This window comes from Haliotis rufescens, unplaced genomic scaffold (genome assembly GCF_023055435.1).
Source record: "Haliotis rufescens isolate VD_foot unplaced genomic scaffold, xgHalRufe1.0.p SCAF_6, whole genome shotgun sequence".
NCBI lineage: Eukaryota > Metazoa > Mollusca > Gastropoda > Lepetellida > Haliotidae > Haliotis > Haliotis rufescens.
Genome location: NW_025964334.1, coordinates 37331075 through 37451200, shown reverse-complemented (window position 1 = coordinate 37451200; position 120126 = coordinate 37331075). Strand labels below are relative to the sequence as shown.

At 39.7% G+C, this 120126-nt stretch overlaps 5 protein-coding genes across 6 annotated transcripts; 2 read left to right on the top strand and 3 right to left on the bottom strand.

The window, feature by feature from the left end:
* Positions 1-1352: 1352 nt before the first annotated feature.
* On the bottom strand, positions 1353-8215 carry LOC124112252 (synaptonemal complex protein 3-like). The gene is made up of 8 exons (XM_046472269.2): positions 8038-8215; positions 7612-7681; positions 6867-6901; positions 6426-6543; positions 5494-5593; positions 2936-3034; positions 2238-2342; positions 1353-1648 (listed from the first exon to the last, which is right to left on the bottom strand). The coding sequence occupies exons 1-8, from the start codon at positions 8147-8149 to the stop codon at positions 1595-1597; spliced, it is 693 nt and encodes a 230-aa protein (XP_046328225.2). The 5' UTR covers positions 8150-8215; the 3' UTR covers positions 1353-1594.
* A 29206-nt stretch (positions 8216-37421) lies between these two features.
* LOC124112254 (ER membrane protein complex subunit 10-like) lies at positions 37422-85452 on the bottom strand. 2 transcript variants are annotated; one of them, XM_046472271.2, is made up of 8 exons: positions 85317-85452; positions 84402-84459; positions 83602-83717; positions 79244-79348; positions 78034-78215; positions 74353-74449; positions 49399-49467; positions 37422-39524 (listed from the first exon to the last, which is right to left on the bottom strand). In XM_046472271.2, the coding sequence occupies exons 1-8, from the start codon at positions 85395-85397 to the stop codon at positions 39444-39446; spliced, it is 789 nt and encodes a 262-aa protein (XP_046328227.2). In that variant the 5' UTR covers positions 85398-85452; the 3' UTR covers positions 37422-39443. The 2 variants fall into 2 exon arrangements, with proteins under 2 accessions (XP_046328227.2, XP_046328228.2); XM_046472272.2 differs by lacking the exon at positions 49399-49467.
* LOC125374652 lies at positions 41606-48087 on the bottom strand. The gene is made up of 2 exons (XM_048385832.1): positions 42258-48087; positions 41606-42218 (listed from the first exon to the last, which is right to left on the bottom strand). Exons 1-2 carry the CDS (start codon positions 43800-43802, stop codon positions 41901-41903), a joined length of 1863 nt encoding a protein of 620 aa, XP_048241789.1. The 5' UTR covers positions 43803-48087; the 3' UTR covers positions 41606-41900.
* LOC124112253 (FMRFamide peptide receptor frpr-18-like) lies at positions 61668-65126 on the top strand. Its single transcript, XM_046472270.2, has one exon. It carries the CDS (start codon positions 62154-62156, stop codon positions 63489-63491), a length of 1338 nt encoding a protein of 445 aa, XP_046328226.1. The 5' UTR covers positions 61668-62153; the 3' UTR covers positions 63492-65126.
* Positions 85453-85524: 72 nt separating the features above from the next.
* Positions 85525-103199, top strand: LOC124112255 (retinol dehydrogenase 7-like). Its single transcript, XM_046472273.2, has 6 exons — positions 85525-85916; positions 91885-92011; positions 92846-92931; positions 94210-94392; positions 96181-96318; positions 98456-103199. Exons 1-6 carry the CDS (start codon positions 85598-85600, stop codon positions 98791-98793), a joined length of 1191 nt encoding a protein of 396 aa, XP_046328229.1. The 5' UTR covers positions 85525-85597; the 3' UTR covers positions 98794-103199.
* Positions 103200-120126: the final 16927 nt, after the last annotated feature.

Sequence of the window (120126 nt, the reverse complement as noted above, 5' to 3'; positions counted from 1 at the left end):
TTACTTTTATGAACAAATTTTACATATTCTCGAATCGTAGATAATTAAAGTACCAATTCGAATGCATGTGCTGTACGTGTTGCTGGTGCTGCTTTGGGCAGCGGATGTCATCACTTACTTTCAGTGAAAATCTCATATTATTGTCACCACTTGTTTGCCTTTTACATCCAATGGAGTCTGTTTCTGCAGGTAATCGAGACTGATTTTCCCCTGATGTTTATGCTTAATGCTTTAATACGCTGAGTCACAGCAGGTATAGCAGAGAGCCACGATGAGGTCTGACAGTCAAGACGCCATCGCAGTTACAGCAGGGTGTGTGTGTAATTATTCGACGTAATAAGCGCCCCGCTCTAATAAGCGCCCACGGCGATAATTGCTAATATTTTGGCTAGTGAACAATCCCAATTAGCACCACTTACGATTGATCAATGTACACAAGACTTATTTATTCGTGTATAATACGCACTCGTGTGTTATATGCACCCTTAATTATGGGCAATTAAATTCTGGAAAATATATCTGTCGTGTATGATACGCACATACTTTTCTTTTGTCAACTCACCAAAAATATATTCTAATCAGAGCCCCCTATTTCTAATTTTGAGGGCGCCCTAGGCGCTTATTACGTCGAATACGGCATGTGTTGTATTCAGCAGTGTGTACTTAGTTCAATCAAGTCGGATGTTTCAAGAGGATATTTTGCAGAGCCCCTGGAAACGAACGCCACTGCCAAATGACAGCAAATTAGAATCTTGTAGAAACTAACGAAACATTGACGTTTAAAACAGCTAAATGCAACGTGCACGAACGGGACACGTGTTTGAAATGTATAAATACGTTTGAATAGATATTAGTAAACGATTTTGAATATGTGCTTCTCATATGAAACAAACAGATGCAAACACTGATTGAACAGTGATTACAGTCCGATTTACAGGTTACCAGTTACTGTGGCAGCAGTTATATACCCAGTCCCCATATCTTCTCTTCGTCTCTACCAAAACATGGAACATTTATTGGAATATGTTTTGCTTGGTGTTACATTCCCAATATACAGCCTTAACAGTGGCTATTGGTAATCACACAAAAGCCGTGAGCAGATGTGGGCGTAAACTATGCCCAAAACAAAAAGAATGAGATTCACACAGTTAGTGCAATAAAATTATTAATAATTACCCTTTTCTACAAATCTCAATCCAGACTGCAATCAGTCACTTTCACTCATGAAATTCTGGGAACAGAATGCCCACATCTGTCACTACTCGTTAAAATAATATGGTATTAAACAATATTTGATAATATACCTAACTGCTCAAGTTTTAAAAATAAAGGTAATGATAAGAAGATACAAATAAAATTCAACCCTTTTAATCACAGAAAGATGCATCACACAACAGGCCAATGATCAACTAATTAAAGGTACATAATTCACAATGTAGGAAGACATTAAACACCCGGAGCATGTACACAGACTTGCTCTTTGACCACTAACTACTGAAAAGGGGAATAGAATTCCCTACTCCATAAAACTCCCAACTGCCATCTTCATGAAATTTACAAATTGTAGTCGATTACTAGCATCCTGTATACATCATTAGAACAGCATGGTCTGCAAGGATTTCCGCACATTAGCCATTTCTTGCTGTTGCTGGAAACAGAAATGGCATATCACTGGCATCTTGTTAGAAGAGATGTGTCATAAATATACACTCCAACACCTAAGGCAGAGCTTCATAATGATTCGTATGTACCTACGACGCGACCCACTTCCTTTTTATCATGGGACACATCAGAAATCACCTTCCCGAGGCAAGTGACCACAAGCCTATATCAAAGCCTCGTGTTCGTTTTGATATAGGCTAGGGGTCACTTTTGCCTCAGTTTGGTTTGTTGTTTAACGCTGTACTCGGCAATATTCCAGCTATATGACGGCGGTCTGTAAATAACCGAGTCTGGACCAGACAATCCGATGATTGATATCATGAGCATCGATCCATGCAATTGGGATCGATGACATGCATCAACCAAGTCAGCGAGCCTGACCGCCCGATCCCGTTGGTCGCCCTTACGACAAGCATAGTCGCCTTTTAGGGCAAGCATGGGTTGCTGGAGACCTATTCTACCCCAGATCTCCACAGATCCAATGTTGATCAGAAATATAGAGCTTGGTGAAATATGTTTAATCGAACACATATATTTTCCTGTTAAGTGAACAGTTTGCAGCATTTTTAACTTACAGTGTCCATGAGAAGTTTCTTCTGAAGAAGTGCCATTTCTTTCTTCATTTCACTCTGTACATTGTTTTGTTGATTGATGTGACACTGCTCCAACTCTTCTACCCCCTGTTGAAACAAATATGTTCTCAAGTTAGAAACACGTTGTCCCCGGCTACACAATTGCATGTATCCTAAATACATTCCCATTTTCTCTACTATTTACCAACTGAAGCAAAGATACATGTATTGATAGTCATGCTAATCAAACATGCATGCTTATCATATCGGCATGTAAACTCAAGGAAAGTGTTTGAGAACAATCTGCACAATATCAGGTATCACACATTTCTAAACTAACATGTTTTGTTTGTTGTTTAACCCACACTCAGTATTGTTCCAGCTATATGACAGTGGCCAGTACATAATCATTAATAAATAAATCATCAATAAATTGATATTAATGAGAAGTGATCCATATCGTTGGGGTAGATGCCAGGCTATCAACCAAGTCAAAGAACCTGGCCACCTGGTCCATGAAGTCGTCTCTTGTGGCTAGTACAGGTTAGTGGGATTCTATTCTAATCCTAAATTCCCAAGGAGAGAAGACTGATATCATGCATCAAAAGTTTCACTTGTATAATAACCGATGATTTGGGAATTGTAAATATTAATGTTACAAACAGAAAATATAATAAATGTTTTCATTAAGTAGGTCTTACTCTTGAGAATTGTTCCTGTAACTGCTTTAAAGTCTTCAGTCTCTGGCTCTGCACAATACGAGCTTGCTGGAACAATTTCTGTTGCTGCTTGAAGAGCATCTACAAAAAAAACACAACACTGACTGATTTAGATTTTAGGAAGATTCTGACATCTTATAGTACTGATATCCATACATTTATGGAGACAATTTGCCTTACCAAAATAGCCATATCTAATTTTTCCGCTTAAACAGTCTTGGTTCAAGGACATTGCAGTCAAAGCATGTTGCAAACATAACATAATAGTTTAGAACCCGTTTTATTATTTACATTAAGCAAACAATATCACCCTACTTCTATGGAGACCATGTCCCTATTCAAATTCACACAAGGGGCTAATGTCAGGTTCTTAACCTACCAGCTGAAATTAGGTAATAAACAGAGGCTTTGAGGCCTTTATTAGTTGAAGATCACTGGGAAATGATCATTAACACTTGAGACATCCTTTACCTACCATTTACACCTGTGACGTCAATCTATTACTTTTTGTAATTGGTTGTCAATGATATTATATTATTCATGCCTACATTATCTTCAACCCACATTTCAATTACTGTAGGCTTAGAACTTGTGTCGGAAAATGTGTCGCCAGCAGGGCCCCAACAGGAGGGTATTATAGAATGGTGTGAAATTCACTATCAAATACAGCCTTAGAAACTAACAGTTTTAGCACACTAGTCCCCATATAATGATAACACATAGAAAAACCGCCACAAAGAGCAAATTGCTTGTAGTCCTTATGGTAGCTTAACTAATGGGCAGTTTGGCAAGGACTTTAAAATTTAGGACCCAGTGCCAATTTCTCACCCTGAAATATATTCTTATATTTGTGTAACCTTTACAGGCATAGAAAATAATGTTGGGTTACATTATGCTACCTGTTTGTATTATATAAAATGGAGTGAGTATGATTTTACGCCGCTTTTAGCAATATTTCAGCAAAATCACGGCGGGGGACACGATAATGGGCTTCATATATTGTACCCATGTGGGGAATCGTCTTCGGAGTGATCAACCTGCAAAGTTTGATGAAAAGATATTGAACGGTTTATGAGTTATTCTCCGGAAACGAACCCTACCCGCACAGAACCTAAGTCCATCTTGTTGCCATGGAAACGTAAAAAATAAAAATCTAAAATTTCTAAATAGCAAAAGGCACCAGTTCAGCATGTACCTGACAGTCTTCCAAAGTTTCATGAAAAAATATTGAACAGTTTATGAGTTATGCTCCGGAAACGAACCCTACCCTCACAGAACCTAAGTCCATCTTGTTGCCAAGGAAACGGAAAAATAAAAATTTCTAAAATGTCTAAATAGTAAAAGGCACCAGTTCAGCATGTACCTGACAGACTTTCATATTTTCATGAAATAATATTGAACAGTTTATGAGTTATGCTCCGGAAACGAACCCTACCCTCACAGAACCTAAGTCCATCTTGTTGCCAAGGAAACGTAAAAAATTAAAATTTCTAAAATTTCTAAATAGCAAAAGGCACCAGTTCAGCATGTACCTGACAGACCTGCAAAGTTTGATGAAAAAATATTGAACGGTTTATGAGTTATGCTCTGGAAACGAAACGTGACGGACGTAAGGACGGACGGACGGACGGACGGACGGAGCCTGTTTCTATATCCCCCGCCAACTTGGGCGGAGGATAATAACCAGGAGAAATATTACTATCCTTGTTCAGGGCTCTATATTTCATATAATCCCTGTCAGAACCTGCAAGTGATTGAAAAAACACTGGTTTAGGACCCCATAAAAAAATGAGAATGGATCTTTGGTGGATCTGCATCAGCAGCAGATAAACTATTCCACGCGTATCATAGAAGGGCAACGTTTGATATATTGTCCACAGACATTTTTGTCATAGTCTAAAAGTAGGGATGTTTGAGAAAGTCTTGATATTTGTCCATTCTTGAAAAGTAACAGATGACAGGCCTTGTCTGGATTACTTTTCAGGAACGGACAGACACCAGGACTTCTCCGTTACATAATGGTATATAACGTGATTTAAAGTAATGATTCCAGTGATACATCATGTTTATATTAGGAATATAAAAGTGTTCTAGGTATGGAAAAGGAACTTCACCTAAGATTGCCGACGACCAGAAAAGAAATATCATTAACAGTTGGAGACAAGCGACTTGAAGCGAGTGACAATATACAGCTATGGTGCTCTTAAGCTTCGGCCCTGACATAATTCATATAAAGTTAATTTAGAAAAGAAAGTTTCAATGGATATGTTGTTGGGAAGTATACTATTAAACGGAAATATTCCCATTTACCCTGGCCGAGTCAGTTCGTCAGATTTTAAACATATTGTGAAGGCTTGCAGAATTGTGTCCTTATATATTTTCAGTTTTCGGGCTAAAACATATTGCAGACTAAATTCTACCGTTGCTATTATTTTATCTGAAACATGTACGTTTTTCTTATATATATTTGAAAATAACATCCGAATCACAAAACAAGGTCAGTTTCAACCAGTAATTTAAGAACTGATGCTTGACTCAACTGCTAATTTTTCTTCTTGTTCTTTGGTTTTGTCAATATCCGACTCCCACTGAGTGAAAACTGTTCCAACTTGTCTTGCATATTCACCTTGCAACTTATGTCTGAAAGTAGTTCACAAAAATAATTCTGTTATAAATATGGGAAGCCCTAAGCATTCTCTCATGTGAATCCTCATTATGAAATGTTCCTAGTATGTGAGGTAAAACTGAAAACCAAAAATGTATCATAGAAACTGTATTTCATGACATGTAAAATAAAAGAATGGCCATTCGCATTTACGTGCTGGTTATTCTTGCATCATGGAACTTTGATAGAATTGAATAAAGGGAGATAAAAATATCTAACATTAAAATAAGGATTGGATGTTGTTCAAGGCCCATGTCAACCATATTAGAACTGATATCACGATCATTCATGGCCTGTATAATGTGGACCAGCAAACAAAGGACTGGTTTCATAACACCGATGTACTCGGTTGGATTACAATGACACGCAATGTAAGAAAGAACTATTTGAGAAAATCAATATTTTAGGGTAAATGAAATTGAATGATGCGTGTGTAAAATATTAAGTTTCACGGGTTATTTGGAACAGTTAGGTTCACGAACTCTCATGAATAGTAAAGTTTCTTAATTGAAAGCTAAAACATAATTGTATTAATGGTTTTCAAAGATAATTTCTCATGTGTGTACATGTAAATGCATTAGACAACGGAAAACTATGAGAACTCAAGGCAAAACATTTTAAAGGAACTGCTTTGATGCCATTTCAGTGCTTAAGGGTGATCAACCCCTGAATATTATTTTTTTGAACAATAGCATGGGTTTCATTGCTAAATATTTCTGAAATGTGACTTTAATTTTCACAGGTCATGCGCCGTTTGCAAAAGAAGAAACAGCAAAATCTGCCAAATTTCCTGGGATGGAATGATACCTTTCTGTTTGTTGGGCCTTCCAGATATCATCAACCTTTTTATTTGTGCTCCTCAAAGAGACCTGAGTGAGTTGTTCAAGTCTACGTCTTTTGGAAACAAGAGTCTTTGAAATATCAGCTGTAATCAGAAATAGCTGTAATCACACATACACATAACACAGACAAACACTTCATCCTGACTTATGAACAGATTATTATAGTATTGGTTATTTATCAAGAGGGATTGATACCATACTAGCATATATCTTTTTCATCAATATATAATAAAATAGTTGTCCTCATCAAACGTGCCCTGGCTGGGCAAAATGGGAACCACTTGAAAGGAACTTGATACATACATTAAGTATGTCAATGTAGATTTTATCGTTAATTGTCACCTCATTTGCCAATACATTTCTAGTTGAGGGATCCTTGTTTGAATGTCATATATCTGAAACATACCCCCAAAGCACTCCAACATTTTCTGCATCTCTGATCTGTGAAAGCAATGAGTGAATGACTTACTACAACAGATGGCTATATCTAAATTCAAAACAGTGTCAGAAATTAAAGAGATCCTTTTCATAAACATAATACCATAAAGTTAGAAACAACCTGTTAGGCAGTAAACCTAAGGACCCCATAGCATTATAAGGCTGCAAATTCATCACTTTTAGCCAAATAAAATAATGGTAAAGAGGTTTAATGTATTCCAATGCATTTTCATATTTGAATCGGTTTTTATATTATGCAGTCACGTGATAATGAAATAAAATTAAGACTATCCTGGCAAAAGTTCCTACAGTGTGGAAGGTAATTAATTTTGTTCGCCATGACCACACAGCAAATAACAGTGGTGCAGATTTCAAATAAAATATGACCAAACATGAATTTACAGATACATTACTCATGTATTATTTATGTACATTCACAGAATGAATTTTATAAATTTCCATATTTTTTTAAGGAAGGACCTTTCCGACACCCTGAGTGTTTGTAACATATGGAAACTCAGATTACCATTTCCGTTTTGTGTTTCCCCCGCATTTTCTCCATAATTTATTTACCTAATGCTTAAAATCAGGCAATATATAGTTATCATTTCACAGGCCAGACACCTGTATATGTAACATTGTGAACATAATATATTGGTTTCATCGTTATCAAATGATAACTGAGAGATAATTTGTCTATAATCTGTCTATACCCAAAGTCTTCCCCTTCGCCATCTGCAGTCCTTTTCTTGCCAACTCTCGAAACAATAGGCGTTGCATCAGCTTTGAAAAAAATATAAGAAAAAATCTATGAACAATTAGTCAAATAAATATTCATCTTGCTGTCTTTTATCATAATAAATCTGTTCTGTTGGAATTTTTGACGTACGTCTGTGGGCAAGGCTCGGCTAGAAGTTTCACTAGTTTGCCATTGCTTTTTTTAAACTATTAACAAACGTTTGAACTTTGAGTCAGTACCAGGCTAATAAGGTTCTGAGACGTAGGGACTTTTTCACAGTATATAGAATGTAGAATCTCTAGCCTAGTCTGTCGAAACAGCCTTACTGTTTTTTTTCTAATCGGAATTTACAACGTAGGACGTTTTGGTACGATTTCCCGTCGCTAGTAAGGTGGCTTACCACGAATAGGACTGCTGTCTAGACTTTGTGGGGAGGCATTGACACTGTCATCAAACTGCTTCTTTTGATTGGTACTACCCACATCCTGTTCAATTTTCTTTTGTCTCGGCATCTTGAACTTTCTGTAAAAGTAAACTTCTCACACCTCTTCCGCGAGCAGACGACATTCACCGTTTCACTGCAAAGCGGTAGAAGTTGCACAAGAATTAAACCCTAAATACGAAATAATAGATGAACGTAATTTCTACAATTGTGTGTATGGCCGAAGCAAGTGGTGTGAGTTTAGCTGAATGTAAGCAGATTAAATTGCATTTTTAAAGAAGAAATATCACAAAAAATACAATCGCTACCTTGCGTATGAATATCAGAGTGCGCGGGGCCGCCAAAATTGACCATCCAAAAACGAATGCGGCACATTCAGCAGAGACATTTCTGAACACATCCGCGTTTTAATTATTTAATGATCGTGTGGCTGTATCCAATTTCCTTTTTTACCTTAGCCGAGTAAATAATGAATTTTATTTTAAATTATACTCGTGATTATATAGATACTGACAGCAGTTGACACGTGTGGCAAATTTGGTTACTGCGCAAAATGGATCAATAAGGATGTTGATGGAGAAATGATACGACTCTCAAAAAATATATTATTACGTTGAAATGATTATGGTGCCAAACTGGCAACTGTATATTTATTCTTAATCAACGTTTCCACAGCAAACAAACTGAACCGGTTTAGAAGTGTTTTAGAAGTACATTATTAGACAGCAGATTTTTAGGAAGAGTGTCCGATATAAGATGATGATATTCTACAAAGTTGGACTGCTCCCCTCTCTTGAACCTTTCCATGAACACGTTCACTCACTTGACGACCAACCCGATGGCACCAATATGTAGAGGGTGGTGAGGAAAACACTGAAATGCCATTTTCGACCGTGTCTGACTTCACTGCCAGACAGATGGAGCTTTGTTGTTATGGTAACTGGTAAAATTCACCAAATGGGTTATCAATCGAGCTAGTTCAATGAGGACTTGAATTCCTTTTATCTGTATCGTGCATACCAGATTTCACCAGGTAATCGCCACTGTTACCATAACCTGTTATAATTACAATCAACTTTATATACTACGTTCGTTCGTTCGTTCATTCGTTCAAGGGGCGGTCGGGTAGCCTAATGGTTAAAGCGTTAGCTCGTCACGCCGAAGACCCGGGTTCGATTCCCGACATGGGTACAATGTGTGAAGCCCATATCTGGTGTCCCCCGCCGTGATATGGCTGGAATATTGCTAAAAGCGGCGTAAAACCTCACTCACTCATTCGTTCATTCATTTGGCTTTTGTTTAAATGAAATGGAAAACTGCATGCTGCATATGAATGAATAAAAACCTTATAGATTTTATATCCCGGGTCGATTGCCATAAAAAAAAGTACATATAAAATAGTTTGTTACATTGGTGTCGCTATATTCTATTACTCTCATTTGATAAGTCTGTGTCCCCATTCGTTCGTATCACTAATGTGCATTAGATTAGATTCAATACGGTTTTCCTTTGGCCATGTGCATGTATGTTATTGTTTTCCAATAGACATGCACGTTGGGGTTCAAGTTGATCCCGATAAATAATATATTTAGTCCTACAACACTCTCTGTCGCATATCAAACCAAATATGATTCAACTAAAGTGGCAAAGTAAGATATAGGATCAGCGCTGATACCGAGTATGAAGTCATGCTTGTCGTAAGAGGCGAGTAACGGGATCGGGTGGTCAGATTGAGTGACTTCGTCGACAAGATGTCATCGTATCCCAATTGCGTACGTGGAACGATGCGCTTTATATCAATCAATGGACTGTTCTAAATCGACTCGATTCTTGACAGGCCGCATTCATGTAGCTGGGATAATTCTGAGTGCTGCGTTAAACAACAAAGAATCAATCATCTATAAACATCACTTTGTGTTTCCGCCCACAAAGCGACATCAAACCAAACGCATTCAGACAAATACAAACAACATAAACAGCAACGTGGGCCCCAGACGAACGCCCAAATAGAACAAATTAACATTTAAAATCAAATTATCGTATAGCTGTTTTCACTTGTTTTTCCAGTCAAAATAGAAATGATCCCAATTTTCCTCTTGCATCAGGTCACGCGCTGATTCAATAGCCAATCCAATACAAGTTTTTATGTTGTTGATTCCATGCGAAAATATCGATTATTTTAAAATGTTATCGAACTTCATTACAGTTTGTTGCAACTTCTGATCGCATGACGTAATACGGAATTGGACGGACGCGCGGTTTGTTCCCAACACTGACTTTTTACTCTCTATAATAGGAGGTCTTCGAGGTATTGTACACTACCAAGCACGTCATAATCGCAAAAAGATAATTTAGGTTGTTAATAATATAGCTTAAGAAGTGAACATAATTTCTTCCCCATCATTATCTTCAACGCGGAGTTATATCATAAGATTCAAGGGTGTCATTTAAAGTCATTTTACGTTCATTATCAGTTTTTATGAGTAATAGTCAAGGGGTCGGTAGTAGTGAGTGCGTGATTGAGTTTGGGTAGCATAGCTTCCTTTATGTATATATGATACCTACGCGATAGATCGCAAAGAACAATGAAGCATTGCGATAAAACATTGCTCATTTCTGGAGATTCGAACATGCGCTCGCAACTTAATGACGTCGTATATATGTATATGACGACGTTACTTTTGAGAGGGGATCGAGTGTCTAGTGAGTTGTCCCCCATAGATGAAGCCGGGAAACGCAGTTAAAGGCGATGAGCGAACAATCGCATCCCAAAGCGTGAGAGATATGACAATTGATATTGGGAGAATATATACAGGTGATCGACGTGAGGATTTTGAGAATATGCGTGTGCATAAAATGAACTTGTCCGACATTGCCGAAGTTGGATTCTATTGAGGGAGTCATCATTATTAAATACGGGTAAATATTTTTAAACCTTGTACATTTTATCATCATCCTTAAAGAGGCTGTACATCATGTTGATATTTCATATAAGAAATAAACACCCTTCATGGTTTATTCTCCCTGCAGTGTTTTATTGTACGATGAACAACCCCCACTCGTCGTTTATTTCTTAAATAAATGTATCTGTCTATCCCCAGTTGAACTGAGTTTTTTTTGTATTGTATAAGTAATAGAATAGATATAAACATTACTTAAAATATAGGGATGGTATCTGTAGACATTGAACATGGTCATCAAAGGTATGACCAATGCATGCATTCATATATGAGGTTTGTTAATATCTTAAATTAGAAATATATATTAACTCTATATATATGAGATGCACGTGTTGTATCTCTCTCAGATCAGATATACAACACGTGTATCGCCATCCTTCAGGACACCTGTCCCAACCTAGATGCGCGTGCATATCAGCTGGACTTTGTAAAGAACCAGTAGCCCATCTCCACGTCAGACTTGTTATCTGATTCCGGTACCAATTTGTAAGAAAAACGACACAGGAAATAGGAAGGGACAGTTCATCGCATTTGTTATTGTTACTGAGGCGTCGTATTCCCTATGGGTGAATAATTTGCTGCTGTTATGATAATACGTTTGTATGAACGAGTCCGAAACTCGCTCCGTATATGGACCTAGGTGTTGTTTAGCAAACAAGATTATATGATACGGGATCCGGTAAACAGTGACCAAAATTGTCACAAATTTAAGACTTATTTGTGTTCGTGATACAAAGAAAACATAACACCCGAACACAACCACTTCTCTCTTTTTCTGAACGTGAAACTCGAGCTCTGAACACATTGTTTCCACCATATTAACAGTAGCATATGACATTTCACACAATGCGTCGATTTCTGAATATTGAAAAATATGCCAGAACTATTATTTTGTTCCAAACGGATGGCAGTCAACGTCAGGCTTTAGCACGATATTCACATCAACTATTTAAAGCGTAATTGGGAGGCTATGGCAGCGGTAGTAAACCACTTGCACTGTTTCATATGCTTAGGACTAGGGCCCCGTTCCACAACGGAATCTTAGCGCTACGATCATCGTAAGCCTATGTTAAAGTATGGGAGTTCAGTCATCTTAGCATTATATCGCTTTGTTGAACGGGCTTGGTCATCCTAGCGTCACAACAGTGAGGCAGGATACATACCTTGTTATAACCTTGTATGGGTACAGCAGGTTTCTGGCGTCACGTCAGCTGAATTAGATAATGCTTCATAGATAAAAGGGACTCTGGCATGACAGAGGTTAGTGAATAGACTGGAATAAACTGAGGACGTACATGCATTTGAAATTTATTTCAAAGGTCGAACCCTACGTTCGTACCATTTACATAGGATTATAAAGACAAAGTAGACAATTTATGGATAACATCTTCTTTATTTTACTGTAATTGCGACGTTTCAGTATAGATCCTTATATTGTTGTCAAACAAGTTTGTAAATACATTTCTTAAAAAATGTGAATATTATTCAGATTTTAGATCTTGTCTTCGGAAATTGGCCTCAGAGTTTTGGGGTGATTCTTTACAATTAACACCCAGTGACCATTTGTTTTTCAAAACATCTGTTTGAACGTATACATTTGAGTAATTGCTTTTGTAGATACTTATGGTACATAATTAATTATTTAAATACAATCGAATTAGTCCATATGCGTTCTTGAGAGCGTGATTATCATGTCTCTTCTCGAGTAAGGGTATATTTAGGTCTGGGTAAGCGGTGGGGTTCCAATGTGTAAACTCCCCTAAAGTAGGGTATAATGAAACAGTAATGTTATCATCTCTCGTCAGAAGAAAGATCAGCTTTGAGAAATGACCCAAAACCCAACACCCTATATACAGTGCACGTGGACCATGTTATTACTGTGTACGTGGGTAGGGAGTCATTCTTGATACTGACACTTCACTGAAAGGACGTCAAATCGCTCTGAGCCATTAGTGTTGTTGATTTGTATTATCCACAGAACCACGCACAATCTCTATACTGCTGCTTCAATGAAGTATTTGTGACCAGATGGGGAATGCGTCGTTTACAACATGATGAACGCCTAAGGAGTATTGGTCTGCTGCAACTGGTAGAACTCGGCGAGACGTGTGTTCTTTGTGTCTTAGTTTGTGATCTGCAGACTTTGGAACAGGTTTCGGGAGACTCAAAATGTAAATGACCGGTTCCGCAAAGCGCGCCCGGGGTCAACAACAAGTCCAGGATCGATTTTTCAGAAACCAGGCTATAAGACATCGAGCCTTCACTGCCAATCAAATCGCTTTTCACTTGCGCTATTCCACCAGAGTTCATGTAACTGATCAGAGAATTAGAGTAAGTGAGTGAGTCTGGTTTCACGCCGCTTTTAACAGTATTACATTTATATCATGGTGTGTCAGCTTAATGTGGGAGGAAAGCCCGAAGTGATGCAGGTCTCAGACGTTTACCACTTCGGTGAAAATCACGAGCACGGGTATGGAGCTGACAAACCTAGAAACATAATCGGAGCGAACCGGGATTCGAACCCACAATCATAAGTTACTGTCGTGCGCAAGGGACGCAACTCTGCACAGCGAATGGCGGCGCCTTAGACGACTGGGCCATTCGTGCCCCAGAGAATTAAAAATTGTCTGCATGCAGCTAATCCCGTAACAAGCGTCCATATTCTAGCCAGACGCCAATGGTGTTCAGAGCCGATGGTCTCGTGTGTTTTCATGTCCGTGTCTCAACGCGTCCTAACGAACGCCATGCGAACTTCAACGTAAGCCAACGTGACATATTTGGGGTGGGTCTGTAAAGATATGGGACACGATGACTGTGACTGCCAGAACGCCCACTGCATATTGTCGATGGAAGGGACAGGGCAGAACCACCGAGATAACATACTTGCGCCAACCATGACGCCATGCTGGTCCACTTTTTGTCTTTCAAGACGTTAACGCTCTTGTTCACCGTGCACGTACCTACCTCCAGCAGCAAAACATCATCAAAATGCAATGTCCAACCATGAGTCCTCCATCACCTTTTCCCACAAAGAACCATACAAGACTCCCTCAGTTTGTCACTTGAAGATTGATTCGGACCATACCACGCCGTATAAACGAATGTTTGATTAATCGTGGGCACATGACCCATTACTTATCAAGTCATCTCAAACATCCATGTTTTCACTTCACACCCATGCCGCCTGTCTTGGTTATTTGCACCCTTTCAGTACTACGCCAACATGTTCTGTTGATTGACATGTTACACCTAGTCCTTCTTTTTATTATCCATCCAGTGCCATCGATATCTCTTTGTATTTGTGTACTTATCTGCTAATTTCGTACATCCCTATTTTTTTTTAGTGTCTGTAACATTTGCCTTCTGTACTTTCCTCGGATGCATTATCATTTGTTCACATCTTTTGTCATGAGGTGAAAAACAGTGGCCTCACTGGCAAAAGTGTCTTTGACATGAGCTTTGAAACGGAAGTGAGCACAAGCATTGATTCAGCGCCCGATCATCCTGAACACAGGATTGTTTTCTTACAGTCTTTTGCAACTGTGATACTTATGTTTTGTATATTTACGCTTCATTTAATGGGCATGATCAACAGTGATGTTGTTAATTACCATTTAAATTAATATATTGGTGTAAGTCATAAGTGTTTGAACCATTTATTAATAATTTCAAAGTAACTGATTTTTCGTTGAACCCTTGACTATAGAAGACAAGGAGATACACATATCTATTATAAAGACTTCTTTCTATATCAATTTGAAACAACAGAGTCTTTGAATACTTTGACTCTGATATCTGGATTAGTTGATCTTCAATGGTAACATCGCCAGTTTGCTCAAACAATATTGTATATATGGAATGAATATGTACAGTTGCTTTCCAGTATCAGGATAAAGAGCAAGTCTACTTGAAAGGTTCACTACTGTGGGCCTCTATACAGTGTTTTTTTACCTATTGAAAGGTATAGATGCTGAGATGACAGCAGTAGCATTTGAAATCTGGCTTTAATGGTTCCATATTACTCACAAATGAAAAATGATCGTATTTTGTAAATTATTCGTTAAAAAGTAATGCAACTAACGTTCAATGTATAATTTGTTCACTCTATTTTAATGTAAATGGTGTAGTTCGTTCAAAACGTATTTACGGGGATACCTCTTTCTGTCCCTACAGCTACTTCCTGGGAACGAATTGAGTTTTCTTACTTCAACATGTCTTACAGTTTAAATTGAGGGTTGTTTTTATTCAGAAAATATATGTTATTATGATCAATATCTGTTGTAAAGATGATGATGTCGAATTTTAGTGTATATTTTGCTCAATTTTACTGGTAACTAGATCTTTAAATTACACAGAATTGATATATATCGTTACAGTATACCGTAAAGTATATATTTCAAGTCATGTATAAGAAAAGTAAACAATACATACCTGTGGTTCATTTAAATCATGCAAATTGCCACCATTTGTGTTGTCATCCGTGCAAAATGGAGAGTGTAATTCAAATCTGCCGCTCAGCAAAACCGTGTTACCTGTATTCTTTCTTTTTTTATTCATAAAATTTTCGGTTGTGTGTGTGGCTTCTTGTACAAGTCCGATTTTATAGTGCTGAGATACCATGGCGCAGTTTAACATCAATACACCACTCAGACACAGTATACTGACTCCAAGCAGACCAGTCCTTGTTTTAGCCCCTTAATGACGCGACCGGGGAACGAACGCCCGACCCTCCCTCCTTCCGACAGACGCTCTACGCAGCCTATAGTGTGTCAGTAGTTACAAAGTATTATGTGAACTGCCCCAGTCACTTGCAATCTCATGATGTGTCGCTTTCATTTGTAACGAAACGGAACGCTTTACATCGATTTTCAGTCAATATGACATAATTTTTTGTAGATATAGTTTTTTTTCAGTTCAAAATTATATATATATGTGACTCATAAATAGTAGCGCTGAGTACACATACGACCTGGTGTTGGGAGTGTTGGGGCATATTTCTATTTTGTCTTTACGCCCAATGGAATCTGCATCGGCGGATAATCGAGACTTGTTATTATCTGGCGTTGGCGCGGTAGCCGTCTGACAACGCCAAACCCTTCATGTGAGCCGTCACTTAAGCATGTACTTTATGAACATTATTACACGCAAACGATCATTAGTTGTATTATGATGAGAAATGATATTGTTAACTGAATATTTCGCAACAAAATATGTTCGTATGTCATCCTGCCTCCCTGCAAAACAAACTCAAGTACGGACACTTTTCTCATTTCTACAAAATAAATGTGTACGAATGACGTTTTTATGAAAATTACGAAAGAAAAAACCGAACTTGATGACGATTAGGCCCACGTAGTCTCGACGTTCGCCAAAATGAAACTCAATTAGGCAGACTGTGTGACAGCCAATCAGCCGACGGTATCGTGCAGTTACTATAGTGCTTTTCACCACGCATATGGTTTCGCAATGTCGTTCCAGATTGACGACCAAGAGCAACCTATTTTTTTATATTTTATTTTAACGCCGCGCTCAGCAGTATTCAAGCAATAGGACCGTGGTCTGTAAATGAGCATCGATCCACGAAACTTGGATAGATGTCATGAAACCAAGCAGGTCATCAGTCTGACCACCAGATTTATATATTCTTACCCGGAATCCCAAGGGCGACAGACGTCATCTATATTGATGAGGGTTTGTTGTTGCTTTGTAATGAAGGGCTGCACTGTTTATAGTGTACCTTAAATCACGCTCTCCGGTATTAACTATTTATATGGAGTGTAGCTGATGGAGTTTGGTGTTGATCAAACAGCTGGGAAGATGACAGTTTGATATCGGGAATTTGAAAGAAAGAAATAGGGGTGGGGTGTGTGGGTGCGGGGCTGTATTTCTTTTTTTGTTGTTGTTACATTTGTTGTTTATGCATGGTGTTTGTATTTTTGTTAGTTGTTTTGGGACATCTTTATTTGCTCATGCAGGATGTATACATTAGACCAAGGCAGATTATCCGACCAACCTCATTCAGTTAGGTCAATCAATCTGTCATGTGTCCTCAAATGTTGTCATTATCAGCAAGTCTCTGTTCTTTACCCAAGGACATAAAGACACGCTTGCAACTATTCAGAGTTTTATAGTTATATAAACTTACAGCATAGAGTTTTCTCCCCCTTCAACGATGTTAAGATGATATGCTGATTAGGCCCCAAACACCATGTATGATTCGTAAAAGCACAAGGTGAGGTGAGGTGAAATTGGGTTTAACGTCGCGTCCAAGAGTATTGCTTTTTGATTGATTGGTTTGTTGTTTAACGCCGCACTCAGCAATATTCCAGCTATATGACGGCGGTCTGTAAATAATCGAGTCTGGACCAGACAATCCAGTGATTAATATCATGAGCATCGATCCACGCAATTGGGATCGATGACATGCATCAACCAAGTCAGCGAGCCTGACCACCCGATCCCGTTAGTCGCCTTTTACGACAAGCATAGTCGCCTTTTAGGGCAAGCATGGGTTGCTGAAGACCTATTCTACCCCAGATCTCCACGGGTCAAGAATATTGCATTGCACTTATTTAGCGACGTGCATGTACGTGTGTGTGTGTGTGTCTGCTTGTACTGATGCCGATTTATAGTGCTAGCACACTGAGATAACATGCCGCAGTTCAACATGAATACCCAGACACGGTAGACTCCGAGCCGACCAGTCTTTGTTTTAGCCCCTTAATGCCGAGCGCCAGACAGGGTAACAACAAGTACCATCTTTTAACGTCTTTTGGTATGACGCGGCCGGGGATCGAACCCCGGACCTTCCGCTCTCCGGGCGGACGCTTTACCTCTAGACCACGGAAGCGGTCCGTATTTTTCTTTTGGCCGATGCATTGTTACGCACACGCATGTGCGCATGTGCGCATGTGCGCATGTACGCACTCTTGGAAACATGCATACATAATATCCATGACTATCAGATAGTTGTTGACAAATAAATAGTTAACACTGACATTGAAGGAATTTTAGGTAAATTTATTCAAGAATTGATCGTCTATGGCGTGGGAGTTGCACACAATGCTGTTTTAAGAAGTTTTAAGAAGTTAAAAAGTTAAAAGTTAAAAGGTCAGGTTGTACTCCCTGACGGCAGCTTTTTTTAAGAAAATACAATGACATTCTTCAGAAGCAGTGAAGATGATCTGTCACGCGTGTCTGGGGTCTGGTCTGGTGTTAATCAATAACAGCTGAGGATGCGTTGAAAGTTTGACTGGGAGGAGGTTAGGCCCCGTTTGTTTGTTGTTCAATGCCGCATCCAGCAGTAGTCCAGCAACACGACAGTGGTCAGTATATAATCGTGTGTTGTTTTTGCCGACATTAATGAACTGAGTTTGATTTTATGGCACGTTTTGCAATACATCTCGGTAGGAGAAACCAGAAATTGCATCACACATTCAACTGATGTAGGAATCGAACACGAGCCTCAAGCCCTCTCCGACATTAAACCGACACAAGTACAGATATATAACAGAAACACGGTTCAAAAGATGCCTTGTCGCCTTGAAGGGCACGGATGGCCCAGTTGTCTAAGGTGCTAAAATTCGCTGTGCAGATTTGCGTCCCTTGGACACACCAGAAACCTTTGAGGGTGGGTTAGAATCCCCGATCGTCCCGATTATGTTTCTAGATTTGTCAGCACCATACCCGTGTTCCCGGGTTTCACCAAAGTGGTAAGCGTCTAAGAACTGCATCATTTCGGGCTTTCCTCCAACATCAAGCCGTAATATAACTGGAAAATTGTTCAAAGCGGCGTTGAACACACTCACTCACTCACTCGCTCACCCACTGACTGACTGACCCATTCACTCACCACAGTGTATTTGAAAAAATATTACCGAATCCTGGTAAAGACTTCCTCTTCCAGAATTAAATTGTAAAGCTAGCTAACTAACTCACTCACTCACAATAGTGTAATTGAAAAATATGACCGAGTATTCTCTGCACCGAATCCTTCCAAAAAATTCCTCTTCCAGAAATACATTGACGGGCGACATTCGTCTCTTTCAAATTCACTGCAACGTGATCAGCATACGATGGAGAATACAGTTGGAATTAAAGGCTGATCTAAAATCAATCATTTCTTCAGTCGGTTTACGATAAAGAAGAGCTATAAACATCTAAGAATAGCATACGTTTGCAGATTTTGTCGCGGCGTTAAATATACTTATTGAAAGGATTGTAATGAGTGAAAGTAAATGGCATCGAAGTAATAGATAGGTTGTTCCTTGTGGTGATTGACGGCAGCAGATGTTGGGTGTCTTGAGTGAAATTGCGTCACAACACTTGATGTATTCTGCAGATAGGAATGGCCCCACGAGGTGCAATTAACTGGAGAATTACGTCCTTGAGCCTTAGACTCAATATCGGAAATCCTTTTACCATATTTGCAATTTGCTAGGATAAAGGGGGTTTCCGGTATATGCATGGCTGTATTTGTTTAAAGGTACATACGACTCTGGTAAATTGGCAGCTGTTTAATTCACGACGTTACGGATGTCTGCACACAAAGCTAGAAACACAATTAGGGCGATTCGAATCCAGGATCTTACGTTTCTATGACACCAAAGAGACCCGATCCATTCCCCCACACAATGATTACAACGATGCTATTAATCAAGATCGCTTTGTGCAAGAATACACTGATCAAGAAAAAGACAATTTAGCCCCTTCTGGCTTTGCAAAGTAAATTTAAAGTGTTTAGTGATGCAGTAGATATAGAAACTCCTGATCTATGGGTGCACTTGTGTTTCTCCCATTCACGTTTCAAGGTGATCGTTCGACCTTGGCACCGGAAATTGGTCACAGAGCCATTGAAAGAAATGGCTCGCCGACACGTCCGTGCAAACAGCCACTCTGACATGTCAAGACAAGCGAGAGTCTAATGGGATTAGAAATAACCACGCGATACATTAGACTCTTTAATCTTGACAAAAACGAGTTAATTATTCTCATACAACAATTAGTAAAGGCCATTGAGCAGAAAATAGTATAGAATTACAAGAATACACTGTGCCACTACATTTCCATTTGCTCCCATGTGTATACATTAGTGGCCATATAGAAAAGGAGCGTGATGTATTAATAACGGGTCTTTTAGGCTTTTGATTTCACACTTGGTGTATCGAAAAGTGACAAAGTGGACACAATCTATGGATAACATAGATCGTGATCCTATAGATCCTTCTACCGTTGTCAGGAAGGCCTTCACACCGCATCTCAGCGCCTTGTCACCGAACGTCATCACTGAAAATCAAAGCCATCTCCCTCAAAAACATCTCAGATCATATTAACCAGCTCATCACAACTCTCTCAGCTCTTTAACTCTCTGACTCTAACTCTCTCTCTCACTCTCTGACTCTCTCTCTCTCTCTCTAACTCTGTCATTCTCTCTGACTCTCTGATTCTCTCTCTCTAACTCTCTGACTATGTCTCTCTCTAACTCTCTCTCTCTCTCTCTAACACACTCTCTCTCTCTAACACACTCTCTCTCTAACTCTGTCATTCTCTCTGACTCTCTCTAACTCCCATTCTCTCTCTAACGCTCTCACTCTCTGTCGCTCTAACTCTCTCTCTCTGTGACTCTAACTCTCACTCTCTCTCTAACTCTCTTTCTCTCGCTAACTCTCTGACGCTCTAAATCTCTCTCTAACTCTCACACTCTCTCTTTCTAACTCTCCCACTCTCTAAGTTTCTCACTAGCTCTCTCAATCTCTAACTCTCTCTCTCTCTAACTCTCTCTCTCTATCTCTGACTCTAACTTTCACTCTCTCTCTAACTCTCTTTCTCTCGCGCTAACTCTCTGACGCTCTAAATCTCTCTCTAACTCACCCACTCTCTCTTTCTAACTCTCTAACTCTCCCACTCTCAAAGTTTCTCACTAGCTCTCTAACTCTGTCATTCTCTCTGACTCTCTCTAACTCCCATTCTCTCTCTAACGCTCTCACTCTCTCTCGCTCTAACTCTCTCTCTCTCTGTGACTCTAACTCTCACTCTCTCTCTAACTCTCTTTCTCTCGCTAACTCTCTGACGCTCTAAATCTCTCTCTAACTCTCACACTCTCTCTTTCTAACTCTCCCACTCTCTAAGTTTCTCACTAGCTCTCTCAATCTCTAACTCTCTCTCTCTCTAACTCTCTCTCTCTATCTCTGACTCTAACTTTCACTCTCTCTCTAACTCTCTTTCTCTCGCGCTAACTCTCTGACGCTCTAAATCTCTCTCTAACTCACCCACTCTCTCTTTCTAACTCTCTAACTCTCCCACTCTCAAAGTTTCTCACTAGCTCTCTAACTCTGTCATTCTCTCTGACTCTCTCTAACTCCCATTCTCTCTCTAACGCTCTCACTCTCTCTCGCTCTAACTCTCTCTCTCTCTGTGACTCTAACTCTCACTCTCTCTCTAACTCTCTTTCTCTCGCTAACTCTCTGACGCTCTAAATCTCTCTCTAACTCTCACACTCTCTCTTTCTAACTCTCCCACTCTCTAAGTTTCTCACTAGCTCTCTCAATCTCTAACTCTCTCTCTCTCTAACTCTCTCTCTCTATCTCTGACTCTAACTTTCACTCTCTCTCTAACTCTCTTTCTCTCGCGCTAACTCTCTGACGCTCTAAATCTCTCTCTAACTCACCCACTCTCTCTTTCTAACTCTCTAACTCTCCCACTCTCAAAGTTTCTCACTAGCTCTCTAACTCTGTCATTCTCTCTGACTCTCTCTAACTCCCATTCTCTCTCTAACGCTCTCACTCTCTCTCGCTCTAACTCTCTCTCTCTCTGTGACTCTAACTCTCACTCTCTCTCTAACTCTCTTTCTCTCGCTAACTCTCTGACGCTCTAAATCTCTCTCTAACTCTCACACTCTCTCTTTCTAACTCTCCCACTCTCTAAGTTTCTCACTAGCTCTCTCAATCTCTAACTCTCTCTCTCTCTAACTCTCTCTCTCTATCTCTGACTCTAACTTTCACTCTCTCTCTAACTCTCTTTCTCTCGCGCTAACTCTCTGACGCTCTAAATCTCTCTCTAACTCACCCACTCTCTCTTTCTAACTCTCTAACTCTCCCACTCTCAAAGTTTCTCACTAGCTCTCTCACTCTCTAACTCTCTCTCTCTCTCTCTAACACACTCTCTCTCTAACACACTCTCTCTCTAACTCTGTCATTCTCTCTGACTCTCTCTAACTCTCATTCTCTCTCTAACGCTCTCACTCTCTCTCGCTCTAACTCTCTCTGTGACTCTAACTCTCACTCTCTCTCTAACTCTCTTTCTCTCGCTAACTCTCTAAATCTCTCTCTAACTCTCACACTCTCTCTTTCTAACTCTCCCACTCTCTAAGTTTCTCACTAGCTCTCTCAATCTCTAGCTCTCTCAATCTCTAACTCTCTATCTCTCTAACTCTCTCTCTCTCTCTGACTCTAACTTTCACTCTCTCTCTAACTCTCTTTCTCTCGCGCTAACTCTCTCAATCTCTCTCTAACTCACCCACTCTCTCTTTCTAACTCTCTTACTCTCTAACTCTCCCACTCTCAAAGTTTCTCACTAGCTCTCTCACTCTCTAACTCTCTCTCTCTCTCCCTCTCACTCTAAATCTCTAACTCTCTCACTCACTCTCGTGGCCTAGTGGTTAAAGCGTTTGCTCGTGACGCTGAAGGTCCGGGTTCGATTCCCCAGATGGGTACAATGTGTGAAGCCAATTTCTGGTGTCCATCGCAGTGATATTGCTGGAATATTCTTATAAACGGCGTAAAATTCAACTCACTCAATCAGTCTCTCTAACTCTCTCTCACTCTCTTTATAACTCTCTCACTCTCTAGCTCTCCTCTCTCTCTCTCTCTCTCTCTTTCTAACTCACACCCTCCCTCTCTAACTTTCTATTTCACTCTAACTCTCTCTCTCTCTCACTCTCTAACTCACTCTCTAAATGTCTCAATCTCTAACTCTAGTATATCGTAACCGGTTCCACTGTTGGTATGCGCAGCAAGCAATGCGCTTTTGCAGACATCTGCAGACAGGAGTCAAGTTTAAAATAGTCGAAGCTCCATTGTCGAAGGTTTGACTTTAAGCTGAGATCGCAATCTTAAATCCAAGCGTTCTTTCAATCGCACTAAGATCGGTTTGTGCAAGTGGAATAAGACGGAGGTATGGCGATTGTAAAGTGCATGGAATGTAACAAGTTGATCAACTTATATACGTATAGACTAGAACTTATATACTCTTCAAAAAAAGAAACTATACTTGATACTAATACTATACTATGCATAAATTTGACACCAGACCCGATCGTTTTTGCATGGTAGAAATTTAATTTTATTTCTTAAATAATCATTAAATTTCATTAAATTTTCGAGTAAACATGCAGATTGCCCGAAACGTAATGTTGTGACGTCGCGACGGAGCAATTCGTACAAATGCAGCTGCGATGCCGTAAACTTGCAGCATCCAATATTCTGAACTCTCGTGACAATTGCTGGGTCAGTAAGGTTTAAAAGGCCAGGATAATGACTGCTGACACACATCAGAAAATCAGAAAACGAGCCGTCCATCAGTAGCACAACGCCATCGGCCGACTGAAAGCAGATTAAACACAACAGCATGTGGCGCAGTTGATGGGTGTGACCAGATTGACCAGATTAACTTGTGGAGACGTTACAACACTAAAGCCAACGTTCGTGACAGGCCAAGGTCAGGACGACCTCGCGTTACAACGCTTGGCCAAAATCGCTACATCCGGGTACGAAACCTGCGGGACCGTTTCATCACGGCGACGTCAACAGCCTCATAAGTACCGGGACTGCGCCGAATATCATATCAGAGAGCAGAGAGCAGCCGGTATTCTAGCCAGGAGACCCGTGCGGCGTAACATCCTGACGCCGCATCACCTCCGTGAACGTCTTCAGTGGCCCCAAGCAAGATGGAGACTTGTTCTGTTCACAGACGAGTCCCGCTTCCTGCTGAGATGTGCCGATGGACGTGCCCGTATGTACCGACGTCGAAACTCACGTTACGCTGAAACTTGCGTCCAGCAAATGGATCGTTTTGGAAGGGAAAACGTCATGGTGTGGGGAGGCATTCATCACGGAGGCCTGACAGCACTTGTGAGAGTGGATGGTGCTCTGAATGGTCTACGCTACCGAGACGAGATCCTGCAGCGCCACGTTGTCCCCTTCATCAACGTCAATGACGGCATCTTTCAGCAGGACAACGTCGCACGTGTTTGCACGGAGTTTCTGCGTCAGAACAACGTGCCTACGCTACCCTGCCCTGCCCGCTCCTCAGACTCGTTCCCTATTGAACATCTGTGGGAAGTGCTGGAACGTCGTGTCCGTCAACGTCAACCGCCGCCACAGACACTTCAGGAACTGTTTGCGGCGCTAGAGCAGGAGTGGCAGAATATCCCCCGGGCTGATATTCGGGCTTTGATGGCGTCTATGGGCAGTCGCTGCCATGAGGTGATAGCAGCTCGAGGGGGCCATAATCGTTACTGACTTTCAATCTACCCCGGACGTCTTTCCACCTGTTTTTGTTAGGTGAATATTGTACCGCAATAATGTACCTAATAGTATACATTCCACTATTTTTAATATTTATGAAATATAAACTCGAAAACTAAACCCAGTTGCAATCCTGATGTATAGTTTCTGTTTTTTGAAGAGTAATTTAAGTATTTTGAGTTATTTATTTTTCACAAGCATAGATATATTATTCCTGTGCTATTTTTTTTCAGATATACTAGTATACAGGAATGATTTTCAGTTTTGTTGTGCTAAATGTACATGTTTTGACATACTCCTTCCTCTGTCTTACATTTATTGGTTACAACCAATACAATATTGCCAACTTGCCCAGTTGTGCTGTTCGTTGCATGATTCAGACAGCCACCATTGTGTTTGGCCTTGCCTAACCTCGCACTTTCAAAGAGATTTAGTTTTAGTAACTTGCACATGGTTGAATTATTTTAATGCTTGAGTTTGATCTTGAAATCTTGATGTATAAGCCATTTCCTGGACTTATTCTTAAAGGTGTTTCATGTGCAGATGCAGAAAAAACTAACAGATGTATTTTAGCTTATTTCGCATTATATAAACAAACATGGCTTGATGTACTGAAGGTTATGTATCCTTTATAAGTGTCTTTAATATTGCAACGTGATAATAAGACCCGTGAAGATCCGGGGAAGAATAGGTCTTCAGCAACCCACGCTTGCTGTAAAAAGCGACTATGCTTGTCGTAAGAGGCGACTAACGGGATCGGGTGGTCAGGATCGCTGACTTGGTTGATGCATGTTATTGATCCCAATTGCGTGGATTGATGCGCATGGTGTCAATCACTGGATTGCCTGGTCCAGACTCGATTATTTACAGACCGCCGTCATATAGCTGGAATATTGCTGAGCGCGGCGTTAAACAAAAAAACAAACAAACAAATCAACGTTTAACCAAAAAGTGGATGTAATTTTGCTGTATCCAAACAAAAGGTAGTGCAAGGTTGAACAAATAACTGGTTTAACCTCAAGTAAATCATGAACCAAAAACTTGTTCGATGTTACTCTTTTAAATACAGCATAATTACACCATTTTTTTGGTGCAACATTTACTTTGAGTTTTATCTATGCATACGTGTATGTCTTATTTCAAGTTTGTTGTTTAACGTAATATTCCAGTAACAGTATATGACGCAGCCTGTAGACAATATCAAGTCTGGACCAGACTGCAGGTGACTGATATTTTGAACAACTATCCACGCCGTCAGTTCACGAAGTCATGCTATCAACCACGTCAACAAAGCCTGACCGCGCGATCCATTTTGTCGCCTCTTCCGACTACCATAGGTTGCTTCAGACCAATTCCATCCTGGAATCCAAAACTACTTTTGCGTGTTTGTTTGAGTTTTTGATTGTCATAAAATCGATGCCCGATACGTGCGTTCTGACCGCCCGATCCATTTTGTCACCTCTTACGGCCAGTATACTTTGGTAGGGACCAAGTCCGACCCGTAATCCAAAACATGTATTCACTATGTCCTCAAGTGGTCAGAATGTGCTCGGATCTGAGCAGAGATTGTGGAGTTTCAAGTTACAAAATGACATTCCATTAACAGGCTCAGTGCTGGTCCTTATGCAGAGGGGCCTTGGGGTGGTGTTTCTTAAGACAGATAACGGAGATCATATGACCAGGCAAAAACCACTGTGTAACAAAGTATATTTGCGTGTTGGTTTGAGTTTTTGATTGATATAAAATCGATGCCCATTACGTGCTCAGCTCGCTGTGCGTTTGGCTCGAGTTTCAACCTAGCGGGGCTAAAACTACAGGTAACCTATCTCTACATTGAAAACACATTATGATCATCTATAAATAACGTCAAACACAATATCTTCCCCCATTACGAAGGACTATCAGGGCAACACTGCACGTCACATGACGCTAGACTTTCTCTATCACTGTTAAGATAATGTACCGTCAAGTAATTACAATGTGTGATAAAAACTATATGTATATGGTTTCATTTGTATGACAAATCGTGTTAATTTGCAAAAGGTTATGATAAAAGTAAGTGAAATATCAAAATATTGAAAAACAGACTCCATGTCCCTTATGGGCCACCGTACAATATAGATATTTATGTCGGAACAGCTTGGTAACTTGGGAAACATTATTAAATGTATTGTGATCTATGACTAATTCAGAGTTTATCAGAAACAAAAAAAACGATATCTCACCAGAGTTAAATAATTCTTCATGCCGGAACTACTTTCAGTCTGCCTCAGTGACGTCATGAGTTTCCGATGAAAATCGTGAAAATCAGAAAGTCAATACATAATACATAAACAATTCGCCTTTCCAGGTCAAATAAAATGTTTATCTTACCGATTGACATGGTCTACTCATGACAATATCAACTGTGTGAGGTCACTCGATGAAATATGCATTTTTTGACAAGACAATTCTAATAAAATGTCAATGTTTACATATCCCTACAAATGTATTTAAAACCATCATTATATAATTCAGACAATATGTCATATTTCGTTCGCTCAGATTTTACATAAGGCTGTGAATACTGTCGTTGGCACATCTCATTTATCGTTGGGTTGTAAGAGGATAATATTGTTATTGAGAATTGTTTTACGCAAAAACAAAATATTGGACAACATTCAGCACTGTCTGCTTTTTAAACCAGTATTGTGTTTGCAATTAATTGTGCACATTCATAATAGACACCCTAGTTTACCCTTTTTCACGAGGTCCATTACCTGTGATCTATTTTTGTGCTTCTACAATTTAATGATTTTGGTCAATTGGTGTCAAAATACAGAATTCAATATCCTGCCCTGAGTGACAAACGCGCCTTCATTGCCGTCAGTCTTCCAAAGTAGACACATCAAAATAGATTGCGAAAAGAATCTTTCTTCTTTCGAAAATATGTGGAAATTGCCACGACAAAGTCGATGTAGCGTGAGACAAAATCGTTACAGTCGCGCTGGGGCACGAGATATCGCGGAATTCAGGATCACGGTGGAAAATATGTTTTCACACACTGCAGTGACGTCACGATCAGTGATGCACGTCTATTAGTTTTTTGTCGGCGAAAACTTTAACCTACCTTGACGTTGTAAAGATATATGGCAATTAGAATGTAGGCGATTCTTTTGTTGTTAACGCCTCACCCGGCAATATTCGTGCAATGTGCCGGCGGTCTGTAAATCATCGAGTCTGGACCAGACAATCCAGTGATTGACATCAAGAGCATCGATCTACACAGTTGGGATACGTGATAACATGCATGAACCAGGTCAGCGAGCCTGACCACCCGATCTAGTAAGTCGCCTCTTACGACAAGCATTGGTTGCTGAAGATCATTTTTATATCGGATACGCAACAGACACAGAAAACAGACAAACCACGTCCGATCTTACACCTTTTTAGTCAAAATAGTACTGTGGTATTTCTGTTGTTATACCAGGTACTGTTGGACGCGGAGGGGCCAGTCGTCGTAGCCACTGCAATTCACAATGCAGAGTTGAGTCCCTTAAGCCAATGATTGTGGGTTCGATTCCCGGTTCGCCCAGATTATGTTTCTAGGTTTGTCAGCACCATACCCGTGCTCGTGGGTTTCAACAGTGTGGTAAACGTCTGAGACCTGCTCCACTTCAGGCTTTTCTCCCACATGAAGCTGACACGCCGTGATGTAACTGGAATACTTTTCAAACCAGCGTTAAAACCCTACCCACTCACTCATTCACTGGTGTCCTGTCGCGTTTCTGTTTTTTATTCAACGTACTGTGTTTTTCTGGCGTTATACCACATACTGTTGTTTTTCTGTTTTTATACCACGTACTGCTGTTTCTGTTGTTATATCATGTACTGTGTTTTTTTCTGTTTTATATCAATACTGTGCTGTTTTTGTTGTTATACAAGCTACTATTATTTTTCTGTTGTTGTACCACATGTTGTTGTTTTCTGTTATACTGTATACTGTTCTTTTTCTGTTGTAAAACCAGACGACATATTCGTTGTTTTACTGTTGTCATACCACGCATTTTTTTTTCTGGTGTTATACCACACAGTTGTTTTTCTGTTGTTATACCACACATTGTTGTTTTTCTGTTGTTATACCACACATTGTTGTTTTTCTGTTGTTATACCACACATTGTTGTTTTTCTGTCATTATACCACACATTGTTGTTTTTCTGTCATTATACCACACATTGTTGCTTTTGTGTTATTATACCACACATTGTTGTTTTTCTGTCATTATACCACACATTGTTGTTTTTCTGTCATTATACCACACATTGTTGTTTTTCTGTCATTATACCACACATTGTTGTTTTTGTGTTATTATACAGAACATTGTGTTTCTGTTGTTATACCACACATTGTCGTTTTTCTGGTCTTAAACCACACATTGTTCTCTTTCTGTTGTTTTACTACACATTGTTGTATTCCTGTTGTCATACCACACATTGTTGTTTTTCTGTTGTCATACCATACATTGTTGTTTTTCTGTTGTCATACCACACATTGTTGTTTTTCTGTTATTATACGACGCATTGTTGTTTTTCTGTTCAATACCACACATTGTTGTTTTCTGTTGGCATACCACACATTGTTGTTTTTCTGTTATTATACGACGCATTGTTGTTTTTCTGTTGTCATACCACACATTGTTGTTTTTCTGTTGTCATACCACACATTGTTGTTTTTCCGTTATTATACCACGCATTGTTGTTTTTCAGTTGTCATACCACACATTGTTGTTTTTTCTGTTATAATACGACGCATTGTTGTTTGTCTGTTCTTATACCACGCCTTGTTGTTTTTCTGTTGTCATACCACACATTGTTGTTTTTCTGTTATTATACCACGCATTGTTGTTTTTCTGTTGTCATACCACACATTGTTGTTTTTCTGTTGTCATACCACACATTGTTGTTTTTCTGTTGTCATACCACACATAGTTGTTTTTCTGTTGTCATACCACGCATTATTGTTTTTCTGTTGTCATACCACACATTGTTTTTCTGTTGTCATACCACACATAGTTGTTTTTCTGTTGTCATACCACACATTGTTGTTTTTCTGTTGTCATACCACACATAGTTGTTTTTCTGTTGTCATACCACACATTGTTGTTTTTCTGTTGTCATACCACGCATTGTAGTTTTTCTGTTGTCATACCACACATTGTTGTTTTTCTGTTGTCATACCACACATTGTTGTTTTTCTGTTGTCATACCACGCATTATTGTTTTTCTGTTGTCATACCACACATTGTTGTTTTTCTGTTGTCATACCACACATAGTTGTTTTTCTGTTGTCATACCACGCATTGTTGTTTTTCTGTTGTCATACCACACATAGTTGTTTTTCTGTTGTCATACCACACATAGTTGTTTTTCTGTTTGCATACCACACACTGTTGTTTTTCTGTTGTTTATACCGCACATCGTTGTTTTTCTGTTCAATACCACGCATTATTGTTTTTCTGTTGTTATACCACACTATGATGTATTTCTGTTATTCTGAATACTGTTTTCCCTTTGTTATCCCGCACTATGTTCTATTTCTGTTTTTCTGCATACTGTTTTTCTGTTGTTATACAACTTTCCCTTCAACTCTTTGTTAATTATAACGACATGCGTATGTAAATTGGCCAACCCGATACCTCCGTGGATGTGCGTGGACATGATTACCAGAGTGCTGGTTCCGTATAAGATCGGTCTAATGCTGATATAAGACGTCATCAAACACTCGAGCTGGCTATGAATGTGGAAAAAACAGAACGTCTGGCGAGTAAACACGTCTGTAAAGACGTTTCTCGTATGTGACCTTGACTGTCAATAAAGAATATCCAAACAAGTCACACCGTAGTATGTGTTGCTGTTATGGTGCTCCGACTGCACTGGACACTAGATCCTGGAACATCCGGTGATTTGGGGTAACGAGTTGGGTTTAAACGCCAATTTAAAGGGAGACTCCGCTTCACTTCAGTTTTAGTCATGACGTAGTAATGTAAATGAGTTTGTTTGTTTGTTTGTTGTTCAACGTCACAATCAGCAATATTTCAGCTATAATGTAAGAGCTCTGTAAATAATCGAGTCTGGACCAGAGAAGCCAGTAATTGACATCCACGCAATTAGGATACGATGACAGGCATGAACAAAGTCAGCGATCCTGATCACCCTATCTCGTTAGTCGCCTCTTACGACAAGCATGGGTTGCTGAAGACCCATTATGCCGAATGTGGTTCTTACATAATTCTTTCATGATTCGTAGTTGACTCGGGCATTCGTGGCTGCTTCGGGTTGAGGACAAGAAATTTTGGGTGCCACGAATCGCTAAGAATAGCCAAGAATGCAAAAGAATCGATTACAAAGCTGTTACGGAGCATAAGAATTAATTACGAACGGATTACGATATAGCCAGGAAATTGCAATTCGGGGACCCTTCCACGAATGTTTTTGAGAAACGAACAAAAATTCGACAAACTCCCGCGAAGTGTATGAATGTTTTGGAATCAAATAAGATTCATTTAAGAACTTCAAGAAATGATTGAGATCTATCTACGAACATGATAAATTTCCTATTCGGGGTGATTCGGGATATTCGTGGTCGTAGTGAAATTGGGGCATAACCCTCTAAATCTTCACTGAGAGTTTACGTTGTGGGAAAGGATACATTGTTTTTGTGTTATTGGGGTAATCGTTAGATGTGAGAGTAATACGTATATAACAAATTATGCTCGCACACAAAGTGGCGTATTAACAACTTTAATCAATTGTGTTTTGCCCGACCATAGTTCCACTTTAAATGGGTACCGGTGAGGGTATGTTTGAGAGTGAGTGAGTGTGGTTTTACGCCGCTTTTAGCAATATGCCAACAATATCACGGCGGGGGACACCAGAAATGGGCTTCACACATTGTACCCATGTCGGGAATCGAACCCGACGTTACCCGACCGCCCCTGTATGTTTGAGAAATAGGGTGTGCGTGAGGGTACTGTGTGACGATGTGGATGAGGGTTCGGATGTGATTGAGCAGTTGTCAATGAGGGTTTGGATGTGTTTGAATGAGCGGGTGTATTAGAGTGGTTTGAGTAAGCTGCTGTGAGTGAAGGGCTGGGTGTTGGAATGGATGTGTGTATATAGGATGCTTGTAAGGGGGATATTATGAATGGTATTTTCATAATTTCTATTAAATGTGGTGTGTACATATATAAAATATTGTTTTTTATGAGTCTTTTATTGTCTCGTCGGCCGCTGAGTTTTTACTGTCTTGCCTTGTCATTTTATATGTACAGCGGGTGACACTAATCTAAAATATTCTTCTTCTTCTTCTCCTCCTCCTTTATCTTCTTCTTCTTCTCCAAACGGTCTTTCAGGTTAGCTATAAGGTCAGGAAAGGTCACATAATGCACGTTCAGGCCGAAGAGGTTTTCTATTCTGAAGAAAATCTTAATACACAGGTATTGTTGTGACTAGACTTGCAAAAGTCTGTAAGGCAATAATTATCAGTTTAAATCATAATTTCTAGATTATATAAATAATAAGACCAAGTTGTCCACCTAAATGACTGGCGTCCTTACATGTACTGTCCACTTTCCCAGACTTACCTATTATTAGGATAGAATTATAACACATTCATGGATTTATCTTTCAGTTCAGCCTTGGAGCAAGGCTTGTTGGTCATAATCGGGGACTCGAACCCACAACCTGATTCCGTCATGCTGATGCTGTATTTAGCGTTTGAATCCTTCGTAAACGACCTGACCTCGCCCACGATCAGTTTGTTACTGAAGGATCTTAATCGGAGTGAATCTGGCAATCGAACCTACGACAAACAAATTCTCACAGATAAAGGACGCTACTATGCAAGCGAGACGTTGTAAGTAAAACCAAAGGGTCGTGTGTAATATTTTGTTTTTATTTTATTTCTCTGTAACGTTTGATGTTTCATAAGGGATTTAAGGCCTTAATAAAAAAAAAGATGCAGTAATAAATCATAAGTTGTTGCAGTCTAGCTTGGCTTTTATGGGGTCGTGAGAGTTGCGAATTGAACGCCATTGTCCACCACAACGGAACGGTTCGTTGATGGGGCTCCATAATTGCCTCCATTTTGTGATTAATGGACGCGTGAGTTTGATACATTCGCAGAATTTCCTCAACAACCAACCCTTTAGTTAATGGAACAAACGCTGTCATCAAGTGGTCGTTGAATAAACAGACTGCGATCGAGATATTTGATTCCGGCATCTGATATCGAGAGTGTAGCGAGACTAGCACGCTTCGGGGTGGAGCTTTGTTATCTCTGTATAGTATTCATGTTTACTGTTATTCACCGGACATTCGCCAGCGGTTAGCAGCTCAGCAAGCATCGGTTACACTACCCCGCCGTGTCTGTGTCAGAAGTAAGCACTATTGAGACGGTATATTACTTACCATAGCTGCGCAATTTCCGAGAATCAAATAAATACTTTCTTCCTCTAGAAACGAAGGTCTTGTTAACAACATACACGTTAATATGGTTATTTCGGGAACATGGCGATAAGTGAATTTATGGGTGCAATGATTGTAAATATAGGGTTTAATAGCCAATGTCAGTATGAAGCGTGTTTTGAAGCCGATTTATCACAGGGTAAAGAATTTGTGATGACACTTGCGTGTTAACGGCCATGCGATTTGTTCTGAGTGTTAAATGTTTTTTTCCTGAACTGATAACGCGAGCCATTAAGATAAAGACGCACGATATCACAATAAATCTAAAACTGATATTTGGTGTTAAAATGACAGGTTTGATTTGGATTTCTAAATATTAATTGTCAGTGCAAGGGAATAACCTAGTTGATCCACCGAAACAGATTCCATTTTGCGTAGAGGGTAGAAAATTATATAAATGGACCACTGTAAATCAGTGATGACTCCAGGTGTTCGCGAAAAGGGTAAGCATGTCCTGTCCTGCCCTGTACCGGTAGCACCCGCCATTCACACAATTTGCATTTTACGCCTAGCGCAATGTAGCAAGTGTCAAATTTTATTAAACACTAAGTTAATTGCCAAGAGGGTGTACTAATTGTGTATTTTGTGTTATGGATGGGGGTTTTCCTGTGCGTAGTTCGACATTTCCGAATCAAGATGGTACTGAAATGTATCCCAATCGTTTTAGAAAGCTGAGATCAGATTGGGTCAAGAACTCACTCACAGTCCCATTTAGATTGGGCGGCATAAGTTCGATCAGGGTTCACCTCAGATGAGGTGTCATCAGATCTTGACGCAGATTGGTATCGTATTTATGGTATACATGTGAAGGATGTGGATGCACTGTCCCTATTTTGACATGCACCGTGTTTCCTAGTTTGTTCAGGAGAAGACTTGACTTGCCTTTGCACTTTTGCCACGTGAGGTGAGATGAAATAGGGTTTGACGTCGCATCCAAAATCATTGCGTTTATAGCAATTGTTTGATTGTTTGTTGTTTAACGCCGCACTCAGCAATATTCCAGCTATAATAAAATGATTATGCCGTCGGTCTGTAAGTAATCTAGTCTGGACCAGACAAGCCAGTGATTGACAACATGAGCATCGATCCACGAGGCTGACCACCCGATCCTGTTAGTCGCCTCTTACAGCAAGCATGGGTTTTGAAGACCTATTCTACCCCGGATCTTATAGCAACTGACATCCACGCGTGTGGCTGCTTTTGCTATCACGGACTAATTCTAATTAATAGTGCTAGCACACTGAGATACGATGCCGCAGTTTAACACGAATACCCTACTCAGACACAGTATACTGACTCCGACCCGACCAGTCCTGACGTTTTAGCCCCTTAGCGGCCGAGGATCGAACACGGGACCTTCGGCTCTACCAATGGACTACGGAGGCATACTTTTTTTTTTATAAGTGAATGACATTGTGTGGTTGTCCTTTTGGAAATTATGAAGTATCATAATAAATATTATGAATTTGTGCTTTCGTAAAACGCACTGAACACAGATGATCTTTTTCCTTCAATTAAATTTGATTTTGCACCTCAGTTCATTTGGTATCAGTTCCGGCAACCGACCGGTATCATTTATCGAATCCTATTCTGGGCATGACAGTGTTACCGCAATTCCAGTCTGTTGTCAGGATGCAAATGGGGCGCATGTCGCTTGCGCAACACACCGGGACAAATCACCACGCTGGCTCTGTTTGCATACCAGCTCGCTAGACAGTCTCGCCTCGTATTCCGACAAATGACAATATCTTGTAGTGTTTGTCAGTTAATAATATGTAAATATCCCTTTGAGCCCATAGCTGGAAAGTAAATACGTATTGTGTTAACTTCTCAGTTTAGAATCTAAGTTCGAGGGGGAAAGTCAACAAGGTTATCGAAATCGATAAGTGGCAAATATTGATAAAGATTAAAAGATGGATTCGGTGTGGGAGTTTCAAAAAATAGTTTATGAGTCAATTTCTTTTAAAGGTGTGATAACAGAATGAAACTTCATTTCCTGTGAATCTTCAATGCATTATCAAGCAAGACACAAAGACGACGTTAACTGAAACGAAGATAACTTGTAATGTTATACTTGGAGCGAAATGAAAACGGAATTTGTCAGAACCAGGCTTCCGCATACAGACATATATATTATTAGTCCCTAGTTTATACATCATGCATGGCAAAAGTAATAAAAAGACTGCTTTTGAAGACGTTAAGGGACTTTTAAATCATATTTTTCTGCATAATATACATGTATTCACCCAAGACAAATGTAGTAGTAGGTAATTATGTATATATCATCAAGTGTATTTTAATGTCAGCTCTTATTTTAATACCTAAACTTCTGAGACCTGCAACACTTCGGGCTTTCCTCCCACATTAAGCTGAAATGCAGCGATATAACTGGAATACTGTTAAAAGCAGCGTTAAACCCAACACACTCACATACAGTCTGTAGTCCTTGCTCAACCACCCAATCTAACCTGCTTCTCTATTACATCAGAAGTCTCCCTTGCGCTTGGCTTCTCTATTGTTTCTCTGGTCCCTATTGTCCAGCCCCAGCCCCTTACTTTCAGTGACAGGGTGCTTTATGGGACTGGTCAGTTTGAATTTACACTTGTTGGTTGGTTTGTTGTTTAACACCGCACTAAGCAATATTCCAACTATATGAGGGTGGTCTGATGTGATGTATATTTATCACACCTAACAATAGGTCTTCAGCAGCCCATGCTTGATGTAAAAGACGACTATGCTTGTCCTAAGAGGCGACTAACGGATCGGGTGGTCAGGCTCGCTGACTTGGTTGATACATGTCATCGATCCCAATTGCGTGGATCGATGCTCATGATATTAATCACTGGATTGTCTGATCCAGACTCGATTATTTACAGACCGCTGTCATATAGCTGGGATATAGTCATCTCTTGTTCTACCTGACTAAGCTACCATGCCTTTGTCAGAACACTGACCCTCTATGCGATCTTGTGGTAGAGCATCCGCCCGGAGAGCAGAAGGTCCGGGGAGTTCGATCCCCAGCCGCATCATACCAAAAGACGTTAAGAGATGGTACTTATAGTTACCCTGTCTGGCGCTCGGCCTTGAAGGGGCTAGAACAAGGACTGGTCGGCTCGGAGTCAGCATACTGTGTCTGAGTGGGGAGAGACAGACACACACACACACACACACACAGACACACACACACACAGCTATATAAGTGCATTAATCTTGGACGACATTAAACCCAATTTCACCTTGTCAGAACATGATAATTAACAAACAATCCATAAATAGCAGGAATACTGCTAAATGTAACATTCAGGTTAACAGTAGAAGGCAACAAGGAAATGTTAACACCCTTCTCATTTTTGTTGACAGGTAGAAAATCATCTTTCAACATGGCAATCCTAAACCAATGCTGGCTTGGTGAGTATTGATCCCTGTCTACTATTTGACACATCAATACAGATCAATAACAGATTAGTCTGTGCCCCTATATGAAAGTGTACATTATGTTCCCTAGTCCAAGAATGAATGGCAATTATTGTTCTCAATCAATCTCCATTTCATTGCATTAGGTACCTGTCGTGGTACATAAATCATGTTTGTTTGTTTGTTTATTGCCCCACTCTGCATTTCGATCCAAATGAGCACTTAATTCAAGTGAATATGAAACAGGAGAATAATCAGTCTTGATTGTCTGCTGAAACAGATTCCATTGGGTGAAAGAGAGTGAGTGAGTGAGTGAGTGAGTGAGTATGGTTTTACGCCGCTTTTAGCAATATTCCAGCAATATCACGGCGGGGGACACCAGAAATGGGCTTCACACATTGTACCCATGTCAGGAATCGAACCCAGGTCTTTGGCGTGACGAGCAAACGCTTTAACCATAGGGCTACCCAACCGCCCCGGGTGAAAGAGACATAATGGTGGTGCCAACTATGTGAAAGGATCACGGAAACATCCTGCTATGCTAAGTAAGAGATGCTGGTCAAACTTGGTGACTTGGGTGATTGTGTGTCATCGTACCTTGACAGTGTGGAACGTTGCTCATAATATTGATCCCGTGTTTGGCCTGAACCTGATAAGGTACATGCCCCTGTCAAACAGCTGAACAATATTGTTGAGTCTCACAACAAACAAACACTGAAAACACTAACCTGTAGCAAGAGGGAACTTAATGCATCCGGTGGTCAGGCCCAGTGACCTGGATAGATTGGTGTCATCATACCCTGACCGTGTGGAATGTAGTTCATAATATCAATCGTGGATTGGTCTGGTTCAAACTTGATTTAAAGGCCAGCGTCATTTACTGAAATATTGCTGATTGCGGCGTTAAACAACACACATACAACAGGAAGAACAATTGGAATAATGATTTAGAAAGACATTTATTCCAACAACACACCTGAGGTACATCCTTGAATAAATAGAAACATTCACATGAATAAACAAGAAAGATGCACTATTCCCTGGTGACTACAGAAATTCTATAGATTAGTCTTGGCGTTAAGCAAGTTTTGGTTGAGAATGGTAAACAACTGCCACCGACAAGCAACGTCTTAGAGTCAGGCAATAATCCTGATACTAGTTGGAGGGCTCTGACAGGTAATGCGGAACTGGGTTTAGATAGATCACCAATTACTGCTGATATTCCTTTGATATACAGCAGAAGAATGAACTAATGAGACATTTAACTGTTATGGATGACAACTATCACATGTCTCGATGAGCTGTCTTAGCTATTATCTTGCCTGGTCTGGTTCACCTGCACTCATGTCTCACACATTAAGAAGCCATTTTTGCAGAAACAAATGGGTGATGGCGAGAGAGACGTGCTCTCTACATGGCATAGCTATAACTGCCTACTGTTGAAACTGGGTGGTGTGGAGAGAGACATTGCACAGCAATAATACCTACCACTGAAATCGGGAACTGGACTAAGGGTCATTCAGGTACTCAAGTACAATTATTTCAACACATCAGAGCCCTTGAAAGTTTGTTTAAAGAAAATTGATGATACTCCTCATCAAACACAATAAATGTAAACGTGGCTATGACATGAAACTACATTCAGAGTAACATAAAGGGCGGGTAAGTCCAGAATATACAAAAAACTGAAACAACCACTAAATAGTTTTCAATTTCTGCTATTCGAAACAACTTGATCTAGCCTCAAATTTGCCTGAATTCAAATTTACATCCAGTGTAAAAAACGGAAAGGGGGGTGTCCTGGGGCTCTTCTCCTAAAGTGTTTGAATCTAGGGTCCCCCGTCATCTCTTAACTTCAACATAAGGGTCATGACAAGGACCTCATGACATTCATGCTAAATTTGGAGCACTGCATCCATGTAATAATATTTTCCCCCTACTTTTGTTTTCTTGGCATCCAACCTGGTCGTCTTCTGTGAAACATTTAAACACATACACCATGGGGCAACCGAACACCCCCCATACATACACACAACAAATATCAGGAATGACAAACATGAATCTCTGTGATGTGCGGTTGGAGTTGCAGCAATCTCATTAAAATCAAATGTTTCACACCAATATGACACCTCTCCACGTGAAGATGTGACAACACTTCTAGAGAAGGTCACATCAGGATAAACCAGAGCTAACTTCCAACTGCCATATAAATGAAGGATGGCGCTCAAGAAAAGACAGGATGCATAAAATGGTCCGATTAGAAAGTTCACCGGACGCCCTGCTGTGGACGTGTCATCCAATATTCATTCAGAGAGGTATGGAATGCTGTTGATTGTAATGAGATTGGAAGTTGCAGCAAAGGAAACAACCTTCATAGGGAACATTAAATGATGGAATTCAAACACGACAGGAGATATTTCTTAACTGAATGTATGTATCAGGAGAAGGTATTTTAGATGCACACTGAAACTTCACATCATTCATCCTTTGACCTAAACATATTCATACTGGTATATTATGCTGGCACTCTTGTGTGCTTTACTATATAAATATACCATCATTCACACACATCCAGCATCACTCTCTCATTACATCACTTGATGTAGAAAGTTAGATGACAAATATTCCCCTCTTCTTTCAACAATGCACAAACCTGAACCTAATACATGCTAAACACAATTTGACCTTCCCAGGCTACATACACTACTCAAAAGAAGTTAAAGAACACCCTATTTTTTTCAAGTGACTACAGTTTTTCTGTCACCGCTGGTGGGTATTGCAACACAGCCTTCCAATTGTGGCTGCTCCTTAACATGTTTTGAGTAGTATACTCAAAAGCCATCGTCAGCATCAGTTAAATGAGCCAGTCTTTTTCCTGGGATATAAGTATTCCTTCATTGACTTTTTACCAAACTTATTCTTCCCTGTCAAATGTATCTGATGTCCTCCTCGTGCCGTGCTCTCATCGCCCTCCACCTCCCTGGTTTGGGTCCGAGGATGAAGCCACCATCACAAGAATCACAAATGGAACAATGTACATCCACTGAAAATGAGAAAATCAAAAACTGAATTCACTTGAAATAAAATATTACAATGTGACCCTTATGCATAAGCGGGGATAAAAAAGTCTCCACCATACAATGCTTTCAGAAGTGCGAACTATTGTGGTGTAAGAGGCAGTAATTCTTAGTGTAGTGAACTGTGAATGAGTACCATTTTCTGATTCAATATACTATCAAAAGTACTGTTCAAATCTGATAAAGATCAAAACTACTGAAAATTTTCATTTTCTCAATTTCTGATCTTAAGGTACCATAAAAGCAATAGCTCATGTTACGAATGTGTTAAACCTGTTTGGAGATCAAAACTCACGAAGCCTTTAAATAATATAATGATCAAGAATACTACACAGCTGATGACCAACACTCCATACCATGATAGCTCAATGACCAAACCACTCCACCGTGTCCAATAGCTCCCTCCCCGATGCCTTGGACAGACAATCTGATTTGTCCCCCTAATTAGTGGGTTTTGCTATCACCTTTTACGACAAGCATAGTCGGCTTTTACGGCAAGTATGGGTTTGCTGAAGACCTATTCTACCCCGGAATCTTCACGGGTCTGTGACCATGAAGAGAATCAAACCCAGGTCTTCGGCATGGCGAGCTAATGTTTAAACCACGAGCCTACCCGACCATCCCTGATTATTTTAGAACCAAGATATCCAACTGACTACACCACACTCAAAGCTCATGGCATTACTACCCTTGTCAACAGATCAGTGGAAATTCAATTTTTTAATTGACATTTCAAAGTAATTCAGTTTCAATTAAATGACAATAAAACTGTCTGGTGTTTCACTTCAAAGGAGATGCTGAAAATATTGAATCAGTAGACCTTTCATCCCTCGGATAACAAGGTGAACACGAGAACCTGGTCAACACACTAACACCCTGCTGTGTAGCAATGGTCTGGGCTGACCCACAGATGCATGAGCAACAAGCACTTCAAGCAGGAAGTACAGCCAGGAATCTCATTATTCCTCACAAACTTGTTGATGGCATTAAATGGTACGTGACAGATGAGAGACTTTCATGATCACTCCGAGGCTGCATATATCCAGGTCAAGGTGTTTGTGTTCGAAAAAAGCACCTGCCGGTAAAACAATGGCAGATGTACTTCCAAATCCGTGTGGATCCTTATGGCCTGCTGTAAATAACTGTCCAATTGATTTGCCACAATAAGCTACAGTGTTTTAGATGAGGGCCTGAAGAGTTTGGCCTGGGCTTGTGGCTTCTAAGTCTGTGGGTCTTGGCAGCCTGGCAATATTTTATATTTCAAACACTCTAGACTAACACTTAGTCTCTGAAAATATATACTTTTGATAGAAACAAACACTCCATTTAAATTGAAAAGGAATCCCAGTGAGATGGGATATGTAGCCTGTGGAAAATCTAGACTTGCTCCATTTATTGCAAAAGCATTACAGCAAGGGCTGGGCAGAAGGAATAATAGGGTTCAGGAACTGTGAGACAGGCTAATTGGATCTCTAAATATGATCTTGACAGTTATCTGATGTGTAGATTGTGTAACAAGGTCTGATTAGTATTGATGACCTCAAGAAACTTAGATAATAAGATAGGGGAGGTCATGTAACATTAATTTGGGAGATAAAAGTCACTGGTTAGCCAAATTTCTAACATCTGATATGTTCCTGAGAGGTAATGAATTACATCCATCTGTTAGAGCTAACAAATTAACTGTATTTGCACAAATTCTGAAAAACTTTCGTACTTTAAACTTTTCAACTATCACTTTCAGCGTAAGATCTTCTACTCTAAATTACAGTATGCCAGTGAGCATCAAAATCAACTAAAACACATTTGGATCCAATTTGAAGACATATTTGATTGAATAAAGAATGAAGAAAACACACACCAAATAATCCTATTTCATATTGGAATGTTTACAAATTCTTTTATATTTCCATCAGAAACAGAATCTTTTTACAGCTTCATTAACTCAGAGGAAATGAATCGCTGATCAATGCTATGAATACGGAAATCAATGTGAAACAAAATCCTTCTGAAAACCCAAATTCTCTTTCTTTTAAGAATGTCCCCTTTTCTTAAGTGTAAACAACCCTTGCTATAACTCCTCTCTGTGAACTGTGAATTTCACCCTTGCTATAACCCCTCTCTGTGAACTGTGATGCACAACCCTTGCTATAACCCCTCTCTGTGAACTGTGATGCACAACCCTTGCTATAACCCCTCTCTGTGAACTGTGATGCACAACCCTTGCTATAACCCCTCTCTGTGAACTGCTGCACACAACCCTTGCTATAACCCCTCTCTGTGAACTGTGAATTTCACCCTTGCTATAACCCCTCTCTGTGAACTGTGATGCACAACCCTTGCTATAACTCCTCTCTGTGAACTGTGAATTTCACCCTTGCTATAACCCCTCTCTGTGAACTGTGATGCACAACCCTTGCTATAACCCCTCTCTGTGAACTGTGATGCACAACCCTTGCTATAACCCCTCTCTGTGAACTGTGATGCACAACCCTTGCTATAACCCCTCTCTGTGAACTGTGATGCACAACCCTTGCTATAACCCCTCTCTGTGAACTGCTACACACAACCCTTGCTATAACCCCTCTCTGTGAACTGCTACACATAACCCTTGCTATAACCCCTCTCTGTGAACTGTGATGCACAACCCTTGCTATAACCTCTCTCTGTGAACTGCTACACATAACCCTTGGTATAACCCCTCTCTGTGAACTGTGATGCACAACCCTTGCTATAACCCCTCTCTGTGAACTGTGATGCACAACCCTTGCTATAACCCCTCTCTGTGAACTGCTACACACAACCCTTGCTATAACCCCTCTCTGTGAACTGCTGCACACAACCCTTGCTATAACCCCTCTCTGTGAACTGTGATGCACAACCCTTGCTATAACCTCTCTCTGTGAACTGTGATGCACAACCCTTGCTATAACCCCTCTCTGTGAACTGCTGCACACAACCCTTGCTATAACCCCTCTCTGTGAACTGCTGCACACAACCCTTGCTATAACCCCTCTCTGTGAACTGCTGCACACAACCCTTGCTATAACCCCTTTCTGTGAACTGTGATGCACAACCCTTGCTATAACCTCGCTCTGTGAACTGCTGCACACAACCCTTGCTATAACTCCTCTCTGTGAACTGTGATGCACAACCCTTGCTATAACTCCTCTCTGTGAACTGCTGCACACAACCCTTGCTGTAACACCTCTCTGTGAACTGTGATGCACAACCCTTTCTATAACCCCCCTCTGTGAACTGCTACACACAACCCTTGCTATAACTCCTCTCTGTGAACTGCTGCACACAACCCTTGCTATAACCCCTCTCTGTGAACTGTGATGCACAACCCTTGCTATAACCCCTCTCTGTGAACTGCTATACACAACCCTTGCTATAACCTGTCTCTGTGAACTGTGATGCACAACCCTTGCTATAACCCCTCTCTGTGAACTGTGATGCACAACCCTTGCTATAACCCCTCTCTGTGAACTGTGATGCACAACCCTTGCTATAACCCCTCTCTGTGAACTGCTACACACAACCCTTGCTATAACCCCTCTCTGTGAACTGTGATGCACAACCCTTGCTATAACCCCTCTCTGTGAACTGTGATGCACAACCCTTGCTATAACCCCTCTCTGTGAACTGCTGCACACAATCCTTGCTATAACCCCTCTCTGTGAACTGTGATGCACAACCCTTGCTATAACCCCTCTCTGTGAACTGCTATACACAACCCTTGCTATAACCTCTCTCTGTGAACTGTGATGCACAACCCTTGCTATAACCCCTCTCTGTGAACTGCTACACACAACCCTTGCTATAACCCCTCTCTGTGAACTGCTATACACAACCCTTGCTTTAACCCCTCTCTGTGAACTGTGATGCACAACCCTTGCTATAACCCCTCTCTGTGAACTGCTACACACAACCCTTGCTATAACCCCTCTCTGTGAACTGCTGCACACAACCCTTGCTATAACCCCTCTCTGTGAACTGCTGCACACAACCCTTGCTATAACCCCTCTCTGTGAACTGCTGCACACAACCCTTGCTATAACCCCTCTCTGTGAACTGTGATGCACAACCCTTGCTATAACCCCTCTCTGTGAACTGTGATGCACAACCCTTGCTATAACCTCTCTCTGTGAACTGTGATGCATAACCCTTGCTATAACCCCTCTCTGTGAACTGTGATGCATAACCCTTGCTATAACCTCTCTCTGTGAACCTTGATGCATAACCCTTGCTATAACCCCTCTCTGTGAACTGCTACACACAACCCTCGCTTTTTCCCCCTCTCTGTGAACTGCTGCACACAACCCTTGCTATAACCCCTCTCTGTGAACTGTGAGTTTCTTCAGTCTAACACTGAAACCTCCACATATAGAACAGACCAAAGGATACTGAGCATGAACGATGACATGATATCAGTAAAGCTGTACCACATGTCAACAGACTGCGACTCCATTGTCATGCCTTGGACACCCAAATTTAGTACATGGAGCCTTCTGGACTCGAACAAAGATAGGTCCAGGTAAATATCTAAGGAACATCTTTTTGATGATCTGTACAAGTTTTGTGTATGGTTAGTCTCAATGGAAATCCTAAACTGAAAGAAATTTAATGTAAAACTACATGTACATCAAATAGAACCTAGTTGCAATTCAATAATGAAAGATATAAATATATATAGTGACATTGCACTGTAGCTCACCTGAACATGTGGTCAACAATTTAACATGTCAACAAAGACAGACACTTCTTTCATTCACATGTACAGTTAATCTGGCATGTGACTATGCCCAAAGTCATTAACCTGTCTAACTTACTGGTGATGTTTTTTTAGAAATTCATAACATACATTATTTAATGACATACGCAGACTGCGGTTCAAAATATCGCACTGATTCCGCCGAAGTGGCAATGATGGGCGTCTCTTACGTTGTTAGATACCTCCAATCACTATTTCAATTAATTATCTCAACACATTCATACTTATCTCTAAGTTCACTCAGATTTTCTTTAACACTTCGAAAAGAGCTAATCAATTTGAAAGGGTTACCTATTTACAAATCTATGACGATAATACTCGAAAGTCAACAGGATATATCAGTCTGTACAACACTAGGGTGGACAGGTCAAGCGGCCAATCAGAATCATGCAATGTAAATCTTCAGGCGACCTCAAGGGCACTGTGAGATCACTAGATCTTTGTGAATAATTTTGACAGACACTACTTCATTTAGCAAATTAAGCGACTCTGACCTTTCAGAACTGTTCCATTGAGGGCTTTGTGATCGGACAAAATTAACCAAGTAATTGTAATGTCCTGATAGTTTTGACATCTTAGTGGTGTAGTGGATAGAGCGTATGCTCAGAGAGTGGAAATAGATGGTTTGATCCTGAAGCTGTGCATTACAAAAGATGTGAAACAGATGATACCTTAGTCGCCATATTAAGTGCCCTGCTCCAATAAGCGTCCTTGAACAAGTTATCATCTTTATAAGCACCCGGTACTAAGTCTGAAAGCTTACTTAACGGTTCTTTTTTTCTGGCATGTGATTAATACACATTTCTTTTTACAGAATATCGCTGTGTAGAAGAGTTGCATATAATAAAGGCAGACATTGAGATTTTACTTCCTTTCCAAAGCGGAAATTTGCCGCAGACACATTAACAACAGATATAGCATGTCAATAAATCCTTTTTGAGGTATAACATTTCACAGTTTGTCATTGTATTTGTATTTATTTTGTTTATCATTGCCGCCGTTGTATTATTCAACATTTAATTCACTGTTGTGGTTTTCATCTCGATAAAATCATGTGGGATCCGATTGGCATATCCAACCAACTCCCTATTATGTACAGCAATACTGGCTAGATTAATGTCATTGGTACCAAGTTGAAACGATCCTTTGTTGTCACAGAATGAACACCTTAATTACCCTAATGTGACATAAACTTAGTCATGGATGCTGTCATTGGAAAGTTGTCAATCTTTTGTTCAGGGGGTGTCCCATTACGCGATGACGACTCATTGTTTTTTGTTTTTTTATATCGACCAACCTACCCTGTGATACCAAATACAAAAACCAGGAACATATTTCTGTTTTTGACACAAATCAACAAGAAGTCAGAGTTTTATCCATGGCAAAATAATGGTTGCAGATTTATTTCATCGAAGTAATAACTGAATCATCGGTAGTCAGACACAAGCAGAGGCAAGACATGTCAACATTATTGCCTTTTCCGAAATATTGATTACAGCGTTTTAGAATAATGCCATACTGTTTCACCAAATTGATGATGGTGTAAGATTCTACATCAAAACATCGCTAAATGAAAAACAGCAGAAGTCGTTGTCCATAAAGTTGTATGTTTTCATGTTTCAACAAAATCCACAATGATTTGAACTAAATATGAGAAGCATAAATGACCAAAGTCAGCTTTCTCAGACTGTGAATATCTGAGGTGTCTACAGAGCCAAAACTGCATTTTGAGTGAATTTAAGAGCATATTGAGCTGAAGAAGTGGCCATTATGTAGCTTTTCAATGCAGCTGTTATGGTGGCCACACTGAAAATCGGATCCAACCCCTTGAAAGAAATTATCATCATTGGTAGGTAGGAACAAGTATGTGAAGTTTCAGTTCATTGATCAAGTGGTTTCTGAGGAGATTTAGTGTATAGTACAAAGAAATGCTGTTTGAGGAAAACATATATGAAAAATAAAGGTCCAAACTTAACAAATTGCGAAAACTGTAACATATGCGATGAGGCCACACAAAGACCAAGTTTCATTATGGCTGAGAAATATGAAGTTTCAGCTTGGCTGTGTGCACAGGTTAAATCAAGGTCAAAATTTAAAATATTGCAAAAAATAAAACCCAAAATATATGTGTTGGATCCCAGAACTGGCGACACATATACCAAGTTTCATTACATCGAGAAAATGGCTGCTGTGTAATGGCCAAAACTAGATTTCCAACATGGCGGTTGCGCTGACCAGTCTGAAATTGGATTTGAACCTCTGGATCAATTTCAGGCATTATCATTGGTGGGGACAAGTTTCAGCTTCATTATTCCAGTGGTTTCTGAGTACAGGGTTGAAGAGGTACAGTGTAATTTTTTTCTGCGGATAATATTTGAACAAAAAGATTTCTCCAAAATACTGAATCCGCAAGAGAGGGGTGCACATAATACTTGGGTGTGCACTATATAAATATGGTAGAATTTTACAAATATTACCACTATGATACACAATCACTATGATTGCAAAATGTTTACTTCCCCAAAGTTTGTTTTCTCCCTCTTGATCTGTAACACTGTCATGCATGGTTTTCATAAGAAAAAACCCTTGTCAATTTTCTAAGTATTCAGGGCACTTATAACAGTGAATATGGTACTGGTTGTTAGCCAGCCTGACGCTTTGAATAACAGGGATAAAACAAGGAATGGTCGGCTCGGTGTCAGTATAGCGAGTCTGTGTGGGGTATCGATGTTGAACTGTGGTATGGTATCCATTTCACCTCACCTGGAGATTAGCTCACTTTATGACTTATAACTGATTATACATACTTCTCCACTTTTGCATGAAATATCTAGGCATCGCTATCAAAAGTTACATAGTATATATCTTCAGCATAGCTTTTAGAAGGTTGCACATAAGGAAATAAGAATCCTCTTTGTATTGGAATACTTTTTTGAAACTTTTTCCAAGTTAACTATGGTACACATATATCACAGACTTCTAACCTCACCCATGTTTTCAAGGTAAAAAATTGAGCTTTCTGGACATGCAAATGAAACTACCTGTCATTTATAATCGGGCAGATTAAAGGCTGGTACATATCTACCTATAAAACATGATTTCCAGTTGCATCTGCTTGTTATCCTAAAAAAACATAAAACTCATTCGCACAAATTGTACATGACAGCATCCACACGAAGAACTACAAGAACATATGTGAAATATCATCATAACGCCTCAAGGAATATGGGTGTCTCTGATAATAAATCAAAATTAAAACATGTTAGAGGGCGCTGTACAGGCGTTGACAGCTTCTAATCAGACCCACAGTGATAAAGCCACAAGATTTATGGCAACATGCAACAATCTGCATGGATATGTGAGATGTCTGAAGTCACAGATAAGGAGTTTAAGGTCCTACTATGACTTCTAATTAAAGTCATCTGAGACACCTGAATCATCTCAAGGAGCTTATTTTTGGGTGATATTATTTTTGCAGCTAATTCCAAGTTGTTAGCATATCAAAAGCTGCTTTTGATGACAGCCACCTGTTGTCATGTGTCTGTCTGTAAGACGTTCAAAGCTTTTCAGTGAATCAGTTGAATAAAGGATGAAAAAACCTCACATATATGATAATTAAAAGAATGAGAACACAGCCATAGAGTAGATCCACCTACCCTCAAAAGCTTGAAAGAAACAAGACTTGTTTTTCTGCTTTTACGTGAATAGGAATCATGTTATTTGACATTGCAGACAGCAGTTCCTTCAACAATACAGCCAGCTGTGAGTGAGTTGGTGGGTGGGCTTTTGAGTGAGTGAGTGAGTGAGTGAGTGAGAGAGTGAGTGAGTGAGAGAGTGAGTGAGTGAGAGAGGTTTTCACCACTTTTAGCAATATTCCAGCAATATCACGGCAGGGCTACAAGAAACGAGCTTCACACATAGCGAGTGACTCTTGTTTTACGCCGCGTCAAGCATTATTCCAGCAATATCACAGCAGGGCTACAAGAAACGAGCTTCACACATAACGAGTGACTCTTGTTTTACGCCGCTTCAAGCATTATTCCAGCAATATCACAGCAGGGCTACAAGAAACGAGCTTCACACATAACCAGTGACTCTTGTTTTACGCCGCGTTAAGCATTATTCGAGCAATATCACAGCAGGGCTACAAGAAACGAGCTTCACACATAGTGAGTGACTCTTGTTTTACGCCGCGTCAAGCATTATTCCAGCAATATCACAGCAGGGCTACAAGAAACGAGCTTCACACATAGCGAGTGACTCTTATTTTACGCCGCTTCTAGCAATATCACGTCAGGGGACACCAGAAATGCCCTTCATACATTGTACCCATGTCTGGAATCAAACCCGGGACTTCAGCTGGATTAGCTAACGCTTTCACCACTAGGCTTACCCACCTCCCCTTTGCATATTTACAACCATATTCATCCAAATGATCATTTTGGAAAACTGACAAAATCAGGTGGGTTCAATCGCACTAGTTTTGAGGGCAACATTATTAGGGTCATGAAAAGTATTTGTTTTGAAAAATAAAATACTTTTGCTCGGCATGCTGGTACTTGGACATTTAGAATATTTTAATGATTGTATCAGTTATTTCTAGAACATTCTTCTATACCATTACCAATTTTGAAAATAATCTTTAGGAGAAACTGAATACCAATCAGACATTTACCTTGCAAAGAACCACCAGGTACCTACTTTGAACATTGTGTAATACTGGAAGAATTGCCAGTTTGAATTTTTTAAATTTTTCTATGACTAAATTTACTCCTTTCTAGATACTTAATTTCTCTGACAGGCATTAGGTGCTTTTGAGTACAGTGGTCATCATGAAACTTCCATATCTGGATTCAGCACCACAATAATCAGACAAGCGGTAATGAGAGGTTGTCAAATATCTCCAACGGTGAACATGAAGAATCAATCGGATGCTGGGAGTGTCGAATAGATAGATAGCTGTGCCCAGCCAGGGAAGCGCAAGCAATCGGATCATGGCTCGTTGTATAAAAGCTTAATGCGCAATATCGGCATCTTATAACTTGTGATGTTAGTCTACCCACCTGGTGGGATGAACTGGAACTATTTGTGTGACTTGCATTTGTGAGCAGATGAAACTGCAGGACATATTGCTGAAATGGATTGAAACCGACGACTTATACAACACAACACATGTGCCTGATGAAGACTTTGTCTTGAAAGCAGTTAGACATATACGAGATACTGGTAAAGTAGCTCATGGCACCACAGATGGCAAATGGGACATAACAACATTAAGGTAAATATATCATATATAAACCTTATGTCATAATTATCAGAAAAGTTTACAGAATAAATTAAACATTTTCAAGAAAAACGTCAAATTTCTCATTCTTTTCAACATTTGAGCATGTATGTTAAGAAAGAAGATATTTGTAAAATTGAAGAGAGTTTTCAGTTGTCACTTTTACTATACTATCAAAGTCAAAAAGATGTGTTGACTTTTTCCAGATTGACTGAAATTTACACTTTTAATACCAGACATTGACAAAATTCACTCAAAAACCCTTCCGTTAAAATGCTGTTTGTCTTTATGAACTTGTTCCTTATTATAGAGTGCCAATGTAGTTATGTTTTCGGGAAAATCACATAAAATATTTTGACTACCAACCCAATGGTGTTTGAAAAAAATTCCTGAAGCAAAAACAAAGGAAGCCTTCAAATTACTTCCCTGACAGCAGAGGCATAGGGCAATATTCTGGATTCATTCCAGTTCTAGCATGTTCACTTGGGTCACATTATTAAATGAGAAGAAACAAGAACATCACATATGAAATGACAGGAAAACAGTATAGAAACACAACCTGCTGTGCAACAATAATAGTAGTGTTTAGCATCTTGACATGAAACATTGTATTATTCAGATGATACACACTGCTCGTCTTGCACCTTGTATTACCATAATAATCTGTGCCCAAAACATGCTATGTCAACTGGAGAATTATTTGCATAATATCCTTATTTCAGTGTTATTGACTGTTATTCCTTGACTTACAAGACAGAATGACATTTAATGAGACCTAGGCTTTGGAATGAGAATATAGTATTAATACTTTTTTGTTATTTTGGGGGGGTTTCAATACCATGGCAGGACACCAAAAGAGGGCTTCACACATTGACTCTTAGCATTATATGCGTGTGAGAGAGAGAGAGAGAGAGAGAGAGAGAGAGAGAGAGAGAGAGAGAGAGGATGGGAGGGCAAGGCAGCCTTTGAACCCATGATCATAGCATAAGGGATGGAACTCAATTACACAAACATGTAGGGGGGAAAACCCGAAGTGATGCACGTCTTAAGACATTTTACCATTTTAATGAAACCCACAAAAATGGATATGGTTCTGACAAACAAGGAAACATAATCTGGGATTCGAACATGTCTGTGAATATTTTAACCATACCATTTCAATTCAAGATATTCTTGAGGACTTCTCTGATAACCTACAGTCCGCTTGCAAACCAGTTAATTTAAGCAATCTTTCAGAACATCCCTTATCAACCCACACCAGAAGCTGGGCCTATATTCCGGCTCAAGGGCCGCATTGATACAATCAAACTCATGAAACTTAATTGGTGTCCTCGTATCTAAATATGTCAAAAGTGAAACACATCTGTAGACAGAAACAAAGTGGTTGGGCGATAACACAGAGCTGTTTCTGAATCTGTAAATAATTCAAAAACTTCACATGATGAGTGACATTTTCTATTAGTTTGTAATCAGTGCTGGAAATTAGTGGGGCCTTGTCTCTACTCTTATGTTCAAATCAACAATTTGAGGATCCCTTAAATCAAAAACAGTAACATCAAACAACAAAGACCCTTCTTCATTTCAAACAGTGTTAATGTTAATCAAGTTTATTCACTTAACTCATACCATATACATATTAAAAACTCTAAATAGCTAAATATCAAAGAATCTTTAAAACAGAATTGACTCCAAAACCGTACTTCACTAAGCTCCCGAAACAACAGTGGTTAAAATAAACGGTTTCGCATTTCTAATCATCATCTCCCAGTAACATGGTTCATAGAGATGTGAGACACTGAAATATAAGGCCTTTTCAAGAGTTTATTCATTTGGGTTCTTAGCCTTCGCCTGTTGATATACTTTTTAAATCCAGCATACCATATATTAGACCAAAGATGCAGTACGAACATCACAAATTTTCCAACAAGATTTATTTTCACAACCAACAAATAAAATAGATTAAGCCATAAAGTTTCATACTATCAAAAACAAGTATATGTCATTTTGTACAAATACAAGGCTTTTCAAGCTACTTTGGTGATTTTCAAGGTTGACACTAAAATTCAAGGCTTTTCAAGCCTGCATGAACGATGAATAGAAGCTGGGTGATGGATAACAATACTCCGTTAACAGAAAGAAAATGTAATCTTTGGCAGTCTTTCTGTATTGGTGAGGAATTTCATGTATTATTCTCATGTAAATACTAAATAGTGGTAAGAAGTAACTATATAGACATATAAATATTTTAGTAAACCAAATATTATTTAATTTCTGAAATTATTTCAGAGATATATTTCATCATATATACGAAAACTCTCTAAATTGTGCCAAAAAGTCACGGAACATTTAAGTTCTCCATAAACGCTGTCTGGAACTATTCAAATATTATTGTCATTTATATTATGATTGCGAATACATCTATTTATAATTGTGTGTTTATTTTGAAAGTCATCTTAAGCTGTGTGATATGTCCTGATTGCAAATAAAAGTTCTGTTAACTGTCTGTCTGTCTGTCTGATGCTTGTTGTTGCTAAGTTGCAGATGAGGGAGAGGGAGAAGGAGTGAGTCAGTGGTTGAATGATTGGTTGAGTGCTGCTGCTGCTGCTGCTGCTGCTTTTAGCAATATTCCAGTCATACTAAGACAAGGGACATCAAAAATAGGCTGCACACATTGACCTCGAATAATCGAAACAGATTTACAAGAAAACACTTGCACTTCCAGGCTGCCCATGAAGACTTCATGACACACTGTCGTCCAGGTCATGGTTGACACATACTCTTCCTGGAGATCTCCCCCTCATGTACAATTTGCTCACCAACCACTACCCACATTCATTTCCACATACAACCAGGTGTCTGGCCTACTGTCAGACTTTCCACAAGAGACAATACACAAGCCAATTCTACCAAACTACATTCTTCAAATTCCACACCCATCCAGATCATCTTTTATTATTCCTTCATGCCAAGAAATATACAATTCCTCCTCTTTTCAAGACTATGAAATAAATCCAAACCTCCTACCTCTTTAAACATGTGCTTAATATTATCAAAATAATTATTCCAGAGGAAACGTTTCATAATTTCTGACTGAAGGCTAAAGTAGGAGGCCAGCTGAGCACCTGTTATGGCAGCGATAAACGGGAGATCTAACGGAACAGTCTCACTTTATCAAGGCCACGTGGCCACTAACAATAAACACAGTTTTTCACTACAAACAACAACAGTTTCAAGCACTCATACTTCAGTCAGTGACAGAATCCAGACAGCATTGGTTGAATTCTTTCTTCCTTGAAACAAATACAATCAGCATTTATTTTGAAATTTGACAGTGCAAGTATTCCATAGGAGTTATCTGTGGAACTTAGTGGTGGCAAGTCACATTCTGATCATTCTGATAGAGCAGGGATAAGTGATGTAAAACTGGGAGGTACTATTTCATAAGAAATAGTTATTGCTTGCTTTTTTAAGGCTTTTGTTAAGGCCAGCAAAGCTTCCTTGCTTTTGTCTGTACATTTCCTTATGAAAATGAATTGAGCCTGTCTGTGTTGATGGTGACAGCACATGTGATGATGTTGATGTTGATGGTGACAGCACATGTGATGATGTTGATGTTGATGGTGACAGCACATATGATGATGTTGATGTTGATGGTGACAGTACATATGATGTTGATGTTGATGTTGACAGTACATATGATGATGTTGATGTTGATGTTGATGGTGACAGTACATATGATGTTGATGGTGATGGTGACAGTACATATGATGTTGATGTTGATGGTGACAGTACATATGATGATGTTGATGTTGATGTTGATGTGACAGTACATATGATGATGTTGATGTTGATGGTGACAAGGCTAAAAAAATAACAGTGTTGGTTCTCAGGCACCACCTGCATCATCATAAAGTCTGTTGCATGTTTTATTTGTATTTCCATTTTCCAAAAAATATAAAAAACATAATACCTAAACACCGTGCACAAGAAAATTGAAAATGGAAACAAAAACGAAACCTGCGATGAACTTTATGATGATGTGGGCAGTGCCCGAGATTCAAGACTTATTTTTTTTAGCCCAATAAAGATGTTGATGTCAGTTTAGACGATGTTGATGATGATGAGAGTAAAGATGATAATAATATTGAAGGTGACAGTTCAGATGCTCTAGAAACTAATTTTCCAGTGAAGTAATCAAAACTTACAAATTTTGGCACAATGAATTATGGGTTAGTGTAGGGTCGGGACGGTCACTCAGTTGTTCGGGTCGGGTTGGTCCTGTGGGGTGGCTAGTCACAAGATATAATGTTTAATGACGATAACAGTCAAACAGTCAACTCGTGGTTAAACAACACGCATTCCTTTCGACTTTTAAATGTTTGAGTAAAGATAAAGCCTCTGTCAACTTCAGTGTATGCATGACAAGATGGTTTCATGGGTGTATCCAAGTATCTTTTGCCAGGGATCCGGTAAAACAATTCTCAATCAGACATTTTGTACCCAACTTGAGACCTACAGCAGGTACCCAGGTAGGGTAAGGTAATAGGGGGTCGGGTACCCTGGTAATAAATTTGGATTCTTCCCAGCCCTAGTATGTGGTAATGACAATCTTGGTGTTCCCAGCAGGATTTCCAAACCAACATTTTCTGAACTAACCAGGTTTCACTGCAATATCATATAGAGTTTCATACATGTAATCTTTCCAATGCAGAAAAACTCTTCACACACATTGGAGAATATTCCCAAACTATCTAACTTGTGTGAGTGTGTATGGTTTAATGCAGCTTTTAGCAATATTCCAGCATTATCACGGCAGGGGACTCCAGAAATGGGCTTCACAACATTGTACCCCTGTCGGGAATCGAACACAAGTCTTCGTTGTGGCGAGCAAACGCTTTAACCACTAGGCTAACCCACGGCCCAGATCTAACTTGAACAAAGTCCACTGAACAGCTGAAAAATAAATGATCCCATTCATAAATGAATGGCTACAGCACCAAATATCACACACAGCATGAAGTTCCTTATGTGACGAAGGCAAACTTATCCAAATGCATAAAAACAGATGCTGAACTCAGACACACGTCTCAACCTTCCATTTCTTATTTTCAGCCAGACACTTTCACTATATTAAGTTAATGACTTCCTCTTATTTGTCGGAAATGGCTCCTATATTTCGGAAACGTTTCACAATTCATTACAGAAAATCAATAAGCCGCACTTACTGCAGCCATCACAGTGTCAAGACAGGTGTCGTAACTACCATTAACTTGGATTTGATGCTATTTGACTTTATACAAACAGAAGCATTCAACAAAATGGTGTCAAAAGGTGACCAAACTATTTGAAATGTTGAAGTCTTTATATAAAACCATCAATTGCTATGCATGACAAGTCAAATGCTGGTTGTTTTTCCGCCAAAATTGGTTTGATGCTTCCACAACAATCGCAAACAGACAAAACGACATTCGTATAATGCTTGAATTTATGTTTTGAAAATTAATTATTTCTTTCTGAATAAATTATAAAGACAAGAAAAATAAATTTTAGAATCAATTTAGGCAACAACACATCCAAATTTATCATTCATTATCTTTATGTGACATTTTTAAGACGTGACAACAATCAAAACAAGAAAGACCTGGATGTTAAACTTCTCTTGTTCTTTCAAAGAAGCATTGCGGTACAGGTACATCCATCTTCCTGAGGCAAGAGCATCCATTTGCCTTTTTATCAAAGTCTTGTTTCCACCCTTGCCACACCAAGACCATTTTCCTGTGCTTTAAATGATTGGAATATCGCACATATCGAAACTAGGCTTTGATACAGGCTAGTGGACATGCTTGCCTCGGGAAGATGTAGAAACTAGGCTTTGATACAGGCTAGTGGACATGCTTGCCTCGGGATGATGTAGAAACTAGGCTTTGATATAGACTAGTGGACACGCTTGCCTCGGGAAGATGTAGAAACTAGGCTTTGATATAGACTAGTGGACACGCTTGCCTCGGGAAGATGTATAAACTAGCCTTTGATATAGGCTAGTGGACATGCTTGCCTCGGGAAGATGTATAAACTAGCCTTTGATATAGGCTAGTGGACATGCTTGCCTCGGGAAGATGTAGAAACTAGGCTTTGATATAGGCTAGTGGACACGCTTGCCTCGGGAAGATGTAGAAACTAGGCTTTGATACAGGCTAGTGGACACGCTTGCCTCGGGAAGATGTAGAAACTAGGCTTTGATATAGACTAGTGGACACGCTTGCCTCGGGAAGATGTAGAAACTAGGCTTTGATATAGACTAGTGGACACGCTTGCCTCGGGAAGATGTATAAACTAGCCTTTGATATAGGCTAGTGGACATGCTTGCCTCGGGAAGATGTATAAACTAGCCTTTGATATAGGCTAGTGGACATGCTTGCCTCGGGAAGATGTAGAAACTAGGCTTTGATATAGGCTAGTGGACACGCTTGCCTCGGGAAGATGTAGAAACTAGGCTTTGATACAGGCTAGTGGACATGCTTGCCTCGGGAAGATGTAGAAACTAGGCTTTGATACAGGCTAGTGGACATGCTTGCCTCGGGAAGATGTAGAAACTAGGCTTTGATACAGGCTAGTGGACATGCTTGCCTCGGGAAGATGTAGAAACTAGGCTTTGATACAGGCTAGTGGACATGCTTGCCTCGGGAAGATGTATAAACTAGCCTTTGATACAGGCTAGTGGACATGCTTGCCTCGGGAAGATGTAGAAACTAGGCTTTGATACAGGCTAGTGGACATGCTTGCCTCGGGAAGATGTATAAACTAGGCTTTGATACAGGCTAGTGGACACGCTTGCCTCGGGAAGATGTAGAAACTAGGCTTTGATACAGGCTAGTGGACATGCTTGCCTCGGGAAGATGTAGAAACTAGGCTTTGATACAGGCTAGTGGACATGCTTGCCTCGGGAAGATGTAGAAACTAGGCTTTGATACAGGCTAGTGGACATGCTTGCCTCGGGAAGATGTATAAACTAGCCTTTGATATAGGCTAGTGGACATGCTTGCCTCAGGAAGATGTAGAAACTAGGCTTTGATACAGGCTAGTGGACATGCTTGCCTCGGGAAGATGTAGAAACTAGGCTTTGATACAGGCTAGTGGACATGCTTGCCTCGGGAAGATGTAGAAACTAGGCTTTGATACAGGCTAGTGGACACGCTTGCCTCGGGAAGATGTAGAAACTAGGCTTTGATACAGGCTAGTGGACATGCTTGCCTCGGGAAGATGTAGAAACTAGGCTTTGATACAGGCTAGTGGACATGCTTGCCTCGGGAAGATGTAGAAACTAGGCTTTGATACAGGCTAGTGGACATGCTTGCCTCGGGAAGATGTATAAACTAGCCTTTGATATAGGCTAGTGGACATGCTTGCCTCAGGAAGATGTAGAAACTAGGCTTTGATACAGGCTAGTGGACATGCTTGCCTCGGGAAGATGTAGAAACTAGGCTTTGATACAGGCTAGTGGACACGCTTGCCTCGGGAAGATGTAGAAACTAGGCTTTGATACAGGCTAGTGGACATGCTTGCCTCGGGAAGATGTAGAAACTAGGCTTTGATACAGGCTAGTGGACATGCTTGCCTCGGGAAGATGTAGAAACTAGGCTTTGATACAGGCTAGTGGACATGCTTGCCTCGGGAAGATGTAGAAACTAGGCTTTGATACAGGCTAGTGGACATGCTTGCCTCGGGAAGATGTAGAAACTAGGCTTTGATACAGGCTAGTGGACACGCTTGCCTCGGGAAGATGTAGAAACTAGGCTTTGATACAGGCTAGTGGACACGCTTGCCTCGGGAAGATGTAGAAACTAGGCTTTGATACAGGCTAGTGGACATGCTTGCCTCGGGAAGATGTAGAAACTAGGCTTTGATACAGGCTAGTGGACACGCTTGCCTCGGGAAGATGAGGTACATCAAGCACACATTACTTTTAATATAAATCAATCTTTTTAATAACTGATACACATAGGTGCGGTGAGGTTAAATGGGGTTTATCTGCAGAGTGCTTGGGACTGCTTGTCTCGTCCGGACATAAGTGCTATATATATAGTTCCATGGAGCTAACCCGCTGAGATATAATGCCGCAATTAAACACTCAAAGACAGTACAGTGACTCCCAGACGACCAGAATCATCTTTGACCATTTTAAGGTATGATGGGATCAGGGAATTGAACCTCCGACCTTTCGTTCCCGGGGCAGACTCTCTATCCAGTACACCACCGAGTTTCATCCTTACATCAACTGATCAAGAGAATCCTTTTGCAAATACAAGATCAATATTCTTTGAACTCAACATCCTGTTATCCACATAATCTACAAATTCACTAATTATGTGAGGGACATATGCCAAGCCAAATGATAAGATAACCAGACATTAAACAATCATGTTGCCGCCACACTATTGTTGTTGCAATTGATTCTGAGCCAGCAAATCACAGGCCTCTGAACATACATTTCCTGCAAGGAAAACTGATGCAACTGTTGGTCATCATTAAATTATAGAGAAATTACATATACTACTCAAAAGAGTTTAAGGAGCACCTGATTCTTTCAGATTACTAAAGTTAATCTGTCATGGCATGACATTAACTTTTGGAATATTAACCATAAAATGATTTAAGTTAGAGAATTTTGTCGTTAGAGGCGACTAACGGGATCGGGTGGTGAGGATTGCTGACTTGGTTGATGCATGTAATCGTATCCCAACTGCAAATATCGATGCTCATGATGTCAATCACTGGATTGTCTGTTCTACATACAATTATTTACAGACCGCTCTCATATAGCTGGAATATTGCTTAGTGCAGCATTAAACAACAAACAAACAAACAAACAAACAAACCGGAATCAACAGATTCTCATGATTTCTCCATTACTGAAGTTTCAATGTTTTTCATTATCAAAATAAGTTGACTGAAGGATGTGATCACCCTTTATAAAAGCTCCTAAAATCAGCAGCCTGCAAACGCCTACTGGGGCAATCATCTCCACAATGAGATTATGCAAATATTATCTCATGCGATGAACACATTGTCACACAATCCGCCCAGGAGGGATAGCAACACACACTCAGAATTGCCAAAAAAGATTAAAACAATACCCAAGTCTAACACAAGCCCTGAGGGTACAAAGAATGTTTTTCAAACCACTCAGGCTGTGTCAGTTTCAAGTCATCAGCAGAATGATCTTGACACCATGCTGTGTGTAGTAATCGTTGTTGCATAGGAACATCTGAAAACAGGCCAGTCATAACAGTCTATCTGCTCTAGTAAGTGAAAGAAACCCAAACAAGTCATTGTTTGTGTTGTACATATCCCACATTTTAGAAGGCCCATAGATGAAATAAGACCTTGTGATAAGAAACTCAACAATACTGTCATTTATGAAGGAAGTGTATCTGCAGAGCCAGTGAAATAGACAGGGCTTATCATCTGTTGCCATGCAGGGATGGCCTGATTTGTACTTCCCTTATCTCTGATCTGTGACATTCATCCAATGTGATGTGAAAGGACAAGAGCAGTGTTGTGTTACACTTGGATCTTTTAGCAAATAGTTATCCTCATCTTTTTTATGCCCTAGAGAACTGACTTATTTTGAAGAAAGAGATGACATGAAGTAAACACTACTGATGAAAAAATGATTTTTCTGAAATCCTGAAATAAGGGATGATTCTGAAGTAGAAGTTGAGATGTTGCTTTAGTATTGTCATTGTTATCACACATCATCATCATCATCATCATCATCATCATCACAGCACGTCATCATTGATTTTCTTTTTTAAATCCTGAAATGAGCTTCACACAATGTACCCATGTGGGGAATCGAACCTGGGTCTTCAGCATGGCGAGCAAAGGCTACCCCACCGCCCCGATTAAACTTGAAATTTCTCCCAGTATCCATCATTCCTACAAAGTTTAACCTTCTGAGAGGATCTTTGGATACATCATTTCAAAGTCTCAGTTCAATCAGTTCAAGAAAAAGAGTTGTTGATTTTGGCTCATAATCATTATGACTTAGGATCAAGGCACACCAAACTGTGGGGCCTCACACAACTGGCGACACATAGCCCTAATCATGCCATGAATAAACCTGAAATGTCCAATATTCATTTTCTTCTTGCCTTTGTGCACATTGAGAGAATGGTTTTATTTAAATTGAAATTCATAAAAACAAAAAATAAATTAGTTTTCCTGGTCACCAGGAAGGGGGACATGAAGTGTAAACAGCCTAGATTGCTTTTCATCTGCTTGGTGAACCAGTGGCTTGAATATCAGTGTGTTTTTACTTGATAGCGCAGAAGCCACGTTAGACTCGTAAACTTACATCAATAGAGGAGGGAAACCTTGGCATGCAAAGGGAATGTGAGCTTATTGAATGTCTATCGCATTATTTTCTTACCTGATCACAAAAGATTTTAGATTTTAACCTATTCAATTAAGTTATGAGGCAATACCGTTTAGTAATCATGTCCCTGACTGGCGAAATTTGCCTGGTGATTATTTACCATATAATGGAAAGAGTTATTGATGCCATCAACCTATCCAATATACCTTGATCCAATAAATATGCAAATGAGTTAAAATTACCAAGCAAAACTATTCTCAATAAGCTCTATACATCAGTGCAATGTCTACTTCCTCAGATAGGTGTTTCTGTGATTCTGTAAACAAACAAGGCTACAATTTATTTGGCACTATTTGATCATACGGCAGCTCAGTGATGCACTGAGTTTCCAAAGTTACTCCATCTTAAACATTGTTGATATTTAGAAAGACATTATACAATCTCATTAAAATCAGATCTTAGTTCTCGCTACCGCAAAACAAAGATCTGAGGACGTCCCATTAGGGGTCACGTCAGAACGACCTTTCGTCCGACCAATCAGAGCTTCGCTTAACAGATCATGAAAGTGACAGTCGGAATGTGATTTCTAATTATGCAACGTCGAAAACTCTAACACAGGGTATTCTGAACGATTATTACGGGCTAAACAACTGAATCCATACAATCTAGACCATCTATAAGCCATTCCAGAATGTTCTTTTGTTCAGGTTTCAAATTTTTAATAGAGAATTTGTCAAAATGTTTCGAAGTGTAGTCGCCAATTTGAAATTAGTTCCGTAAAGCACGAGAAAGCTGCCTTCTGACTGGCTAATGTTGACTTCTTGTCAGTCATTCCATTGGTTGGTCAAAGTTCGCGAAAGGTCGGTCTGACGTGACCCGTAATAGGATGTCCTCAGATCTTTGTTTAGCGATAGCGAGAACTAAGATCTGATTTTAATGAGATTGGACAATATATGACTATGAGATTCTTACCTTCATGTGTTTCCGTATTGTATACATTGCCAAAGGCTCTCATGTGTTTCCGAATTGTATACATGCCAAAGGTTCTCATGTGTTTCCGTATTGTATACATTGCCAAAGGCTCTCATGTGTTTCCATATTGTATACATTGCCAAAGGTTCTCAAGTGTTTCCGTATTGTATACATTGCCAAAGGTTCTCATGTGTTTCCGTTTTGTATACATTGCCAAAGGTCTCATGTGTTTCCGTATTGTATACATTGCCAAAGGTTCTCAAGTGTTTCCGTATTGTATACATTGCCAAAGGTTCTAATGTGTTTCCGTATTGTATACATTGCCAAAGGCCCTCATGTGTTTCCGTATTGTATACATTCCCAAAGGTTCTCATGTGTTTCCGTATTGTATACATTGCCAAAGGCCCTCATGTGTTTCCGTATTGTATACATTCCCAAAGGCCCTCATGTGTTTCCGTATTGTATACATTGCCAAAGGTTTCATGTGTTTCCGTTTTGTATACATTGCCAAAGGCCCTCATGTGTTTCCGTTTTGTATACATTGCCAAAGGTTCTCATGTGTTTCCGTTTTGTATACATTGCCAAAGGTTCTCATGTGTTTCCGTATCGTATAAATTGCCAAAGGCTTTCATGCGTTTCCATTTTGTATACATTGCCAAAGGCTTTCATGCGTTTCCATTTTGTATACATTGCCAAAGGTTCACTTTGTGCAGTTTTTCTTCCTAAAATAAGACATTTATGATATGGAAACAATCGTATAGTAGTCGCTATTTCTAACATTCTTGGCCATGGTAAAACACCAGAAACACATTTCTTTGTTACATTGGCCTGTTCTTTGGTCAAAATCACCAGAATGACACACTGTACCATATGTCCATATCTTATTATCATTTGTGTTAAACCTAATTTGATTTACTGCATTTATTCTTTTCAGAATGCTCCAAAAAGAGGCACCTCACCATGGAACCATTGTCGATACACGATAGACCAAAATAACCGCTATCATCCCCATCTTGATCAACAACTGAAAACAATGATCAACATCTCCACGACCAATTGAAATAACAACCACAAATATCTCAATAGAAAATTGGGCAAAAAGCAACAATCAGTTTGTATGGAATCTGACCTGGATTGTATGAGAAAAGGTCAAGGCAATGTTACCAGTGACCTTTAACCAGTAGATGTCAAGGACACAGTTACCAGTGCAACTTACAGCAATGTGGACAAGCACAGTGGCAATGGAAGTGTTAAATGAAAGCATCTCTTTATTGCGACACCAGAACATGCCTAGTGATGACCCAGCCATAGCGAAGGACACTGTCCAGAAAGTAATCTTCATTTTTGCAATTCTCATTATCCCTATTTGCATATTTGGATGTATTGGAAACATCCTCAGTCTATTTGTTCTTATTCATCATCGTATGCGCAATACGACAAACTGCTGTCTTGCTGCACTCGCTGTGTCTGACTTTCTGGTGCTGTTTCACAGCCTTTGGTATTCCACGATTATCATCTACAAGTCACGTGATCCTGTCAGTGCTGCTAATCTCCGTCGCTTGACATATCCAGTTATAGGAGCCTATGGGAGTGTGGTGACTGCCCGAATTACAACATGGCTAACAACACTCCTCAGCATAGAAAGATTTGTTGCCGTTTACTGCCCAATGAAAGCAAGAACTATCTGTGGCAAGAAGCACACGTACCTCGGCATCCTGATGATCTATTTCGTGACAATCATTGCCTTCCTGCCCCATGCTCTGAAATACCGACCAGAAACAGTCACCAATAACAACAGAACAATTGTCATCCTTCATAAGACGATTCTTGGAAAGAACCATCAATTCTGTGCAATTTATGGCACGATTCTCAACATCTTGTTCCGCTTTGTCCCCATTGCTCTGCTTATAATCCTGAACATTCTCATTGTCAAAGCCATACGGCAAACCTGGAATCTTCGTCGCATCATGAGCAAGGGAGGTAACCCTTGCAACATGTCTGAACAGAATCGCATCACAATAATGCTGCTTATTGTTTCCTTCGTCTTCCTAATTTGCATACTGCCCGGAGCTCTCAACAGCATCGCATCCCAAATTAAGCAAGACTACTCACGTCTTGGGTCCAACCGTAACCTCTTTGCTTGCATTTCATGTGTGACCTATTTCCTCGAAACTGTGAATTCGTCAATAAACTTTATCATCTACATGGCTTTCAGTGCCAAATTTTGCAGAACTTACCAAGAAATATTTTGTTGCATAAAGCCATCAGCTGTTCCTCGAAGCTCAACAAGGGAGATAATTCGCTTTGTTCGGCGTCCTCTTGTATCAACAGGTTCTTCGGGATCTAATGGTAGTCGTGAGTTCCGACTGTCTGCTATGCTGACCGATCAGCGCAGACACCAGTTCCGCAAGTCAAGATGTACAGCAATATCCAGCTTTGACATGGAGAATATTAAACTGTTGAGTCAGCGGGATAAAAACCTTTCCGCTGAAAGTGACATTGGGGTAGTTCAGTACAGCTGAAGAGTCTAGAGACTGGAATAGTTCAGCTGGAAAGCCTGGAGACTGGAGAGTGAAACAGCTTAGCATAACCACAGCCTGTACACAGAGTAGTTGAACAGTTTAGCTGAATAGACGGGAGTGTGATATATATTTCAGCAAATCTGACCAGATAAGAGAGTGCAATAGTTCAGTACAGCTGAACAGACTGGAGAGTGAAATAGTTCAGTACAGCTGAACAGTCTGGAGAGTGAAATAGTTCAGTACAGCTGAACAGACTGGAGAGTGAAATAGTTCAGTACAGCTGAACAGTCTGGAGAGTGAAATAGTTCAGTAAAGCTGAACAGACTGGAGAGTGAAATAGTTCAGTACAGCTGAACAGTCTGGAGAGTGAAATAGTTCAGTACAGCTGATCAGACTGGAGAATGAAATATTTCAGTACAGCTGAACAGACTGGAGAGTGAAATAGTTCAGTACACCTGAACAGACTGGAGAGTGAAATAGTTCAGTACAGCTGAACAGACTGGAGAGTGGAATAGTTCAGTACAGCTGAACAGACTGGAGAATGAAATATTTCAGTACAGCTGAACAGACTGGAGAGTGAAATAGTTCAGTACAGCTGAACAGACAGGAGAGTGGAATAGTTCAGTAGAGCTGATCAGACTGGAAAATGAAATATTTCAGTACAGCTGAACAGTCTGGAGAGTGAAATAGTTCAGTACAGCTGAACAGACTGGAGAGTGGAATAGTTCAATACAGCTGAACAGGCTGGAGAGTGGAATATTTCAGTACAGCTGAACAGACTGGAGAGTGGAATAGTTCAGTACAGCTGAACAGACAGGAGAGTGGAATAGTTCAGTAGAGCTGATCAGACTGGAAAATGAAATATTTCAGTACAGCTGAACAGTCTGGAGAGTGAAATAGTTCAGTACAGCTGAACAGACTGGAGAGTGGAATAGTTCAGTACAGCTGAACAGGCTGGAGAGTGGAATAGTTCAGTACAGCTGAACAGACTGGAGAGTGGAATAGTTCAGTACAGCTGAACAGACTGGAGAATGAAATATTTCAGTACAGCTGAACAGACTGGAGAATGAAATATTTCAGTACAGCTGAACAGACTGGAGAGTGGAATAGTTCAGTACAGCTGAACAGACTGGAGAATGAAATATTTCAGTACAGCTGAACAGACTGGAGAATGAAATATTTCAGTACAGCTGAACAGACTGGAGAATGAAATATTTCAGTACAGCTGAACAGAGGGGAGAGTGGAATAGTTCAGTACAGCTGAACAGACTGGAGAGTGGAATAGTTCAGTACAGCTGTAGAGTCTGGAGAGTGGACTTGTTCAGTATAGCTGAACAGACTGTAGTGGAATATCCAACTTCACACATTGTAAATGTTGTGTCTGACTGTGATCATGTTTTGCATCGTTTACAGAAACCAAAATACAGCTCCTGAATGTTAAAGGCAGAAGCCATTTCTGTCGTCTCAAATACACAATCTGCATGGTCTTCATAGAATACCATATTCGACGTAATAAGCCTCCACGGCGATACTTGCAAATGTATTGGCTTGTGAACAATCCCAATTAGCACCCCTTCGTTGATCACTGTACACCAGACTTATTTATTCGCGTATAATATGCACTCATGTGTTACATGCACCCTTAATTATGGGCAATTAAATTCTGGAAAAATATATCTGTCGTATATAAACTCACCAAAATATTATTCTAATAAGAGACTCCTATTTCTAATTTTGAGAGTGCCCTGGGCACTTATTACGTCGAATACGGTAACAAAATACATCTTGTATTGCCATTGAAAAAGAATTGTGCTGACTAGTATTTGAATGGTGCATGTGTATCAAATGTGTAGTATCCCATTTGAAGTTGCTTTTTCACTACAGTGAACATAACACTTGATATTTTACTGCTGTGAACATAACACTTTGACGGAACTATTGGCATTACAAGAGCTACCTCCCGCAAATTGTCTCCCTTTATCATAGGTGTCTAGGCCGTCAACGAACTGTTGACTTCCTTTTCACGTAAGTTCCACATTGACAAGGCAAAATAACGACAGATGGTCATTTATGGAGTTACTATAGCTTCTTGTCATTTGTTATTGTCTTGAAAGTGTTTTGATTAAACTGTAAATTTCTCATTTAACTTGTCTATCGAGACGGTTTGTTTCGCAAAGAGCCATTTTTGTTACATGACCAGCGTGTATTCTTTTGCTTCAAACAGGGGTCTCGTTTTGAATAGTATTACTTTTTTATGTAGATTTTGTATATAATCATACAGGTGTATCTATTCGTATGGTAAAGAATTTTGTGGCCCTAAATATTTTTTGTTACTTTTGTATATATATTTTAAGATTTTGCAAACATAAAACTACTTTTTAAGTCGCAAAACATATGTGGTGGTGACCGTCCCTGTGTGTTAGGTTGAGAGAATTTACATTTCAAGGTTTTACATTTGTAATGAAATAATTTAACTTTCCGGAAAAGACACAAAAGGTATATAATTAATAGGATATGTCATGTTTCTAAGAAATATCATGTTTCTCTCATCTCGTGACAGGGGAAAAGGAGATATTTTCACGAGTAGTGAGTGAGTGAATCAGTATTGAGGGAACAAAGGACATTTACATCAAAGGTACATGAGTTCAGTGAAAAGCATACCCATATGCATAGAAATTCTGATGCACTACGAGCTACATATATAATAATGTAATTTGTTTGTTGTTCATGCCGCTCTCAGCAATATTCCAGCTTTAAATAATCAAGTCTCGACCAGACAATCCTGTAATTAATAATTCCGTGTGCGACTTCAGGTACTCGTCTTGTAAAATCCTTTTATAGGTCCAGTAAGCCTCGAAGTCAATACAATAACATACAAATTGACTGAAAATAATGGTGAGAGCCAAATTGCGGCAAGCAACCTCAAAAGTTTTTGGCACAGTTTTTGATATTGTGAACAACGATCCTTGCAGTGGGTGTGTGAAGACATGCTATCAACCAAAACACGGAGCCTGACCACCCAATCCATTTGCTGACCTCTTACCACTGGCATAGGTAAGGGTTGGTACAGATTTGTCCTCAACAGATTCAAGGCCTTTGCAAGGCTTTTTCAAGGCACTTGTAGTCAAATTCAAAGAAAATATCATCCTGGATCACAAACACATTCATTTAGATATCATCACGTTAGATATCATCATGCAAACGAGGTAAGTAAAATCAGCTACGAAGTTTAAGTTTCTCGTTAACATGCAGCATTATTGAATATGTTCGTGTACATTGACAACCACATTGGTATTTCATATATTAATATTTTAAGAAATTGATGTGTAGTTAGGGTGTAATTCAAGTTCTTTCAAGTCTTTATTTCCCCCATGCAAATGCCTATTTAAGGCCTTTTCAAGACAATCTCTAAACCTTAAGTTCTTTTCAAGACCTGTAAGCACCCTGAGGTTGCTCCGGAGACCTTGTCTGATGCAGAATCACCACAGGGGAATTAATTGTGTTAAAAGATTTCTTTGTCATGTGATCATAACTTAAGGGAATGCTTGTCATGCCTCCTGTCTTTGAGGATGTCAACATATTCACTTTTTTGTTTGGGGTATGCCTTAAATCAATTTCTCCTACACTGAACCTTAAAACTGCTCCCCGAAGTTGCAACTTGGTTGGTTGGTTGGTTTATTGTTTAACACTGCACTCAGCAATATTCCAGCTATATGACGGCGGTCTGTAAATAACTGAGTCTGGACCAGACAATCCAGTGATTGACATCATGAGCATTGATTCACACAATTGGGATACGATGACATGCATCAACCAAGTCATCGACCCTGACCACCCGATCCCGTTAGTTGCCTCTTACCACAAGCGTAGTCGACTTTTACAGCAAGCTTGGGTTGCTGAAGACCTAAGAGGTATAACTGGGGTTGGAACTGCCAGGCCACTGCCTGTATAGGGGCTCCATTAGGCACTAACATACCACCACCAGCATCCTGGGCACACACAAAACACCAGTCCTCCATGGCATTCATGCACAGCTCAAGATAAGCTGCATATTTGCATAAAATACATCAGATGTATCACCATTACCAAACTAATACTACATACAATTAATTATGCATGAAACATTGAAAACAACAAAGTATATATCAACATTTAGCATAATTACCCAATGTATCCTTTTCAACTCTCGTACCTGTATTACTTTACTGAGCGAATGCAGGATTCATGCAAACATTAACTCGTTTATTGTTAATTAGACATGGATATATCACTGTTTAGAGCCTATAAGAAGTAACCAGAAACAGCATTTTGATCAGAATTATCCAAAAAATGTCTATAAATACCCATTAGGGAGGGCCGATGGGATTACAAATATATTAAAAACTGAAAACTATCAGTACCTATCAGTAAAGGACTACTTGTTAATACTCAATGGCTCAAAATATTATCTGTAGCCCCGTTCATGTGCTAGACACTGTTAGGACTCTTCTATGTCCCTGTGTTCATTCACATTCTTCATTCAATAACCATCATCAAACAACCTGTCGATAGAAACTAACAGTTTTAGTCTCTGCCTTATAACAGCAACAGAAACTAACTGTGTTAGTTCATTAGTCCTGATAATGATAACACACAGCAATAACCTTAATGGGAAATTTCTACCAGTCCTTATGATACCTTAACTATTGGGCAGTTTTGTAAGGACTACTGGACATGCCAATTTCTATCACTGATATTGGTATTATTTGTTTGTTTGTTGTTTAACACCGCACTCAGCAATATTCCAGCTATATGACGGTGGCCTGTAAATAACCAAATCTGGACCAGACAATCCAGTGATTGGCATCATGAACATCAATCTATGCAACTGGGATTGATGACATAATCAACCAAGTCAGCGAGCCTGACCATCCGATCCCGTTAGTCGCCTCAAACAATAGGCATAGTTGACTTTTACGGCAAGCATGGGTTACTGAAGACCTATTCTACCCCGGATCGTCATGGTATTAATAAATTAGGGGTGTGTACATTGAAGTGGTCATATGACTGGACTGCTTTGGGACTTGCGACTGAGTTTATTTGGTAGGTTAAAAATATATTTTGCAATGAAAAAGTTTTTCATTATCCCTGCCATGGAATATTGACAGTTTTCCTTCTAAAGAATGTTCATATGATCTTACATAAGCCTCAGCACATATGTTTACTGTGCTGAGGCCTATCTGAGGCCTTTGGTTTATTATTAGGTTTAGAAAAATGTTTGTCCCAAACTTCCATGGTTGAAAAAATAAACAAACTTCAACCATGTTATTATTCATGAAGAAACCCAAACAGGCCCTTACTTTGCATGTTGGGTTCATGTTGGGAGTCGATAGTTTGGCACTAGTTTCAGCTGATTGTATCAATGGTAATAATCTAGTTTGATATGACTGCCAATTGCCAAGTCTAGTCCCCTTTTAATACCATGTATTGAGTGTGTGTGTTATAAATTTTCTTTAAAGCATGGACTATTCTGTTATAACATCCTATTACAACTTCAAAAAGTTTACTAAATTGACTAAAACTGCCACAGTAAAAAGCATATTTGTGGAAATGCATCCTTTTGTTTCAGAATTGCAAATATGACTGTAGCCACTTAGGACTGTCATTGTCCCTATTGCTCTTCTCTGGTGGTCTCTAATAGAGGACAGGTCCAATCTCATTCAAATCAGATCTTAGTTCTCGCTACCGCAAAACAAAGATCTGAGGACATCCCATTAGGGGTCACGTCAGAACGACCTTTCATCCGACCATTCAAAGCGTCGCTTAACAGATCATGAAAGTGACAGTCGGAATGTGATTTCTAATCTTGCAACCTGGAAAACTTTAACACAGGGTATTCCGAACAATAGTTACGGGCTTAACGACTGAATCCATACAATCTAGACCATCTATAAGCCATTACAGAATGTTCTTTTGTTCAGGTTTCAAATTTTTAATCGAGAATTTGTCAAAATATGTTTCGAAGCGTAGTCGCCAATTTGAAATTAGTGCCGTAAAGCACGAGAAAGCTGCCTTCTGATTGGCTAATGTCGACTTCTTGTCAGTCATTCCACTGGTCGGTCAAAGTTTGCACAAGGTCGGTCAGACGTGGGTAGCGAGAAGTAAGATCTGATTTTAATGAGATTGAGAACAGGTCCATAATTTGATAAGATTAATGATCCCGATCACATTGATGAAATGTAATGATTATTCCCCTCACTTATCAATGACTATTTCTTGCAAATGTACCCTTTGTATGACTAGAATTTGGGATTCGGTACAGTAGTGAGTTGCCATTCTGCCTGCATTAAACAGAATAGACACCGGGTCAACGAAATTAATGGACATCCAGGCGTCTAATCATGCTAATTGAGGAAATAGGGTAAATACAGTGAGTACATACATACACCCACACACACACACACACTAGAAAGATCATGAAATAGTTTCTGACAAGAAATAGCTGATGTCAACAAAGTGACAACCATGTTTCAATCTTCATTTGGTCATACGTTCCAGAAAACTACATTTGGTTTGTTGTCATGGTATGATTTCACATGTATATTTTTATGTCGTTTCATGTTTGTATAAAGAAACGTACATGTATTCTTCATTTTGATGTCATCTCAGAAGCAATATTTTTTCATTTTATATATTCACAGATAAATGATGACGAGATCATGAGTACATATGTCCAGTTGACAATCCTAATATTTTGTAACTTGTTTGTTCAAAGAGTGCATGCGTTGTGATAAACGTGATAAATATTTGTTAACAATGTCTTTAATAGTTATGTATAGTTTTACAAAGTGTCAGAATATCTTGTGATGTCTCAATAAAATGTGTTAGCAAATACTTTTTGTTTTTTCTGTCACCAAATGAAGTGAGAATATGAATCAATGTTGTTTTATGTCACAATCATCAACATTTCAGATCATGTCCTGACAGACTGTACAAACCAAGTCTTGGCCCAGTGGCTGATAGCATGAGCATGGATCCACACTATTATTGATCTAGGCATTCTCAGGGGCTGGTATTGGGTTAGAGTGTGCAGCAAATTTTGGTAAAAAATTCCAAATTCCAATAAAAGATGTCTCAATGCAGCTTATCTTAAGTCTGAACATGATGTGTCATAGCATTGCAAATGTGACTTAGTAAGACTTAAAATTGAATACAATGATAGAATACATTTCATTGTAAGAACATATACGAACCTTACAAAAGTTCCAATTTTTTTACAAAATAAATGTTTGCCCACTAATCCTGCCATAGGTACCTAGTTTCAAGACCTAGATAAATCCATAGTATGCCATCAGCCACGCTGTCAGCATCCTAGCCACATTTCAACGTTCATGGTTCATTGTTCATACAAAACTTGTGCCAGGCCTTTTGATGGTTTTGTTTGTTTGTTGTGATGCAGCAGTCAGCAATATTCCAGCTATATGATGGCAGTCTGTAGACAATGGAGTCTGGACTAGACAATCCAGTGACTGACATCGTGAGCTTGATACAATGACATGCATCAACCAAGCTGCTGAGCCAGACCACCTGATTCACCTCTTATGACAAAGTTCCATGGGCCCATATTTTTACCAGTAAAGGCAATGATCACACTCCTTAAGCTCCAAGTCTGTTTTCAAACAAAAGTACATGTATAAGTACATTTTGACTTTGTTTCAACATATTCAATGTGAGAATGGCTCGTAATGCACTATTAGTCCACACACAGTGTTTTCAAAAATATACATTGAGTGACTTCCAGGGTGTTGCTGCACGAATCCATCATCAATTTTGCATACATCATCATAAATAGTTGTAATGTATTTCTTTAACAGCAGAGTTAAGCATGTTTGTAAAGTCAAGCTCTTTTATTATCAACCTTTAAGGCCTTCACAAATTAGATACAATATTAAGGCTTTTTCAAAGTCGGACTGTAGAAATCAGCACTGGTCCTATTGTCCTTGCAACCGCCCATTAGTTAAGGTTTCATAAGTACTGATAGAAACTTGCCATTTAAAGGGTTTGGCTATATATGTTGTCATTATAAGATAAAATGTTAGTTTCTATTGCTGTAAATGTTAGGTCACATGGTAGTGTGAGTGAGTTTGGTTTTATGCAGCTTTTAGCAATATTCCAACAATATCACATCAGGGGACACCAGAAATGGGCTTAAAACATTGTACCCATGTGGGGAATCCAGGTCTCCAGCATGACAAGCGAACGCTTTAACCACTAGGCTACCCCACCGCCCCAGTGATGGTGTGGATTTGCTCCACACAATCCCCACAGGGGAGTGAATATCGTTAAAAGCAGCATCCAATTTTGAACGTAGTACAGCTACAGCAGGATCGCTGCATCAAGGTGGTTGGTAAACAACTGAGTGTTTTCAACCAAACAAACCAGTGTTTGACAGCAAGAGAAAAGTGATTGAGTGAGTGAGTGAGTGAGTTGGGTTTAACGCTGCTTTTAACAGTATTCATGTTATATCACGTTGTGTCAGCTTAATGTGGGAGGAAAGCCCGAAGTGATGCAGGTCTCAGACGTTTACCACTTCGGTGAAACCCACGAGCACAGGTATGGTGCTGACAAACCTAGAAACATAATCGGGGCGAACCGGGATTTGAACCCACAATCATAGGTTTCTGGCGTGCCCAAGGGACGCAACTCTGCACAGCGAATCGCGGTGCCTTAGACGACTGGGCCACCCGTGCCCCCAGCAAGAGAAAAGATCCATTCAACATACAATATGGTCACTGACCACACAACCACCTACAGATTGTAATTAGTTTCCATTTAGCATGTTTAGGTGTCTTTTAAATCTTGTTTAATGCACAAAAGAAATGAGCCCATATTACATGGGAAAACCTTTCTTCAGTAATGTCTACTGGTCCTAGAGTAGAGTAACTTTGGAGCATTTGACCCCAGCTGTAAAACTGAGTGTATGAGTGAGTGGTGTGCCCCACTTTCAGCACTATTCGTCAATGAGCTTCACTCGCACCCATGTGAACTCAACAATTGGCACAAGAAAACATTTTACCTACTTGCCTGCTTCATCAACCACAGAACACAACCAATGACTATATATGTAGACAATAAATATTTTCTTTATTTTTTTTAAATGTAGGATCAGTATTATCATAGTTTTAAAAAGGCAAGCTTTTTGATGAATTATTGCCGGAACGTCAAGATGTCCATATCATTTCAGTCGAACATCAGGCAAAATGAATTACTAGAAATAGACTTCTCAGTATGAAACATTTCAATGCAAGGCCAACTAGTGACTTATAGAATGTGCAACATGCCGCCTCACTGGGGCACGAGGACAGGCTGTCAACCAAGTCACCCACCCTAGACTTACATGGAGTCCCAGAAACAAAGTTGTGCTATAACAGGGTTCACACAGTCAGACATGGAACACCAACATTCAAGGCCTTTTCAAGGCTTTTAAAGGCTGCTAACTGCATTTTTAGTTGGGTTATTATTAGCCTTAGTCTGTCAATATTATATTTAACTTTAAGCCAGTGTGACATATATAAGTTGTAAGATCTCAAAAGCAGTATGACCATCACATTTTACACCCAACAAAAAATAAATTAAGTATGTCAAATCAAGCTGATTTGGTGATTTTCAAGGCTTTTCAAGGTTGACACTAAAAGTTAAGGCTTTTCAAGAGGGACCTTCTTCAAGCCCGCTCAAACCCTGTACAAAGTAAAATCCTAATGGAGCCCAGAATAATTCTTAAATTCCTAGAGCTGAAGCAATGTAGACTTTCCAAATCATTCAAGACTAGATTTGTTTCTTAAATTTTTCTCTAGGCTTACCATGCTTACCACCCAATACAAGCCAGTTGCCTCTAGCTGATGGAGACCTATTCCAACCCAGGCCCCCTGAGAAGGAGGAATTATCCACTAATACAATACTGTCATCACTGTGCTGAAGGTCAAGCTGCACACAGACACAGTGTTTGAAATGATGTTAAAACCCCCAAAGACAGTCGGGCAGGTGACCCATAAGAGTTGCCTGCCCAGCTTCAAAGTTATGGCCCACATTCAGACATTATTAATACATGTATTGAAAAATCACTAAAATAAGCGACAAATTGCATTCTGATTAAATTGAAATAATGAAAAGAATTACTTGAGAATCTACGAGGAGTTATAATAAGACTGAATATGATAGTAGTCTTAAAATTATCTGTCAGATTGTAGGAGTGAGTGAGTGAGTGAGTGAGTGAGTGAGTGGGTCTGGTTTTACACCGCTTTGAGCAATATTTCAGCAATATCACGGCGGGGAACACCAGATATGGGCTTCACACATTGTACCCACATCGGGAATCGAACCCGGGTCTTCGGCGTGACAAGCGAGTGAGTGTGTATTGTTTTACGCCGCTTTTAGCAATATTCCAGCAATATCACGGCGGGGGACACCAGAAATGGGCTTCACACATTGTACCCATGTCGGGAGTCGAACCCGGGTCTTTGGCGTGACGAGCGAACGCGTTAACCACTAGGCTACCTGACCACCCCTTCAGATTGTAGGACATGTGGAGCAAACTTTCAGGCAGCCCGACAGAAAATTAACCAGACACAGGCAGGCAGTTATTTCAGACAATGCACAGACATGGATTGATCATTGATCATTGATCATTTGTCATAAATATGTTTGATTCAACTGATCAATCATCCATCATAATTGGTTGCCACAGATACTGACCAAAGGAATCTTTGAATATTTGCTTGAATCATTAATTATTTTTACCACAATCAATTATGAACCCACATAATCAATTATTGATCAGTGGTCTGTGATTTGATCATTGGAATAGTGTGCAGTGTGTACTCACATATTTTCCGAAGAATGATCTGTTGTCTCCTTGTTGACCTTTGGCCTTTTCTGCCTCTTCCCTTTTCATTTTCTCAATATACGTCTGTGTGTCGGGGCTGGAGTGAAGAAACAGATTGTCCATTAAGCCAAGTGATAGGATGCATGGCAGTGTTCAAAATGAGGTACAGGGCTCACTGAATTTTGCTTCTTCAGTGTAACTGTGTTTGAACGTAGGGATCCCAATCAAGTTCAAATATTCAACATTAGGTTTATGACATTGACCCCCTGACTCTCACACTTAACTTCAAACACTGCATGGTATTCACAGAGTGGCTGGGTGACTGAGCAGTAATGGGTATGATGCTGGTAAGAGTGTGTGAGTATAGTTAACGCCGCTTTTAGCAATATTCCAGCAATATCAAGTCGGGGGACACCAGAAATGGGCTTCACACATTGTACCCATGTCGGGAATCGAACCCAGGTCTTTGGGCGTGACGAGCAAACGCTTTAACCACTGGGCTACCCGACCGCCCTGATGCTGGTAAGAACAGTATTCCAGTTCTGTCACAGTGCGCCAAACTACTGAGCGAGGAAAGTCCAAAAGAATACAGGTTGTAGACATTTACCATTCACAAAAAACTTATAGTGCTCCGTAGAGGTGAAACGGTACAGCAAGGCAACATGACAATGAATATTTCAGACCACGTTCTAGAGGAAAAGCAAGCTGTAGACACACCATCATAGAGGCTATTCTTAGTAGTGAACTTGAAACTCTTATTACAACACATTTTGCAATATCTGACTGACAAAAATGCTGGGGAGAATTAAATGATAAGTAAGTAATTTATTTTAGCAAGTGTATCATCTTGTATCGATAAAGAAAGAAACATATCATGTATCATACCATCTCATTAAAACTCAAAATGAGCTGTGCACTGATGTATCGTTTCACCCCAAGTGCACATCCCTGTTATTAGCAACCAAATCAGTCGCGATTGCAATTTTATGATGGCAAGTTTGTATACATGTTTGGTTGCGTTGTGGCTCCTTACACTATTTCTTAATGGAAAGCCTGTTATTCCATCTAAATCTGGTTACTAATAAAACCAGTTGGCTCCAAAAGTTTTTAAAATTAACCAAGATGGCTGGTTCTGACAAGCCAAGGATCAGCATCGGCTGCAACCTGAATCTGCGATTTGAACCCAAGACATGATGTGAAGTGAAGGGACATAACTCTGCACTAGGAACCTGGAGCCATTTGATTAATGACTAGAAACATGTCAGGGATCATATGGGATTTCATTCACAAAATTCCAGTCATTCTCAGGCTTTATCCCCCATTTTGAAAGCTGTAACAAAATATGTTTTCACACATACCAACATAGAAATGGTTTCACACTTGAACTAGCAACTACCATCACAACATTTACACATCATCATTTACAACGTTCTGGATTCTGAGAGTTAACTGACTTTAAAAGTCCAGTTTCCTCCCTTGCCGAACTATGCTGGAATTCCTGGGCTCGATTGTAGCGCCACCAGTGGCTGTTACGAGTTATGTCCCTTTTATGCCTCTCCTATGGACCAATCAGATTCCACCTCTCGTATCACTTGCATTTGCTTCAAACAAAACAGCGGCGCCCAGTCACGACAATCTGATCAATAATCAAAGCCTATATTGTGATAAAACGGGTCTTACATCACGAAGTGCAATAAATCACGTTAGCACCTTGATTAAAAACATGAAAAGAGTAAGAAACTATCTGTTGACAACAAGATAGCGGTGCACATGCTTTGCAAATCCTGCAATCAACAGAAATCTGCATGACAGTTTACGAACCGGATTTTGATTTCAGAGCATGATTTTGATTGGACTGTGCATAGACTCGTTAGTCCAGCCAAAATGTAACTCCATAATACCAGCCTAGTTTGGCAAGGGTGGAAACTGGACTTTTATAGTCAGTTAACTCTCTTGCCTCGGGAAGATGTCTGGGTTCAAGCATTTTCAAACAGATGCAACTGATCATTAAAAGGGAGACAACTCTATGGTCACCGACAATAGATACATAAGAATTCTACAGAATTCAACTGGTTGTATCAAACTATTCCCTCAATGATGGGATACCACAAAAAACATGGTGACAGTGAATTCATCAACACCTCTCCCTCTCTTGTGGAACAAAGATCAACACAGTGAACGTTGCCAATATAAGCAAAGTAACAATCTATCTGTGAAGATCTGGGTCAGAATAGGTCTTCAGCAACCCATCCTTGCCATTAAGAGACTCCAATGCTTGACGTAAGAGGCAACTAACAGGATCGAGAGGTCAGGCTGCCTGAAGCATGTTATCGTATCCCAATTGCGCCGATCGATGCTCATGATGTCAATCACTAGATTGTCTGGTCCAGACTTGGTTATTTACAGACTGTCGTCATATAGCTAGAATAATGCTGAGTGTGGCGTTAAACATACAAACAAATAACAATCAAATTTTCGTTTGTTAACGGCTGTCTTAAAAATACACAATCAACTGTTAGATTGAAAAGAAATAATCTGGATAATATTGCCCACCTACACACTGTTTTACGACAACCTAATCACCATTCTTTCACACGAATAACAGTGACCTGATGTTCCTATAGTCTAGATAGGAGAAGGATGCTGGAACTCATGCTATGTCATGAGATGGATTTGCACTTGGAAAGAACCAGGAAAACAAACAGTTCGATGCAAAGGAATTTTTCAACACCTCATAAGTCAGAATTCACCAAAGGTTCTGAATGAGTTCCCTACCACTCAGGACAAAACAAACGGAGATAGAGTTAGCTATTACAGCCATCCAAAAACAGGGTAGCAGGGATGGTTTGCTTCTTTCTGTATTATTTTTCTTTGAAAAATGGTAACTTGCAGTATGTCAGTATAATTCTGTTTTCACATGAAGATAAAGACTTGTTTATCTTTCCGGGGTAGAACAGGTCTTCAGCAACCCATACTTGCCGTAAAAGGCGACTATGCTTGTCATAAAAGGCTACTAACGGGATCAGGTGGTCAGACTCGCTGACTTGGTTGATACATGTCATCGTATCCCAATTGCATGGATCGATGCTCATGATCTCAATCACTGGATTGTCTGGTCCAGACTCGATTATTTTACAGACCGCCATCATATAGCTGGAATATTGCTGAGTGCGGCGTTAAACAAAAAAAACAACAACAAAAAACCCTAACCTATCAGTGAACTGCAGTACATTTAAGTGGCATAAAATTTGATCAATACTGTATTCAAGGTGCAAATAACTTGAGATAAAAAGGTCTAGGGTGATGAGCTCCAGATCACGGGGACCCACCCACTACATCAAAGGCATTTATGTCTAGCAGTTATCTGCGAGGATCTCTTACATGTAATATGTGAAACCATATCAAATATATTGTTTGATAGGCATTACTTAGAAGTTGACGGATGACAAGTTTTTTGATACTGTGAAAAGCGACGTTTCGGTATAGATCCTTACACTGTTGTCAAGCAGGACTGAATGAGGGACATAGTACAGAATATATATAGTAGGTGGAGGATTAACAGTAACAGCAATTGCATACATGAGTGGGATAACATTGGTAGGTGTTGACAACAAATATATTTGATACCTTGTAAGGTCTGCAATCCATTTAGTCAATCCTGACAAAACAAATATTACTTACACAGGCCCGGAAACTGTCAGAACTGCTTCCACAGATGTCTTCCAGTTGGTCAAGTTGGACGCAGGAATATCGGCGCCAACACACAAGCCTGGAATAGCGGTCAGCGAGATGCCAAGAACCTCTCCGGACTGGTCAAAGTTCACCATCATCTGGTCACTCAGTCCAGACTCATATATTGCACACTACAACAGAATAAATAACAATGACATATTTTGAGTGAGTGAGTTATGATTTACGCTGCTTTGAACAATATTGCTGGTATGATGTCACAGTGTTTTAGCATGAAGAGTGAGGAAAGCCTGAAGTTACGGAGGTATAAGACATTTACCACTTTGTTGAAACCAACAATCATAGGTAGTGCTGACAAAACTGAAAACAAAATCATGGTGAACCAAGATTCAGATTAATGATTATAGTTTTCTGGCAAACCTAAGCAAAGTAACTTTAAACAGTCATCCATAGGATTTAACATCCCGTTAAAGATTATTGCACTTATATAGCGATGTATATGCACATGTGTGCATCAGTGTCTGCTTGTACTAGTCCGGATAAATGCTGATTTAATAGTTCTAGCCCACTGAGATTCAATGCCGCAGTTTAACATGACTACCTCACTCAGACACAGTATACCACACTCGCACTCTTCTGGAACATTTACAAACATAATACTGATCTCTCACTTCAGCTAATTTTAAAGACATTCTTGGATAGACATAGCCACTAGTCTGTTAGTCTGAGTCCAGTAACATTTTAGATCGACTAATTGTTTTATTCCCAAATCTAGTTATTTTACATCACCACTAGTCGAAAATGAGCAGCGGACTTGTCGGATATGACCAATGATGTCTACCCTGACATTATCCAGTAATAATGCATGAGTGAAGATCTATCTTCCAGATCTGCAAAAAGATACGTGAAATATATTCTGACAGGATTCCTGTTTTAAAGTGTCAGTAGCCAAATTGCCTTATTTCATTTTTTCTATGATCCAAGGTAGATATTTTGTTTTTCCAATTCCCACTTTTAGTTTTTCCTTGTGAACCATTTGCTTCCGCCAGATGACAACTTAACGTTTGATTCTCATCCATTTTCAACGTTTAAAGTGTTCTAAAGCTGAACTCTGAACGGATGTTGAATCCCAGAAAGTGTTAAACGAATAAATGGCTGTTTGGAATGACACTCTATTCTTGACAATTCCAATGACACTTACAGCTCGGGTGAATGTTGAGATATACACTTCATTCTGAGTCTGCTGATCCTCCTGCGATGTGACTGGGATCCTCACACGGTAGATGCCATTGCTTTGTGCCAGATTCTGGTAACAAAAGACAATATGAGTTTGTAACATTTCCCCATTAACAGAATAATTAGTCAAAAGAGAGTCACATAAAAGTTATTACACTTACATTTTGTGGTTATTTGAATAAACAACAAAACGTATGCACATCTGTTTTTTTAAAGATTGGCGCATGGTAAATCTACTTAGAAGCTGGGGATGTTTGATGACATGGTGAGCATGGCGCGATGCGGCCAGCTGCCACCTGTACCAGCATCTGCATACAGAGGTAAGTACCGTATTCGACGTAATAAGCGCCCAGGGCACTCTCAAAATTAGAAATAGGGGGCTCTTATAAGAATATGATTTTAGTGAGAAAAAAACAGAATTGAAAGATCGTAAATTTCGTGGTTTATGCGGACAGCCCGAAATGATACAAAATAAAAGTATGTGCGTATTATACATGATAGTTATATTTTCCAGAATTTAAATGCCCATAATTAAGGGTGCATATATCACACGAGTGTGTATTACACACAAATAAATAAGTCTTGTGTACATTGATCAATCGGAAGGGGTGCTAACTGGGATTGTTCACTAGCCAATATATTAGCAAATATCGCTGTGGGCGCTTATTACGTCGAATACGGTACATCTTCTATGGATGCTGCGCAGTTTCTCAATAACATATTCTCCTTGAATCCATTCATTATATTCAATATTTCTGTTTCATTCTAGTTCATCAAGCATGATATATACATTGTTTACTTTATTATTATACATGTAATAGTCTTTAAAGAACATAAAACATTTAAGACAGAAAATCAGAGTTAATACATAGGGTTTTACCTTGACCTTCAAAAAAGGGGCCCAGGGGACCCACTATTACTAATTACAAGGGTGCTTTAGGTCATATGAGGGCCCTGTAAACATTGGTAAAGAAATGAAATGGTGTAGTGAACTGTACTCAAAACTTACTATAATTATTAGGGCTGGCTACCGATACAGATCTTAGGGATCGATAATTGTTAACTAAATATTGATCAATAATGGATAAATATCCGAGAAATATCTTTGAGCAAATGCGCAAAAAGAAATCCTAAAGAAATCAACATATTTCACTCCACTGGTGAGTGGTGGCACATTTATTCAGGGATTACTTTGTGGCCATTTGAGATATAACAAAAACAGTTAATTTCCATCTTCAGCAATTGACATTATTTTATAATAACAAATCAGTTTGGGTACATTCAAACTTTATTTCATCACAATAGTTCATGTAAGGTATTATCAATGACACAATTTTCATATCGATAATCTACAATATTTCTTCCCATCGATGATAATTCTGATTATCGATCTCTTTTACCAGCCCTAATAATCAGAGGACTTATAATATGTTTTTGTCAAGAATTTGGTACAATGACTTATTGTGCATGCCTTGGGATGCAAATTTTTTATTTAATAAACACAAAAGGCCCCTTCTCTGGTAAAAACAAATCAGTCTTGATAGGTATCTCTTAGATAAGCTAACTTCAGTAGTTTCTGAGAAAACCTGACCCCATTATAGACACTTGGCACCAAGTAAAATAACATGGATCAAGGGACATAACTCTGTACAAAAATATGACCAGACCAAGTTTCAAACCCAGTCTGAACAAGTATCTCAGAGATAAGCATGCAAACTTTCATTCAAGTAACTTCAGTAGTTTCTTAGAAAACTTGTCCACATTTCAAGCAGTATGCACAAAGTATCCGCCATAACTCTGTGAACAATGAATAATGACACCAATTTTCAAACTCACTTGAGATCATGACTAATAACATTAGTGTGTAAAACTTCATTTCTCTGACTTAAATAGTTTGTGAGAAAATTTGAGTCATTTGAGAAGAGGACGGATGGAAGGACGGACAAAGAAGAACTCCGTTCCTTTATCCCCTGACCCACTTAGGGACCGAGGATAAAAACAAGCATGACGATCAGTTACGCCAAATATTGAAATAAAAAGAAAAGATAATAAAGTATTGTCTTAGATTTGAAGGTGTCAGTATTATCTGTATAATCTGTAGCACTTCCCACTGGGGTGATGACAGTGACAATGAAGTGTTGACGTGGGTTGTGAAACTTGCCGCTGGGGGGTCTTTCATCCCATCAATAACATTGTGACCCCCCACTGAGATAATCCTCCTAACCTCTGCTGTCCCTGGCTATCCGCACACCTGATCCTCTGGGATTAATACCCTCCATATCCTACCACCTCTCCAAGTGGCCATGCAAAGAACAGCTCAATGCCACATAGAAGTCCCCATCACATGATGGTTAATTCTGGATTTTCACTGAACAAAATTAATCATTTTCTAGGGACAAATATCACATCAGAAAATTTTAAAACATTTTATACATTTTTAATTGGACATTCTTTTATATCATTATAAATTTTGCAAAGAATCTTTAGGCCATTTTGATTGACAATCAGTTGCCTTATATGTTCCCCACTTTACCATGTTTACACCCCATTGATAAGTCAGCATTAGAAATTGGCACAAGCCCTGTAGTCCTTGCCAAACTGCCGAATAGTTAAGGTACCATAAGGACTTGTAGAAATTTGCCATTTATGCTATATGTCATCATTATAAGTACTTGTAAACTAAAAGTGTTTCTTCTGCTGTCAATATTGTTAACCTAGACCATGGGGACTTTTCCAAAGAATTGAACCAAAAAATGCAGTGAAAGGAATAATTCTCTATTCCATGCATAACAGAAATGTCAAGTCCATTGCACAGTTGTTTGTTTGTTTTGTTCATTTGTTATTTAAAGGTAACATAAATATCTAGTATATTTTTGGTGAGTGAGTGAGTATGGATTTACGCCGCTTTTAGCAATATTCCAGCAATATCACGGCAGGGGACACCAGAAATGGGCTTCACACATTGTAGCCTGCAACCTCGGGGTATCGCGGTACTTGTCATGTACGCTAAACGGAACAAAATGCACTCACTAACCTTTATGTTTATTCGTGTTCTCTGTATCAGATATCATTCATCTTATCAAACAATGCATATTTTACTGATAAAAGTTCATTATTTACATTAGTAGCTCCGAGTAAAAGCCGGGCCTCGCGCTCTGTTTGACAAGGGAGAGAACTCCATCGTATCGCGGTACAGATAAAAGTTGTGTATGGAGGTCCGAATTGGACAAAAAGAGGACATAATTCTACCAACCACTTGGTATGATCATGCCAGACATCAGTGATTTGTCCAGACAAGTGCAAAGACAGCACAAGTAAAATTCTAAATGTGTTATCAGCAATAGGTATTCAATGCATATTTACCGAAAAGTAAGAGAAAAATATTTTTATAAGTCAACATCAAAATATCAGAAATGATATTTTAAGATTGTTTAAAAAAAATTGGATGACAATTATTTGTCACAAAATGGAAAAATGTTAAAAGTCAACAATAAATATATAAAAAGCACTCCTAGTATGCCCAAAGTATGTATTTATCTTTTGGTTCCTAGTGAAGAACGTATTTCTAAGTTTGGCATTATGGCCCTTATGATCTCCCAATAGATTATGGGCACAGAGCGGGAAAAAATGTGCGGACTACGTAACTTCCGTTACATCATTTAGTCGCCATGAATATGCAGATGATCTAGTTCAGGTCGATAGAGAAAGTTTACTTGGGGAACTGCGGGTTATATCTTTGGCCATTGATAGATGGGGGTAAGGAAATATTACAACAGATGCCAGAAATATGTATCAACGGATTAATAACTCCTTACTTACAGCAGACGGAACATTCCGAGGAAATTGAAATTGTTTACGAAGTGAGCACTTCCTGGTTACTGATTTGCATTAATAGACAGCCGCTAAGAGGCGTGTCCCGCCTGAACTACCGGAAATCACAAATGCCGCGATACGATGAATGCCGAGTATACCCATGTTGGGAATAGAACCCAGATCTTCGGTGTGACGAGCGAATGCTTTACCCACTCACTAGGCTACCTGACCGCCCCTGTATTTTTGTGATATGGGCTGGAGGCCTTGAGTACTGAATGAACTCTGTCAGTGAGTGTGTCTGACACCCCACACAGACGCATATTACGACTCCAAGCCCACCAATCTTTCATAGTTATCCTTCAGTAAACACTTACAACTTAAGGCTGACCCATACATTCAGTGGTGTTTCTGGGTTGTCTTACTAAAGTGAGATAAACCCATCAAGATGCTCATGCAAATAATGATATTGTGGCTTATCTAGTTTCAGGTCAGGCATGAATGATGGAGTACCTGGAGTTGAGCCCGCTCTTCTGGAGAGAGGGGGGCCGTCTGTGTGAAGCGAGCACGGTTTCCCTTCAGCGAGTGTATGACAATAGTCCCCCTCTTGGTGTACACTGGGTTGGGGCCTGAAACAAAACCAACCTCCATAGTCTACATGATCTAATTCTCAATTAGTGTCAGCAACCCAACAAACTTCACTGACCACCTTGTTGACAGAGAAGGCGATTCCCCTTGAATTTTCGCATTTGATTAGATGATGCTAACTATAACCTTGCAAAATTTGTATTAGAATACATCAAATCATGTATGTATTATTTTTGCAACAATTGCATATAATACAACAATACTCCCTTCTTGTCATCCATGTTTCATGGTAAAACCCTAAACCTGTGTGTTTGTCATCATTCACTTGATGCTCAGTTAATGACTTTATTCAGATTACCTGACAAAGAGTTTGAAAACCAACTCAATAACATTCATCCCTGTCTACGAGGGTGTCAAGGATATAAAGCAACTAGTGCTTTGCATTTGGCATTTCTTGTGTCCGGGGTAATTATTCAATCTAAGATTGGGTTATAAATCCAGGTCTGATGTGGTGAATGTATTACATGTTATTTCTACAATGCATAAACATAAACAATGCCTAGCAGAACTGAAAATACAATTTAAATAGTATATTGTAATGTTTAGTCATAGTTCATCTCAAATTTCACAAATTATTGAACAAGTTTGAAATAGTTACAGAAATTGATTAAAGTCAAAAGCGTCAATAAACATGATTCCTTGACTTGTTAATATCATCCAGTTACCTCTGTCAAATGAGTGCTCCACCGTAAGTGTCCGTGATCCTTCAAATTCATCTTCAAACTGAAATTAGGAAAACAGTACAGAAAATATTGCATTTATTGGTAGTCTAAACAGCATACAACCGCCAACAGATCAACAGTAATGTATTCACGGCATTTCAAAGTTGGATCATGATTCCACTATATTGTATTTACACAAAAATATAATCATGATAAACAATCATTCAATGATAAAGAGACAAGTTCAAAGAAAATCAGTTTGTTATCAATCATGTTACCTTGTGTGCTAAACAAGATACACACATAATATATCTCCACATGTACATTCCTGTGGCATTCATGCGACTGTCTATGTGAGGATCAGTGCAAAAAAAATAAATCAGGAAGATCGAATTGACGGACAGATTTTAAGCATTTACTGAATTTAATGTTTATCGGCTTGCCGTTGGATTTTTGTTCATGTGACATAAATAGTCATGTGACAACCCCTTCACATATTTTCTTAGGTTCTTTAAGAACTGTGCTTATCTTAGGTTTTTTCAAGTTTACATGTGACAATTTTCTCGGGATATTTCGAAACCATGCAGTTACTAGATTACTAGTCACATTTCAAATGAAAACCGGCAAAAATATGAGTCGCGTTTGAATTACTGAAATAAAGGTGTAACAAAATGAGTGGAATGGGTCGCATTTCTTAATTTCTAGATTTGATTTTGGATAATGTCTGAATGTGCACATATGTCCACTTGTTTATGTGACGCACTAATATGTATAGACTGGACCATGAGCGAAATTCGAAGGACTGCCGGCGTCGGAAGTTTCTTTTTTCTTCTCAGCGATCACGACACCTTTAGTGACATTTTGATCTGTGTGAATAGTTGGACTATGTGATGTTTACGTCAACAGGTTCAAACGTACCGCAAATATACCGTTGGGTGTTAAACACAGTGCTAACCCTAACACCATCCAAACTGTCGTGAAATCTATGGGGGCCGCCATCTTAAAAATGGTTAGGAATTGTGGGATGGATTAATTTCCCTTGAACCAATAAGAACGTCAAATACAAAAACCCTCCCACATTCCAGCCAATCAACTTGCTCGTAACGTCAACGCGCCGCACACTTGTTGTAAAATGGCGGCGAGATGATAGATGGAGAATGTGGACAGTATCTGACTGAATCTGAAAAATTAGCGACCTTATGGATCTTGATGACTACGTGACAATGGACGTAACGAGTGAATTTACTCATGACGACATTGTCGTCTACTCAGTTCTTTACTCGAGCGTCACGGTGGTGTTTGCAATGGCAGTTCTCTCGAAATTCCTGACTAACGAATTCCGCTTTGGGTTCAGGTCGTTTCTGAGTCTAGTAGTTTTATTTTTAGGAGAACCTTTATGTCAATTTCTAGTTAAAGGCCCAGGAGGTGTAGTAACATTTGCTGTAGGATGCCTCTTTGTTTACTCGATTCTACCCGCCAGTCATCTCCCCGTCGGCAACAAGGCCGTATATGTCACAGGTAAGCCAATTGAAGTTACCTTTTGCATCGGTGAGAAGAAGAATATATGTTGTGAGCATGTGGTTCCAAGGCCTTGAAACGCATAGGGGAATTTCCCTAGGTTTTTCCAGATGAGATCATGTGACTATCTGCAGATGTGATTGTGCCTTGCAAAGTCAAGCCTCCAGGGTCAACTGTTACTTATATTTGGAGATAATGAGGTACTATAGTACCAATCATATTACTGCCATAATCAGTTTATATTGAGATACATCAACTGGTCACCAACCAGTTATCGCCATTTTTTCTTGTTATTTTTTAAATATTCCGTGTTCAAAGTTAACTCTGCCAATAACTTTGATTTTTATGAAACTATGAGCACATGAGTATATTTCATGTTTCAGTCGATTTCACTTGTAACGCGACGATAGGGAATATAAACGGTGGAAATAGAAATTTCACGTCGGCCAGCTATACCAGTTATTGCGATCATGCCACATGATCAAGCACACTGGTTCAGTTACACAAATTACATTTTCTATCTTCTCTGGTATCGCATTCAATTTTTATGTTCATTACAATTAATAAGAAATGCTTTTATCAAGTTGTTGTCTGCAAACAAACGTAAACCATCACCAAATTTTATTTACACATGCCTGCCCTCAGCACTATGTCCATTGGATTTCGCAATATGTACAGTGTTATGCATTTTCGGAAAAATAGTTCAACTTTTATTTTGGGGAAGAAATGAAGGATCATAAGCTATGACAGAACTGAACGTGCATCATCATGTTGTTGGATTTTGTTTATGTGTGAATTAGTCACTTGTTGACACTGTCCTCATGTATTTTCTAAAGTTGTATTTAAGCAAGGTGGTTTTTAATATTTCTTCACAAGACTCCGTTTTGTTCGTCATTTTTTTAAAAAATAACTCTCTTCTAATTAAAATGAGCAAAAGAAAAACGAGATGTGGTCACATGCACACTATCACAGGGTGTTGGCAATAATTGATCCTCGGCGATAGCTGGTTGCTAGCTAGAATGTAAGTTTGAACATTTCAAGTAAAACAAGGCACATTTGATGATATGTTTACAACCCATGGTTGACAATCAATGACATTTGGTTCCTTTTGGGGGTAAGATTCAGTTTGTACTGTTCCACACCTTTATCAAAACCTGATTTACTGCAAGCAGTGGGTCAATTAAGTCGTGTAGCTTTGCAATATACTTTTCATTTATCAATTAGCCATGGTTAGCTTGATTAGTGAACATATATGAAGCTGTTTGGTTTTGTTAATGGTCTAATACTTATGTCATGATGTGTTGACAGTTATTGTAATACAAATTATGTGACTGAAATATTGCCGACAATGACATGACTATACTCAAAGTGAGTACAATCATTGACAATAGGCATACCATATTCGACGTAATAAGCGCCCACGGCGATATTTGCTAATATATTAGCTAGTGAACAATACCAATTAGCACCCCTTCCGATTGATCAATGTACACAACACTTATTTATTCACGTATAAAACGTACTCATGTGTTATATGCACCCTTAATTATTGGCATTTAAATTCTGGAAAAATGAATATGGTATGCACTTTGTCATGTACTCTCTTATGGCCCTTCTCCAATTAACTTTCATGTTATGCAGCAAAAATAATTTTCATTGCATAGATTGTGAACATAAATACAAAGATTTTGCTGGCCTCAGAGCTTCAACAACAATGGTCACCAATGCGACCTCAGTTTTAGTTTGGCTACTATAAAAAAACTCAGAGGTCGCCAAATGACTAATTTAAGAATATTTTGTTGCGACTGAATTTGAATACTTCACATGAGTAGACACAGAAACTGGTAATTACCGGTAAACGGGAACACTGCTTTACATGCATCCATCAGCTCAGAATCATGTCAACCATCACTATTATGAGATCCAAATTTACTCTCATCATCGTTTTCACTCAAAACTTTCAGTGGTATGATCGTATCTTGCTGTGCAAAGATGGAAAAGTATTTTGCCATGATGCTGTCAAGTCTACATATGTCAGAAGTTTGTAAACTCAATGCAGTGCACACTAAAATTATTTAACGTAACTGAATCCCCGCAGTGCTGCATGTAGCTATCAAAACGGTAATTGACGCAGACGATGAGTGTGGTTATTAGGGTTATACAAGTTCCATTGCAATCGGAAAAAAACCGGGTGATCAAGAAAACAGCACACCAACTCTCAATCAAGTTATTAGTTTCTTACCGGTAAAATTAGGCTTGGACCGATAATTTATGTGACTGCCAGTCCCTGTGGACTGGCAAATATAGAGCCTTTTAAATCTGTGATATTCATATAAGTATATTTTTCTAAGAAAGTCAGCTTGTCTGTTACCATCAGGGTTTCCCCTTGTCGGTTTTAGTGCAAGGAAATGACATTTCGCTTTGCTTCAAGGTTAAAAATATGTTTGAAGTGACTTCATCTTGAAATATTAAAAAAAGAAGAGAAAATTGTGACTGAACTTTGTGTGAATGATGTGAAGATCAACTAAGTTACTTCAGAGAGGACGTCATTGCTTAGCACTTTATTTTGAAAGAATTATAACCAGGTAATTTTCATGGTTTTATTATTTGTTGAAAGTTGGGAGAGACAAAAATTAGGAGGGACTGGTAATTTTTAGAGTTACCTGTCCACCAGAACTGGCAGTTTCAAGAGCCAGAGGGAACACTGGTAAAGACATGGAGAAACTATACATGCCTGTGGCATTCGAAAGTAAATCAAAACTGGTTGCTATGAACATGATGAAAAGAAAATTATCAAAGAATAGCTAACGAAGTGTGCATGGCTTTTATACAATTCCAATGCTGTGACTTATAGTCAATTAAAATGCTTCTTGGCTACCTACAATATTGGCTTGACTTCTTGATTTTACCAGTGGCTACCTGGAGAAAAGTATTTGTAGCTTTATCATGTTTATGGCCACTTGGTAATATATTAAACTTTGAGGCATATTTTGACATGTGGGTGGAGATTCACCTGAGACCATGAAGAACCATTCACAATTTTTCATTAAAAACGTATGTGCACATTATGTTTTTATTAGAATCATTTTTATTTCGGTGTTTAGGCCAGAGACCCCTTTGCTAAAAATTTTATGTACACCATAATAATGTTTGACGACACACTCAACCAATGCTGAGTGTTGATAAACAAAACAAACTGCTCATGCTAATAACTGCAGTGAATAACTTGGTATATTTAACAGCATTTGGACATTTGGTAATCAAAGTGCTTTGTATGAAACTGAGACAGTTTCTCTGTTTAATTTGAATGATCATAAACCATGTTAACCATGTTAACCACAGTTTTCGATTGATATGTATCACTGCAGAGCTCAACATTGAGGCTGATTTGGTATCATTTGTCTGTTAAAATTCACTTTGTCGACTGAAATAGCAATAGCAGTCGCCACACAACTCCCCAAATTAAAATTAGTATGTGAATTTACAATTATCACAACATCAGAATTAATTTAAAGAATAATCAGGAATCCCTCAAAATATTGATACTTGAAACATTTAAAAATGGGATGTCATATTATTGCAGATAGAAACTCCAGCTAGCATACTGCTATGAGCATGTCTGGATATCATTTCACAAGCTCCATACATTCCAGTAGCTTTGCCTTTGTCAATATAGATTCTGAATGTCTGTGATCTTCACCATGTTCACATAACTATCGATCATTGTATCTTAAGGCCTACAAATGAAAAAGCTAAGATAAAATGTGTCCAAAAGTATTTGCACACTAATCATGCTAGAAGACGAAATAGCTGAAATTTCAGGGATTTATTTTGAACAATATGGCAATGTTTTTCCAATTTGCCGGCCAGGGGCACTTAGTTTAGAATCCTGGGTAAATCCCTGAATTTACATCAGGTGTGAGTGAGTGAGTTTGGTTTTAAACCGCTTTTAGCAATATTCCAGCAATATCACGGCGGGGGACACAAGAAATGGGCTTCACACAGAGTACCCATCTCGGGAATCGAACCCGGGTCTTCGGCGTGACGAGCGAACGCTTTAACCACTAGGCTACCCGACCGCCCCTTTTGCATCAGGTTTGCATGCAAGTCCTTTATGTCTCCCCTAACAGGCAATCATGCATTCAGAAGAACAACAACTTTCATATGTATCACTCCTTTCATGTTTTCCAAGTGCTTGGGTTTCCAAGTTTTGTTGTTTCTGCAGGCTTTATGTTTGTGGCCCCTAAACTTCAGCATTGGTGAAAGTCATTTGGTCCCTGTTATAAAAAAATTAACATAAAAGCCTAGACTAACACCTAGTCTCTGAAATGAACATATCGTACATAAAAAAACAGTTGTTCAGTTATTAATAAAAATATAATAAAAAGGAGCCCAGTGACTCTCTTCATTTTCAGATACTGCAGTGATCTAGACTTGCCAAACATTATAGACTTGCATGGGCTGTATTTGATATATATTTGTATCAGGGTCTGTAAGACAGACTAATAAAAGCCCTGATCATAGAATGTAGTTATCAGTTTGTTGATATGATCAATAGTCCCATTGGTTAGAGACTGATTAAAACCTAGAGGATGAATGTTTTTCTAATAATATAGTTGGCTTTCAGGGTGTGGATATATCAAAAGTTGTGTACTTTTCCCTGGACAAGTAATCAGTCAAATTTGCCCTGAGTACTGATCCAAAGTGTTGTTTTCTTCCAAAGCTCTCTTTTACTGCACACAAGTTTTGCTTTGATGTTGATGAATCAGTTCTTCTATGTCTATGGCTTTTCCCACCATGAATAATGAATTTATCATTTCTAGGCCATAATGAAAGGAAATCACACTTTTTAAACAGCCAGTGTGACCTGCCATGACAATCTTACAATAAGTTGCGCAATGTGGGCTACATGGTACTCTGATCAGCCAATCACAGAGTGTGTCCTTAAGTGTGATCGAAATCAGAACAAGGAAGTACACAATGCACTGCCATCAGTTGGGCTGGTCAAATTGCGATGTCTACACTTTTTGAAAATTATATTTAGTACTTGTTACAAGTGTTTTATCAATAGTGACTGAAGGTTTTCTCAATTTTAGGTTGTCTATGGGCAACTGAAGCTGGTGTTTTTTTATCTCTCCATCCCACATATTAACAGAGCTCCAGATAAGCTGCGTATCTGCGTAAAATACGCATCAGAAATGCAGAAATATGCAGTAAAATGAAATCCAAGTGTATCAAATACGCAACGAACATTACAGATACGCGACAAAAATAAAACTTGTGTGTATCATCAAAATATTGTGGAGTAACCCTGAGTATTTGATTAGCAAATCAGCAACTTATTTTGGGGTATTTTTGAGTCCTATAAAGCCCTCGAACCCACACGACACCAGTTTGCAGGGACTAGATGAAAAGTGTTTTTAAATATTTAACTTAAATACCCACATGTGTAAAAACTAGTGGGTAACAGATAGAATTACTGATACCCAATGATTTTAAAATGCATGGGTAAAATACCAACAACACCAAAAGCTTATCTGGAGCTCTGTATTAATGAGTCGGGCAAGTGGGGCATTGATTTTTTGGATACATGTTCTGAAATGAGCTGTGGACAGGCTTGATATGACAAATTAGTGTCTACCCCTGCCAGGACTGCCAGTGTCCAATTCCCCTTTAACTGTTAAATCAATATATCTTGCAATACACATAATACAGCACTGTCACTGAATATTTTGTGCTACATTTGTACAGGCTATGCTCATCCCTATTTCAAGGGGCGTTGGGGTAGCATAGTGATTAAAGCAGTCTCTCATGACACCAAAGGTCTGGGTTTGATTCCCCACATGGGTACAGTGTGTGAAGCCCATTTCTGGTGTCCCCCGCCATTATATTGCTGGAATTTTGCTAAAGTGGCGTAAAACCATACTCAAACCTATTTCAACTTGTTAAAGGGGTGTACTTGTTTCAGGTTGTGACAGTGGGTTTGGAAATGCCTTGGTGAAAAAATTGGACAGTATTGGCATGCGGGTGTTTGCAGGGTGTTTGGACAGCTACAGCCCTGGTTCAATAGAGCTCAGAAACAAATGCTCTCAGAGGTAAGTCATAAATATAGCATTTTGTACTGTCATTCGTCATTGGCATGATTGCTGACCCTTGCAAGTATTTGAGAGCAGAATGGATCTCAAGTACCCAGTGCTTGTAAAAATTGATTGAGAGGGCAATCATGTGTGACCTGGCTGATTGTCTGTTGTAATGGTTTTGCTCATCCAGACTGGCACATGAAAACGTTTCGGTGCACATGCACTCTTTGAAAGTGGTCCTCTCTGTGTTTAAAAATCCTCCAAATGAGCCCGATGAGCAGAGAAAAACGTGCTGAAAATTCTTCTGCAGGCCAAAGTGATATACAGTGAACCCTCGCTACAACGCTACCAATGGGGTCCAAATAATTGGTGGGGGCTATAGACAGTGAGCCGTTTAACCGAGGCCGAGGCGGGGGAGCGCGCTCGACCAATCTCACGATCTTCGCCTTGTATCGCACATTGCAATGATACAGGTTGTTCATAGTGTAAAAATAAAGATATTCTCATTGTGTTTTCGTCGTTTGTTATTATTTACAAGCCTTAACTGTCACATTCAACGTGATATTAGCCTACTTACATGTAAATATCGATCGATAATGGTAGTAACAGACGCTATGAGTGAAGGGCCAATCACAATTCATTATACACGTAGTTGCAATCGTAATCTGGACATTAGTTAAACAAGATGATATCAACAATACAGTCCCAAGTAATGAAGTTTCACTGTACTTGTATTATGTACTTGCATTTGTATCGTTACATGTCTTTATGATTCAAATCATGCTGGCGCTGTTTGTGTCAGTATAGTAGAATGATTGTAATGGAGTCCCTGTGTTACCATGGTTACAGGTTACATATTCTCCAGCTAGATGTGACAAAGGAGAAGGACATCGAAGCTGCAGCTGATTACATCCAGACTCAGGTGGGAGAAGAAGGTATGTATCACAGCCTTGGCAGTATAAACCATTGTAAACTGCATCATCAGTACCACAGGATTGGATTTTTTTTTAGATTGTTCCAGCTCTATGATGACGGTCTTAAAATAGTAGTGTCTAGCCCAGACAATCCAGTGATTGATAACATAAGCATTGATCTATGCAATCAGGATATGATGACATGCGTCAACCAAGTCAGTGAGCCTGACCACCCGATCCCGACCACCAGATTCCATTAGTTGCATCTTACGACAAGCATGGGTTGATGAAGACCAAGTCAAACTTGGATCTTCACTTGGGTGAACTTGTTTGAGAATTATGGGTAATTTTTGTAATTTCTCAATCAGAGCCTGATTTTGAATTGGATTTTCGAACCAATTAGTTGCAGTGCTCAGACATGTTGTAGTTGCAAGAATTATTGAATGCTTGATAGAGATAAACATGGCCCTTAGTCTGTTAGCATGGTTAGTCTGAGACTAGTTTTTGTTTGTTTGTTGTTTTACGCCGCACTCAGCATTCTAGCTATATGAGGGCGGTCTGTAAGATAATCGAGTCTGGGCCAGACAATCCAGTGATTGATATCATGAGCATCGATCCACACAATTAGGATTGATGACCTGCATCAACCAAGTCAGCGAGCCTGACCACCCGATCCTGTTAGTCGCCTTTTACGACAAGCATAGTCGCCTTTTACGGCAAGCATGGGTTGCTGAAGACCTATTCTACCCCGGATCTTCACGGGTCTCTGAGTCTAGTGATAAACCTGAGGGACTACTTGTTTTCTCCTCTTCTCTCCCCTTCCCCCCATATCTACATCATCTAGTTATTTTGGCATAAACCACTAGTCTGGAATGCGTTTACTAGTTGGATATAATCATGGTGTCTTTCCCTCCTTGATATTTCTGTTTTTGTACTAGGCCTTAGAAAAATCTTAAAATTTTATATAAAGGCTTGATTCATTTATCATTTAGATACTCTGTCATGGCTGACAAAATAGATTCCTAATTATGTTATTTCTTTAGCATGTTTAGATTCCTGTCTTACTCTCAGGTAATGTGTTTGCCCGAAAGACTTTCTTCACATTAGCAATAGTATGGTAATATGTCTTACGAGAAGTGCCATTATCTCATGATTCCCTCTTGCATCAGGCACCATGTCAACACAGAAAGAAAATGGCAGTTGCTACCTGGAGATAGAGATGTCTTGCTGACATATGTCTAGCCCTGCACATGTAAATGATGATTGCGAGTGTTTTTTTTACTGTGGGTGTTGTTCCAGGTCTCTGGGGAGTGGTCAACAATGCTGGGGTGTGGTACTTCTCCGAACTTGAGATGACCTCAGAAAAGGTTATAAGGCGTGTGATGGATGTCAATTTATTTGGTGCTGTCCGAGTAACAAAATCTGTTCTTCCAATGATCCGACAAGCAAAAGGACGTATTGTCAACGTTTCAAGCTTACTTGGTTTGTATATTTTCACTATCCACTTAAAAGTACAAGAAAGTAGCAGTCTGCGACTTAAGCTACTACGCTGAAACGAGTGTCTAGTAAAATTTAGTTTGGTCTAGTAAGCATGGTAAGATCAGGAAAAAATTCCAGTTTCAAATTACTATTTTTTATTTCGTCCGGAAGTAAATCTTAATTTATTGTGTTTTGAAGATTTTTAGAGAAACTTTCAAAGACTTTTTATTATAGTATTCTATATAATTGATTTATGTTTATAGCAATGGCTTGAAATATACACTGCTTTTCATATAGATTATGTTCACATTTTGATGTTTGGGAGTTGGCGTTTTCATAAACCAAGTTTTTTAACAATAGTTTTGTCGAACATTTCAACATGTTCAAAAGCATCCATTCTGATATGCCCTTTTAATGGAATAGCTTGGTGTCAGTGATGACTGCACTTAACTTGGGATGATCCTATCAGTTGTTACACAGATAGCACACAGTTAATAACCAGCTGTTGCAATGAACACATGGTGTCCTTCACACATACACAAATCAGTTTGTATTAATGTGGATGCAACATGTGCTCATTTTAAACTAGAATTTGTATGTGACTGAGTGCACTGTTCATCTCATCTAAACCTAACTATGTTCCTAGAAATAGACCTGCAGCATATTTTGCGTAAAATCCTGCCCCCCCCCCCCCCCCCCGAAAAAAACCCAACATAATAATATATATTCAAAACCCAATTACTTTAAATTAACTTGCGTACAGAAACGCATGTATTAAATGAAAAACTCAAATGTATAAAAACAGCATGTGTAAATACCCAATGAAGTTTTTTCAGCATGCGTACAAAGGAGCTAATTTCCAAAAGACAATTAAGAGCTAATTTACTTTCCGAGTCAAGCCTATATATTTGGAACAGTTATATATATCATTGTACATCTAAAACATTATTTCATTTGTTTCAAATCTTAAAATGTTCACTAATTTTGGGAAAAACCCAATAGAGTGATGAAGAGATGAGTAAAAACATTTTGGTTACCCAATGAAAAATCTAATTACCCAATTGAAATAGAATCCCTAGAGTAAAAACTCAAATGCTCAAAAAGTTACCTGGAGCTCTGCACTGTCATAAAGATTATATAACAAACACACTGAACACTAGCCTGAATGATGCTACTGTAATGTACTAGCCCTCCAGATACCCCATTCAACAAACTGCTTTGGGCCAAGAGGCTAGTGTGACTTTCTGTCTCTACCCTGTGGGGATCTATGGCATGATAGGTCCCCAGTACCCCACCTTTGTCACCTGCATAGACATGGCTGAGGATTAGTTGGAGCAAATTCACAATCCAACGTGATCATGGTTATATGGCTGGAATATTTTTCAACTTATTGAATGCATCAAAATACATGTATTAATATAATACCAACATTACTTAATCAAGTGTTGATCTAATCTCCTGCCTGTGTTCTTATCCCTATATATCTAGTTTCTTAAAATCCTGAATAGTAATGTCCTTGACACTAAATCAGTCTGCATCTTTAGCCACTTGGCTGCTGCCAGACAAGTAAAATTCTACTAGGTCAAGTAAGCTCAGCTAATAATAACACTAAATTCTACTAGGTCAAGTAAGCTCAGCTAATAATAACACTAATTTCTACTAAAAATGATGCTAAGAATTATATTAGGGGAAATAAACTCGAAAGTTTTTATCATAGACTGCTCATGCTGTGTTATGCTGAGTCCAGTTTTAGTTTCCTGTCATCTTACAGTCCCATGTTTTTTGCTTCAGGTCGCATCTCCATGGAAGGTAACGGTGCCTACAGTATGTCCAAACATGCGCTGGTGGCGTACTCTGACACACTCCGTCAAGAGATGAGGAAGTGGGGGGTCCATGTTGCTATTATAGAACCCACAGGATTTTTCACAGGTTTGTGCATATCAAGTGTATCATGTTATGGTTGATATATAATGACGTGTAGTTGAGTTAGTTTTACTAATTTACGTCTTGTTCAGAATGGCTGGTGAAGTCCTTGCTAAGTTTATTTGTATGTTTTTCAACGCTGCTCTCAGCAATATTCAAGCTATATGACAGCGGTCTGTAAATATTTGAGTCTGGACCATCATGAACATCGAACCACACAGTTGGGATGCAATGACATGCATCATCCAAGTCAGCAAGCCTGACCACCCGATCCCATGAGTCGCGACTTACGGCAAGCATAGGTTGTTGAAGAGCTATTCTAACCCAGACCTTCATGGGTGTTCTTCCTCCGAATCTACTACCTTTAAAATGGCATGACGTCATCTTAATGGTTTGGGCGATGTTCATAATGTATTCTTGAATGCATTTACTTTCTTCAAGTTCATTGTTTCACTAAATGGCTGAAGGGGACTTTTAAGTCCTTTATTACAACTGACACATCCAACTTTTAGTTGCTGTCAATATCAACAGGGTTGATGTTAAGGCCTCCGAGACAGTGACATTCTGATGTTCTAAGGGAACGGTGATGCCTGCAGTATAGAGCTATGCTGTGTCTGTGTGGGATTCCTGGGTCAGAATAGGTCCCAAGCTAGACATGCAGATCAGGCGACTAAATGGACTGGGTGGTCAGATTCGGTGACTTGGTTGCGATGGCGTGGATCGTTGCCCACAATATTGATCAGGGGATTGTTTGGTCCAGATTCGAATATTTCCAGATCACCATCATACAGCTGGAATAATTCTAAGCGCAACGTTAAACAACAAACTAACAAACAAATTGAACCAGATGGCCTTTCCTGTCACAGTCCACTCCCAGTGAACGTTCAATATATATTTATCACTATTTTGATCCAGATGTGTCGAACTGGATGTGCCAAATTCCCAGTTGTCTCCATTTCAATTTATAGTCCCAAGAGTTAAAAATAAATTAGAACTTACACTGATAATTCAAATGTTTTGAAAAACACAACTTAGCACATAGTAGTCTGAATAAGATGCATATTGATGTGTAAATGCATTTAATGGACAACAGAAAGTAAATGTACTAAACCTTGCATGTTACGTAAATAATACTGCTAAAAAAACAAGCATTTGTCATATCTACAATGGCCAGGACTTACAGTAATAAGGGCAAGTTGCATGTGTTGAAACCCTATAGAAGTCAGACCTTTTTCTCTGGTCCCCAGGAGTTTGAGACAACAGGGTTAGATTGTAGCTTAGGGTTTTCCTTATAATCTGCATGACCCCTTCTTTGATAAAGGGGGTTATTGTACAGAAATTTGAATGGATATTTTACACTGGATTGTGTGACCAAAATCAAAAGTAGCAGCTTAAGTTTGATGAGTAACCAATGAGCTGTTTGTTAAACATTTTGTATAAATTATTTGAAAATCACAAATTATCAGCTCATTTGTTGTTGATCCGTGAAGCCTATGAAGTAGTTACAATTTCATCAGCATGATAAGATAGTCATGCTGGTATCATGATTGATTGCAGAGTTGCATCCCTTTGTTGTGCCAGGATCTGTTGGTCTTTGGTTTCAATCCCAGATTCACTCGGGATATGATGATTGGTTTGTCAGCATAATACCTGTGCTAACTCACAAGGTTTCCACTTGCTCCTCGACACACCGTGATGTAGTAATGAGATACTGTTGAAAACATCATTAACTCCCCCAACTCGTTCTATTTTCCAGTGTATCTGACAGAATGGGTGTTGGGGTTGAGATACCATGCTGCAGTATAACATTAATACCCCACTCAGACACAGTATACTGACTCAAGAGCTGACCAGTCCTTGTTTTAGCCCTTTTTTTCCGAGCGCCAGACAGGGTAACAGCAAGTACCATCTTTTAACATGTTTTGGTATGACATGGCCAGGGATCGAACCCGGACCTTTCGCTCTACCACTAGACCATGGAGGCAGTCTTCAGCAATTGTGCCGACGCCCACTATCTCTTCGTCTGCTAGGTTAGAATGTTTTAAGATATTGGTGGTGATAATATTTATTGGAAATCCCTGTGTAAATAGTTAGATCAACCTATGTATGTCCCCCATTCAGGACTATTTCTATTTCCCCCCAGGTAACATGCAGGAACATGTTATCAAGAGCCGGAGAGATGAAGTTTGGAATTCTCTAGACGAAAAGACTCGTGAAACATATGGGCAAGATTATCTTTACTCCACATATTCTCATATTCTTGCATCAGCTCAGCGATACCCTGCCGACCTGACCCCTGTCACACGCTGCATGCGTAGCGGACTTTTATCAAAGCGTCCCCGAGAGCGCTACCCCTGCGGCACTGGCGCCGACATCATGTTGAACATATACCCACTCCTTCCTGTCTGGGTGGCAGACAAAGTGTCGCGAGCGATCGGCATTTTCCCTCGGACAATACTGCCCACTGGACTACAGGAATGAGTGGATACAAATCATACAAGTGCTACCTTTGTTGTGATATGTTTTTCAACATATCAATATTTGTTAAAACTGCCATTTATGAAATGTTAGTGATAAGTTCCCCTTGTGTCACAGTCATGTAAGCAAAATTTGCTGAAAGGAAATATTTTTAGTTCTTGAGGATAAAAGATCTTGCATGAAGGCACTTTCATGTTTATAAAAGGTCATGTCAGTATGGCTGCTGGGTTTACATATTATCTAGACATTGATGCGGGAGGCAAAAAAAGCAACCAAAAATAGGCTGAGTTGGAGTTCAAGTGAAGACCACTTAATAAAACTTTGACCAAGGTGAAAGTGATTGCTGAGATTCAGCTGTATCTAGTGTTTCAGCTTATAAACCTTAAGGTAATTATCTTTGAAAGAATTTAATTATGGAAGATAGAGCAAAATTTCATATTAATGATCTTTCTACCTAGAGCAATGCTAGAGTATTTCAGTCAGAAATTGTGAATAATTTTAGCTATTATGTGTTTATCGAGTTTCAATGATTTTGTCTTTTGATACTTCGTAGACAAGGTCTAGAAATGTCATCTCTTTACTTTTGATGCTGCTGCTAGCAAAGATTTATGAAATCAATTGTGAATGCGCTGAATAAATTTTGAACTGCTAAGCCACTTACGCTTGCACACCATAGCTTTGGGAAGCTGCAATTAAGACACAAGGGGAGATAACTCTGTACTCGTCCACCTGTTAATGGTTCATCCAATGTTATAAGTTATTGTCATAAGTCATGTATGTATGCGTGTGAGTTTTCTTGGAGTGTTTGGACCATAGCTAACTTATTCATAGGAATCCAAACTTTAAACATTAACTTTATTCACATTGTTCAGTGAGGCATTGTTCTGTATTTATGACGGTGTCAAACTTAAGATATCATCTCTCATGCCCAGACATAATGAAGACAAGCTGTGTATATTGTAAAACCACTTTAATGTGGGATTGCTTCATTGTATATATGTTTCAATATTCTAGATATTTATGTTTACATTATATTTTTTGTTGTCTTAAAGCAAGTTAAGCTGAAATGAATTATGTTACGGTTGTAACCAAATATCATGATTAAATCACATAAATTTATGACTCTTCTGCTGCTTGCATTCTGATCATTTCTCCTTCATTTAAAATAAAACATTTTTGGTCCCGAAGCAATGTTTTACTGGCTAAGCATCCCATAATTGTGTTGCGAAGAACTTTTTCAACTAAACTTTTTAAGCAAAAATAACAACCTATTTATACCAGTGTAGTGGCATCGATCTCAGTTGAATAGATCTGCCAATAACAAATTGTTTTGCAATTCTTAATTACAATTCTTACTGATTCTTCACATTTTTAAACCACGGAAATTATTGGAGTATCAAATATCAGTTATGGTTATTAGATCATAAGAATATTGATTGCTATGGACATTTTTAACAGAATTTTATTTTTTAATTGTCACAGTAACTTGAGTAAGACATTTGTTTTGAATCAATAGCTGCTTCTAATCAATGATATGCCTGCAATTGTTTCCTGAATTTTTCAGTTTTTGCACTGCCCCTTTTACTATGGTTATTTGACATATCGTTATCATGAAATTGGCATCATGACACAAGGTCCAGAGAACGTGCACTCCCTAGTTTTGCTGTTGTGTTTCATGTTAAGTGTAAGAAGTTGTACACATGCTGTGTGTAGTGGAGTACTTGACACTCAAGCAGGTTGTTATAGTATATATATAATGTTATATACTGATTGAAATGAATATGCTATCATTGGTTCCCAGCCTTGTCCACCAGAATGCGTTGGAAACAATGCACACAAACACATCTCAACATTTGATTCTGACATGTTGGATTTGTATACTTGCTATTTCGAATGTACTGACAGTAAAGCTTATTTGCGTATATTTTTCATTGTTCCCTTATTCGTTTCCATCAGTATATTTCTAATAACTCACTTGTAAGCTGCCTGCTTTGGAAATTTTTTGTATGTTGCTAATTTTGTTTGCATGAAGCATTCTGCCACTGTAGCTGTATAACTTACAGGTTTGGAGTGGATTATACTGGAAATATATTTTGTAAAGGTTTACATGCATTAAGAGGTTTTCTCCCTTGAAGTTCCTGTCTTTAAACTGAATTAAGTATTAAGATAAATTTGCATATTTAGAAACACATTTATCAGTATTTATTTACAGAGATCAACAGTAGGCCTTTCTGTTTCATGTTTGCCAACTCCATCCTAAACTGAAGAGTCATTTCTAGTTTATCTCAATACTATTGATGCCCATACGGAAATACCTGATGCAATTCTCTAGTCATTACCATGGTTTGCATTATGAATATCATTAGATGTAACCATGGTAACAAGTAGGTCATACGCATCATTATGTAATGATCTTCGTTGGGAAATGGAAAGCAGAATGTGAACTTACTAGGGCAAACATATCGGGGTTCATAAAAATCATATGTGCCCTAGGGTCATATCATGTCGCCAGACAACAGTGTATTGTTTCCATCATCCAGACTGCATTGTTGACGTCACATGAATCTCATTGTGACGTGGGGTGGGAATGATGTCACAATAGAAACGACGTCGTACCTGAAGATTGTTGACGCCATTCTACAAATTGTAGTTCAGCTGGTGTTGCGACTTAAAAGGTAAACGACTTGCGACTTACAGGGAAACACTAAATTCTGTCTCTGTATGTAGACAACCTCTTCAGTAATATATCGGACAGTAATTTCGTGTTCATGTCATACTATGTTTACGCCACTCATGCCCAAATTCCTGTATTTCCCTCGCTCTCACTCATGAAATAAAGGAATTTAGACACTCGTGGCATAAACATAGTATGACATGAACTAATATAATATACCAACTGGAATTGCAAAGGAGACAGAAGGATAAGGGACCTTCTTTGGCACAGTATCTGCATAATTTAACAATGGAGCAAAACTATCAGACTTTTTCAATGTATGGGACAAAACATCATCTGTATTATTAATTAACTTGCAGTGTAATAATGTCCTCCTGTCTCTGCAGATTTGTTATTATCATACATGGTCAAGGCTGCTACGCCTTCATTAGGTCATGGTTAGAGGCGACTAACGGGATCGTGTGGTCAGGCTCGCTGACTTGGTTGATGCATGTCATCGATCCCAACTGTGTGGATCGATGCTCTTCATGTCAATCACTGGATTGTCTGGCCCAGACTTGATTATTTACAGACTGCGTAATATAGCTGGAATATTGCTGAGTGCGGCGTTAAACAAAACAAAAACAAAATAATAATAATAATAATAATAAAGGTTAGCCCAGTGGACAAAGTATTTGCTCGTCAGACCGAATGCCCTGGTTCAATTCCCCACATGGGTACAATGTGTGAAGCTCATTTCTGGTGTCCCCTGCCGTAATGTTGCTGGAATTGCTAAAAAGCGGAGTAAAACAATATTCACTCACTGTCTCACTCACACATGAAAATATACATGATATAGGCAGGGTTCTTATTATTTGAAATATCATCCACTGAATCACTTGATTGCCTACTTCCTGCCTATCCATTCTTCATGCTTGCTAAATTCATTGTTCATGTGATAAATATTGATTTTTGAACTTCAGGATATTAATGATTTCTGGAATGACAAACCAGATTTTTTGTTTCTGTAAAACATGGTAAACAGTTTTGGAATTGAAGCTATATCCTTTTGTTCTTCAAAATCAATGTTTCATAGGAAAAGGATGTGCTACTATGATGATACAGCATTGATCCTACACTGCTTTAGTTACTCTGTATTGCAATACAGGTCATGATATGATGCATTGATTTATTAGGGATTTATCCTGAAAGGACTAACCCAAGAACATTCTCAATTCAGAGAAGATACCAGAATGTGTTTATGATCTTTCTAAAAATTATTTTGTGTACCACTTAAAAGAGTTGAGGACCATCTGATTCTTTCATACAGTGATCCCTCGCTTCAACGCTACTTTTGGGTCCAAATAATTGATGTAAGTAAGTGTATTACAACCGTTTATCTGTCATGGCCGATTAAACTATAGCAATATGAAAGAATCAGGTGGACCTTAACTTTATTTTAGTAGTATATATCATAATCTTTGAATTACCATACAATAAACAATTACAATCTAATGACAATGGATTGGTGTTGTGATCCTTGCTGTGATACATCGGTGATTATCATGATCGTATTCCACTATCGATACAGCAGCCGTTGCTTACGTTAATGTCAGATTGCCATCCTCTTATTGCAGTGCATCGTATCAAGCTTGTATTGCAGTAGACACTCTTACAATCAATATCATTTTTCCTTTTTTGCTTGAATCCATAACTGGAATGCTTCACTGCAATAAAATCAGACATCATTGATAAATCATTTCTTGTGATTCTTTTCTTGCGGTCTTCACAGTCGTGCTTTCAATATGATTAACACTCTGGCAACCTGCTTTTAAGTCGAAACAAGTTTAGTCATGGAAAGTCATCATTGTTTGGGTGATTTAAAACAAACTGTGTGGACTTTTTTCAAAGAATGGTCCGTTTTTCTTTAGTTTTGTCCAGTTTTAATACATCTGGTTTTAATATTGTATTAATAGAAAGATTTTCTGGATTATACAGAAGTATTATCTTTCCTTGCTTTAACTGTTCCACCATGGCTGGTTTTGCAATAGTTTTATTTCTGAAAAAAAGAAAAGAAAACGTACAACTTACAACATTATCTGTCAGTAATATGCTCAAGATCAAAACGTCACTGAAGCAATAAAGTATCCATAAAGTTGCACTTTTCTTATTTACCCAACAACTTCCAGAATGCCAATAAAGAAAACCTGGTAATTTTGAAAACAAGATATTTGTTTTTGCAATTTATCATTAACGTTATGTGTACCAGGTGTATATAAGCTCAACTATTGTAATCATCTTGTGAAAGACCAGAAGAGCCCATACAATGATGGCTGGTCCTTCCTGTCATCCACTATCACATGGCTTCCTGTTGGTAGCCTTGACAAGTATGAAAAAGTCCATGTTCCAGTCCGCGAGATCTCTCATGACTCCAACTGTTGCCAATCACATGACACACCATTATCTGGCTGAAGACATTGCCACCTGTCTGCACACCGCTTGACTGCCATTTTCTGTCAGTAACCAGCTAGTAATCATAGTAATAGGGGATGTAGTAGATGAGAGCTCCAGATAACTTTTTTGATTAATTGAGTTTTTACTCGAAGGTTTCTATCTTAATTGGGTTATTACATTTTTCATTGGGTGACCAATATTTTTTTTCTCATCTATTCATCACTCTATTGGGTTTTCACCAAAATGAGTAAACTGTATTTCAGAGTATCAAGTAGGCCAGTATCCCGTATACTGCAGAATATAATTTCTGTTTAAATGTTGTGGTATTTGGATTGCATTGAAACTTGCAGGCACTGACAAGTAATTGGAAAAAAATACTGTACCATGTTTGAAAATGTTCTGTTTAGCAACTCGGACCATACCAACTGCATTATTTTATTCAGGAGGTGATTTGTGAGATTCATCTACTCTCTAATAATCAAAAATAAAATAATAATACAAAAGTCATTCGTTGTGTCTGGTAATACTGGACTTTTGAATGTTACTGGTTCAATCGTAAGCCAACACATTGATTAATTTCAATGTCGTTTCATAAATGTGACACAAACTGCAGCTCATCAAAAGTGTTTCACCCTTAGTTAAAAAAATAAGCCATGGTTGTTTGTTCATTGACATCGGTCGTTGGTGTCAAAAGAGTATTCTGTGTCGTCTGCTGCACCGATTTTCTTCCCAAGTAAATGGAGCCCGCCATTCCCATCTTATCTGTAGCTCTGGTAGACATTGTATACATATACTATCGAGATCACTCGACTGTGTGTCTCAGAGTAGCCATTTTCTCCCTTAGTACCCTTAGTATTCTTTGTCACCCACAAAATCGAGTGTTGATTATGACCCAGTGTAGTGTATTGAGGTTCAGGAAGGTCAAGTCTGAGGTGAAAGCCACCAAATGGGGTCAATATGAAGGTGGTCTGATGCCACACACATATTCACAGTTGAGCATATCCAAAAGGAGGTCTGCTATGTTTGGTACAATCCCAAAGAAATGTGTATGTTTTGGAAAACTGGGGGTGGGGGAGGGGGGAGGAAAGTATGTTTTACTTCCCTATATTTTATGAAGATAAAAGACTATTTTTCTTGCTTTCACTTTTTCAGGATGAGTGCTTCACAAAAAGCCTTGATTGTTTGAATCATTGCCCTGAATGTCTTTTGTACAGGTTGCAATAATCTGCATGAATACATATGCCCGTGTGTGAGAAGGGCAGAGTCTTGTCTATTTTTCCTCTGTTACTCTCTGCCAAACCAAGCAAACCAAGTTGTGCACAATTCCTAATGGAGAAGAAGAAAGAAGTCTAGAATAAATGTGTCTAAAATATATCCTCCAAATGTTAAATGAATCGAAGTAACTCTATAGGTGTATGATATGAACATCGTGAGCCCAAAATAACCAAATATATGTATTAAAATACATTGTTTTTGTTAAATCTACTCCATTCCCAGGACAGATCAAGGCGGGTTGTGCGACTCTCTTAGTCTTGCTACAAAGATGATACAGACCGTGCCATGATGGCATGTTGTATGCCAAGCTCCCTCTCCTGACACACAGATCTAGATGGGTCTTGTAAGTTTCTTGATCTTGTAATAAAGATGGACCAGACAGTGTCTTGATGGTGTAACACTTGCCATTCTTCCCCTCCTGCCACACCCTAGTACAGACCTAGATGAGTCTTGTAAGTTTCTTGGTCTTGTAATAAAGATGGACCAGACAGTGTCTTGATGGTGTAACACTTGCTACACTTTCCCTCCTGCCACACCCTGGTACAGACCTAGATGAGTCTTGTAAGTTTCTTGGTCTTGTTATAAAGATGGTCCAGACAGTGTCTTGATTGTGTAACACTTTCCACGCTTCCCCTGCTGACACACCCTGGCACAGATATATGTGGGTCTTGGTACAGATCCAGCTGGTTCATGTAAGTTTCTTGATATTGTTATTGAGATAGTCCAGACAGTGTCTTTAAGGTGTAGCACTTTCCACGCTTCCCCTCCAGACACACCGTGGTACAGATCTAGATGGGTCTTGTAAGTTTCTTGATCTTGTAATAAAGATGGTCCAGACAGTGTCTTTAAGGTGTAGCACTTTCCACGCTTCCCTTCCAGACACAACGTGGTACAGATCTAGATGAGTCTTGTAAGTTTCTTGGTCTTGTAATAAAGATGGACCAGACAGTGTCTTGATGGTGTAACACTTGCTACACTTTCCCTCCTGCCACACCCTGGTACAGATCTAGATGAGTCTTGTAAGTTTCTTGGTCTTGTTATAAAGATGGTCCACACAGTGTCTTGATGGTGTAACACTTGCTACACTTTCCCTCCTGCCACACCCTGGTACAGATCTAGATGGGTCTTGCTTGTTTCTAGGTCTTGTTATAAAGATGGTCCAGACAGTGTCTTGATTGTGTAACACTTTCCACACTTCCCCTGCTGACACACCCTGGCACAGATATATGTGGGTCTTGGTACAGATCCAGCTGGTTCATGTAAGTTTCTTGATATTGTTATTGAGATAGTCCAGACAGTGTCTTTAAGGTGTAGCACTTTCCACGCTTCCCCTCCAGACACACCGTGGTACAGATCTAGATGGGTCTTGCCTGTTTCTTGATTCTTGGTCTTGTTATAAAGATGGCCCAGACAGTGTCTTGATGGTGTAACACTTGCCACGCTTCCCCTTCCACACCCTGGTACAGATCTAGAATGGTCTTGCTTGTTTCTTGGTCTGGTTATAAAGATGGTCCAGACAGTGTCTTGATGGTGTAACACTTTCCATGCTTCCCCTGCTGCCACACCCTGGTACAGATGTAGATCTGATCTTGTAATAAAGATGGCCCAGACAGTGTCTTGATGGTGTAACACTTGCCACGCTTCCCCTGCCGCCACACCCTGGTACAGATCTAGATGGGTCTTGCCTGTTTCTTGTTTCTTGTTTCTTGGTCTTGTTATAAAGATGGTCCAGACAGTGTCTTGATGGTGTAACATTTGCCACGCTTCCCCTCCCAACACACCGTGGTACAGATCTAGATGGGTCTTTCTTGTTTCTTGGTCTTGTTATAAAGATGGTCCAGACAGTGTCTTGATGGTGTAACTCTTGCCACGCTTCCCCTCCAGACACAACGTGGTACAGATCTAGATGGGTCTTGTAAGTTTCTTGATCTTGTAATAAAGATGGACCAGACAGTGTCTTGATAGTGTAACACTTGCCATTCTTCCCCTCCTGCCACACCCTGGTACAGACCTAGATGAGTCTTGTAAGTTTCTTGATCTTGTAATAAAGATGGACCAGACAGTGTCTTGATGGTGTAACACTTGCTACACTTTCCCTCCTGCCACACCCTGGTACAGACCTAGATGAGTCTTGTAAGTTTCTTGGTCTTGTTATAAAGATGGTCCACACAGTGTCTTGATTGTGTAACACTTGCTACACTTTCCCTCCTGCCACACCCTGGTACAGACCTAGATGAGTCTTGTAAGTTTCTTGGTCTTGTTATAAAGATGGTCAAGACAGTGTCTTGATTGTGTAACACTTTCCACGCTTCCCCTCCAGACACACCGTGGTACAGATCTAGATGGGTCTTGTAAGTTTCTTGTTTCTTGGTCTTGTTATAAAGATGGCCCAGACAGTGTCTTGATGGTGTAACACTTGCCACGCTTCCCCTTCCACACCCTGGTACAGATCTAGATGGGTCTTGCTTGTTTCTTGGTCTGGTTATAAAGATGGTCCAGACAGTGTCTTGATGGTGTAACACTTTCCACGCTTCCCCTGCTGCCACAACGTGGTACAGATCTAGATGGGTCTTGTAAGTTTCTTGATCTTGTAATAAAGATGGACCAGACAGTGTCTTGATAGTGTAACACTTGCCATTCTTCCCCTCCTGCCACACCCTGGTACAGACCTAGATGAGTCTTGTAAGTTTCTTGGTCTTGTAATAAAGATGGACCAGACAGTGTCTTGATGGTGTAACACTTGCTACACTTTCCCTCCTGCCACACCCTGGTACAGACCTAGATGAGTCGTGTAAGTTTCTTGGTCTTGTTATAAAGATTGTCCACACAGTGTCTTGATTGTGTAACACTTGCTACACTTTCCCTCCTGCCACACCCTGGTACAGACCTAGATGAGTCTTGTAAGTTTCTTGGTCTTGTTATAAAGATGGTCAAGACATTGTCTTGATTGTGTAACACTTTCCACGCTTCCCCTCCAGACACACCGTGGTACAGATCTAGATGGGTCTTGTAAGTTTCTTGTTTCTTGGTCTTGTTATAAAGATGGTCAAGACAGTGTCTTGATGGTGTAACACTTTCCACGCTTCCCCTCCCAACACACCGTGGTACAGATCTAGATGGGTCTTGCTTGTTTCTTGGTCTTGTTATAAAGATGGTCCAGACAGTGTCTTGATGGTGTAACACTTGCCACGCTTCCCCTCCCGCCACACCGTGGTACAGATCTAGATGGGTCTTGCTTGTTTCTTGGTCTTGTTATAAAGATGGTCCAGACATTGTCTTGATGGTGTAACAATTGCCACGCTTCCCCTCCAGACACACCGTGGTACAGATCTAGATGGGTCTTGCTTGTTTCTTGGTATTGTTATAAAGATGGTCCACACAGTGTCTTGATGGTGTAACACTTGCCACATTTCCCCTGCTGCCACACCGTGGAACAGATCTAGATGGGTCTTGCTTGTTTCTTGGTCTGGTTATAAAGATGGTCCACACAGTGTCTTGATGGTGTAACACTTGCCAGACTTCCCCTCCTGCCACACCGTGGTACAGATCTAGATGGGTCTTGCTTGTTTCTTGGTCTGGTTATAAAGATGGTCCACACAGTGTCTTGATGGTGTAACACTTGCCAGACTTCCCCTCCTGCCACACCGTGGTACAGATCTAGATGGATCTTGTAAGTTTCTTGGTCTTGTTATAAAGATGGTCCACGCAGTGTCTTGATGGTGTAACACTTGCTACACTTCCCCTCCCGACACACCCTGGTACAGATCTAGATGAGTCTTGTAAGTTTCTTGGTCTTGTTATAAAGATGGTCCAGACAGTGTCTTGATGGTGTAACACTTGCTACACTTCCCCTCCCGACACACCCTGGTACAGATCTAGATGAGTCTTGTAAGTTTCTTGGTCTTGTTATAAAGATGGTCCACACAGTGTCTTGATGGTGTAACACTTGCCACACTTCCCCTCCAGCCACACCGTGGTACAGATCTAGATGGGTCTTGTAAGTTTCTTGGTCTTGTTATCAAGATGGTCCACACAGTGTCTTGATGGTGTAACACTTGCCACGCTTCCCCTTCCACACCCTGGTACAGATCTAGATGGGTCTTGCTTGTTTCTTGGTCTGGTTATAAAGATGGTCCAGACAGTGTCTTGATGGTGTAGCACTTTCCACGCTTCCCCTCCAGACACACCGTGGTACAGATCTAGATGGGTCTTGTAAGTTTCTTGATCTTGTAATAAAGATGGACCAGACAGTGTCTTGATGGTGTAACACTTGCCATTCTTCCCCTCCTGCCACACCCTGGTACAGACCTAGATGAGTCTTGTAAGTTTCTTGATCTTGTAATAAAGATGGACCAGACAGTGTCTTGATGGTGTAACACTTGCTACACTTTCCCTCCTGCCACACCCTGGTACAGATCTAGATGAGTCTTGTAAGTTTCTTGGTCTTGTTATAAAGATGGTCCACACAGTGTCTTGATGGTGTAACACTTGCTACACTTTCCCTCCTGCCACACCCTGGTACAGATCTAGATGGGTCTTGCTTGTTTCTAGGTCTTGTTATAAAGATGGTCCAGACAGTGTCTTGATTGTGTAACACTTTCCACACTTCCCCTGCTGACACACCCTGGCACAGATATATGTGGGTCTTGGTACAGATCCAGCTGGTTCATGTAAGTTTCTTGATTTTGTTATTGAGATAGTCCAGACAGTGTCTTTAAGGTGTAGCACTTTCCACGCTTCCCCTCCAGACACACCGTGGTACAGATCTAGATGGGTCTTGCCTGTTTCTTGATTCTTGGTCTTGTTATAAAGATGGCCCAGACAGTGTCTTGATGGTGTAACACTTGCCACGCTTCCCCTTCCACACCCTGGTACAGATCTAGAATGGTCTTGCTTGTTTCTTGGTCTGGTTATAAAGATGGTCCAGACAGTGTCTTGATGGTGTAACACTTTCCATGCTTCCCCTGCTGCCACACCCTGGTACAGATGTAGATCTGATCTTGTAATAAAGATGGCCCAGACAGTGTCTTGATGGTGTAACACTTGCCACGCTTCCCCTGCCGCCACACCCTGGTACAGATCTAGAATGGTCTTGCTTGTTTCTTGGTCTGGTTATAAAGATGGTCCAGACAGTGTCTTGATGGTGTAACACTTGCCACGCTTCCCCTGCCGCCACACCCTGGTACAGATCTAGATGGGTCTTGCCTGTTTCTTGTTTCTTGGTCTTGTTATAAAGATGGTCCAGACAGTGTCTTAATGGTGTAACATTTGCCACGCTTCCCCTCCCAACACACCGTGGTACAGATCTAGATGGGTCTTTCTTGTTTCTTGGTCTGGTTATAAAGATGGTCCAGACAGTGTCTTGATGGTGTAAGACTTGCCACGCTTCCCCTCTCACCACACCCAGGTACAGATCTAGATGGGTCTTGCTGGTTTCTTGGTCTTGTTATAAAGATGGTCCAGACAGTGTCTTGATGGTGTAACACTTGCCACGCTTCCCCTCCAGACACAACGTGGTACAGATCTAGATGGGTCTTGTAAGTTTCTTGATCTTGTAATAAAGATGGACCAGACAGTGTCTTGATAGTGTAACACTTGCCATTCTTCCCCTCCTGCCACACCCTGGTACAGACCTAGATGAGTCTTGTAAGTTTCTTGATCTTGTAATAAAGATGGACCAGACAGTGTCTTGATGGTGTAACACTTGCTACACTTTCCCTCCTGCCTCACCCTGGTACAGACCTAGATGAGTCTTGTAAGTTTCTTGGTCTTGTTATAAAGATGTTCAAGACAGTGTCTTGATTGTGTAACACTTTCCACACTTCCCCTCCAGACACACCGTGGTACAGATCTAGATGGGTCTTGTAAGTTTCTTGTTTCTTGGTCTTGTTATAAAGATGGCCCAGACAGTGTCTTGATGGTGTAACACTTGCCACGCTTCCCCTTCCACACCCTGGTACAGATCTAGATGGGTCTTGCTTGTTTCTTGGTCTGGTTATAAAGATGGTCCAGACAGTGTCTTGATGGTGTAGCACTTTCCACGCTTCCCCTGCTGCCACAACGTGGTACAGATCTAGATGGGTCTTGTAAGTTTCTTGATCTTGTAATAAAGATGGACCAGACAGTGTCTTGATAGTGTAACACTTGCCATTCTTCCCCTCCTGCCACACCCTGGTACAGACCTAGATGAGTCTTGTAAGTTTCTTGGTCTTGTAATAAAGATGGACCAGACAGTGTCTTGATGGTGTAACACTTGCTACACTTTCCCTCCTGCCACACCCTGGTACAGACCTAGATGAGTTTTGTAAGTTTCTTGGTCTTGTTATAAAGATGGTCCACACAGTGTCTTGATTGTGTAACACTTGCTACACTTTCCCTCCTGCCACACCCTGGTACAGACCTAGATGAGTCTTGTAAGTTTCTTGGTCTTGTTATAAAGATGTTCAAGACAGTGTCTTGATTGTGTAACACTTTCCACACTTCCCCTCCAGACACACCGTGGTACAGATCTAGATGGGTCTTGTAAGTTTCTTGTTTCTTGGTCTTGTTATAAAGATGGCCCAGACAGTGTCTTGATGGTGTAACACTTGCCACGCTTCCCCTTCCACACCCTGGTACAGATCTAGATGGGTCTTGCTTGTTTCTTGGTCTGGTTATAAAGATGGTCCAGACAGTGTCTTGATGGTGTAGCACTTTCCACGCTTCCCCTGCTGCCACAACGTGGTACAGATCTAGATGGGTCTTGTAAGTTTCTTGATCTTGTAATAAAGATGGACCAGACAGTGTCTTGATAGTGTAACACTTGCCATTCTTCCCCTCCTGCCACACCCTGGTACAGACCTAGATGAGTCTTGTAAGTTTCTTGGTCTTGTAATAAAGATGGACCAGACAGTGTCTTGATGGTGTAACACTTGCTACACTTTCCCTCCTGCCACACCCTGGTACAGACCTAGATGAGTTTTGTAAGTTTCTTGGTCTTGTTATAAAGATGGTCCACACAGTGTCTTGATTGTGTAACACTTGCTACACTTTCCCTCCTGCCACACCCTGGTACAGACCTAGATGAGTCTTGTAAGTTTCTTGGTCTTGTTATAAAGATGGTCCAGACAGTGTCTTGATTGTGTAACACTTTCCACGCTTCCCCTCCAGACACACCGTGGTACAGATCTAGATGGGTCTTGTAAGTTTCTTGTTTCTTGGTCTTGTTATAAAGATGGCCCAGACAGTGTCTTGATGGTGTAACACTTGCCACGCTTCCCCTTCCACACCCTGGTACAGATCTAGATGGGTCTTGCTTGTTTCTTGGTCTGGTTATAAAGATGGTCCAGACAGTGTCTTGATGGTGTAACACTTTCCACACTTCCCCTCCCAACACACCGTGGTACAGATCTAGATGGGTCTTGCTTGTTTCTTGGTCTTGTTATAAAGATGGTCCAGACAGTGTCTTGATGGTGTAACACTTGCCACGCTTCCCCTCCCGCCACACCGTGGTACAGATCTAGATGGGTCTTGCTTGTTTCTTGGTCTTGTTATAAAGATGGTCCAGACATTGTCTTGATGGTGTAACAATTGCCACGCTTCCCCTCCAGACACACCGTGGTACAGATCTAGATGGGTCTTGCTTGTTTCTTGGTATTGTTATAAAGATGGTCCACACAGTGTCTTGATGGTGTAACACTTGCAACATTTCCCCTGCTGCCACACCGTGGAACAGATCTAGATGGGTCGTGCTTGTTTCTTGGTCTGGTTATAAAGATGGTCCACAAAGTGTCTTGATGGTGTAACACTTGCCAGACTTCCCCTCCTGCCACACCGTGGTACAGATCTAGATGGGTCTTGTAAGTTTCTTGGTCTTGTTATAAAGATGGTCCACGCAGTGTCTTGATGGTGTAACACTTGCTACACTTCCCCTCCCGACACACCCTGGTACAGATCTAGATGAGTCTTGTAAGTTTCTTGGTCTTGTTATAAAGATGGTCCAGACAGTGTCTTGATGGTGTAACACTTGCTACACTTCCCCTCCCGACACACCCTGGTACAGATCTAGATGAGTCTTGTAAGTTTCTTGGTCTTGTTATAAAGATGGTCCACACAGTGTCTTGATGGTGTAACACTTGCCACACTTCCCCTCCAGCCACACCGTGGTACAGATCTAGATGGGTCTTGTAAGTTTTTTGGTCTTGTTATCAAGATGGTCCACACAGTGTCTTGATGGTGTAACACTTGCTACACTTCACCTCCAGACACACCCTGGTACAGATCTAGATGGGTCTTGCTTGTTTCTTGGTGTTGTTATTAAGATGGTCCAGACAGTGTCTTGATGGTGTAACACTTGCTACACTTCCCCTCCCGACACACCGTGGTACAGATCTAGATGGGTCTTGCTTGTTTCTTAGTGTTGTTATTAAGATGGTCCAGACAGTGTCTTGATGGTGTAACACTTGCCACACTTCCCCTCCTGCCACACCGTGGTACAGATCTAGATGGGTCTTGCCTGTTTCTTGGTGTTGTTATTAAGATGGTCCAGACACAACGTGGTACAGATCTAGATGAGTCTTGTAAGTTTCTTGGTCTTGTAATAAAGATGGACCAGACAGTGTCTTGATGGTGTAACACTTGCCACACTTCCCCTCTCACCACATCCTGGTACAGATCTAGATGGGTCTTGATTGTTTCTTGGTCTTATTTTAAAGATGGTCCAGACAGTGTCTTGATGGTGTAACACTTTCCACGCTTCCCCTCCCGACACACCCTGGTACAGATCTAGATCTGATCTTGTAATAAAGATGGCCCAGACAGTGTCTTGATGGTGTAACATTTTCCACGCTTCCCCTGCTGCCACACCGTGGTACAGATCTTGCTTGTGTCTTCATCCATACATCTGTCATCTAAGATAGGGTAAAATATTTAGCTCAACTTCACATAGTCAGTGAGAGTTTGTCATTGGTCTAAGTCACCTAAAATATGAGCTAAATATTTTGCTCACTTGGACATTTTCACTGTGAGTTCTCCATCATGTCTCAGTTCATATATCTGTCATCTAAATCAGGGTAAATAATTAGCTCACTTTGACATAGTCAATGTGAGTTTGTCATCGGCCTTCGTCCATATGTCTGTCATCTAAATCAGGGTAAATAATCAGCTCACTTTGACATAGTCAATGTGAGTTTGTCATCGGCCTTCGTCCATATGTCTGTCATCTAAATCAGGGTAAATAATCAGCTCACTTTGACATAGTCAATGTGAGTTTGTCATCGGCCTTCGTCCATATGTCTGTCATCTAAATCAGGGTAAATAATCAGCTCACTTTGACATAGTCAATGTGAGCTTGTCATCGGCCTTCATCCATATATCTGTCATCTAAATTAGGGTAAATAATCAGCTCACTTTGACATAGTCAATGTGAGTTTGTCATCGGTCTTCAGTATGTCTGTCATCTAAAATATGAGTGAAATATTTAGCTAACTTTGACATTGTCTATGTGAGTTTCTCATCGGTCTTTGTTCATATGCATCGGGCGTCATATATATCTTTCAGACACTCTTTACCCCTTGCATTTAATCACAAAGATCATAAAGGGGAGAATTCTGTGCTTAGTCGAGGCCAGGCGTTTCATGAAGATCCCGGCATTTGTTCAATGTGTTTATTCAACAAGGATATATGGTAAAATAATTAGCTTTCCTTGACATTGTCTAAGTGAGTTTGTCATTGGTCTTCGTTCTTATATCTGTCATAAAAAATAAGGACCCTCTACTTCTTGGGCCTGGGCCGATATTTCTGTCACACACACCCCCAGCATTTAATTGCAAAGACAATAATAGGGAACATTTTGTGCATATAAACTACCTGGCATTTAATTGAGGAAATACGGTAAAATAATTAGCTCACCTTGACATTGTCAAAGTCACTTGTCATTGGTCTTCGTCCATACGGTATTTGTCCATTCGTCAATCTATCCACTGTACCAAACCCTTCTGATCTGTTTGACCTGATAACATCTTCTGATATATACTACTCAAAAAAGTTAAAGACCACCAACAAAATACACACACGCACGCACTCAAGCATGCACACACACACGCAAGCACGCACACACACACGCGAGCACACACGCACGCACACAGATTAACTTTAGTCAAATGATATATCAGGTGGTCTTTTACTTCTTTTTAGTATTTTAGTTATGGATAATGCTTACTAACTGAGAAAGATGTAACTATAAAACATTCTGGATTCAGTCATCCATTTGTATTACATGTTAACCCAGATGATTTTGCTGAGAATGGAGATGTAGAAGTCAGTGCTTCACAGTAGGTATGTTAAAGGGCAAGTTCACACGGAAATGAACCTATATTTCTTGTACTTTTTCCACATTAAAAGTGTTCCACTAGAAGTGTCATAGACAAAAATATAAAAATATCACAATTAATCAACATAATTTTCGCATTAAAGCTATTTATATTTTTCACATTTACCAAGTGTTCTATTTCCATAACAAAAACACCATGGCTTATGCCCCTTGCAATATGACGTCATTGGTGCCAATTGATAAACATTATGACGTCATCATGCTTTGTTAGAGCCGCTTCACGTGGTGTAGGTACAGTTGTGTGATTCTTGCGTCTCAGATGCCAGCTAGCATAGTGTTATGCTGAGTCACCACTGCGCCGGAGTGTGTCGTAGGCCATGTTGTTTTACCGCAAACTGGTACTTGATCTCTTTTGCGTTGAGAATAGACAGGGACCCAGTTGAATTGGCACCAATTACGTCATAATCTAAGGGGGATAACTCAGGCCTGTTTAGCTCGAAAAACGAAGGCCTCATAACGGCATATCATTTTCACACTATTGTGAGCTTCCTACTTTCACTGTGAAAAAATGAGTGTATATTTTCAAACACAGATACTAACTAATTCTAAAATTGCGTTTTGTTTAGAAAAAGAAAGAAAGTAACTTTTGCGTGTACACTTCCCCTTTAAATTGATTTTAATTTTTTTTAAAAGTTTATGAGCGAGTGAATTTGTTTTGTTTAATCTGCTGTTTTCCATTGTTCATAGACTAAATAGCAGATGAGTTGATCATGGACTAGGGTTATATAAATTTTGTCAATTCAATGTTTCAGGTATAGTTTTCTTGGCATGAGTGTTGTATTGTGTGTTGTCAGAGTCATCAATATTATGAGACTACTACAAGCTAAACAACAAGGTTTTGTTTGACAGGGTTTTAAATCTAGCTATTGGTCTACATGCACATCAAACAATTTGTCAGGAATTTCCTAGAGGCTGTTTCTAACAGTACAATTTGGCAGTTTTAACATACAAGAAAACATACAACGCTATGGATAACAAATTCTGGTTTATTGCATTAGCGATGTTTCAATGTAGATTCTTACACCGTTATCGGGGGCACGGGTGGCCCAGTTGTCTAAGGCGCCGTGATTCGCTGTCCAGAGTTGCGTCCCCTGGGCACGCCAGAAACCTATGATCATGGGTTTGCCCCGGTTATGTTTCTAGGTTTGTCAGCACCATACCCGTGCTCGTGGGTTTCACCGACGTGGTAAACGTCTAAGACCTGCATCACTTCGGGCTTTCCTCCCACATTAAGCTGACATGCCGTGATATAACTGGAATACTGTTAAAATCGACGTTAAACCCAACACCCTCACTCACTCTTACACCGTTATCAAGCTTGTTAACGGTGTAAGAATAGACACATTGCTAATTGCATCGAAACCTCCTTAATGCAATAAACCAGAAGTTTCTTATTTACTCACCGACATTTAGCTTCTAGAATGTCAATCAAACAGTCATGTATGCATGTTTTGCAATGCTTAGCAGTACTAGAATATTTAAAATAAAGTTAACAGTAAGCTCTTTATTGTCTGATCAAAACGTAATAAAAGGATTCTGTTTTTGGAAGAATTCTTCCCCTTGAAACCTATGTGAAGTTTTAAGGTGTATTTACCTAAATATTAGCATTGAGATTGTACAGATACCACTAACAAGACTAGCTTGTCGTAAGAGGCGACTAACGGGATCGTGTGGTCAGGCTCACTGACTTGGTTGAAGCATGTCATTGATCCCAATTGCATGAATTGATGCTCATGATGTCAATCACTGGATTGTCTGGTCCAGACTCAATTATTTACAGACTGCCATCATATAGCTGGAATAGTGCTGAGTGCGGCGTAACAACAAACCAACAACCAAGTAACAAGACTAAATGTATTGTAAATTTAATAAGGGATAAGAAATATAGCCTGAGGAATTTCCTTTTTATTACTGTAAAAGAACATGGTGCTTTATTCAGCATTATTTTGTTTATTGCTTTAAACTTATATTTACATGACTTATGCATATTTGTAAGATGCTTTGTATTGTTTTCAATTTGTAATATGTAAATACATATCTATATACATGCATGTGTGTGTGTTTGAATACTAGTATTGGAAGGTCATTCATCATCAGCAGCCAGTACAACTGACACTTGATAAGTTGAGGTGAGGTGAGGTGAGGTAAGGTGAAATGGGGTTTAACTTCGTGTCCAAGATTATTGCGCTTATATAGCGACATGCATGTGAGTATGTGTGTGTGTGTGTGTGTGCCTGCTTGTACTAGTCCGGACTGATGCCGATTTATAGTGCTAGCTCACTGAGATACCATGCCGCAGCTTAACATGAATACCCCACTCAGACACAGTATACTGACTCCGAGCCTACCAGTCCTTGTTTTAGCCCCTTAATGCAGAGTGCCAGACAGGGTAAGAACAAGTACCATCTTTTAACGTCTTTTGGTATGATGTGGCCGGGGATCGAACCTCGGGCCTTCCGCTCTACCACGAGACCACAGAGGCGGTCTCTTGGTAAGCTGAAGGCTGTCAACAAGCACGAGTGTCAACTTGAAGGTAACTCTGACTATGAGAACTGACTGACTGATTTATTGCTACCCTATCCTAAGTTGACAGGACAAAGTATCACAAGGACGCTTTTGGCCTCCTAGATCTACACAATTTATTAAATGAGATGCAAATTTTTAATGAATGGCAAGCAAACTGTTATACACGAGTTTGGTCTAATGCCATTTTGAAGAGTATTTCAGTTATAATAATAATAATAATAATTATACATTTGTATGGCACTAATATCCAGTAAGCTACCGGTACTACCCCAAAGTGTATTGAGTCTCAATGATGTAATGACAGACAAATCAATCAACTCTCTCTATTTCATTGGTCTGTGTTCACATAGGTAAAAGGTTTAAAGGTTGCATTTTCCTGAATATACCAAATGTGCAAAGGTAGATTATTCCACAGATATGGGCCTGTTCCCTGAAAATGTATGTCACCAAATGTCTTGGTCGTGGATTGCATGATGACCATGGCTTTATCACAAGATCTCATTAGGGCTGGTATCTACAAGGGCTGGTAAAAAACATTCTTGAAACCTTTGTGAAAGTGTTTTTAATTTTATTTTTCAACATTGCTTTTCAATACACCTCTCATATCGATAGTGAAGCTTTTCAATTATAGTCAGGAAGAAGTTTTCTGAAGCACCGGTAATCGTCTTTTGACTTTCTATGTAATCAACAAGGATCACACCCTTTGCATCCTAGATTACAGTTGTTCTCCCAGCATTAAACATTGCTCCCCAACGTTTAACAATGGAATGGCTAGCACAATTATTCCAATACACTTATGACATGCGGTCATGAATTTCTTTGGACCCCTATCACGTTCAACTGGCTGTCATCCCTATACAAACGCAGACCAAATACACATGCAATGAACTTCTCAAACAATGAACAGTAAACTATGTTTATAACGAACACGCTAAAGACTGATATAACAAACTTATCTTTTAGTCCTGGCCATTTGCTATATATGCTTAGTTTGTGAGATTTATATAACAGTATTTTACTGTACTAAATTGACTGGTTCACTTTGTTTTGACCCTTAGTTGAAAGTTAGTGAGGTTAGAACTTTTTGACTAGCCCTCGTACTTACATGCGTTCCCAGGCTAAGAGGCGAATCAAACATAACCCCCAAATTGCGAGCTTCTGTGCTTGGCGTAATGACAGTCGCCAGTGGGGAAATGTGTAAGAAAGAATCATGAGTCCCGTTTTGTCCTCATTCAGCTGAAGATAGTCGTTATAGTCATCCACGTCCTGCCATCAGAAATGCAGCGTGGTACTGCATCAGATGCAACTGCCATTGAGGATAAAATCAATGGCTTGGATGCTAGGTAAATCTGTGAGTCGGCGTATAGATGAAATCCGACACAGTATTATCTGGCTATACCCCCTAGCGGTGTAGTATATAACGAAATCAAAACAGGTCCCAGTACACCATACAAGAGTTCTAACGTTTGTGAGATGAATCCATCTGTGCAAACAGATTGTTGTCTCCATGGCATATATAACAGTAACCACGTGAGTGAGTGCGCAGTGATTCCCAGCTGGCTCCCAAGATGGCAAATGGAACACAGATCTATTTTGTCGAATGCAGCTGACAGATCTGATGAGACAAGAATAGCTGCTCCATCACTATGGACTGAAATGAGAGGGGCGGTCGGGTAGCCTAGTGGTTAAAGCGTTCGCTCGTCACGCCGAAGACCCGGGTTCGATTCCCGACATGGGTACAATGTGTGAAGCCCATTTCTGGTGTCCCCCGCCGTGATATTGCTGGAATATTGCTAAAAGCGGCGTAAAACCAAACTCACTCACTCACACTGAAATGAGATCATTTTGGACAGGAACTAAAGCTGTCTCAGTACTGTGGTCTTCCTTGCATCAATTCAGTGAATGTGATTCTTTTTCTCCTCTCTGTGACAGGGCCATTGGGGGATCTTCATTCATGGTAAGGCAGGTGTTATCCATAGCCATATTCCACTCAACACCAGCATCCAATCCACTGCAGTAAGACTATACTTTGCACGTTGCGTTTACTTTGTGTTGCCTC

Bases quoted from the DNA above. Each gene is read 5' to 3' on its own strand.
- LOC125374652 (XM_048385832.1), bottom strand. From the start codon at position 43,802: ATGCATCAAGGTTCACAGAGAGAGGTTATAGCAAGGGTTATGCATCAC. The intron at 42,219-42,257 runs GTTATACCAAGG...TCACAGAGAGAG, and splicing joins ATCACAGTTCACAGAGAGGG to GTTATAGCAAGGGTTGTGCA.
- LOC124112254 (XM_046472271.2), bottom strand. From the start codon at position 85,397: ATGGCGGCCCCCATAGATTTCACGACAGTTTGGATGGTGTTAGGGTTA. The intron at 78,216-79,243 runs GTAAGTGTCATT...ATTCTGTTGTAG, and splicing joins TCTCAACATTCACCCGAGCT to TGTGCAATATATGAGTCTGG. The intron at 49,468-74,352 runs GTGAGTACACAC...AATCCATTTCAG, and splicing joins GATCATTCTTCGGAAAATAT to CAATATGTCCTGCAGTTTCA.
- LOC124112253 (XM_046472270.2), top strand. From the start codon at position 62,154: ATGTCAAGGACACAGTTACCAGTGCAACTTACAGCAATGTGGACAAGC.
- LOC124112255 (XM_046472273.2), top strand. From the start codon at position 85,598: ATGGATCTTGATGACTACGTGACAATGGACGTAACGAGTGAATTTACT. The intron at 85,917-91,884 runs GTAAGCCAATTG...TACTTGTTTCAG, and splicing joins CAAGGCCGTATATGTCACAG to GTTGTGACAGTGGGTTTGGA. The intron at 96,319-98,455 runs GTTTGTGCATAT...ATTTCCCCCCAG, and splicing joins ACCCACAGGATTTTTCACAG to GTAACATGCAGGAACATGTT.
- LOC124112252 (XM_046472269.2), bottom strand. From the start codon at position 8,149: ATGCCGAGACAAAAGAAAATTGAACAGGATGTGGGTAGTACCAATCAA. The intron at 2,343-2,935 runs GTAAGACCTACT...TTGTTTCAACAG, and splicing joins TACAGGAACAATTCTCAAGA to GGGGTAGAAGAGTTGGAGCA. The intron at 1,649-2,237 runs GTAAGTTAAAAA...TTCTGTTTCCAG, and splicing joins AGAAACTTCTCATGGACACT to CAACAGCAAGAAATGGCTAA.